Raw genomic sequence first — 140623 nt, forward strand, 5'->3', positions numbered from 1 at the left:
GAAAAACATACTAACTTTAATGTGACAGCTCAACATGATAGTCAAGAAGTGTGAGGTAGAATAGTAGTCACAAGGTGGGGAGTTTTGGAGGTGGGTACAGAGTCAGTGGTGTATTAGCACAGAAGGAGTCACACCTAATGTTTTACAGAGCCCAGTAGGAGCTTGTTGGAAAGTTACTGAATGCTTCCCCTTTTTGTCACACTGGAGTGTGATGACAGGGCATTCTGTTTGCCTGCTAGGCAAACACTCGACCACCTGAGTAATGGCCTAAGTCATTTGGTGCTGTAGATGTCTTTCCAGGAACGTCTTCCTTCTGTCTAGGTCTGGAAGTGGCCTCAGATCATCACCTTGTTATCTGTGCTCCTGGGAGAAGGGAATACAGCTGTGAGCTCCTAGGACAGGCTCACTGCTTGAGATAAGGGTCTCAATAACTTGTTTTCCATGCTGGCTTCTACATAGGATCACCTCCAATTTCCACATACCACACAGTCAGTGTGACAGGCAGACCCTTCCTGATGCATATTTCTTTCATTTTCCTAGCAGCACTGGTGATCCAACACAGAATCTTTCAGTTTCTGAATTGTACTGCATCACACATGTCACCGCTCCTTTCATGCTCTTTGTATTTCTTCAAATACAAGGGCTCAGCTCCAGCCTTATGAATGTGGATACTTATGTGTCCATGTGTCTGTACATACATTCATATAAAATATGTGCATAAACTTCTACATATACATTTGTCTAGCACTCTATTATATGGCTTGGATTATAGCTCACCTTTCAGTCACACTGTCATCATCGTGTGCTGAACAAAATTCAAATGCAGATGTGCTATAGGAACAAAAAATACATATAGTCAGATATCACATGAATAATTAAACTTCATATTCTGGGTCAAATTATTTTGCAAGTCACAAAACAGTGGACTATGCTTCTTCCCTATAACTGAGATATTCTTCTCACACTTGATTTCAAATCAGCACAACATTACAGTTTAAGATTATCAAAGAAATATACTTGGTGATAAAATATTAACAATAAGCGTTCTAAAGTAATTGTGTATCTAGCTCACTGGGTCATCAGAAAAGAAGACAGGTGCAAGGTCATCTCCAAAGATAAAGAGAACACATTACTCATTGAGTCACCAAGACACTAGGCCACAACTTCCTAAGGAGAAGGCAGGGTAGTCATCTATCCATGATCTTCATCACATGTAATCAAAACCTCCAGTTTTCCCAAGTAACTGAAGACAGAGGAGAGAAAGTAACCATGGAGTCATTACTTGCTCTGAACGATACTGCAATATCCTCCATTCACAGGTTGGGATAATCTTCAGAGTATGTGGTGCCAAGAATGAACATTATTACCATATCAATCCAGTCACTTTGAGACTTGGCAACAACCTTTCCATAGAAAGAAGAGAGAGTAGTTTGGGAAGGGACATATTTGGTCTGGGACAATTCCATACAAGAAAGCCATATCCATACAACAAAACTTTTATGCTCATTGTTTGCAACTAAGTAAAAGCAGTGCTGTTAGCTTCTAATGGCCCTGTTTTCTCATTCCAAATTTCTTCTTTTCTCACAGCTAAGTTCCAGATTCTCCACGTCTCATAGCAATTTCTTATATCCACCATTAAAAATATCTACATTGTTATAAAACAATACAAAGTGTGGTATGAGGGTAAATGTCTTTTCAGTTTGTTAGAGATTAGGATCAGAACAAGCTGGCAAAGGGGCACAGCTAGACCCAGGGGCATTGTAAACACTAGCTTCACATGATGACAGGGCTGTATATTATAAGGGATACTTACATGACCTTGATCTTTCATACAAATAGTTCTGCTGCTCACTAGCCTCTACGTCTGTCTCTTTCTGCAATCTACTGCAGACCTGTGGGGACTTGTAGCTAGTGGTTTAGGAGCCATGCTGCTTGCCACCTGTGCTTCAGCATGTACACTCTCAGTGATGCAAGCAGTCCAGAATCAGAGGGCGCCTGGTCCCTCCCGCCTGGAGTAGGAGTTCCCTGTACTCCTAGCAAGTGGGGCCTGTCTCAGGACACCATTGGCTGACGGTCATACACAGGGAGGTCCCCATTTGGTGATGTGGTGGCCACCACTCGATCTGTATTTAGCGAACTGCACTGAGAGTCTGGAGTCTGGTCTCCAGAGTCTGTGTTCCCAGGATTATTTGTGGGCTCCGTCGCCATCTTACCCCCCTCCTAGATGTCCAAGAAGGACTCCAACACAGACCCATAGGTAATATACTTCATATTTTCTGAAGGAATATGTTATTAATGTGAGCAAGGTAGATGAAGTATATTGCTCATGACCTGTTCTTCCCCCACCCAGTTTCATCTGAAGACAGATGTCATCCCCTGACACATCAGTGACAAGCATGACAGTTAAAATGACTCCCGGCAAGTAGGGCCTGTCTCAGGACACCATTGGTTGATGGTCGCATTCAGGGAGGTCCCTATTTGATGACATGACAACCACCGCTTGATCTGTATTTAGCCATTGTGTTTTCTAAAATAAACTTAGATCTGCACTGAGAGTCTGGTGTCCAGACTCTGTGTTCCTGGGATTATTCGTGGGCTCTGTCACCATCTTACCCCCTCCTAGAAGTCTGAGAAAGACCCCAAAAACTGGTGCCCAGACGTGGGGCACAACTAGTATGTAAGTGGACCTCTATAAGCAATTATGTGGAAAGGGATCTTGGAGAGCAGGCACCTTCACTTTTCTGATAGACAGCTTGAGCAAGTTTATGAAATTGTTCTGTCTCTCTCCCTGTGAGGGATTGGAGGTAGGATACGGGATGAGTCCATGTGGAAAAGGGTAGTCCGGCAGATCAGAAAGGGGAGCACATTGGTGATTTGCCTCATTTCTTCCCCATCGTGGTCGCTATTCTGAGTTGCCTCCGGGGTTCAGTCACCTTAGCTCCGGCGCCAGTCGGGAGACCAGCACCCCCCTGGAAGAAGGCTGCCAGCCGCAGCCAGCTGACCTGAGTTCTGCCTCCACCTTTGCGACCTCACCAGTATGACCTAGGACACCGACCTATCCAGAAAAACCACCCTGGATGACTGCTCTGCTGGCTGTGGATGCCACAGACTCTGCCTCCACACTCTCCTCAAAGCTACCTCATCCTATGTCTACCCTGGCATGGGACCGTGATATGATTATGAACAATACAATCAGAGGAACTGCAACGCTATTGTCTTTCCTCAAAGCATGCTGAGAAGTACATGGGGGGCTGTGTCTCCTGTTAACGCCAGTCCCATCTTAAACCCACCTAGCCCTAGTTCTCTCTGGCCCACCACACTCATTTCCACAGCAGCAGGACCCATGTTTGCTTTAGCTAAGTTGGTTGAGTTTATCCAGGCTTGCCTGGATGCCATCTAGCTAATATCTTTGCACAAGGTTTGGGCCCCATCCTACATTCCGTTATGAGTGTCCACAAATAAAGAAAAAGGGGAAACTGTGGGGACTCCTAGCTAGTGATGTAGGAGCCCCGCTGCTTGCCACCTGTGCTTCAGCATGTGCACACTCAGTGACCCAAGCAGTCCAGAGCCAGAGGGCACCTGGACCCTCCCACCAGAAACAGGAGTTCCCGGGTACTCCTAGCAAGTGGGGCGTGTCTCAGGACATCATTGGCTGACGGTCATACACAGGGAGGTCCCCATTTGCTGATGTGGCAGCCACCACTCGAACTGTATTTAGCGAACTGCACCAAGAGTCTGGAGCCTGGTCTCCAGAGTCTGTGTTCCCGGGATTATTTGTGGGCTCCGTCATCATCTTACCCCCCTCCTAGATGTCCAAAAAGGACTCCAACACAGACCCATAGGTAATATACTTCATATTTTCTGAAGGAATATGTTATTAATGTGAGCAATGTAGATGAAGCATATTGCTCATGACCTGTTCTTCCCTCACCAGTTTCATCTGAAGACAGATGTCATCCCCTGACACATCAGTGACAAGCATGACAGTTAAAATGACACTGCAATTCCAAACCCTCAAGAGGGTCGTTTTACAAATTTGAATGTCTTCTTCCTTTCTCCTCTTGTTTCATCCGCCCACTTCCAATCATGTGCTCTACACACTTAGCTATCGTTAACTCATGTGTTTTGTGTGTTCACTCCTTATAAATATCTCTGCATATGTATATATGCACACTTGTGATAACATACATTTGATCACATATCAGATCTGATATATAAATTCTTAAATATTGTATAAAAATGATTCTGAAGCTTATAGCTACAGGAACCATACGCCCAAGTAAATCAATTACTTGGAAGTTTGTATATGACTTTACAATTTACTGAGTTGTATAAATTTATGATGCATTAAACACCTATTGCATATAGGAAAATGTTTACTTCCTCTACCTTTCTTCTCAGATGCAAAAAGGATACAGCATTTGGTGATGGTTTCTGTTACCTCCCGATTCAATTTGTTCTCCTAGTCTACATCTCTTGTATACTGTTTAAGTTCTTGATCCCAGTGTCTGTCACTAACACCGAAAGTTCACCATCATAAGAGACTTCACGCTGTAACCCAAGGGCCATAAACTAGAGACCTGCAGCTGGGCCTCTGAACAATGTACACTGGGATTGAGGTGTCTGCTATCAATATGGACAAAAGTACATAGATACTGTTATTAAATATAACTTTGGAAAAGCCAATCACTGCATTTCTTTGATGAGTCTGGTAATAACTGACCTTGAATGTTCATCTATATCATCCTAATTCATATCTAACATCTTTAACTAGAAATGAGTTTTCCTGTGATAGTGACCTGAACATTACACTTCTGCAAAGGAAAAGCTGATGGATTCATATTGAAGGACCTATCATCTTAATACCAATGCATAGTCCCCTTTTTTAAGTACAATTACACTCTAGAGGGACACATCTTCATTGCAACCAAGAAATTCCTGATTAAGTCCCTAGACTAACTTCTTACATCCATCCATATCCACCAGAATAAACATGAAACACGTATAAATGTGAGGCGGGTTCCATCAACAGTGATGATGAGTGGGTACTTGTAGAACCAGCTTCACCTGCTGTTGAAGGTTCCCCTACGCCCTGCCAACTGCAGCCTGTTTCTGGCTCTTTCCAAATTCTTTGTTTCTTGCTCTTTCAGGATTCTTTTGTCCTTCACCCAATCTGAAAAATCTCATACCAAAGCATTTTGAATGAAATGTTCTTTTAGATTGTGTGGGTGTTTTTACAGTGTCTTAAACACAACAGGGACACGAAACATTGCTTTCCTGACATGTTTCTCTTTTATCCAGATAAGTTTCTGTTTTAGCCAAAGAAACAAAGTTAGAAAGACTCCTATACACCCTGTATTCAGATCAGATAGAAACTAGGTTAATGGTGTTCTCTAGTGCTGGAAACCTCCGTGAACATCACAATTCTCAGTCTGCACATTTGTCTACTTGGATAGCTATGTTCAGTATCCATACATGCTAGGAAACTCAATTGGAGGCGTCTTAGAGAAATTAAACTCTTCTACTTGCAAAAGGTAAGACTTTTCCCTAAAAGTTCAGAATACTATGACCCAATATATCTACCTGATCTGATGGAGAATAACCTCTTCTGGTTTCAGTTCAACTAATTTCAATGGAAATCAAGACTTGGATATCATCTAAATATCAGCATTCTAGGTGTCCTCTATTCCTTGGTGACTTTCCTGCCGCTAAGATAGGGACAAGGAACAGAAGTCTAGAAGCAGGGCTACCATTGATTGTGGTTGCAGGCATCTATAGAAGGAAGGATATAGTCTTCCTTTATGGGCCATATTGACCGCTGGGATTACTTTTTTGTTTCAGAAAGGGATTCCCAGCTGCCTGGGCTCATGTGACTAGCTGACAGGCACTGTGGTGATCTAAGGATTTGAGATGCTAGTACTTGACTTCATAGCACCCCATGAGCCAGTGTATTTTGATCTACTCTATCATTTTCTAATAAGTTTCAAACCAGATCATGATTACCTGCAGATATGGACAGGCAGTCCTGTGTAGTCTGAAGACACATTATCCTCCAGAATGATATATTACTAAAAAAAATCAACTCACCAATTACTGTTGTCTTCATTAGAATGAAAAACAACCGTTGTTAAGTCGTTGTCTTCACTGTGGACATATTAAACATATACAAAAATCAGGTTGCACCATGTTGGAAAAAAATCACACATTTTTTCTGACACTACTAGGTACAGAAATTATAACCTCGAGTATGCCACCCAAGTATCTGCCAATGGAGCTGTATCTCTAGCTTTTCTGTCCCTAACACCCCTTATCTCCAGTACTCAGGTCTCAACTCAGAGCACTATCTGTGATACTCTCTGTTCATGGTATGGTGAATCTTTGTGCCTAGGCTTGCTTGATCAATGATCTTTCCACTTGGGCTTTCACCAGAATGTACGAGGGATGTGCATGCTTTTGGTTAATATGTATAATTATCTCTACACAGGTGGCAAAGATCAGAGGACAAATATGAAAACATCCAGGGTAGAAATTTATTTTTGTAATTGTCCACTGTATGTGTGGTTCCAGAAGCAGAGCCTCAGGTATAAGCAAGAAAGCAGAATATTCCTGAAGCCCTGACTAGAAGCCATAGTATCAGAGTACCCCCATCCCACATGCTCTTGGACCCAATCTGTCTCCAAACTCTTTTATTTGAAATGTGAATTTTTTCATGATCCCTGTATTCACATGTGAGCAGTAAGAAGTAAAATAAAATCATAATGCCATGGATTCATCTCTTTCACCAGTATAAATGCTGTCTATGAAGTGTTCATAGTGTCACCAACCTTAGAACCACAGTGTTTAAAATGTGGCATGAAGTGGACAATGAAAATATTATGCATAAATTAAGTTTTGGATCTAGAGAAAGAGCACACCCATCAGAGAACTGGGCATAAACAGCAAAAATATGGGAAAGAGTTGTACAAGAGGTTATTTACCCCTTTCACAATGAAACAAACTTGTAGTCTCTTTGGTATGGCATTTTATTTCTTCACCTTGAAAAAATTCATTTGGTCAGAACAAATGCATGGAATTGTGTGTCACTGCTGTAACACCAAAGGAACAAATCTAATTCTAGTAGGATCTCATATATCAGCAAGGTGTGGATTGTCTAGGAATTTTGCTTCACTACTTACTAAAATAGCAAAACACTTTTGTGAGACTCGTTTCTCATTTATTCAACAACGATGGAAAAGGAGTAATATTACAGACAAAAGCTGCACTGAGAACATTTTGAAAATAATTCCCAGAAACACTCTGATTAACAACCATGTATATTTACATATCTTTATCTACATATACATATCTGACCTTTTTGTCAATTCTTTGGTCCCAAGTTCTGTTGGATCTTTTCCATTCGTGCTAGAGGATTAAACGATAGAATCAAATGCCATGTGAACTCATAGTCCTAGTTTTTTTATTCAAATTGGCTACAGTTTACCTAACACAAATAAATTCATAGGAATAGAAATAATACATAACTTAGCAAAATGAACAAAGGTATTTCCATTTTTCCCTGGAAAGGAAAATTAATTTCTTCTGTAAAAGAAAACTTTTATGCATGATTAACGTCGTTTTCTTTCCTAGTAAACTTAGCACAATGCTATTGATATTATGCAGTTTAATGCTAATTGGAACTCACTTCAGAGGAACTCAGTGCTTTAGAACTTCTAATTTTCTGCATTCTAAGTCTGCTCTACTCCCTCTGTCCTTTCATTTATTTGGTTGTTTTTTTAACTGCCTCTCACAAATGGACAAGGAACGGTAGCCTAAGAAGAAGGATTCTCATCAGTTCTGATAGCGGGTATCAGAATTCTGGAGAATGAAAAAGATCTGTTGTTCGTTTCATTGAGAAACCACTAAGACCATTCTCACTGTTTCTAACTGGGATTCTTACCACTGTTGGCTCTGTGAAAGTTGCATGCAGGCACTGATATGTAAATAAGGATTTGGTTGCTAGGTTTCACTTCAAAGCAGACCATAATCAAGTGTGTGTTCATTTATGCTATCATTCTCTATTTCAATACACACAAGGATTACATGAGAACTCTCTGAGAAGCTGCCATATTGATTGGGCATTGTACTTACATTGAAATCAGTTTAACTTTCAGAAGATAGACAACTCACCAAATGTCAATGTTTGAGTCACAAACCGCAGTGGCTGGAAACGTCGTGACATCACTAGTAATGAAATAAAATTAGAAACAGATAATTGAGTTGGACCATGGAGAGGAACTCAAACATGGTTTATACAAGCTGGATATCGAAATCATGGCCTTGCTCCTGCTAGGAAAATGTTCTGCCACTTGAGCTACATCTACATCTCCAGCTCTTGTGTTCCCTCGAGTGATTTTCTCTGGTACTACAGTGCAAAACTGAGAGGCATGTTATTAAATGAAAAGCAGTATTCCATTTTGCCATAGAAATGGAATTGTATCTCTTGGGGATATTAAATATGGACCTCAGAAAATTAAAGGTTTCATCCAAGATGGAAGAATTTTTCTCAGTACATCTACCACAATGCCTAATTCCATCTTGTGTAACTTTCAATGCAAGTCAAAGGAACTCAACCCTGAATTCCCTAATTTTCTGCTTCCTCCTTTCCTTCAATAATCTGGGATAACTTTACTGATCTCAACTCTCAGATAGGAACAATGGACAGTAGGCCAGAAGCAGGAATTCCATCAATATAATGGTGGGCTTTTCAGTATCACCATTCTGGAGAATGCAGGGTCAATCCACACTCAATAAGAACTTTAATACTAGGCTCTACACACCATTTCACCACGGGGTTAGTTCTGAGTAGGACTGTCACCTCCGTTGGCTAATAGAAAGCAACATACAAGCACTGACATTATGAAAATTTTGGTTGCTTCCTAGACTACAGAGCAGCCAATCCACCAGTGTTTTTTGACCAACTCAATCATCCTCTATTTGTGTCAATATTCAAAATGACTTCATAAAGATATTCCTAGGCTGTCTGTATAATCTGTATTGTCCTCAGACTCCAAAACGGTTGTACACTGAGATGACAAATCAACTCACCAAACATTTGCGCTCGGTTCAGATATGAGGACCTCTAATGTGTGGTGCTCACTATAACAAAATACAAAACATAGAGACAATTAAGTGGGACACTGGAAGAAGAAACAATGCATTTCCCTAAAAGGTTGGGGGTTTAAACTATGGTTTGTGCTAGATATGCATTTGAGTTGTGTATCTAACTGTTCTATAGCTTCAATCCCTGTCTCTGAAACTGCAGCTTAAAGTTTGGGCCCAGTGCTGAATGAAGCTTCTGAGGACAGAAGATTGCTTTTGTCTATGCTGACTCAATCATCCCTTGCTGGCTGTGCTCTCAGGATGATATGGCATGGGTAGATGAACCACTGTCAGACCTCTGTGATCTACTGGATCATGTACTGAGAGAACTGAAGACAGATGACAAAAACAAAGTCACTAAGGAAAAGAATGTGTCTGAAAGGCTAATTCAGTTCAGCAGCAAAATGCTGATGAGGGAATGTACAGATCAAGAGTGGAAGCAACACCCATGGCACAAGAACAAAAGGAGCACAAGGCCAAATACCACAGCAACTGCACAGGAACACACACACACACACACACACACACACACACACACACACAACTGGTAATTTCCTTGACGAAGAATGTGATCTTTTTTTTTTTTTTTTGCCAGTCCTGGGCTTGAGCTCAGGGCCTGAGCACTGTCCTTGGACTTTCTCAAGGCTAGAGCTCTACCACTTGAGCCTCAGCACCACTTCCGGCTTTTTTCTATGTATGTGGTACCGAGGAATCGAACCCGGGTCTTCATGCATGCTAGGCAAGCACTTTAACCACTAGGCCAAACTCCCGGCCCCGAAGAATGTGATCTTGTGAGAAAACCCAGCAACTGTTCATTTCAACAATTACAATCATGTCTTGATGCCAAGACTTTAAGGCTTTGCCCAAATAAATGACGTCTGTGCACTATTCATGGAGTCAGAAACCTTCGATTCACATTTATGACAAAGGTTGCATTAACTGTACAGAAGAACATGGAATCTGCCAAATAGGATAGAAATCTAAAGGAGGAGTGGATGGGCCAAACAATTGTCCAAACCAAAAGGGAGACTTTGTGGAGACATTCCCTTCTACTGTCTCGAACAAGAGACAAATGTTCACAGCCACTTTCAGACCTATAATCCCCAGTCGTGGGAGGTAAATTGTTAGTGCACAAGTTCTTCCTTTGTGATCCTTTGTTACTGCAGTCCTAGAAAATGTGTACAAACCTTCGATCTGTGTCTCATGCCCAGATGGTCTGATCAGAGTTTTCTAAGAGTTCCCCCTTCACTGCTCAATAGGACCCAGAGAATTCACTTTCTTCTGGAGTCTGAGTCCTTCACCCAATTTTCAGAAGGATGGAATGGCACAGAAAATCGCACTGCCGTGACACTCCAATAGTTCTCCACGTTCTATGTGCTCAGTCTCTGAACATCTTTGTACACATGTATATCCATATTCTGGTATCTGTTATTTTATGCTAACCTCTCTAGATATACGTGTGATCTGCTTTGAATCATTAAATTATACACAGTAAAACACTGTGGAAATTCCTAAAACTATTTTTCACCCAAATTTGGTACAATTCATCAAAAACAATCACAAAATGTACTATTTTTGGAAGGGGGAATTTCCTAGAAATGAGGTTCTTGGTCCAAAGAAATGTTGACCTCTGATAAAGAAATCTTTTATAAAATGATTGACAAAGAATTCTTTCCTTATGGACATATATTGTGGATTTGTGTCTTTCCTTATTTTCCATTTCACTTGCTATGCAGGAAATCAACCTGATATACCATCTACATTGCTGCTTCCATGACTCCCTCAGTTCCCACTTGCTGGTGCTACTGTTGGCTGTCTTTCTACCGTCTTTGATTGATAGAAAGATCTGTAGGCTCCCATCCAATGTGATAGTATGCCTTTCAAGGTAACAGAGGAGTGGAGTATGAAGAAGTGATTCAGGTTCCATTAGTGTTTTTGTATGTGAAATCTGTTTCCAATACATTCAATTGGTGTGAGTTTTCTACATGAACTGTGACCATCTTCATTTCCCTTTATAGATCCTACTACTTGACTTTCAAAGAAAGCAGGAACAATTGTCTTTTGACCTTTTCTATTCTTATTTATGTCAAAACTTAAAACAAGGATGTACTGATACTGATCGACTGTCATATATATTGTCTACGGTTACAACACTTTACATTGTTTATCACTCAGTTGACAAGTACATGGACTCACCATGTGTTGAGGGCCGGCCAGGACTGGGATACATTTCCCCTCTGGGTGTCAGATTCCACACTGTGAAGAAATTAAACACATACACAAAAATTGAGCCAGAACAGTGCAGAAAAATATCTACATTGCTGGGTATGGAAACCATGGTCTTCTCCATGCCAAGCATGGGATCTGATAGTAGAGCTATACCTCCACCTCTGCTATCCCTGCCAGGCCTCCTTGAAGTATTGAGGTTTGACTTCAGAATCTTGGGTTAGATGAAGCTGCATAGGAGTGATTCGAGTTTTGGCAATGTTGCCTCATCATGTGAACCTCTGTTTTCTCTTAGAATGGCAGGGAATGGACTGGTGAACCACTGGCTCAACTCAATAATAACATTTCCTAGAAGATCTGATGATAGCAAGTGGAAGGCACTCAGAGTAGAAATGGCTTTGAATGGCTATTTCCAATCCTGCAGCAAAACACTGGACTACAAATGTGGAGTTTGAGTGATAATGCGTTATATTAGAGCACAAGAGCAGAGGGGCATGTCATAATACCAGTGCATAATCATATGAATACACATAAACACACATATCACACACACACACACACACACACACACACACACACACACACACACACAAACACATCGGTTACACAGTCCATAATTTCTTTGGTTGAGTATGCGATTTCTTTGGAACACCCAGTAACTCTTCACTTCAGCAATTAAAATCATGTCTTGATCCCAAGACTTTAATGATTTGCCCAAGATAAATGATGTCTATACTCTAGGCATCAACTCATAAACCCTGGATTCATATTTGTTAAAAATTGGCATTGGGATGGGAATTTGGCCTAGTGGTGGAGTGCTAGCCTAGAATGCATGAAGATCTGGCTTCAATTCCTCAGTACCACACACATAGAAAAAAAAGCCAGAAATGGTGCTGAGGCTCAAGTGGTAGAGCTCTAGACTTGAGAAAATCCAAGGACAGGATTCAGGCCCTGACCTCAAGCCCAGGACTGGCCAAAAAAATGTTAGTATTTACTGTACAGAAAGAATGGCATGTGCCAAGTAGGTCAGAAAACTAGAGGATGAATCCATGGGCAAGAAAACTGTCCACAACAAAATGTGATTTTGTGCTTCAATTACTTTCTTCATCCTTGAGTCAGAGCCAAGTGTTCATGGGCCCTTGGAGAACTGAATCCCCTCAGTGCTCTCAAATACATTGTTAGTGCAGAAGCTACTTCATTGTGATTTGTCACTGAGCTCTAGAAAACATACACAATCAGTTGGAATAATGTCACATGGAGGTGATCTGATTATAGATTTTTCTAAGAGTTCTCTTTATGGCTCACTAGAACAACAGGAACTCCATTCTCCTCATTCATCTTAGTCATTCACCCAACTCATGAAAGGATGGAATGGCACAGATAAAAGTGCACTACTGTGACATTCAAAATACTGCCCACAAACTTGATGCATACTCTCTGTACAACTTTATACACATACCTATCTATATTCCAGTATCTGACCCTCATGGCTGACTTCTCTAGACATATATTTCCTTCCCCTTATGATCACTACTTTATCTTTAAATTATACACAGTCAAATACTATGTTAATTCTCACACCTACTTTTTTCCCAAAGTATCTATAATTCATCAAAAACTATCTATATATTGTATATGCAAGAGAGTATTTCCTGAATTTTCCTGGAAAATGATGCTTCGTACTGTAATAAATGTTCACCTCTGCCAAACAAAGTTTTCATGCAACATTGGCCAAGAGATCTTGCCTTATGAATCTACACAGTGTTGACTGTGGCTTTGTGGCTTCCCTTATTTTCCATTTCACTTGCTATGTAGGAAATCAAGATGACATATCCTCTACATTTCTGCTTCCATAGTTCCTCTGTTCCCTACTTGGTTGCAGTATTAGTGGCTGTCTGTCCTACCTCTCTGATTGATAAAAGGATCTGCAGGACCTCTATCTGATGTGATGCTGAGTCTTTCAAGGTAACGTAAGTGTGGGGTATAAAGAACTGATTCAGGCTCCATTAGCTACTTTGTATGTGAAATCTGATTCCATTCCATTCAATTAGTGTGAGTTTCATATATTCACTGCGACCATCTTCATTTATCTTCGTAGATCCTGCAACTTGACTTCCAAAGAGAATAGGAACAGTTGTTTATTGGTGTGTTCCATTGTGGCCTGTTTATTTTCAAAACTGAAAACAAGGTTGTACTGACACTGTGTGCCTGCCATGGGTATTGTCTATGGTTACAACACTGCCTATTGGTTAGCACTGTGATGAGAAGTACACGGGGGACTCACCAGATGTTCAGGGCCGGCCAGGACTGGGACAACTTTCCCCTCTGGGTGTAAGTGTCCACACTGTGAAGAAATTAAACACATACGCAAAAATTGAGTCTAAAAAGTAAAGAAAACTATCATTTTCTATCTACAATGCTGGGTATTGAAACCATGGACTTCTCCATGCCAAGCATGGCATCTGCTACAGGAGCTACCTCTCCACCTCTGCTATCCCTACCAGGCCTCTTTGCAGTACTGAGATTTGACTTCCGAAGCCTGTACTAGATGAAGCTGCATGGGATGAGACTAGCATTTGGCAACGCAGTCTCATCACATGAACCCCTGTTGTGCCCTCAGCATGGCCAGGAATGGATTGGTGAACCACTGCTCAACTCAATAATGACATTTACTGAGAGGACTGATGATAATAAATGGAAGGAAATCAGAGTAGAAATGGCTTTGAAAGGACATTTCCAGTTCAAAATATTGGCAACAAAATATTGGACTGGAAAGGAAGAGTTGAAAAGAAAATATCAGACTTAAGCACAAGAGCAGAGCGGCAGATGTCATAATACCAGAGTACCAGCACACAAACACACATATAAACACACACACACACACACACACACACACACACACACACTCACACACACACTCCCTAATTTCTTTGAGAATATTATTTCTTTGGAATACCCAGTAACTGTTCATTTCCACAATTAAAATCATTCCTGATTGCTAGACTTCAATGCTTTACCCAAGATTATTGATATCTACACACTATTCATTTAGTCATAAACCTTGGATTCAGATTTTGAAAAAGTATTCACTGTACCGAAAGAATGTGGTATTTGTACACAATGGAATTCTATGCTGCTGTCAGAAAGAATGACATTGCCCCATTTGTTAGGAAATGGAAAGACTTAGAAAAAATCACATTAAAATAAAGTAAGCCAGACTCAAAGGAACTTAGGCTCAGTTGTTTCCCTCATTTGTCATAATCAGTGGAAACCTTGGGCTGTCCTAGCAGAGATTTGCAATAGGGCAAAACCTTGATACAAAAGGCCATATAGTAGGACGCTAAATGAAAGGATCTCTAGGATATAGAAACATAAGCCATATAATGAATGATTGTTGTTCTTAAGGTACTATGTTATCTCTTATCTCTTTTGCTGTCCCTTGGTTATCTCATATTGTTACAGTATCTCACTTTGTTACCTGATATATCGGATATATTTGTTTTTGGTTATTTGAAATTGGATAGGGAAGGGGGGGAAACAAGATGAGGGGTGGGGGGAGGGGGGAGGGAAATGGGGACCAAGACGTGTGAAAGGTTATCAATGTATGTGAAGTGATGTACCATCTATCTGGCAAATATCATGTAATCCTTCTATTAATTACAATAAAAAAATATATGAAAAAATTAGAATGGCATGTGCCAAGTAGGGCAGCAATCTAGAGGAGGAATCATGGGCCTGACTATTGTCCACAACCAGGAAAACAGGGAAAGGGATCTACAAGGAACTTCCTTTTCCTCAGCCCTGAGTAGGGGCCAAGTAGCTGTGGGCCCTTTGATTTGAGCCCTATATCCCCCAGTGTTGTGATGTAAATTGTTACTGTGGAAGCTACTTTTTCTGTGATCATTTGTCATTGCAAATGACAAATGTACAAAATGTGTACAGCCCCTCAGAATAGGGTCTTATAAACAAGCTATCCTATCAGAGTTTTCTAAGAGTTCTCTTTACTGTTCACTGCAACATCAAGAACCCCATCTTCTCACTGGTGTCTCAATCATTCACCCAACTTTAAAAGGACAGTATGGCATAGATAGAGCTCCACAGCTGTGACATTCAAAATAGTTTCCATAATGCAGGCATCAAGTGACTAAAATCCTAGCTACTCAGGAGGTTGAAATCTGAGGATCATATTTCAAAGCCAGCCTTGCCACTGTAATTTCCAATGAGACTGGAATCTCCAGTTAGCCACCAGAAACCCAGAAGTAGTGCTATGGCTCAAGTGGTATAGCCCCTGCCTTGGGCTGAAGAGCTCAGGGACAATAGCACACAGGCCCAGAGTTCAAGTCCCCATCCTACAAAATAAAATCAAAGAAAATAATCGGCCCTACATACTTATTTAGTCTCTGTATATCTTCATACATATGCCTATCTATGTTCATTATTTGACCTATCATAGCTGACCTCTCTAGATAGAGATGGGATCTGCTTTGAATCATTAAATTAAGCACAGTCAAATACTATGTAAAATCCTATGTATACTTTTTAATTTTTGCTAATTCTGGAGCCTGAACTCAGGGCCTGGGCACTGTCCTTGAGCTTTCTCAAGGCTAGCGCTATATCACTTGAAACACAGCACCATTTCCAACTTTTCCTGCATATGTGTTACCAAGAAATAGAACTGAGGGCTTCCTGCATGCTAAGCAAGCACTCTACCACTAGGCCATACACCTGGCCCTTCCTATATGTACTTTTTCACACAAATTAGCTGCAATTCATTGAAGACTAACTATACATAATATATATAGATATATATAGATATATATTCAAGAGGGTATTTCTTGTGTTTTCCTAAAAAAGAGACTTTGGGATCTAACTAAATGTTCATCTCTAAAAAACAAAGCTTTTAGACAAGACTGATGAAGAATTCTTTCCTAGTCAACCTACACCAATGTTTTCTGTGGTTTTGTTGTTTCCTAGATTTTCTTTCCCTTGCTATGATATATCACCCAAATTCTGCTTCCAGGTCTCCTCTTTTCCCTTTCGCTCGTTATGTAGAAACTCCAGCTGATATGGCTTTTAAATTTTGTATTCGTGTTCACTGTTTTCCACTTCATGCATTATAAAAAAATTCCAGCTGATATATCATCTAAATGTTTGATTCTGTTTCCCCTTTACTCCTTGCTTCCACCAATACTAGCTTTCTTTCCTGCCTGTCTTATGGAGAAAAAGATCTGCACAGCGGAAGCAAGATTCCTATCCATCATGATGGTGGTATTTCAGGTGAAATAGTCCTGGCTTTTGACACATTTATCCTGATTCCTTTAGCTACTTCATATCTGAACTCCTCCTCACTTCAAACTACTCATTGTGACTTGAGTGCCTGACCTGTGATACTCTTTTGGCTCCTCATAGTTAACTTTAGAACAGCCTATGAGAAAGTTTCTTTTGACCTCTTTCCTTTGGTATTTATTTTCAAAACAGATAATAGTTACATGATATGGTTGGGCAGTAATATCAACTTTGTCTTGGTACCATACTTCAAAATGATTTGACTTTCAAATGACAGGTAAATCCACTCACCAATTGCTCATGCTGGATCAACAGCTGCTGCCAGAGCCCAGTTTACATGGACTCAGGCATGCCTATCACAGCATCTCAACTGCAGTATTTTAAACAGAAGGAAGCCTGGTGGTGCTGGCATACGCTGGTAGTTCTCCTCTGTAGGAGATAGAGCTGAGGCTCAGGGTTGAAGCCAGCCGCAGCCAACAGTCCCTGAGACTCTCATCTGCAATTCACAAACAGAAATGGAGATGTGGCACAAAGTATCTGAAAACTAGCTCCAAGCAAAAGAGCTCAGGGACAGTGCTAATGTCCTGAATTTTAAGTACCAAGACCACAAAAAGAAAAAGAGAAAGAAAGAAAGAAAAAGAAATGTGTTTAATTTGTGAATGTGTGACATATCATTTCCATAGAGTTGACATTTATTAACAAAGAAAGTATAGGTATATTCTCAATTTCATCAGACAAGCTTGAGACTTTTACTCATGGTTTAGCATCTTTGAATCCCATGACTTACATATTACATTTGTTGAGGGTCAACACTGCTACAGTGTAATCCGGATATATCTCAGTATAGTATCACTAGGTAACAAACCATTCACCTAAGAGAAGGAAAACATAGAAGAATTTCACACTGATTGTGTTGAAAATATACTTAATATACCAAACATTATGGAAAGTCATGCACACAGAACTGTTTTAGGTGGTGGTGAGCCTTTTAAAATCTATAGCCTATGAAACCTTGAAAGCTATAATTCTTCAGAGTTGACCAATCCTGGGAAAAGTACATTCTGCAATTACTTTTCATAGTTCTGTTACAGAACAAGAGAAGAAAAATTTTTGAATCAACAAACTTTCACTGATATACAAGGCACCTTTACAGATAATGCATTGCTTCACAGGACATAGAGATGTAAATAAATCCATTATTAAGAGAGTTTATATCACAGTTATTATGGATTTTCTACTTGGAAACATTTTGTAATAGAAATAAAAAGGATGAGAAATATTGTACATTCTATAATATTTCACAGAGTGGGTACATGTTAAGATAATACAATGTCAATGGGAAATAAAAAGATATTATAATCCTAGCTACTAAGCTGTTCTGAGGATTTCAATTCAAAGAAACCTAAAAAAACAGCCAGGAGACTCCACTTATCTAAAAGGAAAAAAAGCTGCACTTGAGAAAGGGTATCAATGTATGTGAAGTAATGCACCTTCCATCTGGCGAATGTAATGTAACCCTTCTATTAATTACAATAAAAAATATATGAAAAAAACATATATATGAAAAAAGCTGAAATTGGACCTGTAGCAGATGTCATAATTCACTAATCCTGGGTGCAAAAAAAGTTGTGAAAGCATTTAAGACCCCTAATTAAAACCCCAGTGTTACCACACATTCACAACATATGTACATACACACAAACACACCCACATACTCAAAATTGTCCAATAATAATAATAATAATAATATGATATTTACACTAAGGCATCCAGACACATGTAATACATTCCTACACTCTTCAAAAGAAAAAGTAACATGAAAATAAAATTCTTCTTGTAAAAATATATAAATAAATACATTTAGGTAAAATACTGGTTCTGACTATTAGATCTGGAGCAGACACTTGTAAAGCACATTGCATCCAGCCATACCATTTCATACAGAAAGGAAACAGAACTCCCAATGCTTGCAGTCCCTAGTCCTTAGGCCCTAGCCATGGGAGCCAGAAGAGGTCAAGGCAGAGCAAGAAGACTTGTAGCCAGCCCTGCTTCTGCTGTGGAGCTGTGACAGAAATGTGAAGAGCTTCATGTAACCTAAAAGAATTAGGCAAAAGGACTCAAACTGTCTCCAGCCTTTCAGTTTGTAAACAGCTAGACACAGAGGAGGATCAAACTCTGTCACAAATTTAAATCGTAGCTGATTTTCCTGCTACCTTTCAGGCTAAGAACTTTCTTTTCTTTTTCTTTTCATTCCTTTTGGTTCATCACTTCCCCTAAACCCAGTTTGTTAAGATAAATCTTCAGAGGAAATGAGCTTTAGGTGATTGACTAATCAGAAATCCCAGCTATTCAGGAGCTGAGATCTGAAGACAAGAAGTTCAAAGCCTCAAAAAGCTTCTTGGAACTCTAATCTCCACTAACCAGCAAAAGTTGTACATGGAGTTGTAGCTCAAGTGGCAGAGTGGTAGGAGTTGGAGAAAAAAAAAAGCTAAGGAACAGTGCCCGGGCCCCAGTTTCAAGTCCCCATACACACACACACACACACACACACACACACACACACACACACACACACACACACACACACTTTATTCAGGTAGCTACAAGGCAAAGCCTTCATATGTAAGAACCAGAGAGATCCCCAGTCAGCTCTCACTCCTCCAAGTCCCCTCCAATCAGCCCCTTCTCCTCCTCACATTATCCAACAAGCCCTCCCTCAAAAAACTCATTCTTTTTACTTTAATCCCTATGGAAAGGATGGGAAGTAAGTCCAATGGCATAGAAAGCAAACCCTATGATAGACAGACTGCCCTTGCTCAGACCCTTACCTTGTAGAGCAAACTCTACTCATATAGTTGCTCCTATGGCAACCCCAAACAGAATGTACTGGTCATCTTTACATCACTGCAGAATGAGGAATGGAATGTTCGAGAATTAAAGGCATACCAGTTCTCCTTAAAGACAGTGGACTGAAATTGGAAAGGACATAAGACCAAAGTCGAACACTACACTAAAATAGTTTCAACACATAGAATACCTCACCTTTTCTTTTCCCTCTGTATTTAATGTGGAGAATTTTTCTGTTAACCCAAACTTGAAAAATGATTTCTGAAATAAGAGTCTGGGAGATTGGCCTAGTGGTAGAGCATTTGCCTAGCATGTATGAAGACCTGGATTTGATTACTTGGTTCATACCTAGAAAAAAGCCAGAACTGGGGTGTTACAAAACCATTTATTAGCTCAAAATTCAGCCAAAAATTAGGTATGTTTTTAATTTGGCAAAACTAGTAGAGCTTGTTCCCATGGAATACGCTGGCATACCAGAATGCATAAAACAAGTTGATCAAGAACTAAATGGAAAACAAGATGAACTGAAGAGTGAACAGTAAGTTTGGCCTCTCGTCCAGACAGGAGTGAAGAATGTGCTGATGAAGCAGTGCCCTTTTTACTTTTATTTTTATGTAAAATGTTACAAAATTGACGTTTTCTTAATGCACTTCTGTATTAGGAACTATTCACTGCTGTATTGGTTTGTAGATATTTACCAAAATGCTTCCATATCACTTAGTTGAACTAAGTACTTTGAGCTAGTCACATAAGGTGTGCTATAAAGTTTTTGTGGAATTCTGTTTGGTAATACTGTAAATTACATTATGTTTCCAAGTCATAGAACACCATTACATTGTTGTTTGGGATGACACATTTAATAGAAACATGAAAAATTTGTTCTGCATTGAAATAAATTTTATTTTTGCCTCCAAACCCAGTTTAATTACATAGAATAATCCTATTACGAGTAGCATACTATATGTCATATACTAGACATAGATTTACTTAGTAAACTTAATATCCAATATATTTGAAGGCCATACTTCAGAGCCCTTCATGTGAGGTCTTTTTTCAAGAGTGGCCTAGATTAGTAAAATTAAACCAGAAGTGAGCTAAGCTTTGAAGATTTATTCTCTCTACTGTGCTGAACACATTATATCTATGGTTCTTTGTTTTTTAAAAATTTTTTGTCTAAACTTTCTTTTACAAAGGGATTCTTTTTTAAAAAATTTATTCCTGCTAAGTCAAATCCAGTTATAAGAGATATTGAGGCCCCTCGAAAAGCTCCCGATCACGCACGATTGAGTTTAATGCAGTCCCAATTGTCCAGTGTTTCTTGGTCCTTATTAAGAAAGTTTCAACCTGTGCCAAGGAGACCTAGAGTATCTCCAATTCCTTCTTGTAAAGTTTTCAGTGTATCATCTTTTACTTCGAGGTCTTTGGTCCATTTGGAATTAATCCTAGTGCAAGGTGAAAAAGAAGGATCCAACTTTAGTTTTCTGCAGGTGCTGAACCAGTTCTGCCAGCAACATTTGTTGAAGAGGCTTTCTTTCTTCCATTTTATTTTTTTTGGCTCCCTTATCAAAGATTAGGTGACCGTAGGTCTGTGGGTTAATGTCTGTGTCCTCAGTTCCATGCTGTCTTCTGTAAATCCTCAGTTATTTTTTAAAAAAAAAAGCCCTAACATCCTGTGATTTACAGTAAAGTGGACAGTCCTGGAGATGATCATGTGATTGAGATGAACCAAGCTCAAAAAGAAAATATCACATTTTCAATTATTGCTGGAATCCAAACTTTAAAGGCATACCAGTACATGTATATTATGTATATATATATATATATGTCTGTACACACACATATACACAGAAACACCAACATGGAGGCTAAATATAATCAAACTATAGTAAATAAAAAGGCTCTTAATGAACAGAGGAATGGGAGATGGAAAGAGAAATAGGATGAGATTCTTCCTATTAAAATGCAGTGTATACACATGGCAAATATTATGGATATACTGCTTTATACACTAAAAATTAAGCTCTTCAATTAATACCAGCCTTTATTAAAACAATACCTAGCAGGAACCCTAAATAATAACTAGAGGGGCATACTCTATCAATCCTTCAAAAAATGGATAAAGGCATTAAAACATGGAAAACTGAATTGTTGGAATTCACATTAAGAGGACTTCATTATAATTAAGGGATAGTTACAGTAAAGCCTTGGCATGTATCATTATTTCATGGTAATTATTTACTAATATCAGTTGTAAACCTTTCTGAAAGTAATCTTCACATCTCTGGAAAATTTCACCCAAACTTCACAGTGATTTTTTTCCTGAAATCATCATAGCAATAAATCATTAAATTCATAGGGAAACATAAAATATCCCAGGTAGTAAAAATAATCCTGGGTAAAAAGATCAAAACACTAAAGGTTTTATACTACCAGACTTTAAAAGATTGTAAAGCTACATGGATAAAAACAACATGGTCCTTAGAAAACTAAGAAAACAAAATAGAAGACTCAAAATTAAATGCACACAGCCATCCTCATACAATTATTGGAAAAAGAAATCAAAAGTATGGTTTAACAATTTTGAACAACTGCTTATCTACATGTAGAAGAGTGAACCTACAATCATAGTCTCTCTATACAGTTCAAAAATCAACTCAAAATGGATCAAAGCTATTTATATTAAGATTTGAAACTTTGACATCACTACAGAACAACACAGGGTGGCAGTGAACAAGAGAGACAGGAAATGATCTCCTGGATAGGACTCAAGAAAATAAGAACAAGAATTAGTTGACAAATAGGATTCCAATCAATTAAAAAGTCTCTGCACATCAAATGACACCATAAATTCATGCAACAATTTACACAATAGGAGAAAATCTTGGTCCTCTATAAAACACATAAGGGTTAATATGAAGAATACACAATTCTACAAACAAAAACCAATTAATAAATTAGCAAATGACTTTTTCAGGTTGCAGAAGTACAAACGGTTTCCACCTCATTTGAAAGTGACCCTGAGACTGCAATCTCACCACAGTGAGAATAGCAATTATTATAAAAGGAAACAAGAAATGCTGATGATGAGGTTGTGAGAGTAGACATGGGGAAAATATCCTTTATACAATACACTACAGTGGGTGGGCATGTAATTTCGTGTGTCCACTGTGGAAATCACATACATATAGGATGCTATAAATATATACATACCTGTATGTAAATATATATACAAATATATATATACACAAACTCACATATAAGTGTGTATGTATATATGTGTATGTATCAGTATATATGTGTGTATATACATAAATGTATTTATACATATATATTTATTTATTTATGTTGGCTAGTTCCATTAACCCTAGCTCATCAGTAGAGTGAAACCTGATAGATGACAGTTCCCCCCCAGCCCTGGAGGAAAGACCATGGTACTTCATCTTCCAAAGTGACCAGCAACAAGCCACGCTGGAGTTTGGTTTAAGTGGCTGAGTACCAGCAAGCAAGCCAAGAGAACAAACTCTAGGGCTTGACCTAAAATTCTCCTATTTAGGGGCACTTGGGATAGGCTAAAATAGAGCAACCTTATAATCCTGCTGTGTGACCTTTGCATAAAGAGTCAAAGGATTGATTAGACATAAAACTCAGATGCTGCTATATGACCTTTGGACATACATCTGGAGAAGTGTAAGTTGTTAAAACAGTTAAACATTTATAATACCCATTTTTATTGTAGTGCTCTTCCCAACAGTTAGGCTGTGCCTCAGCCAAGGTAAACGACAACCAATGAATGCGTAAAGAAAATGTAACACTCGGGCCCAGAGGATAGCCTAGGGATAGTGTGCCTGCCTAGTATGCATGAAGCCCAGTGTTACATTCCTTGGTACTACCTATACAAAAGCCCGAAAAAGCCAGAAGTGGTAGTACCCTAGCCCTGAGAAATCCCAAGGACAGCGCTCAGGCCTTGAGTTCAAGTGCTAGGATTGGCAAAAGGAAAAAATGTAATACTTACAAGCAATGGAGTTTGATTCACATGAAGAAGAGTCAAATATCATTGTCTCTAGGCAAATGAATGCAACTGGGATCATCATCATGTTGACTGACATAAACCAAGCTCAAGATGTCAAATAGCGCAGGTTTCCATTCATGTGGAAACTAGATCTAAAGTAATGATAATAAATAATAGTAAAAATGAGATATGTGTAATAAAAAAACAAAACAAAGTGAAACAAAAACACAACAAAGGGAAACCTGCTGATAAAATAAGTGAGAGAGGGAGATGGAAACCAGGTATGAGGAAGATGATGTTTCATACAGACACTCACCTATATATGGAGAGAATCTGCCGAAACCTATTAAATGCTTTATGAACAAATGGGATAAAAAGGAATAGGACAGGAGAAACTCATTCAAAGTTCAATGTACATGTGTATAGGAATATCATAATTAAACCCCATGGTACTATTCATAAATGCTAATCAATTAATCATTACAAAATGATAAGTATGCAAACAAAATTAGTAATTCTCATTATACCAAAATGCTGAAACCAATGTCAATACCAAGGAAAATTGAAACAGTTAAGTCAATACGACCTATCCACTTCAGAATTTGTCCTAGTTATAGAAAGTAATGTGTAGGAAGAGTAGACATAAACATGACTTCTTATTTTTATAAAGACTGTTCATGAGCTTAATATAATGTCTGTATAGCTGCAATATTACACAGCCATACAAATTAAAAATGCAACAAAATGGGAGGCAATTTGAGAACATCTCATAGAACCCAACAAACTAATTTCACAAAAATTAGGTCTTCATTCATATGCGGAATCAAAAACTAAAAGGAGTATATATTCATGTTTAGGCCTATATGGATAAATATACAGCAGGAATTTGACTAAAAGACTACCTAAGTATAAATGGAGAAGGGTGGGTAAAATAAAAGTAGTGGGTAAATATTGAAATAGCTAGTTGGATTGCAAAAATTCTGACAGAGCAAGGAAACCTGTTGAAAAAATTTGGGGAAAGTAATAAAGGAAGATTGATTACAATATATTGTATACATGTACGAAAAAAAGGCAAACCAATTCTCCACCTTAAAATTAATATAAGCTAATACAAGATTATTTGTAACTTATGTGTCAATATGCACAGGAATGGTGAGAAAGGAATCTCTCAACATACTGAAAAGAGTTTTTCAGAATACTTCAGATTCTCTATGCAATGCTATTGAGGGGAAATAGAACTGAATGAATTTTTCCTCACAATGAAAACATTTGAAATACAGCTGGCTGTACCCAAAAACACAGACAATACCGAAGGCTGACAAGAGACATGGGGAAGAATTGGGAACAAGAATACAAGGTGATGCAACTGCTTTGGAAAATGCATGTAATGAGGCAGATCTTCACAGTGACCATAGGACTCAATACTTCTAAGGTAAGCTGTGTACATACCCAAGAGAAATGAAAGCACTTATCCACAAATGTTCACTGCTGTATCACTCAAACCACCCAAAAAGTAGTAACAACCCAAATGAATATTTGAAATATGCCATGTCTATGCGATGGGGTATTGACCATCCAAAAGAGTGCAGAATAGACATATAGATACATACTACAACCAGGAGGAACTTCCAAAGCATACTAAGAAAAACAATCCATGAAAAGTCTGAAAAAGCAAATACACAGATACATTAGTAGTTGTTTATAGCTCTGATGGAGAGTCAGGAAAAGAACAGGAAATATGACTGCTATTAGGTATGGGGTTTCACTCTGGGTGATATGGAGTGATAGTTTCCTCACTCTGACAATGTAAAGAAAGAACATTAACCTGTATATATAAACATAACTACATAGACATAAAAATCTATGATGGGCAAAATACTCTATAGACATAATGTTTTATTATGTAGATTAATATTATCTATGCCATACAAAGACTCAGCTTAATTTTATTTATGTTCTAAAATCTATGTGCCAGCGACTGTATATTGAGATTCCCTTTGGTAAACATGACATTTGAAATAGGATGTAAAAATCAATGTTAAAAAAAAAAGTGAAATGCAAGGTAGATGAATTAGCTTGCAGTGAACATGTAGAAAAATTTACATTCCGTGACCCTTCTAAGGGTGGTAACTAGTTCCCATCTGATGGTGTAAGTGATGCATGCTAGGCTCTCCATGAATGCACAGTTTACTAATACCTGAGGTTGTGAAGACTGAATGCTCTGCTTCAACACACAGACCACTCCTGGACAACTACGATGGCCTCCAGAAATCCTGTTCCTGTCCCTCATGCGTTCCCTCGTCCTTGAACCTGGCCTCCATCACCTCTTCTGCTTGCTTAATTCAGGACTCAGTATTAGCAGCTGCATGGCCAGGGTCAAATCCTCTGGAAGCCAGTCCAGGCAGACCACAGTCTGAATACAGGTGCTACAGGGAGACAATCTGGCACACTTGCTCTTCCTCTGGGGAAGAAGAGGAGCTGGCATCCACCCCTTCACTCACAGTCCTTCCTGCCCCTCCCCATGTTTCCAGAACCCTGGGGCTTTGGGGCTGCAGCAATTTAGGCCAGGCCATGGAATAACTTCGGCAGGTCCGCCAGGCAAATCCCCCAGTGTGGCACTGCCTAGATGCCTCTTCTCTCACTGCAGGCGGCCCACTGGGTCAGGCAGGCACCAACTCCTAGGCCTGGAGAACAGCAAGTCCGGGCCTTTGGCCCCACCACTCGGCCAGCCCGGCAACCCCTGTAGGATGGAGGTTCCACGAGCAGCGGTCACCTCTTCTGCAGCCTGGGCTCTGACAGCCCAAGTGGACCTGCAGGCCGGGCCTCCCTCGCAGGCCGCTGCCGGGTGCTCCTGGGCTCCAGGCCGCTTCAAAACTGCCGGCAGGACAGGGGACCCGGGCTGCCGGAAACCCGAGGGTGAAAAGGAGTCCTGCCACTCCTTCCCCAGGAAGGCCATGGGGACAGAACTTAGTCCCCTAGGTGCAGCTGGAGAAATGGCCGTCAAGACCGGAAGTGAAGGTTCCCAGTGTCCCAGCATCCAGCTGAGGCTGCATCGGTGACATCCTGGTTGAGGCTCCGCCCCTGCCCAAGTCGACGTCCAGTCCAGGTCCTGTCCTCAGGTAGACCCGCCCCAGAGCAAGTCCACGTCCAGTCCAGGTCCTGTCTTCAGGTAGACCCGCCCCAGAGCAAGTCCACATCCAATACAGGTCCTGTTTTCCTGTAGACCCGCCCCAGAGCAAGTCCACGTCCAATAGAGGCCCTGTCTTCAGGTAGACCCGCCCCCAGAGCAAGTCCACGTCCAGTACAGGCCCTGTCTTCGGGTGGACCCTCCCCAAGGCCGCAGCAGAAGCCCACGCCCACTTATCGGTCCTGCATTTCAGTGACCCCAGGAGTGGCTGGCAGCTCCCTGAGGTGAATTTTGGGCACAGGTGATTTCCCTCACTGCATCGGGAATTTGCAGCCCTAGATGATCCGGTTCCTCCCTGGGTGCTGAACAGCCCACCTGGGACACACAGCCAATGGTGGGAGTGGCCGGTTTCAAGGTGGAGCAGCAGCTGCTGCCTCCAGACATGTCTCCCTCAGGTGGTCTTGTGACCCATCTTCCTCTGCCCTCTCCTCTGCCTGTCATTGTTTGTTTTCTTCTCCGTTTTGATTTCAGTCTCCCAAAACATTCATCCTTTCCTGCACACATCTGGGTTGTACTAGCACCACAAGTAACCAATGCTCTTGTATTCAACAGGGTGTAGCCCTGGAGTCATCCCTACCAAAGGCTCTGATTCCCATGGGAAGAGTATTGGTAAATTCACTCTAGGGGGTGCTCCTGAGTGGACTCAGAAGCTCAGAGTAATTCAATTCTAGGTAAACTTGTTCTGTTATCTACTATTTCTCTCCATTTTTCTGTTTTCTATTTCTTCATCTCTTCTCTCCACCCGCTGCTGCTACTCCTCCTCCCCCCTCTGTCCTGCCCCTACCCTTAACTCTTATCCCCTCCTAATCACCAGAACTTGTACTTTCTCTTTCTTTTTCTCTTATTTGGGGATCTACCACTTGAGTGACACATCATCTTCTAGATTTTGGTGCTTATTCCTGAGAAGAGTTTCTAATATCATTGCTCCAGCTCGCTCCAAGGCATGATCCTCATATCTCAGCCTCCTATCTTGGATTAGAGGTGTGAACCTCTTTACCAAGCTCTGCTCTCTTCTTGCAAAAACATTTACTCATCATGTGTGGCAAGTTCAAAGACACGAACAAAACTGCCTTGGACACTTCATTCCCCTTCCCTCTTCTACTTTGTTTCTTTTTTATTTACTATTTGAAAGGCGAAACAGTTAACAAGTAATTAAACTAGTAAATGAAGAAAGACAGAAGTAAAGGAAGGAAGAGTGGGAGTGAGGGAGGGACACAGGCCAGAAAGAAATAACTAGTGGTTCTTTTCTTTGTCATAGGCTTCTTTTTTTATATTTTTATTGTAATGTATGGAGGAGTTACAGTTACATTTGCCAGATAGTAGGCACATGACTTCTCATATTGATACGCCTTCTCATGTTTTGTCTCCATTTCCCTCCCCACCCTTCCAAATCATCTTCTTTTCCCCCTTCTCTTTCCTATTTCAAATAATCAAATAGATGTATATTCAATATTCCAGGTAACAAAATCAGATACAGTAACAATATGAGATTAACCAAAGAGCAATAAAAGAGAAATAACATGGTACAGTAAGAAAAAAACAATCACACAAGATAAAGCTCTTGTTTCCATACCCTGGAGATCCTTTCATTTCACCTCATTCTAGATGACATTATGTATCTAGGTTTTGCAATATTGTTAGTCTCTGCTAGGAGAGTACTAGATGTGTACTAATTATTACAAAGGAGGGGAACCATTGAGGCTATTTTCCTTTGGGTTTGGCTTACTTCACTTAGTATGAATTTTCCCTAGTTGTTCCATGTCCTTACAAATGGGACCATATCATTCTTCTGATAGCAGCAGAGAATTCCATTGTGTATAAATACCATCTCTTGTTGATCCAATCATATTCTGAGGGACATCTGGATTGGTTCCAAATCTTTGCTATGGTAAATAGTGCTTCAATGAACATTATGGAGTTAGTGGTTTTTGTATGAAACATAGAGCTCTCCTGTGAGGAAGCAATTCCACTCCTTGGCATTTACCCAAATGTCACAGGCTTCTTTACACACATTGGAAGTGAACATTTAGGAACTACCAAAACTTTCTTTACCTCTGTTATGGTGCTTAATACATGTTGTAAATTTAAAGATGGTTTAATGCTAACAATAAATTATTTACATCTATTATTAATAACATTTATTGACAATATGATGTAATAATTTAATAATAATAACCAACAGTTTAGTAAGGCTCCATTTCCCTTCATTTGTTTTGTATTCATTGCTACTCATATTCGTGAACTTGGCCAATCTTACTGGAGTGAAATGCAATGTCAGTGTTGGATTGATTTACATTTCCTTTATGACTAGAGATGTTTAGCATTTACTCGTGTGTTTATTGACCAGTGTTATATGTGCATCACATTTGTCCATTTCTTGAGTTGGTTTGAAGGGGGTTTAGATTCTTGAGCTCATTGTGTATTCTTGATATTAGGTCCTCATTTGGTGTATAATGGGTAAACATTTTCTCCCATTCTGTGGGCTGTCTTTTGAGTAGCCATGTTTGTAGCCTTGCTCAGTGTGTCGAGGCCCTGCTGAGGAAAGGAAGTGTGAGCACGAGGTGTGAAGAGGGGTCAGACTAGTCATGCTGGCCCATGCTGGGCAGCTCACTCTCACTTACCTGACTCCTCTGTCTGCAGGGTGAGGACATGGGGAGATGGAGTCCCAGGCAGATGCTTCCTGGAAACAACTGCACTGCAGAGGGTTTATGGTAGCTCTGGAAAGTGCCCGACAGTGTATGAGTCAAGTTGTCCACTTTACTAAGATGAGATCCATCATGCTTTCCCTTCCCCAAATCAGGCTTAGAAGATACTGGTTCAAGGCTAGGTTCATTTTCCCAAAGCAGAGTTTTCTTCTCTCACTGTCTTGCTTGGGAACTCCCAAAATCTTCCTGATGTTGCCCCAAGGCATCCCCTCCTCTGTGACCTCGATGGCCCTGTCCATTGATGAAGAATCAGTCCATCCATCAGGTAACTAGCTATGATCACAGTCTGTTCATCTTCCACACTACGTAGCTTTGATGCCCACCCAGGCTCCCCAGCAGTATATGGCCTCCCCAACCCTGTTGTTCTTGTTCTTCTGTTCTTGTTGGCTAGGGCTCACATACAGTACTAAAGGTTCCTTCCTTTGGTTACTTGTTGGCTACAGGCTGCTCCTGTGAGTCCCAGCTTATACCTCTAAACAATTTGTATTCCTAATTTTTAACCCCCCACCCTTTGGCATGGTAGACAAGAATTCTTATAGGATGTCACACAACAGCCCTCCCACCCGCCCCACCCCTGCCTCACCTTTACATCTATAAACCCATAGTTCAGTGGTTGCTAGTGACTCACACCTGTAACTCTAGTTACTCAGGAAGCTGAAATTTAGGATTATTGTATGAAGCCCATCCTGGCAAGAGGATTACAAGACTGTTATTTCCAATTAATTATCTCCCTTGCCCACACCCCAAAGAAATAATCTGTTAGCTGTAGCTAAAGTTGGGGCATGCCTACGCTGTGAGTTCAACCCCTCCACCACGAATACATGAGCACACACACACACACACACACACACACACACACACACACACACACAGAGTTTTTTGAGTCCTTGAGCAGGCTGGAAGGAGCATGCACAATAGTTCATGAGCATATCACCATCTAGCGACAATGTCAGGTAACTGCAGGGCAGCCTGAAATGTTTAAACAATTATGGACCAGAGTGGCAACTCAGGAATTTATTGGGACCCATGACCGAGTACTTTATAGTGTTTGTTCTTTTTGAAAGTCCTGGAGCTTGAACTCTGGATCTGGGCACTATCCTTGGACACTTCTTGCTCATGTCTACTGCTCTGCCATTGAGCTACAGTACCACTTCTGGCTTTTTTATGTGTATGTGCTACAGAGGGACTGAATGCGGCCTATCTGTATTCTAGGCAAATACTCTACCACCAGGCCACTCTACCGACCCCAGAGTATTTTCTTCAGCAATAATAACATTTTAGCCAGGAGAAGATGCATTTCTTTCCTTGTACCCTTCCCCACCCCAACCCCTCAGTGTCTACAGCTTGCTACATTCTTGCTGGCTATTTGGTTTTCCACTTCATCTCAGCTACCCAATTGTTATGATTTTTAGGCAAAATTTCCTTCTATGAGATTCCAACAGACTGGGCAGTGCTACCCAAACCATTATGTCTACTAAAGAGAGAGAGGAAAGACATACAGCCATTTGGCATGACCTCATTGAGAAAATGAGATAAATTGACCCCAAGTCAATTTTCCAGAAACTGACATGAACTATTTATGATTTCTACAAAAGGAAGACAAAGTACTAGGACATATGTGGTTGAGAGAGCATAAACCCTGATCAGGCCAATGGGCTGTCTGATCATTAACTCAGTTGTGGCTTTCTGGAGGTTTGGAGACACTCTCAATATCATCACCAAATTAAGAAGGCAATCTAGTCCCCAAAACTTAACTTGAGTAACAGGATATCTAGGGAGGGCCAAGTGCAGTTTTGCTGGGAGAGAGAACTAAGGGGAAGAAGTCTTGGTGCAGTTTGTCAAGGAGAGACGACTCAGGCAAGGGGCCATTTTCCAGGACAACCTAACATCTCAGCCTTTTGATCATTATAATGGAGCACAGACTCTCTCTGTCTACTTCCCACTGACAAGGGGCATCCACCTCAGGGGTAGAAGGCAGAAATGTAATCCCATCCAGAGAAGGCTGCAGTAACAGTTCCTCTGTGGTGAACGCCCCTATTTGTCTCTGGATGAAATCGAAAGGACAAGGCAGGAGCCATACAGTTAGGAAAAAAAAAAGACCAAGCATAATTAGCGCACTAATAAATGGCAGATGAAAGGAGAGTCATCGGTTCAGGCTAGAAAAGAAAGAATTGAATGTCTTGGCTGGTTCCTGTCTCCTGTGTTGTAGGTGGTTCTGCATTCGTAGGTATGTCCCTAACTACTCCTGACTGACATGTGGCCACTGGCTAGAGGACAGCATGGTGGACTTGTTAAGAATAACCAGTCAGAATCTGTGGCTGGATTAGAATGGTATGGGCCCGGTGGGAGGCCTTGGTCATTTTCTGGAGTAAAGAATATGGATGGTAGACTCAGTATAAATAGAACTAATAGGTAGTAGATATGTGTTCCTTCCCAGTTAAAGGACAGATAGGAATGATTACTAGATAGGCATGCTCATGAAGTCTGTACTTTTGATATCTGGACTCTGGTTAATTTTGAAATGGGAAGCACTAACTGACTCTGTATGGGATGTAACATCCCCTCTTACCTGACCAGTTCTCCCCAGCTTCCTCTGGGGGGAAACTTGTGGCAGCAGTAGTTCTGTGGAGGGGTGTGTGGAAACTCCCTTTTTCCTCCTCTTGCATACCATCTTCACTAACTTTACTAATAAGCTCTACCTTCTCAAACCAAGACATACTCATACCAGCTGCTCCTTACTCAATCCAGTAGTCTTCATTTCCTCCTTTCTCTCCTTGGAAACAACCTTTTAAGCTAATTCTTACTTCCCAAATCCTTTCTTCCTTGCTTCCTTTCCCAAGGCTTCCTTTATTAACTTCCCTCTGTTTCTTTACATTCCTAATCTCCTTTCTGTTTTCTTTACCATGACTTTTGAACACCTTGGTTGGTGGAGAAGGAGAAAAATGTGAAGAAGAATGTTGGTCACAAGGATACCTACCACATGACCTTTCTCTTTTCCTAGGTGGGTAGCAGTCTCCAGGACCTGCAAGGAGAATTGGGGAAAGTGCCCTGAACAGATTTTCAAGGAAAGGAGGTAGCCCTTCTCTTACATTCTATTAGATTACATTTTATTTCTTTTCCTGCAGCATGAAGGTACTCAGAGCTGAAAGACTGAATGTTTGGTGCTAGAGGAATATCAATACCAAACTTCAGACTCCATTACAGAGCTATACTAATCAAAACAACATGGTATTGGTACCAGAACCAGCCAGAGGACCAATGGAATAGGACTGAAGACCCACAAATTAACGCACATACCCATGGCCACCTAATCTGTGATAAGGGAACAAAAATATGAATGGAAAAAAGATAGCCTGGTCAACAAATGGTGCTGGCAGAATTGATTAAGCACCTGTACAAAGCTAAAATTGGATCCTTATATATCACCCTGCACCAGAATTAATTCCAAATGGATCAAAGACCTTGAGGTAAAAGGCCGACACTCTGGAAACTTTACAGGAATAAATAAGAGACACACTAGGGCTCCTTAGCACAGGTTAATAAACACAACATAATAAAGTTTGGACAAATGGAATTGCAATAATTGGGGAGGTTCTGTATGCAAAGCATATAGCTAGCAAATTAAATAGAAAGCCCAGAGAGTGGGAAAACTTCACTAGCCATACAATAGACAAGGACCTCATATCAAAAATAAACTAATGGCTCAAAATATTGACTCTCTTAAAAACAAATCCTCAAAAAAAAAAACACAACGATCCCATTTAAAGGTGGGTTAAAGACTTAAAGAGAAACTTCTCTGAGGAGGAAATAAGAATGGCCAGTAGAGGAGATTGAGCGCATTCAGGGTGGTATGGCAGTAGACATTGTCATAATCATTTGTCATAATCAGTAAAAACCTTGGGCTCTCCTAGCAGAGATTTACAATAGAATAAAATCCAGAGACATTAGGTCAAATAGTATGACACTAAATGTAAGGATCTCCAGAATAAGGAAGCCAAAACCATATAATGAGTGACTGTTGTCCTTAATGTAGGGCTCAGGAGATTGGCCTAGTGGTAGAGTGCCTGCCTAGCATGCATGAAGATCTTGGTTTGATTCCTTGGTATCACATACATAGAAAAAAAAAAGCCGGAAGTGGTGCTGAGGCTCAAGTAGTAGAGCGCTAGACTTGAGAGAGTCCAAAGGACAGTTCTTTGCCCTGAGCTCAAGCCCAGGAGTAGGAAAAAAAAAAGGAAATGTAAATCCAAACAACTTTGAAATTCCACCTCACTCCTGTTAGAATGGCCAGTATCAAGAAATCGAATAGCAACAGTTGCCAGTATGGATGTGGCCAGAAGTGATGTCTACTGCATTGTGAGTGGGAGTGTAAACTTGTTCAACCACTCTGGAAAACAGTGTGGCAATTCCTCAAAAGACTTAATGTACAGTTCCATTATCACCTAGCAATCCCACTCCTGGGCATTTTCCCAAATGTCCATAAAAAAGGACATATTAAACCTAGTACCACCACCATATTCATTGCAGCATTACTTACCATACCTAAGATATGGAACCAATCTAGATGTCCCTCAGTTGAAGATTGGATCAAGACATTGTGGTATGTATACACAATGGAATTCTATGCTGCCATCAGAAAAAATGACATCACCCCATTTTTTAAGGAAATGGAAAGACTTGGAAAAAATCATATTAAGTGAAGTAAGCCAGACCCAAAGAAACCTATGCTCCATGGTTTCCTTCATTTGTAATCATTAGTATATGTCTAGGATTTTCCTAGCAGAGAATCACATTAGCTCAAAAGTAATGAACCTATGGCCATACAGGGTGAGGCTAAGGGAAATGAGTGTGGTGAGGATGTACATGGAATCCAGTAAGGACACAGAAAGAGTCTAAAAGGACATATGGTACTTGAGGTCAAAGAGGGAACAAGGAAGTGGATGGAAGGCATCCCAGTGTGCTCCAGCTCTCTCCAGCTGACTGTCAAATTCCGATTCCTACATCTTCAGAAGGGGAAGAGACTAGCCAGAAGGTCTACAGTTTCCCTTGGGTGTGGCACCACATCAAAAACAGAGACAGATGAACAGAGGGCTCATAGGAGTTACACACCAGCGAGATAAACAGGAGATGATGTGGTGCATGCATGACCAACATGGGAAAGGCTAGAGCCCTGAGGTATTTCTGTGTGTGCACGTGTGTCTGTATTCTTCCACTATAACTTCTGGCCTAGGGCATTGCAGATATCCTACCTCCTACCTCATGGCTGATGCACTAAATCAGGCACCATGCTTCCAGGCACCATTTTGCTGAAGAATTGGATTTGTATGCTGACACATGTCTACCCTGAGTTTCCTTCAAAATTGTTTCCCCTGGCCTCAGGCATAAGAGTAGAAACTATTTTAGATGTCAGATAGCAGGATGCTCAAGATCAAAAGTATGGAGAAAGCACAAAGGTATCATTGAAGAATCAAGCACATGTGAAATAGTGACTCTATCTTGAGAGCATGTCTATTACAGGCCCCTGAATTGCCATCTCAGTACCCAACAAAAACAGTGGTGGGGAGGAGGAGCTACAGATGGATATCAAGTGGCAGTGCACATACGAAAACACGCTCAAGGCCATGGGTACACTACTGTGGACAATACACTATGGACAGACGTACGATTTCTTCCATAATTACTTCCAGATTCTTTTTTCATGTATGTGTTGAATTTGTTAATGGTGAAAACAGCTTGTTTGCAGCCACTGTCACTTCCTCAACTAGACATGATCATTGTTAACTTGTCATTTGTGTTTAATCATTTTGGAATATGATAAGAATATACAGGATGCATAACAGCCCATAAATATCTGCATGAAATTTTTTCAGATGTCAAAATGAAATAAGGAGACTGGGTCTCCACACCATCACCTTGTTCTCTCATCCATCCTGGCACCAAGCTGGGTGATAAGGGCTTTTCATCCAGCTACAAAACCTTCAAAGTGAAACAAGCCATTTTTAGGAGAGCTTGTCTTCAGAGAATATGGAGATACCATGCTGTTTGGCTTTAGGGAAGATTGGCTCCAGAGAATGACTGTTCCTCACCCAAATCATGTTTTTTTTGTCTTTAAAAGCTTTGTGCAAGCTCTATGCTAGGCTGCAGGTCTTTGAACAGAAGTCTCTCTGCAGTCTCTGGCTCTCCAATAAAAACCCCCAAATCTGCCTCTCAAAATCTGGCTTCTCTGTTTTTTCACTGATTGAGTTCTCATACAACAAAAATAAATGGAAAACAATTGAAAAGGACAAAAGATAATTGCTTATGGTCTGATGTGAAATCAACTACTAACAAACACAATGCTTAGTAAGATTGCCACAATGGATATATGGAAGTCACAAGCCACTGAAGTGAGAAGGCCCTAAGAAACAAAGGAGCAAACAAACCCAGGATCAACACTTAATACCAAAGAATTCTCCTATTCTGATTGCCCCATTTGATGAGGGTCCTGCTTCTATCCTTCAGTTCCTTTTCCCTATCAGATAGGCAGGTCTGACAGGAAGCATTAGCATATCAAGGAGTGAGAAGAGGGAACATGCAAGCAGAATTTTCGATGTGGAGTAAGGGCATAAGTTCCTACAAAGTATGTTAGCTTTAAAATGGCCTAAACAAGCGGACATTTAACATTGGGTTGGTAAACCAGGAAAGAAATTTTCATCAATGTAGCATAAAACTTTGCTTTTGTAGAGTCTCATGTCTATAAAAAAAAAAAGGAAATATCCTTCTTCATACGCACCATTTAAAATGGTGCTTAGGAGCTGGGAGTTTGGCCTAGTGGTTAAAGCGCTTGCCTAGCATGCTTGAAGACCCGGGTTCGATTCCTTGGTACCACATACTTAGAAAAAGCCAGAAGTGGTGCTGAGGCTCAAGTGGTAGAGCTCTAGCCTTGAGAAAAGTCCAAGGACAGTGCTCAGGCCCTGAGCTCAAGCCCCAGAACTGGCAAAAAAATAAATAAATAAATAAATAAATAAATAAATAAAATGGTGCTTAGATAAACTGAAGTAAAAGTGTGTGAAAAAAGTAAGTCAAATGAATTTAAATGGTATTTGACTATAATTTCATTCTTTAGCATGGATAATGAGGACGATTATGTGAACAACAACTATGTCAAGAAAAATCATTGATTATAGTTTTGTGACTGGGTATTCTAGTGAAATCACATTCTCAAAGAAATTATAATGGGTGTGTGTTGTGTGCGTGTGTGTGCACGCATGCACATTGCTTTTATGGCATTATGCCCCATGACTCTGTATTCCTTGCTAATGCTTGAAGTCTTGAACTGTGCTTTTCCCGTCCAGCATTATGCTGGTGAGTTGGAAATGGCTATCAATAACAGTAAAGCCTTATATTCAATCTTGAAAATAAGCAACAGTAGACTATGTGGAAAGACAATTGCTCCTGTTCTCTTTGGAAGTCAAGTAGGAGGAGCTACAAGGTCAAATGCAGATGGCCACAGTACATGTATGCAGCTCAAACTTATTGGAGGGAATGGAAACAAACTTCACATACAGAGTAGCTAATGGAGCCTGAATCAGTTTTCTGTACCCCACAACTCTTTTATATTGAAAGGCCCACCACCATATTGGATGGGAGTTCTGCAGATCCTTTATCAATCAGATAGGCTGGACAGAGAGCCAACAGTGGTGCCAGCAGGGAGGAACAGAAGCGCCATGGAAGCAGAGATGCAGATGATAAATGAGCTTTGTATCCCACATAGCAAGTGAACTAGAAAATAAGCCACAAAACCACAGGAAACATTAGTGTATTGTCATAAGGAAAGAACTGTTCATCAACCTTTCTTCTAGTTTTTTAGCTATATTATGCTTTTTGACTGTTGCAAATTAAGGTAGTGATCTGATTGTATCATTGGCATTTCTATGTGACCTTAGCCACATGTCACTGATTGCTGCTAAGAAAAGATTCAGAATTACTCCTACTTTTTGTTTCAAAATTATCTGATTAGTTCAAATAAGTTGCCTTACTTCTACTTCATTATTTTGTGGAAGCTGCTTTAAAACATTAAGGGCTATTGCATCTGACCAACCTCATCTCGATAGCATTAACCAACCCCCACTCCACTCCTGTCTCTCAGGCATACTGCCCATACTCCCATGTCTTGTACCTCTTGGAAAACAACTTGTAACTTCCATATTGAAGTGAGTGTGCTGCTCAGTATTATTTTCTTCATTAACTTGAAGAAAGTTCAAATTTCCCTGTTGATTTCTAAACATCGTGTTCCCTAGCCGGATCTCATGAATTATATATCAAAACATGCTTTGGGCACCAGTGTGGAAATGAGCTGAGTAGGAAGACATGGTTGAATCTCATTTTTAACACAGGCCTGTGTGACTTCTCTGTATGTTCAAACATCTAGAGAATCCCATCAGAGTTCTGAGCCAAGGCTCACTGATGGAAATGGCTACTTTAACAACTGGGACAGATAACATATTTCTCTATGTGTTCCAATAAATATTTTGCTTCTGTAATTTTTAATCTTGGTGTAGAAATATTCAAGCACTGGATAAACAGCAAAACCGTCATCAGTGTACTCTCACACACCCAGCAGTGGCTGGCATGTGTCACAGTCTGCGCATTTCCAGGTGTGCATACACGGAAACTTACCGGGTTTGTATCATAAGGTGGGATGAAATGGTTACATGACGTCTATAGATGAGAGAAGAACAGTAAGCGCAGAATCCAAATAGGAGAAACACATTGATAACTTACACTCGCCATACCTTGCCAGAGGCAGCCGGCCAAGGGTCCTCGAAGAGTAGGGCTGAGAGGTTGAAAGGAAAATAAGACAGAGACAGAGGGGTTTGGGAGGGCCAGAGCAATTGCTGCATCTGACAACTTTATTAAACAGCTTGTCTATTACATACCGTAGTACAAGAGAACAGAAAGCAATTGCTTATGTTGGCAATCAAGCTACAGTTCCATACTTGAATAATAACAAGAATTCTCAGAAGACTTATTGTTTGTATAAAGAATCATCCAGTCTCAACTATCAAGTTATTCTCAGCAAATCTATCTCCTGGAGGGAGAGGGTAACCAAACAAGTCTGGGAATACTATCAAAGCACACTGTCATGACCCGTGAGAATTTAGGCAAAAAGGTCACTCCACCCTTGCAGGAAGGCAGGCAGATTGTACTCTTCACCCTTTGTCCTCAATATAGGCCTTTCGAGTATAACTCTGTTAGACCCCAGACTCATATTGGTTTCCCACAATACCTAACATAGAAGTTATTAATATTCACTTATCCAGCAGGCATTCTAGTGATGGCAAGACAGTGAGAATTTAAAGACAAAGGTATAGAGCTCACAAATGTGGCACAGGAAGTTTGACCTGTAGCATAGTAAAATCCAATTATTTGCTTAGAACTTAAGTGAAATCTACCATCACACCCAAAAGACTTACAGCAATAAATGTTATTTAAAAAAATTAATGTGAAAGTGTTGTCAAGAAAATTACAATTTAGAGATTTTGTGTTTGCACCTAGGATTCTCCTGGTAGAGGATTACAATCGCACAAAACCTAGATACATAAGGCCATATAGGATGAGGCTAAATGAAAGGATCTCAGAATATGGAAACAAGAGCTTTATCTTGTGTGATTATTGTTCTTAATGTACTATGTTATTTCTCTTCTCTTTTATTGTCCTTTGGTTAATCTCATATCATTACAATATCTGACTTTGTTGCCAGGCATAATGTACATACGTTTATTTGTTTATTTGAAATAAGAAATGGAAGGGGATAAAACAAGATGATCGGGTGGGGAAGGGGAATGAGGACAAAAACCTGAGGAGTGTCAGTGTGTGAGAAGTAATGCGCCTACTATCTGGCAAATATAACTGTAAACCCACTATATATTACAATAACAAAACCACATAGAAAAAGATTTTGTGTTTGAACAAAGGACACAATTTTATTCATGAAACAGAGTTCATTTTTAAAGTTTACAGGTCCATAAAATTATCTGCTGACATTCAATTGTAAGCATATGAGCTCAAGCATGGAGGGTAAGCTTGAGATGGTGCAGGACAATCAGGTTTTGTGAGGTGAAATCACGCAGGTGGTGAGCATGGCCAGTGATGTGTCTAGACAGCAGTGTTCATTTACAAACCAGTTCAGATGCCGCTTCCACAGAAACTTAAAATATGCTAATTTCCATATCCTTATGGAGTCAAGTTACACAAAACATATCTTTTCTCATCGTACCTTTGTGCCTATTTTAGCACTATTCAAAAGAGTTGAAGCTGGACACCAGTGGCTCTCGCCTGCAATCCTCACTAGTCAGGAGACGAGATCTGAGGATCACAGTTCAAAGTAGCATAGGCAGGAAATACATGACACAGTACTCTCCAATTAATCACCAGAAAAATGGAAGTGGCATTGAAGCTCAAAGTGTTAGAGCCCTAGCCTTGAGCTGAAGCGCTCAGGGAAAGAGCCCAGGCCCAGAGTTCAGGTCTCACAACAACAACAACAAAAATGTTGAAACACAGGAATCAAAACTATTGCCTACTCATCAATGAGTATATACAAAACTGCTATATGTGGACAAAATGAAGAATGAGTCTGCTCTAAAAATGGAGTGAAATCATTATGAGGACAATGGATAGGAGAACTCATCATGCTAAGCCAAATACATCACACTGAGAGCCAAATGTCACATTTTCTCTCCATTTTGTACATCTAGACTTTAAAGATGAATAACAGGAATGTACAAGAGGATCTTTTGCGGTAAGGGCAGCAGTGGGGAGTGAGGACATGACAAGAGAAGGTATGGGACATATATAAAATGCTTTTCAGTATACTATCTGATAAACATTAATAAAGTCAGAGCAACTGTTGAAATTATCCCACGAATGGAGAACACAAGTACAGAGGATACTGGGAGCCCCACTGTGAACAAAAAAGACATAACAATAACAAACAAACAAAAACAGCTGGCCAGGCATCATGGCTCGTGCCTGTAATCTTAGCTACTCAGGAAGTTGAGATCTGAGGATCACGGTTCAAATCCAGCTCAGGCTCTAAAGTCAATGAGACTCTTATCTCAAATTAATGACTACAAAATCGGAAGTGGCGCTGGGGCTCCAGGGTAGGGCAAGAGCTTTAGCTTTGAGCTGAAAGGGCTCAGGGACAACACCCAGTCCCATGACCAAAAAAAAAAAAAAAAAAAAACCTGTAGCAATTCAGAATGAGACCTAGAGGTTTTAAAAAATGCCAAGATCTCCAATTCTTTCAAGAACACTGAATGGTAGCAATATTAACTGAATACATACAAGGCAGTCAAACAAGTCAGGATGTCAAAAACTGAAGAATAATCATTCAAATACCGCAAGCCAGTGGAAAACATTGACGCAACTGACCCTGCTCAGGTACTGGTCCAGGCTCTCAACTGAAGTGTATGCATTTGAGGAAGAAGTCACATGGTTTTCTCCAGGAGAGAAACTTCCCTTCAATTCTAGCCCTCGCTGCTAGGCCTTGTGACAGGAGTATGGGCAAGAGACTGAGTGTGTGCAATCACCAAGGAAATTCCTTCAATGGCCTCCTTCATGCTGTCCACAGTCCTGTGAGGTTTGCCAAGGACAAATACCAGCATTTCATTAGTCAATAAAGAACTCCTAAGGAACTTGCATTTCTGAGAACCAGAACAAAAGAATAAATGAAAAATGCCTTTGCATCCATAGTGTTAGTAATATTGGAAATATGTCATAACATGGCTGAGTGCTGAGGAGCTGTGAATGAAGATTCTTTCTATGAGTATTTTTGAGATATTGATCAAACTCATGTTTTAATTTTATAATCCTATACATAAAAATATTTATTGAAAGTAATTAAATAGGAACATATAAAATTATTTATATACAGAATATTCTTTCTGGCAGCATCAACAAATAGCATATTCAAAATGTTTTGCTTTACAATGAGATCTCAGTATATTCTCCTTTTAGGAAGTCATTAAAATTGTGATTTAAGAAATATGCCTTTAATCATTACATGTATCAGTGGTAAACTAACTTGTCCCAAACTCTCAAACACTACATATAGATAGGCATTTACCTCAAAATGACAAAATTCTCCTTCCTGTTCTTCACACTGTAACTGTGATAACATATTCTTTGCTTTTTTTTGCTCCTTGTCTTGGCATCTCCACATATTTCCCAAGCATATTCTCATATGTACTTTACATATGAATGAAGTGCATTCTGGCTGAAATAACCAACCTGAAAGAAAACAAGGGAAAAAGCTATGTCAGGTTGGGTTATTTTTTTATTATAAAGGAACACATATTTTCTCATCCACTCTCTGTCCAAGTGCATAAAGAGGTTCTACTTCATGAAACAACTACATGAAGATCTGTAGGTAGATGAGTTACATCCTTGTTCTGGGTTAGCTTAGAGACTAGGGCAATGGAAAGGCAGAAAAAATGGCCACTATCGATTCACTAGATGCTGGAATAAAATGCATTTTCTCCTAGGAATTGACCTTCTTTAGGCATAGGAGTACTTTCCAGAAGAAAATAGCTACATTGATAGCTAAACACTAAAAAGGAAGCAAGAAGAGAGACTATGAACTGGCATTTATCCAGTCTACAATATTTACTGATGCTTCATGGCAGTCTGTTTCTACCTAAGGTGGAGTAAGCTGCACTGAGCTCTGTTTCTGTATGAAGCCAATCCAAAAATATTCAAGCAAACCACATTAAAGCACTTTGAAGACAACCTATTTGAGAGAATGGAGTCAGTGAATGCACAGACCAAGGCAAAGAAAGAAGGGAGCTAGGTGGTGCATACTCCAAGTTCCCAAGATGCAACGGTGAGGAAAACAGGCTGATGGAAGCAAGGAGGATGAGTGTAACGTGACAGCGCACTGGAGAGTTCAGAGTGGTATGAGGGAAATCCAGGAGAGCTACACAGGACCCCCTTGCAGATGTAACGGAGCAGTGGATCACGTGTGTTCAGAAAGGAGCCTGACATTGAGGAATAAAACACATGAAGAGATGACAGGAAACTACCTATTGTTCACACACTGCGGGAAGTGATGTCTTTACAGAACAGAGGACATCAGAGATGCCTTGCTACAGCAGGGCAAAATTAACACTCCATAAATCCTGCCCTGAACTATCCAAAAATTTATAAAACCAAGAGAGGAAGAACCAACTTTCTTGTAAGTGATCTAATTATTGCCAAAAATAGGGCTCAAGAAATCTAATTGCACATTACAGATATAAAAGATTGAAATCATACAGAAGGTTGATGAGCATAGCGAATGTTAACCCATGTGTTAAACATCAGTGTTTTATCTGAGTAGTCCTAATGATAAGTCATTTGTTTTCCTCTGACATTTCTTACAAGTGAATAAAAGAAAGAAACCCCATGCCAATAGATATGTATGCCAGTAGTTCATCTCTTATAATCCTATTTACTCAAGAGGCTCAGAGGATCTTGGTTCATAGCTACCAGGGGTAGGTAAATATAGAAGAACTTTACCTTCAGTTAGTCATCAAAAAACTAGAAAGTAGAGGATCAAGTGGTACAGAGCCAGCCATAAGTAAACAACCAAGCAAGTTTTTGAGGATTGGATTTCAAGCCTTACTACACACACACACACACACACACACACACACACACACACACACACACACACACAGTGATCAAATTAGTGCCAGAAAGTATCCTCTCTAAGAAGGAATCTAGTAGACTGAAGAGACCCCTCTCTAGATTTCCCCCTAATTTCCTGAGTAAGCTGTGGGCTGTAAATTCCTGACAGAAGAACAAAGGCAAGAAACCAGGTGGAAATGTTACAATTTTATGGTCAAATTACTAAAAAAAAAAAACCCTGCTAACTGAAGGGTCTGGGGCTCTTAATTCTAACCTGCTGTGTGGCTGATGATTAGGAGCCCAGGCTCAAGCTTGCAATAAAAGACTTTCAGGTGTTTACATCAGCTCCTAGCTACTCAGGAGGCTGAAATGTGAGGATCAAGGTTCAAAGCCAGCCCCAGCACAAAAGGACTTGAGACACTTTATCTTCAATTAATCTCTAGAAAGAGGGAAGTGGGGCTTGGCTCAAGAGTAGGGAAGCTGAAGAACTCAAGGACAACACCTAGGGTAGGGTGGTAAACTTGAGCTGAAGAGCTCAGGGACAGTGCCCAGGCTGAGTTCAAGACCCATGACCACCCCCAAAAAATTACAAGATGTGGTTTAACAGATGCCAGAGGAAATATTTTAAAAGTAGTTTTCACAGGTATTAAAACTCCATCTTGCACACTGAAGTCATCATACAGAGAAAATCAGAGCTTTTATATTTGTGTTTATTCTTTATTTAACTTAAACTACTATAGTTGAGTATCAAATACATATTTTAAGTACTAATATCTTCACTGGGCTAGAAATAAAATATGAAAACACTTTCTAGAAGAAAAATTGCTTATGTCTCAAAAGATGATATTGATATGATCAGAAGGATCCTAATACTGAATTAAGCAAAAGAAAAAGTATCATCAGCTGGGCTCTAGTGGCTCACAACTGTAATCTTAACTACTCAGAAGGCTGAGGTCTCAGAATCTCTGCTTGAAATCAGCTTAGGAATCAAAGTCTATGGGACTTATCTCCAACAAAGCTCCAAAAAACTAGAAGTGGAGCTGTGGCTCAAATGGGAGAGTGCTAACCAGGAGCAAAAACATGTAGGTGCCCAGCTCTGAGTTAAAGCCATAGGATCATCACCAACAAGCAACACCAACAAGAAGAAAAGCAAGTATTTTCCTAGATACAAAAGGACCCAAGAGGGTATTAATCTATTTATTAAGGAAAAGCTTTCCCTGGCAAGAAAGCAGTAAATCATGTGAGAGAGTTCAATGGAAATTTTCTTCTGTACATTAGCTTTATTTTTTTTCTTTTTTTAAATTTTTTATTGTAATTAATAAAAGGGTTACATGATATTTGCCAGATAGAAGGTGCATTAATTCACATACATTGATACCCTTTCACATGTCTTGGTACCCATTACCCTCCCCCCACACCCCCCACCCATCTTGGTTTTCCCCCTTCCCTATCAAATTTCAAATAACCAAATACAAATAAATTCAATATATCAGATAACAAAGTAAGATACTGTAACAATATGAGATAACCAAGGGACAGCAAAGGAGATGAGAGACAATATAGTACATTAAGGACAACAATCATTCATTATATGGCTTTTGTTTCAATATCTTGGAGGTCCTTTCAATTAGCTTCATACTATATGTATCAAGATTTTGCTCTATTGCAGATCTCTGCTGGTAGAGCCCAAGGTTTCTACTGATTATGACGAATGAGGGAAACCATTGAGCCTAAGTTCCTTTGAGTCTGGCTTACTTCACTTAATATGATTTTTTCTAAGTCTTTCCATTTCCTATCAAATGGGACGATATCATTCTTTCTGACAGCAGCACAGAATCCCATTGTGTACAAATACCACAATTTGTTGATCCACTCATTAACTGAGGGACATCTAGGTTGGTTCCATATCTTTGCTATGGTGAATAGTGCTGCAATGAACATTGTTGTGCTAGTGGATTTAGTATACCCTTGTTTCTGGATGGTTGGGTAAATGCCAAGTAGTGGAATTGCTGGGTCATAGGGGAGTTCTATGTTTAGTCTTTTGAGGCACTGCCACACTGCTTTCCATAGTGGTTGAACGAGTTTGCACTCCCACCAACAGTGTAGTAGTGATCCCTCCTGGCCACATCCCCTCCAGCATCTGTTATTATTTGTTTTCCTGATCCTGGCCATTCTAACTGGAGTGAGGTGGAATCTTAGAGTTGTTTTGATTTGCATTTCTTTTATGACCAGAGATGTTGAGCATTTCTTCATGTGTCTATAGGCCATTTTTGTTTCTTCTTCAGAGAAGACTCTCTTTAAGTCTTTGGCCCATTTTTTAATGGGATGGTTGTTACTTTGGAGATTAGTTTTGGAGTGATTCAATTTTTTGAGTTGTTGATATATTTTAGATTGTACATTAGCTTTAAATACTATGTTTGAGCCAGGAGTTTGACCTATTGGTAAGAGTGCTTGCCTATCCCATATCACGTATCATGTTTGATTCCTCGGTATCACATACATAGAAAAAGGTGGAAGTGGTGCTGTGGCTCAAGGGCTAGAACACTATCCTTGAGAACATAAGGACAGTATTCAGGCCCTGAGTTCAAGTCGTAAGCCTGGCAAAAAACAAAAAGGAAGAAAAGAGAAGGAAAGAAAGAAAGAAAGAAAGAAAGAAAGAAAGAAAGAAAGAAAGAAAGAGAGAAAGAAAGAAACTACAGCCAAGCACAGTGTCTCATGCCTGTAATCTTAGCTATTCAGGAGTCTGAGATCTGAGAATCTCTATTCAAAGCCAGATCAGGCACTAAAGACCCTGAAAACTGTGAGACTCTTATCTCCAATTAACCACTAGGAAATGGGAAATGGCACTGTGGCCAAGGGGTAGGGCGGTAGCCTTAAACTGAAATGCTAAGGGACAGCACCCAAGCCCAGAATCCAAGCCCAACAGCCAAAAACAGAAGAAAATACCATTTACAGCTTTCCTCTGTGAATAAAAAAAGTATAATAAGCTTTAAAAAAAAAGGCAAAAGGACAGTTTCTTGCTTTCTCCCTTTATCTTTCTTTCTTTGGATTTCAGATTTAGCTGGTTTCAGCCTTTAAACTGAGGGCCTCTCTTACCCTTTCTCGCCTTTCTATACCATAGTTGGCCTTTACCTCATGAGGTACACTGTCTGCCTCTTTTTTTTTTTTTTTTACTACTTATTGTGGATAGGGAGTCTCCCAGACTTTTGTGATGGGTTGGCTTTGAACTTGGACCTACCAATTCCCAGCCTCTTGATTAACAAAAGTATAAGCTGTATATGGTAAGAAGAGTTACTTTTTTTTTTTTTTTTGCTAGTCCTGGGGCATGAACTCAGGGCCTGAGCACTGTCTTTAGGCTTTTTCCTCAAGGTTAGTTCTCTACCACTTGAGGCAAAACAGCACTTCGGTGTATGTGGCACCAAGGAATCAAATCCTGGTCTTCATGCATGCTAGGCAAGCACTCTACCACTAGGCCAAACTCCTAGCCCAAGAAGAGCTACTTCTTAAATGTGAGAAATCTCCTTGTCCTCCTGCTGTCATTCCTTTTCTGTTCATTATAACAATGCAGATGCCAGGATAATGGGTATCTTTCTAGCTGACACCTGCTCAACCCCTGACTGTCAGGATAAAATGATGAACCTAGGCATGCTCTGCTCGTCTCCCTGGACAATGATCCTCCTAGAGATTCACTCGTCTGCAGCTTTCTTTCCATGGAGGATCCATGTCATATTAGGGAACATGTTGTCTGAGTAGGGAATTTTCTTCCTTCTGGCTTCCATCTCAGGAACAAAGGAAATGTAAATCCTTCTCAACATCTTCCCTGGAAGGGGTTCTAGAGCTAAAAATTCTTTGCTGACAGATTCCTTCTCTGTCATGTCAATACAATGCAAACATGCATGGCTTGTTTCCTGATGGTGTCTCCATAGGTAAATATTCAGAAAGGGAAACTGATTCAGTTTTGAATACACAACACAATTTTAACATGGCATGAAGCCATGATTCTAAGTTTCTATTGGATATATGGATTAATGGTTTTCTTCCACTTGGTTATAGTCTATACAGGGTCTTTCATCTGTGTATACTCACAGCAGAAAGTCCAGTGTGAATCTATGCTAAGCTATATTTATATCAGTCTATAAAAATGTGGTTGTATTTTCTGATCCAATTCATTAAAATGAAATATTCTGGGTTTTTTGTAATATTCAGCACCCTTCCCAATCATCTCCTTCAGACACATGTCAGACTCTTCTCTCCCTCAATCCACACATTGAAGGTACGCATACCACATGATATGTTTCTGTTCCAGTCTTTGGCATTAATGATTTTAATTGAAATTATGAATTGGGAGCCATTAAGAATTATTTCCCTTTGATAAGAAGCTAAGGGTTAATGACAAAATAGGATTCTTAATTCTGACTAATTAGTCAGTCTTTGATTTGGATTTAAATTTTTATCACATGAGGCATATTTATTATCAGAAGCACAAATCAATCACACATTTTGAGCATAACTCTAAAGATCATACTTAATATGATGCTGATATTTCTTAAGTGTTTTAGTAAGTACTCATACTTGCAAAAATAATTATAGCAGTTGCTGATTTGACCTATTAATTGTTCAGGGTAGTCTGGGAAGTAAATTCCTTTGGCTATATTATTGAAAATACAAAACCCACTTATACGAGAAGATAGAATATAAATAATGAACATACCAAAGGCTGGATATGTTTCCTCACAACTGTCTTGCTCTTCTGATGCAATATACTGAGTCACATCCTGTAAAGTCAGATAAATCATAGTATTTACAGCAAAAGAAACACTGATCCTTAAATAAGAAATAACAAAAGTATATTTCCTCAAGTGTTCAATGTAATTCTTATTGGAATACTTTTATTTTTCCTTCAGCTATTACTTCAATGACCTAGATCTTCATCATTTAAATATATACTGAGTATCATGTAAGATGAACACACAGAAACATTTTGGTTATTAATTTGACACAAGTAAGCTAGCAGAATAAAAAGAAACAGTAGGGCCGGGATTGGGAGCAGTAGTATTCTAATGGTCTAGTGCTCACAAAGCATGTATGAAGCCCTAGGTTCAATTCCTCAGTATCCCATACACCGAAAAAAAGCTGGAAATGGTGATGTGGCTCAGGTGATATAGTGCTAGCCTTGAGAAAGCCCAAGAACAATGCCCAAGCTGTGAGTTCTAGCCCCAGGACTGGCAAAAGACAGAGACAGAGAGACAAAGAGAGAGAGAGACAGAGAGACAGAGAGAGAGAGGCACAAAATACCAAAATGAGGGCTGGGAGTATAGCCTCATGGTAGAGTGCTTGCCTAGCATGCAAGAAGCCCCGGGTTCAATTCCTAGTTACCACATAACAGTGCTCAGGCCCTGAGTCCACACCCTGGACTGGCAAAAAAAAAAAAAACAAACACCAAAATGAGCAAATTTAAGGTGCACGTTATTGTGTACTTCACATGAATAACCTATAAACACCTTGTTCCAATTTCTTTCACCTCAACAATAGGTATTTTCCCAAAGTATTTCTTCTATTACTTTGGCAAGTCTTTTCCTCATTAAAGACTTAGTCTACCATTTGTAACCTTCATTAAGGATTCCTTTTTCTCCTAGATGCCCACACTAACATTCTTTGAAGTTAGCTTAATTCTTTATCAAATTTTCACTCTAAGAATGGACAATATTTCCTTAGATGGTTTTCCCTTTCCTGCTGGTAAGGAGTTTTATACTGTCTTATTTTCCCTGACAAGATCAGAAAGGAATGGCCTTGTGAGCATGTAGAATTAAGATTGTATTTTGGTCCAGTGATCAGACTCTTTCCAAATAGCTTTCTCAACATTAAGCGTGACACCTAAGGGAATAATTTATTACATTTCTAGGAAAAAAATGTTGTTCTTCATTTGCCCATAGCCATTTCTATACACAAACTTTGTTTTCCTGGATCTAGTACATTGTCTCTGAGTGAGCTTCATTATCATTTCCTTCCTCCTGTAAGCCCTATTGAAACTCATTATGGAACCCCATTCTGTGGCATTCATAGAATTTGATGATAAAAAATGGTCAATTTACAAGGTAACTTTTGACCTGTAAAGAAAAAGGAAATTCAATATGCTATTGTAATTATTCCTTGGATCTACCTTCTAAGCTTACCTTTATTATCTAACATTTGATTGACCATTTAATGTAACAGTCAATCTGTTAAGTAGAAAATTTTATTTTTTATTTTTATTGCATTTTATCTTCAGGATAATGTATAGAAAGGTTACAGTTACATCCATCAGATAGTGGGTATATTACTTCTTCAACATTGATACCCCTTCTCATGTTTTTGTTCCCCTCTCCCTTCCTCCACCCCCCTCCCAATCATCTTGTTTTCTTCCTTCCCTTCTCTTTTTCAAATACACCAGGTATACAAGCATATATACAATATACCAGGTAACAAAGTCAGATACAGTAACCACATAAAATTAACCACAAGGGGAAAAAAAGAGAAAAGAAATAACTTCATAACAACAATCACAAAGATAAACCTCTGTTTCCATAGCCTAGAGTTCATTTTGTTTAGTTTCATCCTATATGGTCAGATGCACTTAGCTTTTGAGCTTTTGATCTCTGCCAGGAGATGCGTAGATGTGTACTAATTATTACAAATGGAGCCTATGTTCCTTTGGGTCTGGCTTCACTTAATATGCTTTTTTTTCCCCAAGCCTTTCCATTTCCTTACAAACAGGGTGATGTCATTCTTTCTGATGGCAGTATAGAATTCCATTGTGTATAAATACCACATCTTCTTGATCCATTCATATACTGAGGGGCATCTGGGTTGGTTCCATATCTTAGCTATGTTAAATAATGCTGCGATGAACATCGTTGCGCTAGTAGCTTTTGTATGACCTTGTTTCTGGACTATTGGGTAAATGACAGGGAGGGGAACTGCTGGGTCATAGGGGAACTCTAGGTTTAGAGGAATCGCCTTTTGAGGAATCACCATACTGCTTTCCAGAGTGGCTGAAGGAGTTACACTCTCACCAACAGTATAGTAGCACTTCCTTCTGGCCATATTCCCACCAGCGTCTGTTGTTATTTGATTTTTTGATAATGGCCATTCTAACTGGAGTGAGGTGAAATCTCAATGTTATTTTGATTTGCATTAAGAAGAAAATTTCTAGCTGGGCACAGTGGCTCACACCTGTAATGAATGCTAGCTACTCAGGAAGCTGAGATCTGAGGATTGTGGTTCAAAAGAAGACGACGACAAATTTCTGTCAACTAACATTTTAGAACTTAATTGGATTCCTCACTTAACACTAGTGCCTTTTCTGCAGTTTGTGTTGTTAGACTTGCAGCCTCAGAGGACTGAGCAGCACACTTCTTTAAAATAACAAAGGAAGAAGTCTGCAGAATAATGGGATGAGCAATGAGCCATGGGGAGATGTAGGGATCACATTCTGACAAGATGCTTGAACTCCCTCTCTTAGCAGCAATGGGACAGGAAAATGTGAGAAGCATGTATGTGAAACAAAAAGCACATGAATACAAGGGCTCATATATATGATCATGTACAACCAATATGTCTTTTTAGGATGTGGACCCACTGACCAGTAATCCAAACACCTATGTCTAGACACAACTTCCTGATATACAGAATCATAGCACCCAGGAATACATTGGGGAAAAAAGGAAAGCAAGAAGACAAGACCTGAGTTCAAGCCTCAATACCAGTACCAGGTGATAGATAGATAGATAGATAGATAGATAGATAGATAGACAGACAGACAGACAGTAGATTTTATAATTATATCTGCACATAGGTACTTTGTTGGGGACCGACTGTGGGGTCAGTAACTGTGACTGTGGGGTCAGTGACCTTGGACCCGCACAATTGAGTACACAAGGAAGTAAGCTCTTATCATGATTTTGGGCTGTGTCAATAGCTTCTCATTTAACCTGTTTGGGACTTGATCGCTTCTCATTCAACCTATTTGAGACTTGATACTGTTTGTACGAATGTAGCCACTGGCAGTTCCCTAGTTTAAACAAGTGTATTTAAGGTCAGAACTGGAAATAAACTGGGCTACAGTCTTGGGCTACCGTCTTCTTAAGCTGTGGCTCCTGATTTGGGCTGTAGCCCTCCCAAACCCCATCTGTTTGTCTCTCTTCTATTTTTTCCTAGTCCCTGCCCCCTATTTCAGGAATCCCAATTTGCGAACCCTGGTTCACTGCCGGCTGGCCCTGGCAGTACTTGTATTTGGGAAGCAATCATCTGAACATATTAACATTCAAATATATCAGCAAACCATCTGGTTATTGAAGGATGTAAGTTAGTGGTTAATATTTTGGGATGGTGACAATTTTTATGATTTTAGTTTTTCTTTTTCTTCATATTCATCTCTATTCATGTCTTCTAAATTGTTCTTCTTGGTTCTTTTCATCTTCTTGTTAACTGAAGATAAGAGTTTCCTACCCTTTTCAAACCAAGCTCAATTTGCACTGCGATCCTCATCTCAACAATAAAAAGCTGGACGTGGTGATTCATGCTGTCATCCCAGTTCAGTTAGAAGCATAAATAGGGGGATAGAGGTTCAGGATGGCCTGGGATAAAGGAAGGCCCTATTCAGACAATCATAAGAGAAAACCTAACTAGGGGTATGGCTCAATCATTTAAAAAATTAATCAATCCCAAGCCAGGCACAGTGGATCATGCCTATAATCCTAGCTACTCAGGATGCTGAGATCTGAAGATCAAGGTTCACAATCAGCCCCAGCACAAAAGGACTTGAGATGCTTCTCCAATTAACATCTAGAAAATGGGAAGTGAGGCTTGGCTTAAGGCAGTAGCCTTGAGCTGAAGAGCTCAGGGATGGTGCCCGGGCCGAGCTCAAGCCCCATGACTACCTTCCCCCCCACAAAAAATTAATCAATCCCAAACCTTGCCCGGCAAGCACAAGCCTCTGAGTTCAAACTCCACTGTGTATAAAAAAAAAAACCCAAAAGAGAAAACAGGAAAAGAAAAAGAATATCCATAACAGGGGCCGGGAGTTTGGCCTAGTGGTTAAAGTGCTTGCCTAGCATGCATGAAGACCCGGGTTCGATTCCTCGGTACCACATACATAGAAAAAAGCCAGAAGTGGTGCTGAGGCTCAAGTGGTAGAGCTCTAGCCTTGAGAAAGTCCAAGGACAGTGCTCAGGCCCTGAGCTCAAGCCCAGGACTGGCAAAAAAAAAAAACAAAAAAGAATATCCATAACAGTTACATTCATCACAAACCAAAAATTACAAATAAACAAATAAATCCAATGTCCATGGATAAATAAATATGGGGATAAATGGATGAATAAAATGTGATAATGGATAAACAAAATGGGGCATGTTTATGTAATAGAGTACTATTTGAGAATATAAAAAGAATGCAGAGGGTTTATTAATAATTTATAAGTATCTTGGAAGTTTTATATGAAACCATGCAAAATGCAGAGTTATATTTATAGAAGGTCCTACAAAAGGCAAAAACTAAACTACAGTAGGTAACAATAAGAACAGGTCAGGTATGGTGAAGCTTATCTGTCTTAACAACTCCCAGAGAGCTGAGACAGAAGGATCTAGAATTCAAGTCTAGCTAGGCTATCTGTGTCTCAGACCTTGTCTCAAAAACAGAAAAAAAGAGAAAGGAAGGAAAGAAGGAAGGAAGGAAAGGAGGGAGGGAGGGAGGGAAGGAAAGAAGGAGGGAGGGAGGGAAGGAAAGAAGGAGGGAGGGAGGGAGGGAAGCAAAGAGGGCAAGAAGGAGAAGTTGGATGTGCTGCACATGCTTTTAATCTCAGCTACTCTGGAGGCAGAAATATCATGAGTTTGTGACCTGTATAGTAATTAGATGTCACACAACTTATGTTTTATGGTGGTCTTTTGGTGGGGAAGGTGCTAGTATAGACACAATCTTAGGCCCTAAGTGCTGCCTTGTAGCTTTTATCTCAAGGCTTGTGCTCTACCATTTGAGCCACTCTCCTCCACTTTTCACTTTTTACTGGTTAACTATGGACGTTCCTGCTTGACCTGGCTTCAAATCACCATCCTCAGCTCTTAGTCTACTGAATAGCTAGAATTACAGGAATGAGGTACCCAAGGACACAGCTTAGTTTCAAATGTTAATATTCTGTACCTAAAACTGTAACAAAAAAAGTCTTGACTATCTTGAAAACATAATTTTCCATTTTACCCAGAAATTTTAATCTTTTATGATAGAAAAGGTGATGTATAAATTTCAATGGTGACCTCTTCATCAATTTAATTTACAATTGTCAAATCAATCCTCTGGGTAAAATCGTAACAACCTTTTTTTAAAGTTTTCACTTGACTGAAACGATGGGATAGGGAAAATGGCAAAATTATTTATTAAGAATATTTTAAGCCGGTTGTTAGTGGCTCACATCTGTAACCCTAGCTCCTTTGCAGACTGAGACTTCAGGATAATGGTTTGAAGCCAACCCAGTCAGGAAAGTCCATAAGACTTCAATAAACCACCAGAAAGCCATAAGTAGTGTGGCTCAAATGGTACAGCACTAACCGTGAGCAAGAAAACCCAGACCTTTCCCCAACCCAGTTCAGGACCCACTCCCCACAAAATGAATGAACAAATTATTAGTTATAAGTAAACTATATATAAATAAACGTTTAAATTATAAATAAAGTACATATTTTAAGTTAAAGTCAATGTACGAGCAAACTCCAGATGCTCCTTTCGTAGGTCTACCAAGAGCCCCTGTCCGTTGGTCTCCAACTGTGCTTTCCACAGGGATTCCAGGCAAGCAGCTCCCATGGTGCTCTGGGCAGGAGGGGTGTGTCTAAGCGCGGGTGGGTGGGGCCGGGGGCGGGGCTTGGATGGACTGCAGTCCACCTGCAGGCTGCCAGCCCAGCTGCTAGGGGCGCCCTCACTGAGCTCTGAGGGAAGGTCAGTGGAGCAAGAGCCAGCCGAACTCTGGTAAACCATCTGGAAGAAGATGGGTGAAAACCAGCTGGTTGCCACGAAATAGCTCTTGTAGCTGCAGCACTGATCTCTCAAACTTGGCCAGAATTTCTGTTCTTTTTGGTTCTTTCCATCTTCTTGTTATCTGAAGATAAGAGTTTCATACCCTTTCCAAACCAAGTTCAATTTGCACTGTGATCCTCAGATCTCAGCTTTCTGGGCAGCTAGAATTACAGGTGTGAGCCATCAATGTCCTGCAAAGCCTCTCCTCTTTAGAAGTTCACTCTCAGGTATTTGTTTCACGAATGGAAACTTGATTTCCAACATCTACCATTGCAAAAGCATGTGTTACCTAATAAAAAATTTATCAGGCACCGAAAACCTCTCACCTATTCTGTCTAACAAATCTAACTAAAAGTAGTGATTTCCTGTCAGATATTTACATTGTCATAATTCTTAGGCATGTATGCCAGGACTGAGACTTAAACTCAGGGCCTTGCATTGTCCCTGAAGTTTTTGCTCAAGACTAGTACACTAGTGGTTAATTGGAAATAAGGGTCTCATGGAATTTCATGCATAGACTGGCTTTGAACCCGATCGTCAGATCTCGGTCTCCTGAGTAGCTAGGATCACAAACATGAGCCACCAGTGTCAGGCAATTTGATTTTTCTATTTCAAATAAATGAGAGTAGCTGCTTTCTTGGGGTTAATAATTTATCAGTAATATTTTACAATCTTTTTGTACAAACTAGGACTACAATTAACTCTCAGTGTGAAAACACAACAGTTGTTGATTCCAGTGACTCACAACTATAATCCTTGCTACTCAGGAGGCTGAGGATAGTGGTTCAAAGCCTACCTCAGCAGAAAAGTCCATGAGACTCACATCTCCAATTAACCAGAAGAAAAGCTAGAGGTGAAAATGTAACTCAATTAGTATTGAACTAATGTTGAGTGAAAAAAGACAAACAAGTGCCTTAGGTCCTCAATTGGTGCCACATTAAGGAAAGAGTAGGAGGAGGGAAAGAATCAGGAGGAGAGAGAAGACGGTGAGAGAGAGGGAAAGGGGGAGAGAGAGAAGGAGAAGGGAGAGATACAATTACTGAAATTCAAAGTCTTCTATTCAGTTTCTCTTAGTCTGCTGCCAACCTGCACTAGCCATCTGGCCGCTTTACCTGAGTCTCCCTTCGGGAAGAACTATATGAGAAAGAGAGTAAGAGGCCTGTGAGGTAGCTGAGTCATGCCCAGAGAAGCAGTCCAGCTCATTCTTGTGGACTTTGGACACGATCTTTACATTCGAATTTGACATCTTCCTACCTTAACCCAAAATATCACTCACACTATCTGCCCATATGCGTAAAGTTTCTCACTTGCCATTTACAAAATAACTGGAGCCTACCAGTAAATTTTGATCTTATCTTTATAAAGACATTACTGTAAGTTGCCAAATGTAAAAGTCTTACATCTATTTAAACCATCAAACTACAGCTGCTAAGGAAATGTACTTAACATGTAAAACACAGGAGGCCTGAGGTGTTATAAGCTGTAAGCATACTATTACACATTCTAAAGCAGCATATGAAGGCAAGGACAGTTTTATTAAAGAATTTCTATATTAGGGGAAGCATTCACTGAAATCTAGCTGTTATTTTTACAGCACATCATTAGCTAAAGATGAGTTAGTGATAACCAAGAATCATTTATGAGAAGTGTGTGTGTGTGTGTGTGTGTGTGTGTGTGTGTGTGTGTGTGTGTGTTTCTTCCTGGGAATCAAAGTCCTGGCCTTGTCCTTGTTTACCATAGGGCTTCACCTACATTTCTATTCATGACATTTTTGGGGGGAGGGGTAGCAGTGCTGGCACTTGAGCTCAAGGCCTTTTTATTCACCTAACATGTCCATTTTTCCATGATTGCCTGAGTCAAGGATTAAAGCAGTTTTAGAATTTCAGATGTGAATTTTGTTTTTCAACTTGAAAGAGAAGCAGTAAAGGCTGGACTGTGGTTTGGAAAGAACTTGATAAGTCTTCCCCAATCCAATGTAAGTTCTGTAGTTAAGCACCCCCTGAAATTTTCATTTGATTTCAATGGAACTAATTGTACTCTGTCATGCTATCTGTGGCTGGTGGCTATTGTGTAAATGAATACAGATTGTACCACTTTCCCTATCTACCAGGGTAGCCTTCGTTCTCTCTTATGTATTTGCAAAATGTCCTCAACAAATGAATGGATAGAAAGATGGATGATGGATGGAGAAATGGATAATGAATGATTGGCTGTATGGGAGGATGGAGAGCTGAATGGATGGATGGGTGGTTATGTGGGTTTCCAATTGACTTGATTTCTGGAAATGAAAACCCATGCTTTTATTATGGGACGCTTCTTCAAAATGCATTTAATATAAAGGTTCGAGTCCTGCTGTAAAGATCATGTTTTGTTTTCCCCAGGGCTTTCACTGGGATTTACTGCATTTCAGGCTGTATGATAAAAATATAAATAATTTAAGGAGAGAAACCTCTTGATTCCTTATGTGAATGGAAGAGCTAAAGCTTGATTGAAGGACTTAAAATATTCACAAGCTGAAACTGAGGTGGGGAGTGTGGGGATTCAGACCCTTGTTTACAGACTTTGAATAACTGCAAAGGACTTATGGTTTGTGAAAAATTTGTACTGTGGAAAAGATAATAAATTGGAGACAATATTAAAAAAAAAAGAAGCAAGGTACACTGGGGGGAGAGGGGGAGCGGGGGCTCACGCCTATAATTCTAGCTACTCAGGAGGCTGAGATCTGAGGATCAAGGTTCAAAGCCAGTGCGGGCACAAAAGGACCTGAGACTCTTGTTTCCAATTAACTTCTAGAAAACGTGAAGTAAGGCTTGGCTCAAGGGTAGGGAGGTAGCCTTGAGCTGAAGAGCTCAGAGACAGTGCCCAGGCCGAGCTCAAAACCCATGACCCACACACACACACACAAAAAGAAGCAATGTACCCACTACCTGATAAATGTCACTGTAAGCCCTCTGTACATCACTCCAACAATAAAAAAAAAAATAAATGTTATAACAGAGGTGTCCTCAGGGTCCTGTGGGAACACAGTGCAAATGAGGGCATGGGTCACCACCACCCTGAAAATAATCATCAGTGAATAACATATTAGATGGTTACACACACACACACACACACACACACACACACACACACACACACAATCAGACTTCCAGATGGAGGCCAGTGGTTCACATATGTACTGCTAGCTACTCAAGATGCTGAGATCTGAGGACCTCGGCTCAAATCCAGCCAGGGCAGGAAAGGCCATGAGACTTGTATCTCCACCAAACTACTAAGAAAATCTGGAAGTCGAGCTGTGGTTCAAGTGGTTGAGAGCCTTGAGCAAAACAACAAGCTCAAGGACAGAGCCTTGGCCCTGAGCTCAAGCCTCAGGACCAACACACAAAAACAAAAGTGTACTTTAGGAGAGGAGTGCTACAGTTCAGGGGCTCATTTACAGGAAGCAGCTCATCTTGTCTCCTCTCTTCCCGATGACACCCAGTGGTTGGCAGGATCTAGTTCACCCATCCTATGCTGTTCCCTCAGTGAAGAAGCCCCTAGACCTTAGCAGACTGGCCAGAGGCCCTGGCACTGGGGCTGTGCTGTCCCCACCCCCTTCCTCTGGGCTCCGCCCCCACGCTCTCGGGCACCTGCACAGGGAACAGTGGGAGACAAGGCCTTGGGTTCCTAGACTGGTAACCACCATGCTGGCAGCTTAAAGGATGCTGTTGGTAGCTTTAGGAGGACACTTCTCCTCTCACTGCAAGGTAGGATCAGGCTGATTCCAGTTCCTCCGGGGCTGTTCATGGCTTCCGTGATTGTTTTCTTGCTTTCCCTCCCTCCTCTTCTTTCTTTTTCTTTTTCTTTTTCTTTTTCTTCTTTTTCTTTTCTTCTTCTTCTTCTTCTTCCTCTCTCTCTCTCTCCCTCTCTCTCTCTCTTCATCCCTCCCACCCTCCCTCCCTCTCTCTTTCTGGCTGGCTTGCTTGCTTCCTCTTGCTTTCTTTCTCCCTCCCTCCCTTCTTTCCTTCCTTCCTTTCCTTCTATCTTTCTCCCCTTTTTCTCTTCCTCCCCCCTCCTTGTTCTCTTCTGTTTCTCTTCTCTCTCCCCCCTCCATGGCTCAAAGCCACGAAAGTTCATGACACTCTTATTTCCAGTTAACCACCAAAATGGCCAGAAATGAAGCTGTCAGTTACCTCATAGAATGCTAGTCTTGAGAAAAAAAAAAACTTATGGACAGCATCCATTCTCTTGAGTTCAAGCCCTGTGGCTGACCAAGAAAAATAAGGAAGAATGAGTTTTTTTATACCAAGAGCACAGTTACGCTGATGACTATCTTATTGGCACAAATGATGTGAAACATGCATTAGGTCCAAGAGACAGAAAATGACCAGACTCTGTGTTCTGATTTTAATGATTACAGCCCAATCTAGAACACCAAGATGAAAAAAAATTAATCCAGTTTTTATTTCTAAATGTTGGTCTTTTGCTTAGATCAGCTGGTAAGACTAGATTTGAGCCAGGCACTGGCGGCTTACTCCTGTATTTGCAGCTCCTCAGAAGGCTGGGATCTGAGGATCACAGTGTGAGGCATGCCTGGGTAGAAATGTAACCAGCAGAAAAACAGAAGTAATGCTGTGGCTAAAATTTTAAGAGTGCCAGCCTTGAGCATGGAGAGGCTCAGGATCAGTGCCCAGTCCCTGAATTCAAGCCCCAGAACTTCCTTTGCTGAAATCATCTGTTTGCCTAGAGGAGCTCCACGGTGGCTTTCATCTTTTACCTTTAGTGAGGTGGAAAAGTTTGCTCATTCACTTGGACACACAAGATTGGAGCAGGAGAAAGCAATAGTCTCCTTACCTGTAGAGAATATAGTCTTTCTATTCCACAGCTTTTTGAAAGAGGAATAATAGCCTATTCCAGTGTATAGGAAGAGAATGGAGAAAGGGGACAATGAGAGACAGGTGAGAAAGATATTTGATACTGATCTAGGAAGAAAGAGAGTAAAGAAGGAGCTGCTTGAAAGCAAACAAGAGAGGAAACGCCATGTCCTTTGATGCGGTTCATTATACTAACCTTAAAGTTTTCCACCACCTCTTACTGAAGAGACTTGAAGCCCTTCAGCCATACCTGTTTGGCCTCAGGTGAATGATTTACACAGCATCTTCAATACCAAACGGAACAAATTTAACTGTTTTTAAAAACAAATTCTTATGTGAACGTTAAAAGTTCCCTTGCGTTTTAGGAATTGGAGAATGATACAGGTTTGCAGCAAGGAGTGAGAAATAGTCATAAAAGAAGACCTCCCAGAATTAAGATTTTTTAAAAAATTAGGATAAAAACCACAGCATACGATGTGCCAGCATATCTGTTTTTGTACAGCTGGGTAGTGTTAGGTGCATTGCCTATGCTGTGAGGCAACTTTGGGTCATTTTGTTTAATCTGAACCTCCAGCTCAGAAGCCACCCTGTCTTCCTCCTTTTCTGTAAGCTTGCAACTCACTATTCAACTTTCTCATCCTGTGAGTTTGGTGAGCTCTGTGCTTCACATAAGTGGACCATGAAGGTTTGAATTATTTTCTTCCCTTTTTTCCCTCATCTTGTTGATTGTACTCTTTAGTACCATTTTTTACAGTCTCATATGATTTGCATTTTTTGATTGCAACTTGAGTGTCAAGTCCTTAAACTCACAGCCAAAACTACTTCCGTGAACTTGTGTGTTTGCACACATGTGTGTGCCCATGCACTAGTAGTATGGCATTGTGCTTCTTCCCTTGGGCTGCTGGCTGATGCTTTAACCCTTGAACTGTACATTTCCTTTCCAGTATTGGGCGGGTGAATTGGAAATGGCCTTTCAAAGCCATTCCTACTGTGAGTGCCTTCCAATTACTATCATCTGGCCTCAACCCTCCCAGTAAATACTATCTAGTTGAGCCAGCGGCTCATCAATAAAATCCTGGCCATGCTGAGGGCATACAAGGGGTTCATGTGATGAGGCAGCATTGCCAAAAGCTAGACTCATTCCTATGCAGCTTCATCTAGCACAGGTTTCTGAAATCAAACCTCAGTATTGAAGAAAGGCCTGGCAGGGATAGAAGAGGTGGAGGTATAGCTGAAATAGCAGATCGTGTGCCTAGCATGCAGACAATCATGGTTTCAATACTCAGCACTGTAGATGGAAAATATGATTTTCTTCTACACTGTACAGACTTTTCTTTGGAGGGGGGGTGGTCGTGGGGCTTGAATTCTGGGCCTGGGCATTGTCCCTAAGCTCTTCAGCTCAACGCTAGGGCTCTACCACTTGAGCCATAGTGCCACTTCTGGTTTTCTGTCTGTTAATTGGAATAAGAGTCTTACAGACTTTTTGTGCCCAGGCTGGCTTTGAACCACAATGTTCAGATCTCAGCCTCCTAGTAGCTAGGATTACATGTGTGAGACACCAGCACTTACCTAGCTGCAGACTGAATTCTTGTGTATGTGTTTAATTTCTTCATAGTGAAGACACCAGCACCCAAAGGGACGATGACTTCTGATCTTGTCTGGAACCAAACACCTGGTGAGTCCATATGCTGCTCATTTTAGTGTGGAACAATTGAGAGTATTGTAACCATACAGTATACAGGACAGGCTATGGGTATCAGTACATCCTTGTCTTCAGTTTTGAAAGTAAATAGGCAACAACAGATCACGTCAAAAGATAATTGCTCCTGTTCTCTTTGGAAGTCAAGTCCTAGGAACTACAAGACTAAATGAAGATGGTCACAGGATTTATATGCAATAAACACTTATTGGAGGGAATGGAAACAGATTTTATGTACAACATAGCTTAATGGAGTCTGAATCCGTTCTTTGCACCACACAACTCAAGTTACTTTGAAAGACCCACCATCACACTGGATGGGAGTACAGCAGATCCTTTTATCAATCAGAGAGGCAGGGGCTGGGAATGTGGCTTAGTGGTAGAATGCTTGCCTGGCATGCATGAAAGCCCTAGGTTGGAGTCCTCAGCACCAAATAAACAGAAGCAGAGGTAACACTGTGCCTCAAGTGGTAGAGGGCTAGCCTTGAGCAAAAGAAGCTCAGGGACAGTGCACGGGCCCTGCGTTCAAGCCCCAGGTCTGGGGGAAAAAAAAATCAGAGGCAGCCAAGAGTAGCACCAGCAAGGAGGGAGCAGAGGAGTCTTGGAAGCAGAAATACACGTGGTATGTCAGCTTGAGTTCCTACATAGCTAATGAAATGGAAAATAAGGAAAGCAGCAAAAGCACAGTAAACATTATATAGGTTCATAAGGAAAGAACTCTTGGTTGATCATGCATAAAAAAACTTTGTTTTGCAGAGGTCATCATTTAATTTAGTAAGAGGCCTCATTTCATGGAAAAAGCAGGAAATATTCCCATGCATGTACAGTATATAAAGTTGTTAGTGAATTATAGCTAATTTGGATGAAAAAGTAAGTGTATGAATTCACATGGTATTTTTCTATGAATCATTTAATCCTTCCGTGTTCTCAAGAGAACCAGAACACAGTGATGATGGGAGAGGTTTGCTTAAAAAGGTCAGATATCCAAATATAGATAGGGATGTATATAAAAGATGTACAGAGACAAGGCAACAAGTTTATGGGAACTATTTTGAATGTCACAGCAGTGCAGCTTTTGTCTGTGCCGTTCTGTCCTTTTGCAAGTTGAGTAAATGACCAAGACACCAGTGTGGAGATGGAGTTCTTGCTGTTCTAGTTACCAGTGAAGAGAACTCTTAGAAAACCCTGATAGGATCCCTTGTGTATGAGACCCTATTCCAATGGGTTCACATTTTCTAGGATTGCAGTTACAAAGGATCAGAGAAAGTAGCTTCTGTACTACCAACTTACATCACAGCACTGGGGAACACAGGTTTCATATTGAAGTGCCTGCTACCATTTGGTTTTTGCTCGGGTGGTAGAAAAGAATCTATCCATGAAGTCCCCTTTTTCCTATTTTCTGGGTTGTTGACAATTGCCAGTGGACTTACTCTCAGGATTTCTGCCTTATTTTGCACATGATATTCTTTCCTTCCTTTTTTTGGAGGGTGAGGTGGGGTAGGGGCGGTCCTAGGCCTTAAACTCAGGGCCGGGGCACGGTCCTGGGACACATTTTGCTCAAGGGTAGCACTCTACCACTTAAGCCACAGCTCCACTTCTGGCCTTTTCTATGTATGTGGTAGTAACGAATAGAACCCAGGGCTTCATCCATGCTAGGTGAGCATTCTACCACTAGGCTATGCTCCTGGCCAAGACTTTTTGTTTTTGGTTGGTCATGGGGCCTGAACTCTGAGCCGTCTGTCTTTTGGTGGTGGTAGTCATAGGGCTTGAACTCTGGGCCTGGGCGCTGTCCTGAGCTCTTCAGCTCAAGGTTAGTGCTCTCCAACATTGAGCCACAGTGCCATTTCTGGTTTTCTAGTGGTTAATTAGAAGAAAAACGTCTCATGGACTTTCATGCCTTGGCTGGCTTTGAACCTCAATCCTTAGATCTCAGCCTTCTGAGTAGCTAGGGTTACAGTCATGAGCCACTAGTGCCCAGCTACTTGACTGCCTTTCTATACACTTAATGATAACTTTTTTTTTTTTGTCAGTCACATGGATTGCAGGGCTTGAACTCTGGGGCCTAGGCGCTCCTGAGTAGCTAGGATTAAAGGTGTGAGCCACCACATCTAGCATGGAAACTTTTTTTTATCAATCTGAATCCAAGGTTTCTGACTGAATTAATTGTGTATAGACATCATTTACTGAGGGTAAAGTGTTAAAATCTTGGCATCAGGCATGATTATAACTGCTAAATGAGCAGTGATGGGAGTTGAGACAGGAGTTTGGTCTAGTGGTAGAGTGCTTGCCTAGCATGCACAAGGGACCTGGGTTTGATTCCTTGGTACCACATACATAGAAAAAGCTGGGAATGGTGCTATGTCTCAAGTGATAGAGCTCTGGCCTTGAGAAAGCCCAAGGACAATGCTCAGGCCCTGATTTCAGGTCCCAGGACTGTGTATGTGTGTGTGCATCCTCCCGGTAATATTATCATCCAGTTGAGCCAGTGGGTCACCAGTCCACTCCTGGCCATGTTGAGGGCACAATAGAGATTCACATGATGAAGCAGCATTGCCAAAAGCTTTTTCAGGCTTCCTCTAGCACAAGCTTCTAAAGTTAAACCTCAGTACTGCGGAGAGGCCTGGCACAGATAGCAGAGGTAGAGGTGTGGCTCAAATAGCAGATCTGTGTGCCTAGCATGCACGTGCCATGGTTTCAATACTCAGCCCTGTAGATAGAATGATGTTTCTACACTACTCATACTAAATTTCTGTGTATTGTTTAATTTCTTCACAGGTACCATCTAAATGAGTGATGTTGTTCACTTATGTGCTGATGTAAAGATCTGCAGTCCATGTACTTGTCATCTGAGTGTTAAATAATTTAGAGTAGTGTAACAATAAATAATACACATGACAGGCTGTCGGTATCAGTATGTCCTTGTTATCAGTTCTGAAACTAAATAGGCAACAAGATACAGGTCAAAAGATTATTGTTCCTTGTTGGGAGCAGAGTGCAGGATCAGGCTGACCCATGAATCTGCATCACTGAGTCAGATAACCACCCAAAGAAATGAGCTGTCGTGTATGAACACCATGCCTAACTTTGAGCTATACCGTCGGTATTGTGAATCACTCTCTGCTGAGACCTAGAGTGAGAGTAAACATGTGGACCTCCTCCACGCTGCCCACCTTTGTGTTGATAGGCCCCTGCAACCTATATTAGCTGAATGTACTTCCTCATTAAACGAGTTCCTGCCTTGACGGGTCTCCCTGACGTGTCTGATTGTCTTCTGGTGAGGGAGGGCTGGGTGCGGGTAGTCAGTCGGCCCACTCCTTTCTTGGCTCGTCCTGGTCAGGACGTGTTCTCCCTATCCCTCCTGCGGGTCAGGAGGGACCGAGGACTAAAAACCTGACAATTCCTCTTCTCTTTGGAAGTTAAGTAGTAGAAATACAAGGTTAAATGATGGTCAAGTCGCTGCAGCCAGGTGCACATGCAGCCTGAAGTGCTTTCTAGGAAAACAATCTATGCAGGATGTGGACTATGTCAAATTCCACACCTTTGCCTCTCAGTTTTTGCTTTCAGAAGAGCCTGCTTATAAGAAGTCCTCTCTTCACACATCTGTTTTCCATGACTGTTGAAGCCAGGAATTAAATCAGTTTTAGAATGACAGATGAGTTTCATTTTCAAACTTGGAAGAGAACCAGTGAAGGCTGGAATGTGTTTTGGAAAGAAATGGATATGTCTTTCCCAATCCAATGTAAGCTTCTTTGTTCAGCACCCCAAATCAAATTGTTCAAATGCAAAGAGATATTTTGCAAAGGTATTTGATGACAAGAAACAGTGCTTTGGGAGGAAGACATAGCTGTGTGGTAAAGATGGCTACTATATAGAGTCTGGTTACATCTCCCACTCAGACCAAAAACTTGATCTATGAAAACCCAAAAACAAACAAAAAGGAAATGCCCTATGGAATTAGGTGCATACTAATTTCAATACTAGCATTTCTCCCTCCCTTTCCCATGTCTCATTATTCTAATCAGCAGTGTGCTTGTATGATCCATCGTGCCACCGCTGGAATTTTGCTGCTTAACTAAGGGTAAGAGTATTAAAGTTTTCTGACTGAGATGACTTCAAACTGAATCCCCACCTCCCAGCCTCCTGAATACTAGGTTTACAGGTGTGAGCTACTGGCACATAGCAAATCTCATTAATCTGAAATACGTCCACATCCAAAACAGGGAGATAGACCAATCAGTAGATCACTGGATAGATAGATGGATGGGCACACAGATTTTCCAACAACCCTCCATTGAAACACTCAGCCAAGTTCTCATCTATGTGTATGGGGTGGGGAGGGGAAATGATCAATGGAGTTTGAACTCAGAGCCTCAAGTTTTCTTTTACCAGTTCAACTGATAAGTCATACAGGAAGCTCTTTTTCCACATGGATATTTTGAGGTATTTTGATTTTTGCCTCTAGTGTGGCTCCACAGTGATCCCATTTTCCACTTCCTCTGTTAGCTGTGCCTGTGCTAACCAAGAATTACAATACTCTCAACCTCAGCTTCCCATATAGCTTCTAGAAGTCTGAGGAAATACATTTCTGCTGTTTGGATTTCCTTGTGGTAGCATCTAATGGCAGAGTTGGAAAACTAATATCCCAGGGATGTGGAAGGATGGCATGAAGAAAGGCTTGGCCAGGGTAAGAGGACTACAGTCCAGGTGAGGGAGAACGAGAGTGGGGCCAGAAGAGAGAAGGCCTCAAGGCATCATGCAGGGAAGGTCAGGAAGTAGACAACAAGCAAGTGTCATGCCCCTTGTCACTGTGAGAGTTCTAACATCTGACCACCTTTCCATCTCAGGGGAATCCCAAGATGAGTGAGAGTGAGATTGAGAGGAGCTGATGCTCCCTCTTCTGTGATTATTTCCAAGTAGTTGTGCAAAGAAGTTTTTATTCAACCAAATCAGTTAATGAGTACACTGCACCTTGATAAATGTCTCCTTTCCCATCTCTCCCAACCCTACTTACCTCATTTTACCAGGTTCCAGTTTCATACAAGTCCTTTGAATAGTATGGCTATATTAATCAAATGCATATGCACTTTACTTACTCATTAAATACTTGAGTTTAATTCACTCAGAATACACTTATGATTTTAATTTTGTGTTCACTTATCTTCATTCTGATCCTATTCTAGATGTTTGGGATGAGATGTCCCTGTCACTGGAGGAGAAACCAGGCACGTGGGCATTAAATGTTACATCAGAGATGTCCACAGGGTCCTGTGGGAACACAGTGCAAACGAGGGCGTGGGTCACGACCACCCAGATAATGATCATCCATGACCAGGAACAATTTTCAGTGATTACATACTTACATGTGTGTGCACATACACAACAGACCCTAAAAATGGGCAATGGTGGCCCATGCCTGTAATCAGAGCTACTCGGGAGACTAATCTAAGGACAGTGGTTCAAATCCAGCCAGGGCAGGAAAGGCCATGAAACTAATGCAGACTGGCTGGAGGCCCTGGCATTGGAGCTGTGCTGTCCCCACTCCCTTCCTCTGGGCTCCGCCTCCACGCTCTCAGGCAAGCCCACTCTGCATAGGGGACAGTGGGAGATGAGGCCTGGCTTCCTAGACTGGAAACCGCCTTGCTCTGCTCTCTGGGTAGTGGATGCACTTGGGAGCTTCAGGAGGATGCAGCAACTTTCTGCCATGCTGCTCCCTTCAGCACCTGGCAGGATCAGGCCGAGTCCAGTTCCTCAGGGCCCCTCAAGGCCCACAGCCTTCCGTGTAGCACAGGAGGCACAGAACCCCGCATGGGTCCCCTTGGGCCTGGCGCCGGGGTGGGTACTGCTCTACCACTCAAGCCTTAGCTCATCTTATGGCACTTGCTTTTTTTCTATGTTTCTTTTGTCTGTTCTTCTTCCTCCTTTTTACCTCTCTCTCCTCCCTCCTCATTTTGGTCAATTAGAGATAAGAGTCTAAATGAAAGTTCTTTCCAGGGCAGGCTTCCAACCGCCATCCTCAGATCTTGAGTCCTCCTGAATAACTAGGATTACAGATATGAGGCACCAGCTCCCAGCCTGTTTTGATGCAAACAGTGCTGTTCCTATTACAGTTTTGGGTATAGTATATCCAAACAAAGTAAACCTGGGTGCTGGAAGCTCACACATGGAATTCCAGCTACTTAGGAGATTGAGATCAGAAGATTAAGTATCAAAGCAGGGAGGGGTTAGGGGCACACAGGAAAGTCTGTGAGTCATCACCATTTAATCAGTAAAAAAGCCAGAACTGGAGATGTGGCTCAAGTGGTAGAGCTATAGTCTTGAGTTCAAAAGCTAAGGGACAATGCCCAGGCCTCAGTACTACTGGTGCCACACATATCTGTGTGTGTGCGTGTGTGTGCGTGTGTGTGTGTGTGCACAGAAAAGTTACATGTTCAGTATTACAAAATGCATGCAATATTTTTATGCTGTTGTTTCATATCAGCCCGGGACAGTGAGATCTACAGTGAGTGAAAAGATTGAGGCATGCCTCCTCACCCACCCATCCTTCACTCAGCTACTGGTATCTTCCAGGCAGGCTGCTGGTATCTGCCCACTTCCTTCTGGAAATCTCAGGGATCCCATCCCCAGCTGGGGACCTTGGGAGATGCCTGTATCTAAATAAACAGCTACTTACACTCTCCCAAAGCTCAGGGTACAGAGGATCACGGGGCTCTGTTCCTAGATTGGTTTATTATTGCAGAAAAAGAGCAGTCTATGCCAAGAACTCTCTTCATCCCAGGATACCAAATAGCAATGATAACTGTAAGGATACATAGGAAACAGCTTCTCCTCTTGAAGGAAAATCACTAGCCCTAAGCTACCAGGGTTACACTCATAGTGAGATCCTGTTTCAAAAGAGCAAAAAGAGCCAGGAGCCAGGGGCTCATCCTATAACTCTAGGTAATCAGAGTTATAATAAGAACAAATATTTTCCCATACTGCTTAAATCTGTAAGGTTTCTCTTTAGTGTATTCTTTCATGTCTGTGAAGATGGTAGGGAAGAACAAATGCTTTCCCACATTGCTTACATTTATAGGGTTTCTCTCCAGTGTGAATTCTTTCATGTCTTCGAAGGGAACAGGGAAACACAAATGTTTTCCCACACTGCTTACATCCATAGGGTTTCTCTCCAGTGTGAATTCTTTCATGTCTTTGAAGGAAATGGAGAAGAATGAATGTTTTCCCACATTGCTTACATGTGTAGGGTTTGTGGCCAGTGTGACTTCTTTCATGTCTGCCAAGGGAACTGCGAAAAACGTATGTTTTCCCACATTGCTTACACCCATAGGGTTTCTCTCCAGTGTGAATCCTTTCATGTTCTTTAAGGTAACTAGAGAAAGGGAAGGTTTTCCCACATTGCATACATTCATCGGGGTTTTCTCCAGTGTGACTTTTTTCATGTCTTCGAAGGGCACCAGAAAAAGCGAATGTTTTTCCACATTGCTTACATTTATAGGGTTTCTTGACAGTGTCAATTCTTTCATGTGCTTTAAGAGAACTAGAAAAAGAGGTTTTCCCACATTGCTCATATGCCAAGGGTTTCTCACCAGGGTGGATTCTTTCATGCCCTTGAAGAATACCAGAATGAGGGCAAGATCTTCTACAATGCATACTTTCACAGCAGTGTTTAACTTCAGTGTCAATTTTTTCTTGTCTGTGAAAAAAACTGCTAAAGGAGTTTTCACATTGTTTAGCTGCAAATGGATTTTCCTCATTGTGCATTCCACAGCTGATTTTCCCCTGATGGAATTTCCTGTAAGCTCTCCCGTATTCTTTATGAGTGTTGTGGCTGTCCACATATATTGATATGTCCTGATACTGAAAAGATATTTGTCCTGTGTGAGCTCTGACAGGCATACCCATGGGTGAAGGAGCAAGGATGGTTTCTCCAAACATATAGTTTTTGAAAGATGCAAGTCTGGGTAGAGTTTTCTTATTCATGGTATGTTCTACATTCTGTTGGAAGGCTTCATTAAACCAACTCTCTTCTTCAGATCCATAGAGCCTCTCTAAAAATATAGTTCTGAAAAACAAAAGGCACACAAACTAAGAACTTTTTTTTAAAGCACTAAACCATTAAAAAGTATCTCCTGTGCCTGCATGGTCTTCTCCAAATGGTCTCCATAGTGTCATATTTTAGACTTCTGAATTTACAAATTTTGGAACTCCACTTGTATACATGTTAAAAGAAAAATGTCCTAAGATTAAGTCAATTTCTATCCTTATGTATTTGCGTTATCTGTTTAGTTTAAAAATTTCCTGCCACCCTACAATATTTGAAAGAACAGTATTGTTTCTGCTTAGTGCAATTACCTTTTTTCTTCCCTGGAGTTTTGGTTAACTTCATTATTTTCTTGTCCCTGCTTCTTTTCTAAAATACAAACACAGAAACCATTGATTCCTTCAACATTACAGAAACAATATTAAGACTACATCACTTTTCATGGCATAATGAGATCATGGTATATTTACAGTCATATATTCATCTACATGTTCCATTTTTCATTCTAAATCATGCAGCATTACCAAGGGTAGGAACAGCTCACAGTTAAGTAAGGGAATATTTACCTCTGGAGGCCAGGTTCTTAAATGTTTCCCCATCACATCTTGGTAGAGCTTCCTTTGAGAAAGACTTAGTAAAGCCCATTCTTCCAAGGTAAAATTGATGGCCACATCCTCAAAGTTCACAGTCTCCTAAAATATTCCACAAATAATTCCAAAAGCAAGAGTTAAAAGCCACAGAACTGGAAATGAGATTCAACTTATTAACAACAACAACAAAAGAAACACATATATTGTGTTGCCTAGTCAACAATTTAATATTCACCAGCCATCTTTTTTTTTTTGGCCAGTTCTGGCTGGAAATGAGCATTTCCCATCTCCTGGGGCCAGTAACTCATGCCTATAATCCTAGCTTCCCCTCTGTATGGGTGAGATCTGAAAGAAGTGAAACCTGCAGGGAAAGCACCTGAGCCCCTTAGTGCTGGTCATAATAGTTCCAACAGTAATAGTCTCACTGTAATGAAAAGCCCGAGAATAAATGTGCTCACTACTGAATTCTCCCAGTCCTTTAAAGAAGAATCAAGAATGTTCCATAAAATGGAAAAGGAAAGAACTTTGCCACACATTCTGTGAAGCCAGTATTAGTCTGATAGCCAAACTGAACAAAGATACCACAAAAACAGAACAGAACTATTTATATATATAAAGAATGTCTACGTAATTCATCTTTTGGCAAGTGTGGATACAGAAAAAGATTATAAAGACACACCAGAGTGAGCATGGACTAGTATTCACCTACACAGTAAATCCACACTTGTTTCTATTATGTAAATTTAGCCTGAAATAAACAACTAATTTATTTGAAGAAATCTATTTCATCCTATACTCTCAAGTCCTGAATAAGAAATTTTCCATCTTCCACTCACATCATAATAGAACCTACTGAAATGTAGATGCAAAAGAGCATTTCAGTTGAGTTCCAGTGGCTCATGCCTATAATCCTACCTGGTCAAGAGGCTGAGGTGTGAGATCTGAAACCAGTCTAGACAAGATACAAAAATCCATTAAGGCTTATATCTCAATCATCAAAAAAAAAGTTGAAGCTATGGCTGAGTGGTAGAACACTAGTCTAGAGCAAAAATGGTAAGAGACAGTGCCCAGGTCTTGAGTTTAAGCCTCGGGACTAGTATACACACATATACACTGACAAAAACAAAATACTAAAAAGACAAAGAAAAGGGGCTGGGAGAAGCTACCTCAGTGGCTCATGGTTTGATGGAAACCAACACGGCAATGCTTCAAGGCCTTAGAGACCACTAGCACTGGGCTGGTACAACACAGCACAGGTCATTCTATGGGACACTGAGGAAAACTTTAGCAGCCAGGAAATGGAACTCTGGTTCCTCTACACCGCCTTCTATTCCACTCTTACCATCATGAAAGATTTTTCCAGAGGCCTAAAATCAACCAGTCATGAAACACTCCCTACAACCTGGGAAGGCTGTGACCTGTGTTCTACTTATCTGTTATCACTTGTGACAACTAATATGTTGTGGTTTGGGAACATGATTTAATTATCCAGCAGCTGACAATTCAGTTGTAACAGCATTCAAGCTTATCCCAATCCATCTCACTATATAGTCACTATCCACTAAAGGGGCCAATCTATAACATGTTTTCCCTACCAGATAGCCAGTACTGTGGGTCTTGAACTCAGCCTAGTGTTATCCCTTTTAAGCTGTTTTTGTTTTTGTTTTGTCATTGTAGGGCTTGGACTCTGGGCCTGAGCCCTGTTCCTGAGCTCTTCAGCTCAAGGCTACCACCCTGCCCCTTGAGCCATAGTACCACTTCCACTTTTCTAGTGGTTAATTGGCGATAAGAGTCTCATGGTCTTTAGTGCCAGGGCTGGCTTTCAACTGTGATCCTCAGATCTCAGCCTCCTGAGTAGCTAGGATTACGGATGTGAGCCGGCTCCTTAAGTTGTTTTGTGCAGGCCTGGCATTCTACTACTTGAGTCATGACTCCACTTCTGCCTTTTTGGTGATTAATTGGAGATATGGGCTTTCATGCCAAAGAGAGCTTCAAACTGAGCTTCTTGAGTATTGAGAGTTTAAGAGGGGTGAGTCAGGGGTGCCAGGCTGCCAGTCCCCAGCCTGCCAATGCTACAGAGAGGCAGCACTCTGGCAGAGTTCATGTTCCCATGCATTCAGACAACATTTGAAAACAGCTTATGAAAAGAATCAAAGACACTCCAATTGGTTATCAGATTTCAAGATATTTTAGGATCTCTGTACCAGGAATAACTTTGTATATTCTCAATTTCTTTGGTTGCTTTGAACTCAGGGCCTAGATGCTGTCCTTTAGGTTTTTTATGGCTTTTGTTACACCACTTGTGTTTGTTCTTTGAAAGCAATAACCTGTACTATAGGAGTTTGTCATGAGTTTTGATAACTACTATCTGTTGTTTACAACACCAATGAGTTGGTTATCCAACCCCAACTAGATGTCCAGTTCAGTTTTCATACCGCTCAGGCTTCGCACAATCTACAAAAATTTTGGAATCAGTCCAAATCTCAAGATCAAGTTTCAAAGCCAGTGTGGGCCACTGTTACATTTTTTTTCTTTTCTTTTCTTCCTTTTTTTTGGCCAGTTCTGGGGCTTGAATTCAGGGCCTGAACACTGTCATTGGGCTTTCTCAAGGCTAGAGCTCTACCACTTGAGCCACAGCACCACTTCCAGCTTTTTCTATGTATGTGGTACCAAGGGATTGAATCCAGGTCTTCATGCATGCTAAGCAAACACTCTACCACTAGGCCAAACTCCCATCCCCAACTGTAAGACTATTATTTCCCAATAAAGTAGTAAAAAAAAGTTGGATATACAGGTGTAGCTCAAGTGGTAGAGTGCTGACCTTTAATGAAAAACTAAGAGACAATGCCTAAATCCAAGTCCTGGCCTCGGTATCCAAAATACACAAAAGATTTCTAGAGTAAGAACCAATTTTGCTGTCTTTTCTCATCCCTTCTCTACAATTCTATTCTATTTTTGCCTTCTTTAGAAAGCAAAGCTCTTTTCTCCCCATCCATGTAAATGTTATGTTTCTGGGTTTCCTTCTATCAATAAACCCAGAAACCGGAAAACATCTGACCCATCATGGTCAGATGTTAATCAGCCTTTCACTTAAGAATCAACATCTGGCCAGGCCCTGGAAGCTCACACTTGTAATCATAGCTACTCACAAGGCTGACATATGAGAATCACGGTTCAAAGCCAGCCCAGGCACTAAAGTCTGTAAAACTCTTATCTCCAGTTAACCACTAGCTGTGGCTCAAGAGGTAGGGTGGTAGCCTTGAGCTGAAGAGCTCAGGGACAATGTCCAGGCCCAGAGTCCAAGCCCCATGGCTGACAAAAGAAGGAGGAGGAGGAGGAGGAAGAGAGGGAGGAGGAAGAGGAGGGAGATAGGGAGGGACAGGGAGAGGGGGAGGGGAGGAGGAAGAATAATTAACATCTGGTCACTGCTCTCACAGTTGTGACCACTTGCAGTAGTGGCTGTCTTACTTCCACTCTGGCACAGACCTGTCCTATCTGGTCCTTGGGGTATAGCTGCTGTCCCAGCCGTGCTCCAATGCTGCTCCTCTTCTGGCAGCTTCCCAGCCCCTCTGGAGCTCCTCAACAGGGCTGGAACTAGAGATATTTCCTCCTCTGCCACCTGCTTGTCCTAATAATGCCCAAGATGGCATCAAACTCCTGGGCACAAGAGATTCTTCCACATCGGAGTCCCAAGTGGCTGGGATGACAGACTCTTGTAAACAATTTTATATGCAGTGTCTTCAGCCTATTTAAATAAATATCAAGCAGTATGATAGCTGACTTTTATGATCTTTTCAAAATTCTGAATCATGTCTTATAATAGAAAATTGGGAGACCAGCCTCCAGCACCACCACACCTCCTGAGGAGCAGTTATATTTGGCACTAGAGGCAAAAATCCTTCATCAGTGAATCCAAAATCCTTTATCAGTGAATCAATTTGAAACATCTGCCCCACCTCCCGTTCTTTGTAAAAACCAGGAATAACTATGTTCACATTTCTCCAGCACTGAAAAAGAAAGTAAAAACCTGGGCTCAATGGCTCACACTTGAAATCCTAGCTACTCAGGAAGCTGAGATTTGAGGATCTTGGTTCAAAGCCAGCCTGGGCACTAAAGTCCATGAAACTTTTATCTCCACTTACCCACCAAAACCCCGGAAATGGTGCTGTAACTAAATGGGTAGGGGGGTAGCCTTGAGCTGAAGAGCTCAGGGGCAGCAGTCATGCCCAGAGTTCAAGTCCCATGACCAAAACAAACAAAAAAAGGTAAAAAGATTTCTCCTTCATCTGATTTTGAGCACAACATTCATGTTGGCTTTGATGATGGTAATGAAGAATTTACTGGCAGGCCACAACAGTGGGCTTGGCCGATTCAGACCTCAAAATATCACAAACCTAGAGTAGTAGAAGTATCTGTAGGCTGTGCTGAATGTCTTCTAGTTCTAAAACTCTTAACACTGTGAAGCAGAAACATATATGTTTGATTCCTCCTGAGAAAAATGACTTCCTTTCCAGTACACTAAGCACTGAATTCCAAAGGATCAGAAACATCAGCAACAGAGAAGATGGGGATGAAGAAGCTATACCTCCTGTCATTGCCCTGTGAACAGATCGTGCAACATTAACTTACACGCAGTCAGTATTTGACCCTATTCCTGCACTAGGTGGTGACGTTAATGCTGACAGTAGTGTCAAGTTTTCAGACAAAAATAGACCAGGCTAGGAACCTGGCTGTAGTAGAGTGCTTGCCTAGCATGCACAAAGACCCGAGTTCAATTCCTCAGTACCACATACATAGAAAAAGCCAGAAATTATACCATGGCTCAAGTGACAGAGTGCTAGGCCTTGCGGAAAAAACCCAAGGACAGTGCTCAGGCCCTGAGGGCAAGCCCCAGGACTGGCAAAAAAGGGGGAAAAAAGTCCATTGTTTTTATATCTTGGAGTTCATTTCAGTACATATATTATTTTATATAAATATGAAAAGGTATTCAGGCATTGCACCTTTGTGATTCTTTCAAGAGAATTCTCTTCTGGTCTCCCTGTATGTGAGTAGCTAGAATTCCTTTATCATTTGTCATATCCCAGTGCATTTTAGATCTAACTTCAGCATAGTAAAGAGAATATGAGCCCTCTGAGTTGTTTTCATTTTTTATACCTATTCACAACTCAATCAACTTTTAGGACCAATATGTTAGCCAGCAATTTGAAATCCTCAAGGATTTTTTTTTTTAAGAGAATACCTCCATTAGCCACAAGCAAACTTACTGCAGAAGAAGCCAGGTTGACAGGCAATTCCTGGCTCATCTCTCTGATCCTGATCCTCCATGGTGAGAGATACTCGGTCACCACAAAGTCAGCCAGGCTGTCCTATCACAAACAAGATCCCTGTGATTTCAAGATCAAAGTAATATGAGTTATTGAGGGCTTTCTATCTGCCAGGCATTGTTCTAAGCACTTTTTATACTAATTAACACATTCAGTCCTCATAGCACCACGGGGTTATCCAGGGGTATTATTAATCCCTGATGTACAGTTTGGGAGCTATCTTCCAGAAAGAAGCTATTAAGTTTGAAGAGTCTGAGACTCTTATCTCCAATTAATCTCTAGAAAACTGGAAGTGGGGCTGTGGCTCAAGGGGCAAGGCAGTAGACTTGAGCTGAAGAGCTCAGGGACAGGCCTGGAGTTCAAGCCCCATGACCTACAAAAAAAGAAAAGGAAAAAAGAAGCTCTTCAAGCTGGGCACATAGCCTCGGCTACGATTATCCTAGCTATTAGGCATAAACACTCACGAATGCAGGAACCCAAGCGCATGTGTGCCTGAGAACACATCCATGTGCATGTGCATGCACACGCTCGTGCGCACACGCACGCACACACACACACACACACTTTTAACTTAAAGAGTGAGTTTTCAACTCAACACATCAACTCAGCATGTTATTTTGAAAGTATTTTGCCCGCTCCCCCCACCTTTTTTGTTTTTGTTTTTGTTTTTTGGTGCAGGTCCTGGGATTTGAACTCAGTCCTGAGCAACATCCCTGGGTTTTTCTGCTCAGGTCTGGCATTCTACCACTTAAGCCAAGGCTCTACTTCTTACTTTTCGGTAGTTAATTGGAAATAAGAATCTCATGGACTTTTCTTCCAAACAGGCTTGGAATTGTGATCCTTAAATCTCACCCTCCAGTAGCATGGATTACAGATGTGAGTCACCAGTGTTGGAATAGTACTGAAAATTTTAATACTTTGACTTTGTCAACTCCATCTCTTCTACTCTAAAATTCATTATATTTACAATAGTTAAAGAGTTTTCCTGTAGACACACACTTTGATATTGGTTTTAATGCATTGTATCTCTTAATTGAAATATTTAAATAGTATTAAAAGTAATACAGAACTGTGATTTTTTAATTTTAAACAGTTCACCTCTTGTTGAAAGAACAATTAAATATGACTCAAGGTTGAAAGAAGGAAAATCAACATCTACCCTGCTTCCCTTGGCCCTGAAAAGTCTCTTAGGAAAACCAGGAGAAAGGACAGATGACTGGGGACACCACATTCCCCCTGCTCCTTCTTACAAATAATAAATTCCTCCACCCCACACAGCCTGTGGTGACTTCCCCTCCTCTGGAGCAGACAGGAGGGCCAGGACCGGGTGGCAGGACTCCTAGGACTCAGGTGCCCGCTGCCAGCCCCGCCCCGCCCAGCCCTTCTCGCAGGCCTTGGAGGGCTGAGGAGCCCTTCCCTACCTGGAGGAGCTCTTCACTACCCGGCCCCCTAGGGCCTACCAGACCCAGCTGAGGCCCTGCCTTCCGGATCCCCCCCCCCCCCCAGGATCCTGACCGCGGACCGGCGTCCCCACTCACCACTTCCCGCTCCCCACGCACCCCGCTGTCCTCGCGGAGATCCACAGGCACTGCACCCCACACCCCCGCGGCGGCTCTGAAACCAGCCCGGGCCGTGACGTCTGTGGGAGTCTAACCCGGAGAAACGTCAGCAGCGGGGCCGAGGCCCGGGGTGGAGGGCGCTGGCGTCCAGGGAAGAGCCCGAGAGGCCGCGCTCAGGACCGCAGCTCAGCTTCCCCAACTGGGATGGCGGGAGTTGTTACTGAGCAGCGACTCCGGGGGACTGAATTAAAGTTCAGGAGGAGACAGCCCCACTCACGCCGGCAGCATGCGCCTCTTGCCATGGACGCTTCTCATTGGACGATTCATGAAGACGCTCCTACAATTAGCCAATCAGAAGCAACCTGTGGTGATTGGCTCACCGTGGCCCATCCCACCCCCAGGCCTGAGTCACCCTACTGGGTTCATTTACCTGACTGAGTGGAGTTGAAGGAAGGAATCCAGTAAAAACCATCTCCTGTTAGCTCAAGCTTTAGTCCCTGAGCCAGTTATTTGTACAGCAGACTTTGCTCTATGTATCCATTTGTAGTGTGTGTGTGTGTGTGTGTGTCTGTCTGTACCCTAAAGGCTTGGGTGCTGTTTCTAAGCTTTTTTTTTTAACTCAAGGTTAGCTCTCTACCACTTCAGCTTTTTTTTTTTTATGTTTATTTGAGTTTGTAAAAGGCACAGGGCGTTGGAGAACCCTCAACAGAGGAGAGTAAGTGTTCACCGAGTTATTGGTGGGGACTCCCACCAGAGAGCCCTAAGGATGCCATAGTTGACACCAAGTTTACTCCCTCAAGAACTGGGAGAAAAATGGCCCATTTCTGTTGGCCCAGATGAGGGTTTAGGGCTTGGGTGTTTACAGTTTTGAACTAAGTGTGGGAGTACAGCGTGTACTGTGGAATTGGAAAGACCAGTTTACAGGGGGAGGAAAAGCCTGGGTCCATACATCTGGTCAAGGAGGAGCTGCACCCAAAGCAGCATCATTGGGACTGGCCAGGGACTTGACAATGCAGAGGTTGGTTTGGCACACGTTGGGATTGGACAGGACATCTGAGGAATTAAAAGTTGTATAGCATGGCACAGAGGGATATAAGGGGAGATTTAAGGGCACGGTGTGATGGGTGGAAGTAGGTTTTATTTTTAGTAGAAATGTTAACTAGGAACCAAACCACAGGGGATTGTTGTAGGGGAGCCCAAAGAAAATAATCTGTTTTAATTAAAAGATTGGAGAATAGGCCAGGAGCATAGCCTAGTGGTAGAGTTCTTGGCTAGCATGCATGAAGCCCTGGATTCAATTCCTCAGTACCACCTACATAGAAAAAGCCATATGTAGTGCTGTGGCTCAAGTGGCAGAGTGCTAGTGTTGAGCAAAAAATGTCCAAGGACAGTGCCCAGGCCCTGAGTTCAAGTCCAAAGACTGGCAAAAAGTTTTTCATAAAACAATTTAGGAGATGAGTATAAAGAAAAAGAAACACTAAAATCATAGAAACCGCCATCATCCAGAAAAATTAACCACTAACTTAGTCCTATAACCAGATAGTTTGCTGATGCTTTTGAATTTTAATATGTTCAGATGATTCCTTTCTGGATATAAATACACATATGTGCAGATACTATGATAAATTCTACCTCCTAGTACTGGCATTGGGGCTTAAACTCAAGGACTTGCTCTCCTGTTTTGGCTTTTTCCTAACTGAAATACGAGGCGAAATAGGCACCCTAGCTATGATTCTGTGTCTGAGGAAGTTGTATCTGCACATACATGTTTGGATTACTGGTCAGTGGCCTCTGCATCCTAAAAAAGACATACTGGCCATACAGGGCTTATCGGAGCCCCATGTATATATGACCTTTCATTTCACACACAGGCTTCTCACATTTAATATTCCATTGCTCTTGAAAGAGGAAATTCATCTTGTCAGAATGTGATCTTCACAACTCCCCACAGCTCATTTTGTTTATATCATTATTCTACAGATTCCTTCTATGGTTCTTTTAATTTAGTTATTTTTTATGATTGTCATTATAAAGGTGACGTACAGAGGGGTTAGTTATATTCATCAAATAAAAAGTGAATTCCTTTGTGGACAATGTCATCTCTTCCCTTGCTGTCTCTCAAGCACAATTCTTTTTTTCCATATGTTTTTATTGTAATTAATAGTAGGGTTACATTATATTCATAAGATAGAAGGTGCATTACTTCACAAATATTGATACCCTTTCTCATGTCCTGTTTCCCATTTCCCTCCCCCCTCCCCTCTCACAACTTAATTTCCCCCTTTCCCTCTCCTATTTCAAATAACCAATTAAGCATACATAAAATATATCAGATAATAAGGTGAAGTATTGTAACAATATGAGATAACCAAGGGACAGTAAAAGAGATGAGAGATAACATAGTACATCAAGGACAACAATCACTCATTATATGGCTTTTGTTTCTACATCCTGGAGGTCCTTTCATTTAGCGTCATACTATATGGCCTTATGTATCTAGATTTTGTTCTATTGTGAATCTCTGCTAGGAAAGCCCAAGGTTCCTACTGATTATGACAAATGAGGGAGACTATTGGGTCTATGTTCCTTTGAGTCTGGCTTACTTCACTTAATATGATTTTTTTCTAAGTGTTTCCATTTCCTTCCAAATGGGGGGATGTCATTCTTTCTGACAGCAGCATAGAATTCCATTGTGTATAAATACCACATCTTGTTGATCCACTCATCAACTGAGGGGCATCTGGGTTGGTTCCATATCTTTGCTATGGTAAATAGTGCCTATCAATATCCCAATGTCATTCTTTAAAGAAGTAGAAGAAGCAATCCAAAGTTTCATATGGAACAATAAAAGACCCCGTATAACAAAAACACTTCTTAGCAGAAAGAACAGTGCAGGAGGAATTTCAATACCAAACTTTAGACTCTATTACAAAGCTATAGTGACCAAAACACCTGGTACTGGCACAAGAACAGGCCTGAAGACCCAGATATTAACCCACAGACCTATGGTCACCTAATCTTTGACAAGGGAGCCAAAAAAATAGAATGGAAGAAAGATAGCTTCTTCAACAAGTGGACCTGGCAGAACTAGTTAAGCACCTGCAGAAAACTAAAATTGGATCCTTCTTTTTCACCCTGCACTAGGATTAACTCCATATGGATCAAAGACCTCGAAGTAAAAGCTGATACACTGAAAACTTTACAAGAAGGAATTGGAGATACACTAGGCCTCCTTGGCACAGGTCAAAACTTTCTTAATAAGGACCAAGAAACACAACAAATCAGAGAAAGGCTGGATACGTGGGACTGCATTAAACTGCAGAGTTTCTGTATGGCAAAGGACATAGCTAGCAAATTAACTAGAAAGCCTACAGAGTGGGAAAAGATCTTCACTAACCATAGAACAAACAAAGGCCTCATATCTAAAATATATCAACAGCTCAAAAATTGAATCACTCCCAAACTAATCTCCAAAGAAACAACCATCCCATTAAAAGATGGGCCAAAGACTTAAAGAGATTCTTCTCTGAAGAAGAAATTATAATGGCCTATACACACATGAAGAAATGCTCAACATCTCTTGTCATAAAAGAAATGCAAACCAAAAAACTAAGATTCCACCTCACTCCAATTAGAATGGCCAGGATCAAGAAATCTAATAACAGATGCTGGAGGGGATGTGGCCAGGAGGGATCACTACTACACTGTTGCTGGGAGTGCAAACTGGTCCAACCATTATGGAAAGCAATATAGCAGTTCCTCAAAAGACTAAATATAGAACTCCCCTATGACCCAGCAATTCCACTACTTGGCATTTACCCAATCGTCCAGAAACAAGGACATACTAAATCCTCTAGCACAACAATGTTCATAGCAGCATTGAAACAGGTTCAAAGCCAGCCAGTATGAAAGTCCATGAGACTCATCTATAATTGATCACCAGGAAACAGGAAGTGGTACTGTGGCTCAAGGGGTAGGGCAGTAGCCTTGAGCTGAAGAATTCAGGTACAATGCTCAAGCCCAGAGTTCAAGTTCAAGCCCCATGAACAACCAAAAAAAAGGAAAAAAAGAATCAGTAACCTAAGCTGGGAGTTTGCCTATTGGTAGAGTGCTTGCCTAGCATGCACAAAGCCCTGGATTCAATTCCTCAGTACCACATACACAGAAAAGTCCAGAAGTGGTGCTGTGGCTCAAGTAGTAGAGCACTAACCTGAGAAAGCTCAAGGACAGTGCCCAGCCACTGAGTTCAAGCCCCAGGATTTGCAAAAAAAAAATCAAGAACCTAAAATTAATAAATTGGCAAACAAGCTGCATAGAAACTTCTCAGAAGAAGTAAATTTTCCCAACAAAAGTAAAATTGCCCAAAAGAAATATGAAGAAATACTCAAAGGATATGCAAATCAAAATAACAACGAGATCTCAGAATGTCCATCATCACGAACACAAACAATAACAGATGCTAGCATGGATGTGGGGAAAACAAAGAGCCCTAGTTCACTGTTGGTAGGAAGATAAACATTTTCAACCAGTTTTGAAATCAGTAGGGAGGTTCTTCAAAAACCTAATGAGGATCCAGAAATCCCATGCTTGAGCATTTATTCAAAATATTGGACAAACTAGATGACAGTAAGACCACCTTCACAGCTGTGTTCAATGCAGTCCTATTCACCAGAGGCAAAGCACGGAATCAGCTGCAACTGAATGGAATCAATGGCTCAGTGAGTGAATGAGTACATCTGTGAGTGAATGGATCAAGAAAATGCAGTATATATGCACAATGGAATTTTACTCATGCATTAAAATGATATTACATCATGTGCAAAGAAATAGAAGAACCTGGAAAAACCATGTGAAGTAAGTCAGGCCCAGAGTGACAAAGGATGCATGTTTTTCACTCACATGTAGAACTCAGAATATATATATATATATATATATATATATATACACACACACACACACACACATATGTATATATGAGCTTAGGGACAGTGCCCAGAATAAATATATATATATATACACACATATATATACACAGAAAACATACATATATGTGTTTTTGTGTGTGTGTATTTATACCATACATTGAAAGTTTCTTATATTTTTCAATCCTTGCTTTAATGTCACAGAAAGTGATCTATTTTGAAGAACATTCTATGGGCTGAGGAGAATGTGTAATTTCCAGCATCAGAATAAAATACTTTGTGGATACTGCTGGTCCATTTATCCTATGGTATTTAAATCTGAGGCTTGTTTGTTGATTTATTTTTTGGCTCTGGATGACTTATCCAGGGCTGAATGGGATTTTGATGTCCTATAGTATCATTGTGTTATAGAGTGCATGTTTTTAAGTCTAGTGAGGTTATTTCAGGAAAGCTGGCTGCAAAGTCAAGGGAATCAGGTCTCTCTATGTGGCCTTAAGCACCTCATCCCAAGACTCTGTTCCTTTGTTCATCCATCTTAAAATGACAAGTTTGACCAGACTGGTGGCTGGCTGTTAAGCTGTGGTCTTTTGAGAACTGGTTGATAAATAGGGGATCTCCAGGGGATGCCTTTGTCTTGGTTGGACAGCAGATCCTGTGGGTCCTTACTTTTTTCAGTCCACTCAGAGATTCTCCACTTTGGTTTGCTTTATTTGCTGAGTAATTTATGATTCTGAGAAGTTTATGTGTGCAGCTTACAGAGAAGTTGGTCTGCAGATTCTCTCATATTTTACCCTCCCCCTGACAGTTTCTTGGCACCCACTACATTCTGGGAACTGTGTCAAACACTGGGGCCACCTAGTGAAACAGGCCAATCAGCTCCAAGTCACGTGGACTTGATGTCCCCTGGAGATGGATAATCTGTGAACTAAGGAAACAAGATAAATATCAGTGACCCTGGATGAATGTTTGAGAATAAAGCAAATTGGTGTGAGAGAGCACCTAGATATACAGGGAACAATTGAGGACAGTTGTGAGTGTGCACAAGAGGCATCTTCAGAGATACAGGAGGTCGAGAGGTCAAATACAGAGTGCAGGAACTGAGGCCCTCATCCCCACCTTTCCTGATGTCCATGGATTTACTACAGTATTTGTCATCAACAACGTATCTGCCAGAATTACTTTTGAAGAAGGAACCTCATTCTACCCTCAAAATACTTTTTACCTGTGAGGTGCACCTCACCTGTGAGGCAAACACACATAGCTTGTTGTCCCACTGCTGGTCCCTGGCATCCATGAAGCCAGCTCTGGATAAATGAAGAAGATGAACCTCAGTAATTAAACCACAGATTTACCACAGGAATTGTGCTGACCTCAGGATACTTCACAAGATAATACTTCTCACTGTCCCTTATAGAGAAGAGAATCCTAGGATGAATTACTAGAAAAGAGCTTCAAGCTGGGCACCAGTGGCTTGTGCCTGCAACCCTCACCACTCAGGAAGCTGAGATCTGAGGACTGTAGTTCAAAACTAGCCTAGGCATGAAAGTCTGTGAGACTCTTATCTCCAATTAACCATCAGAAAACCAGAAGTGTCACTGGCTCAACTTGGTAGAGTGCTAGCCTTAAGTTGAAGAGCTCAGGAATAGTGCCCAGGCCCTGAATTCAAACCCCACAATTGATTTTTTAAAAGAGGTCCTTATAGATATTAATTGGCTTGTGATATGAACTGATGCAACTACTTTGTGGACGCTGATCTCATACATTTAGCCATATCAATGGGACTTTAGCTTGTCTGCCCCCATACAGACCAAAGATACTTTATCATGCCAATTAAACTTGATTCCAAAAAAAAAGCTCAAGGACAGCTCCCAAGTCCTGAGTCCAAGCCTTAGGACCAGCACAGAAAAGGAAGAGGTATATTTATAGGAGAAAGATGTAAATACTTAATTATGAGTGAGACTCTAGAGAAAAATCAAATGTATTCTTTTCTAAGAAAAAAAAAGTCCATGGTGCATAGAAAGAAGAGAGAGGAAAGATGCTGAGAGAACACATGCTTTTCGTACTGGGAAAACATCTCACTGAGCCCTCCTTACAGCTATGGGTGGCCTCTCTCCTCACCTCCCTTGGTTGGCATGAAACTGAGACATAGAAGAGTAAGGTCTAGAATCTCACAACCAGCTCATCATCCAGGGAATGGAGCCTGACAGGCGATCCCCAGAAGGCTAGAAGGAGAGAGCTAGACACAAAGCAGGCCCCACTCCTGATCTGGTGCTCTCAGGGAGGCCACATGTCCCCGGGGCTGTGGAGCATAGCCTAGATCAGGTTGCACATGATGTGTCACGGGCTTCTACCCATGCATAACAAGGACCCTGCACATTCTCCTGCCCAGCATTTCCTGCCACTGTCCCCAAATGGAACAACCTGGGATCTGCAGGGCCATGATCCCTCTCCTCACCATTATCTCTGCAGGTGGGTCTAATATAATGTCTTGGGATTCAAGCTTCTATGGCTCATTGGGTGTTGGGTATGTGACACAGAGCAGCTCCATTTACTTCTGTCTGTTTCTGAGCAACTCTGTGCATACCTCCAAGTGAAGCTTTCAGATGAGTAGATAGGATTCAGAGAGGTAAATCTCATGGCCAAGAATAGGTTAGCAACAAGTGTCGGGGTCAGGTACAAACCAGCAGTGACTTTCCATGCTACTCAACAGTGTTCTGAATAAGCAGTAGGAGAGCGCACTACTGGCCTCCTCTTCTGGATTTCTCTAACAAAAACTGTGTCTCTGCCCTACAAGCATCCCTCTTTCCCAGACTCAGGCACCTTGCTTCCTTCCCAAGTCTTCTTCCTTCTACTCCACACCTTCTCTGAGAGCTGGAAACATAGTTGACTTTGAGATGTTCTGTCTGGCCTGGTTGCAGTTAATGTGTCCTTGGGAAAGATCTGCCTCCCCTGAATGGCAGAGAACTACATCGTGCATCACATGAAATGGGCACCTGTAGTTCTTCCAAACCAGTAAACACTAGTATATATGCAAAAATTTTGTTGGTATATTACACTTTTCAGAGATATCAGAGTCTATTTTGCACATGATAAAAATGAAGCTGAGGCTGGGCACAGTGGCTCATGCCTGCAATCCTAGATTTTCAGGGGCTAAGATCTGAAAATCCTAGTTCAAAGTCAGCCGGGGCACTAAAAAGTCTGTGAGAGCTGGGTGTGGGAGCTCATGCCTGTAATTCTAACTACTCAGGAGGCTGAGACCCGAGGATCGCTGTTCAACCCCAGCTCTGGCACTAAAGACCAACAGGCTCTTATCTCCAATTAATCACTAGAAAATGGGATGTGGGGCTGTGGCTGAGGGGTAGGGTGGTAGCCTTGAGCTGAGGAGCTCAGGGACAATGCCCAGGCTGAGGGGTAGGATGGTAGCCTTGAGCTGAACAGCTCAGGGACAGTGCCTAGACCCAGAGTTCAAGCTTGATGACACCCCCCCACACACACACAAAGTCTGAGAGACTCTTATCTCCAATGAATCACCCCCAAACCAGAAGTAGCACTGTGGTTCAAGGGGTAGGGTGGTAGCCTTGAGCTGAAGAGCTCAGGGACAATGACCAGGCCCAGAGTTCAAGGCTCACAACCAACAACAACAAAAAATGAAGCTAAGAAAAACAGCTAAACTGCCTCTCAGGTTGCCTGTGAATACTAGAAGACATAGGATTTGAGCCAGGTCTCTCTTATTCTAAAGCCTCCAGTCTACCCCACTGAGACATACAACCTCCCCCAAAAAGCTTTGTAATGATTTACTGAGCAGTTAGAAAACAAAGCTCAAAAGCTGGGCATGGTGGCTCACGCCTATAATCCTAGCTATTCAGGAGGCTGAGATCTGAGGATCTCAGTTCAGAGCCAGCCCAGCCACTAAAGTCCATTAGACTATTATCTCCAATTAACCACCAGAAAACTGGAAGTGGAACTGTGGCTCAAAGGAGAAGACAGTAGCCTTGAGCTGAAGAGCTCAGGGACACTCAGGCCCAGAGTTCATATCCCACAATGAAAAAAAAAAAGATAAGGGATAGAAAGAAAACAAAGCTCAGTTGCCACCTTATTGCCAGCACAGGTATTCTGGGAAACGCAGAGGCATGGCCAGAGCAGGAAGGAGAGTTTCTCCTCAGGCCGCCTGAAATGTGGAGGGCACAGGAAAAAGCCTAATGGACCCCGGGTTGCTATGCAACTTGTCATTCAACATTGCTGATGTTAGCTTCACCACATATAAAATGAGAGGAATAAAAGTACATAGAATGAGATGCTGGTTCTGCTCTTCCATGGTGCAGACATTCTATCAGTAGAGGGTAATAATGCCATTGTATCTTACAGTGTCACATTACCAGGGTGCAGGGCTCTCAGGTAATTTTGGACTTTGTTACCCGATCTCTGTGTCTTTCTTTCTCTTTCTTTATCTCATGGTGCTGTAACTAGAACAGTCCTCCTTCCCGACGCCACTGCTATTCCATGTATGTAGCAAAGAAGTCTCTTGTAATTCTGGTTCAGGTTTGTCAGCAATTTCTAGTAGGTGCTGAAGTCATAGCTCCAATACAGAGAGCAGACCAGGGAAACTCTACAGAGTAACAGAAAGCAGGTCACTGAAGCCAATCCTTTGCTCTCTGCAGGGTCCACCATCCTCTCTTCCTACAGTGGAGCTGATTGTCTCTGCCAGTGTCTACTCATGTGCCCACCAGACCAGCATTCTCTGGCCAGCAATTGCCTAGAGTATCCTGTGGGATGCCAGTAAGAAGTACACATCTGGACTCAGGAAAGAAGGGGGGACTTGGGAAGCTTGGGTTGTTTGAGTATGGGGAGAGAAATGTGCCAGGTCTTCTCTAAGATATTCCTGAATGTGAGGGCTGTAAGTGCCACCAGCTCAGCCTAGAATACCTGGGATTCTAGCAGACTGATTTTCTACAACTCTCAAAGGACATAACACATTGAACTTCAGACTGGGACAAAAGCTAGACCCAGGAAGAGTTAGTGTTGGTCTGTCTCTGCCCTCCTGCAACCTAAGTAAGGCTACACTTGAAAACTTGGGCTCATGTTCAGATACTCTTCTTCTGAGACAAGTTTTCTCATGCTCACCAAGATTGACTCCTGCTGTTAGGGTCCATCCTCAGATGAAACAAAGATCACACCTCATCCTGGGACCTCATAGCTCTAGCTGGGGGGACCCCAGAGACCCTAGGATGGTCCCTGAATGGACAGCAAGTCCACTGTACAAACTGAGTAATACTCACCTTGTCATGGGCCCATTTAAGATGACCATTATCTCTGTCTTGGTTACCCAATCAGGGACACCCTCCTTTCTCCATTCTAGTGGGAGCTAGTGGGAAGAGGGATAATGGGCCAGACTGTGGGCCTGGTGATAGGATATCTAAGCAATGAGAAGGATCTCAGGGCTTATTTTCTTTTTTATTTTGCCAGTCCTGGAGCTTGAACTCAGAGACTGAGCACTGTCCTTGGGCTTTTCTCAAGGCTAGAGTTTTACCACTTGAGCCATAGCCCACTTTCAGCTTTTTCTATGTTTGTTGTATGGAGGAATCAAACCCAGGTCTTTGTGCATGCTAGGTAAGCACTCTACCACTAGGCCAAACTCTCAGCTTCTTAGGGTAATCTTGCTCATACCAAGGCAAAGAGGTCCTCAGCTAGTACCCTTTCGAGGATGTGAGACCTCTCCTCAGTCTCTTGGCTTCCTTTGGCCTTTACAGTTGCCCGGATGGGAAGACAGCTCTGTGTCCATGTCCTACTAGACCCTGCAAGGAGCATTTGGAATTTTCAGAGAGCAGAGACAGCCAGGTAAGTGACTGGAATTGAGATGATATACCTATTTATCTCATTGCTCCTTAAGGACGAGCAGAAGCATCTGAAACTCCAGGGACCAGGACCTTACTCTATCTGACTTATGTAAGCCTAAAATAGCAATGTTCTTAATTCAGTATAACCTGAAAACCATAATACACCTGAACAGCTGCTGTGAAGTCAATGAGATGCTATACATGCAAATAATGAGTTCAGAGGCATCATTCCCATGTGACATTTAATGAAAGGAGAAACCATGGAGAAAGGAGAACCCGTAGTCACCACTCCACAATGAAGCCACATTCTAGCCCACCACAAGTTGCTCATATTGTGTAGCACTGAGTATTGAGGAGGGTTAGGTAGGCCTCTGGGCCTTGAAATGGGCTGTTCCCCAGAGTAGGGGCCTGGCAACAGCTACAGGATCTGGAGCCACAAATATCTAAGCAGTCTTAGATCGAAGCAAGCCCAACAAATCACAGTAATGACCTTCCCATTACACATGCAGGCCGTGTTTTGTAACAGAGAAAGCAGACACAGAAGAGCTAGGGATAGTCAAAAATATTCTGCAAAATTAGCACCTGAGGTGGGGCTGCAACTTGCAAGAGTAGCCAGTTTCCTTCTTGTTCTGAACTTCTTTGTCATCCCTCAGAAGTATTCACCTGAACAGAGGCCAAGAACAAATGGCGCCAACTGTGTCACCTGCCATATAGGCTACTTCTTTATGGACAGATGTCCTAACTACCATCCCTGCCCTAAAAGTAAGACTGGAATGGAGGCCCTGAGAACATCTGGAAACATCCTTAGGTTCTATATTTTTTAATTTAAAAGTATACTGGAGACTGGGGAACTTGTGAAGAAAGTTTATTTAGCTTATGGTTTAGGAGGCTGAAATTCCAGCATTGGGAAGCTCTCTCCATTTGTTTGATGGGTTTGTAGTGGGATCCCATGGCTGAAAAAAAATCCAGGGTCATTTGTTGCTCAGGATAATATCAAGCTCGTAGGCTCAAAAGATCTTTCCCCTTCCGGCTTCAAAGTGCTGAATAGCCGGGGCCGAGAGTTTGACCTAGTGGTAGAGTGCTTGCCTAGCATGCAGAAAGACCTGGGTTTGATTCTTTGGTACCACATACACAGAAAAAAAGCCAGAAGTGGTGCTGTAGCACAAGTGGTAGAGCTCTAGCCTTGAGAAAACTCAAGGACAGTGCCAGGCCCAAGCCCAGGACTGGCCTCACATTGTCAAAGCAACTATACCTTCCATAAACAAACCGAGGGCCTAGGCCCTAAGAACCTAATTGCTTTGAGCTCAAACCCACTTCTTATCTATTACTTGCTAATATGGCTACTGCGAGGACTAAGTATGTGTATTGGGTTATAAACCTTATTCTGTATATAAACATATGAGGCCACACCCAGGGCATGGTCTGGCCTTATAACATCTCTACCCTACCCTGGATCCCAAGTGATCTCTGAGGGCCAGAGTACAGCTAACCTGAGTCCTGAGTTAGGACTCACACATGTACTACAACCTGTTGAAAGAGAGTCCTGTTCCACGTTTAGGGTTATGTTGAGGACTGAATGAAATGATAGGGAGGAAGGACCAAGTACAAGTATTAAGCAGAAGAATATTGAACATTGTTCAATACTGCTTCTGATCTTTCCTGCTTGTGTCACTTCAGCAGTTCTTAATGTGTAGATCCTTCTTTTGTAGCCAGTCCTGGAGCTTGAACTCAGGGCCTGAGCACTGTCCTCAAGACTAGAGCTCTATCACTTGAGCCACAGCACCATTTCTGGCTTTTTCTACATATGTGGTACCAAGAAATCAAAATCCAGGTTTTTGTGCATGCTAAGCGTCATTCTACCTCTAGGCCAAAACTCCCTGCTGACCCTTCATTTATTTTTTTGCCAGTCCTTGGGCTTAAACTCAGAGCTTGAGCACTGTCCTTGTACTTTCTCAAGGCTAGATCTCTGTTATTTGAGCCATAACACCACTTCTGGATTTTCTGTGTATGTGGTACCAAGGAATAGAACCCCAGTCTTTTTGCATGCTAGGCAAGCACTCTACCACTAGGCCAAACTCCTGTCCTGACCTTCCATTTTTAAGCTAAATTTATAAATAACTATTCCATGTTTTTATACTATGATAATGATATTGATATTGTATATTCTATTTCATCTCTAATCATTCATTGTGAATATTAAACTTATATCCTCCAACCATACCCTTTTCTCTTATTTTAGCTATGTTTAGCTCATGTTTATTCACCTTGCTATATCTCCAACCCTGCTTTTGATTGGGGATTTTGGAGAGTGAGTCTCACACTTTCCTGCCTAGGTCTTTTTTTTTGACAGTCCTGGTGTTTGAACTCAGGGCCTGAGTTCAAGGCTTCATACATTCTAGGTGTGTACTCTACCACTATGCCACACTCCTAACTCCTATTATATTAGTTCTTATGTAGACGTCTTAGAATTCTTTCCTTACCTACAATTATAATCATTTTAACTATGAATAAAGATGATTTAACTTTTCCTTTTTCAATCTACATGTCTCTCATTTGTTTTTGCCTTATTACACCGTTTAGGAACTCTAAAACTATTTTGTTCTTTTTTTTTTGCCAGTCTTGGGTTTGAGCTCAGGGTCTGAGCACTGTCCTTGGACTTTCTCACTTAAGCCTCAGCACCACTTCTGGCTTTTTTTTCTATATATGTGGTACCAAGGAATTGAATCCGGGTCTTTGTGCATGCTAGGCAAGCACTCTACCACTGGGCCAAACTCCCGGCCCTCTAAAACTATTTTGAATAAAAGCAGATGTCCATGTTTTATTCTAGATCTTATACAAGAACAGTCACTTTGACACCATAATGCATGTTTGTTTTAGAAGCCTTCAATCAGATTAAGGATGTTTCTTTCCATTTATAGCTTGATGAGAGTTCATATCATAAATACTGAATTATCTAAGATGTTTTTTCTATATATCTATCTATTGAGCTGACTATATAAATTTTATCTTTTTATTCCAATATGATGTGGAGTATCATGTGTTTTGAATGCTAAAACATCTTCACAACTTCACGTGGTCGTGATATTTTATTACATGTTTGATTTGCTAATATGTCTTATTGGTTATATTTCATAAGATCCTATTTATAAGGAATTCTCATCTGTAGCATTTTTGTCTAATTTGTTTCTGTTTTCTAGTTTATTTTCTACTTTTCTTCTTGGACTCGTAAATTTACCCACCCTTTAATTGCTGACAAAAGTCATGGCAATCTGGTTTGACTTTTCTCCTGAGTTTAACTGTAAAGCTATAGGGCTTATAGATTTCTTAATGGAAAGGTCTTCGGTGACAGATTTAGTTTCTGTAATGCATTTAACGTTGTTCAAACTTCTTATTTCTCCCAGGACATTTGGCTATGCTTATCCCTTTGTAGAACCTGTCCATTTATGTCATATAAACTGATAATCATAGATCATCTTATCCTATATTCCTGCTGATCTTTAAGTAGGGCATCTGCATTTCACTGTCTCATTCTCTTTTTCTCCTAAAATGGGTATTTTGCCTATACCTTTCCTATTCACTAGTCTAATTGGAATGTTATCAATGTGACTTGTTTTTCAAACAACTAACCTGTTATTTTATGGAGTTTCTTTATTCTATTTCATTGTTTCCTGCTGCTCTTACATCCTTCCTCTTACTGCATTTGGTTTTAGAATAAAGGAACAAGATTTAAACCACACCCATCTCTATTACTGCCCAAACAGTGGGATTCCCAGTTTCTTTTTTATCTCCTCCACAACTCCTTGGTGTGTAGTGGAGGTATCAGGTGCCAGGGCTAAGGGGAAACCAGTTATAGCAGTGGATGGTGCTAAACTAAAGAGGAACTTAAGACAGACAAGTCAAGTGGTTCTGCCCATCAGTGAGAATACAGCCACAGATAAGACATTGCAGTTCAATTCGTGAGTCCACAATGACTTGGATATTAACACCAAACAAGAAATCTTACCTGGAGTCAGTGAGGGTTTCAGCCAAATGCAGCTGCCTCTGAAGGGCCTGAAGTTTCCTCTGCAGTGGTAGGAAAGCCAACAGGGGTTGGCCTCATGCAGTAACACTAGTATGGAGGGCTGAGCCTCACCGCCAGCCCCTATCTACCTATGCTTCTTTGTAACACACTCTTTTCCAGCACCAGCATGTGTTGGGCACTAGGTAAATACTGCTTGAAGCATCTCATCCAAGGGAGACAGACTTAGGACTTGTTCTTAAGCTGACAGGTAGAGACCGGCCTTGAAACTCAAACAAAGGTATCACTAGGTGCCTACTCAGTCAGGGATCCAGGAGATTTCTTGGAGAAAAGGCTAAGCTGCAAGAGTTTCTAGCCAAGGGAGTGACTTTTGCAGAGAGCAGAAGTCTACAATCTTCCCTTTTCCTTGGAGTAACACCACCCCCTCTTTCTACCACACTCTCAGTGTGCACGTTATGCTCAGCTTTTAGACTCTCTCCAAGATGAGGACCCAAGTCCTGATGTAATCCATAATGCTCCCTCCTCTTCAAAAGCCACTGGCTGTCCCTACTTGGGAGCTCCTAGGACCACAGAGAAATGTCCCAAAAGTAGCAGAGGCCATATCCATGGCCAATAGATTTTGGTCATAAGGAAAGAACCTGCACTTCACTTCAGGTTCCTTCCTGTAAATAGGGAAGGTGGCAAAATACCTGCACTCCTAGGTCCAAAGGAGAATCATGTGTGGCCAAAAGCTGGGGAGCTTCTATGGCTTTCTCTTTTCTGCTTTCCTTTAGAAAGGTAATTGCTCTCTTCCTAGTGCTCAGCTTGTGTCTGTGGAGCCTTGTTGGACAATTTTGCCTTCAAAAAGACACTTGCCTCATCCCATCCCAGCTATGTATATTTGGATTCCACTCAGGTGAGGATGAAGTTGTGGATCACACCCTGAGGCCAGCAGTCAGAACTTGCATGCAGGCTGGGCTAACACAGCCAGACACAGAGTGCCTTCCTGGGTGAGTGCTTTTCCATTTCTCAAGACGGATGGACTCACAAGAAGAAGTCAGGGGTCTCCCTGATCACTTGCAGAGGGTTAGTTCAGGTCAAGGCTTCTCCAAATCCTACCTCTTCTTCAAGCAGCAAAGGCTTTGCCTCCAGATCACAGCTTAGTTTCAGTTAATCTGAGGATCTAAAACCTGTGTCAGGATCCCTGAGCCAATCACATGATCAGAATCCCCATACTCTGGAGGTACTGGGGAATCCATATCTTGTCTTTTCCCCTTGGCAAAGGGAGCTCAGGGAGACATGGATTCTGTGAAAGCTATAGAGCAGGATTTGACAGAATCTAACCATGATGCTCAGAAGACTGGACTCTGCTGATGGATACCAAACTCCCACTCACTAGCTAGTTTAGGTTCTCATGTCCTCTGAGGTCCTCCAGCCCCAAGGCTGCATTCTAGGCTTTCCCATTATGGGTCTCCCTCTATCATACTTGACAGAGAATGGCTCTTGGTGAGTGAGGATATAGAGCTTTGAGCCTACAGGACTCTGCCTTGATATGGAGAAGGCAGGAGGCCAGAAAAATAGATCCAGGTCTAAAACTCTTTCATTCCCTACAAAAACACCATCTACTTAATTGTGAGGATACCTCCAGGATAGGTCCATAAATGACACTCGGCCCTTCCACCTGCTGCCATGGATAGCGTAGCTAAATTTAGGGGCTATTGACCAAGATGTCCCATCCCCAATGTCCTTGACCATATCATCTACCAGGGAAAATGGATGGAAAGAGGCAGTAGTCTTCTAGTCCAAGACTGTGTTAGCAAAAACCTGGGAGGGGAAGAAGCTAGACAGACTCCACACCCCTTACTTAGCTGGCCTTTATGACCCTGAGTACCAAAGATCCCACCTAGTTCCAGCATCCCATGGGCATCGGGAGTAACTGGGCCATGCTGACAACAAGGATATATATGGTATCCCCAAGACTAGTTCTGACACAGTGGAGCCCAAGAACCCTCAGAGACATTACTGCTACAAGCTGAAGAAATCAGCTCCTCTTTTGACAAAATTTGGGGGGATTGTTAGGAAGTATGTGGGAAGGCTGGTATGGATGCGGTGAGTTAACCTCTCACCTCCTCTGTAGAAGATAAGACCTCCGGGGAATTGCAGATATTGAGCCCAGATTTCAGAAGGAGAGACAGAGCTCTTGGGGAGGCCATTGGCAAGCTGAGGCTAGAGGAGATGGGTCAGCTTCTGTGTATCCTCACAGTTTATTTTAGAACATCTCAGTCTGGTGGCTTCCTAAAGGCTGAATCCTGGGGAGTTGGCACCCCTGATCCCTGCTCCATCTCTAAGAACCACCCCTGGAAAACTATCCCCAGGAAGTAGCTACGGAGTGGCTGTGTAGAATGACACAGATTTGACTTCCTATCATGTCTCCCAATTTCTTTCTCTCCGAATCAGATATGAAGTGGGATGCCCAGTTCGTCTGCCCAGTGGACATGAACAGCTCCCCAAGCAGAGGCCAGATGAAGGACAGTGCACCTTGCTCTCCAGAGTCCCTATGCCCCAGTGGGACCTACGAGCCTGTGCCCTGTCCATGGTAAGGGAAGACAAGAAGCCAAGTCATTACCATGCATTTCATTCCTGCTAGAGTTCATCATTGTCTTTGCCATCAGGGGTTCCACAAGGAGCAAAGCCTTATCATATCCTCAGAACCCAGCTGCCTAAATAGAGGCAGGACACAGGAAACACAATGGCCAGAGCCAAGGCTCCAGGTAGCAAGAATGACAAGCATCCCCCTACTCCAGATTTTGAACTGGAGAGAATTTGCTCTGAGCTGGGATAGGGAAGAAGGTAATAATATATAGTAACTTGATCCAGCCTTAAAAGAGAACCAGAATCAAGAAAAATACTGTATCACATTTTTCTGGGTTTTTTTTTTTTGAGACAGCAACAAAAAATACAAGGCCAGGGACTCAATGAAAATCATGCACTCATACACACACAAATACGTACTCATACATACCCCCCTGCGGGGGGGGGGAGGAAAGGAAGGGTAGGAAAGAAAGAAGGAAGGGGGAAGGGAGAAAGGAAGGAACAAAAAGAAATAAGCAAACTAGAAGAATTATCTTTGAGAAGCATCCTGATTTGACTGGTTTTAAATTCTCTAGAGCCTGCTGCAGACCTGAGGCAGGCTGCCAATTGTATAAAGGTCAAAATCCCTTGTAGGAAATCTCCCTGGACTATTGCTATTCTTCAGCACTCCCTCCTTCTCCAGGGACACTTCCAGTTCCAGGTACTAAGCAGGTAATGGTCTATCTGTCCCCTGTGTCCTGCAAGCCAGATTCTCTATAAGTGTCCCCAGTATAAGTGTCCTTGTGTACTTCGAAGCAGGGCTAGCCCAAAGATGGCCTGGACACCTCCTCCTATCCCATCCCTGCCAAGTGAAGTCCAAGGGCTGAAGGAGAGTGAGAGTGAATCTTTCAGAATCTTTCAGGCAAGCCTTACGCAGAGTTCCTATGCTGACATCTTCCTCCACAGACATTGCCATGAGCCTGGCTAGATACCTCATTTAGTGCTCTCTGCAGAAACTATAGGTGATAAGATCATCTGGCCTTCATTTCCCCCCAGATTATTACAGGCAAGAGCCTATGTCTTCTTTCTACACCCAGAGAAGTCATCATATCCTCCATTCACAGTCAGCATTTTACTCCCATACCATGCCATTCTGCCAGAAACAACTACCTGTGGTTGCATAGAGAGGAGATGATACTACATGGACCCTCTCCAGGCACTGCTATTGCCATTTTTGCAGGCTTCTCTTATCAGTGGAGCTCATGACGGGAACTCAGGAAAGCAACCTGAGCTGAGGGAGGCAATAGGGGCTTGCAGAACAGGTCCCCAACTGTGTACTTTGACCAGTATGTCCTAGGTTTCCAGGAAGGGGAGCTGAGAAGAATCCTTGCAGTTCATATTGTCCACCGTATATTTACTGAGACAGGGCTTGTCCTTCGTGCTCACCACACTCCATTCTTAGCACTTCCATTTATCTAGTGCTTGCCCACTTTTATGATCCCCACATGTGCCAGCCCACAGGCCCCAGAACACTATCTCCCATCTAGAATAGGAAGGGATGTTGCCCCAGGCAAGGTAGTGGTGCAAACTCACCACAGCAGCAAAGCCAACACTGCCAGGTCCCTTAGGATACTCCCAGAGGGCCCAGGACTCTGTCATAGACACTAGGAGTTCTGGCAAGAAGGAGAAAGTGGGGCCACATAGGGAGAGAAAAGTTCCCACTGTGAGACCCACCCATGACTCTGGCCCCACAAGGTCTCTCCTGACTCACACAGCATCTCTTAGGTCATGCTCTTTCCTGCTCCAGACACTGACAAATTTTGGCCACGTCAGATACTCATTACCCAATGCAAACCATAGTGATTCTCCAAAGGATAACATTAACTTGAAAACATCAAGAACACTTATAGGAATCCACACTGGGCTGGAAGCAGTAGCTCACACCTGTGATCCTGGCTACTCAGGAGGCTGAGATCTGAGGATCTCAGTTCAAAGCCAGCCCAGGCACTAAAGTCTGTGAAACCCTTATTTGCAGTTAATCACCAGAAAACCAGAAGTAGCACTGTGGCTCAAGGGGTACAGTGGCAGCCTTGAGCTGAAGAGCTCAGGGACAATGCCCAGGCCCAGAGTTCAAGTCCCACGACCAACAATAAAAGGAATCCACACAGGGCAGACTCAAGGGTAATAAAAATGGGGAACGGGTTATAAGAGCTGTTTGGATACAAAGGTCTTAGAACTCCAAGGCAGATTAGCCCTCACCTCACTGCTGGAGAAGCCCTGGAGAGCATCTTGTTAAGGAATTCATTGCAAGCTGGGAGCGGTGGCTCATGCCTGTGATCCTAGCTACTCAGGAGACTGAGATCTGAGGATCGCAGTTCAAAGCCAGCCTTGGCACTAAAGTCCATGAAATGCTTATCTTCAATTGATCATCAGAAAACCGGAATGACACTGTGGCTCAAGGATTAGGGTGTTAGCCTTGAGCTGAAGAACTCAAAGACAGAACCCAGGCCCAGAGTTTAGGTCCTACGACTGACAAAAAAAAAAAAAAAAGATAACAGTGCAGAAATTCTTCATTGCAGAAATATACTTCCCTGTGGACGAAGTCCAAACAAAGAGAACATGACAGTATTTCTTTGGTACCTTTAGAAAGATCTCAGTCTGGCAGCTGTAAATTTGCATCCTTTATAACTTCCCAGATCTAATGTTCTGGTCTGACAAGAACAATTTCATCTCAGTACTATCAAGTTTCTCAGAGGATAGCAGGAGCCCAGGCAGGAATCGGGGGTTGGGGCTTAATGGTATTTACCTTGCATTCATAAGGCTTTGAGTTGTAGCATCACAGACAAAGAGAGACAGAAAGACAGACTGAGAGAGAGAAAATAACAGAGTGATTTGGATCAGGCAGTTTTTGCTCTGAATCCAATGTAGAAAGAACCTGTAAAAGAGAAAAAGTTATTGACAATAAAACACAATAAAGAAGAAATGTCATATATGTGAAAGTGTTCAAATCATAGAAAGTTATAAGTTAAAAAAAACAGTAACAAAGATGAGATCTAGTAACAGAAAAATATCTATGCAAGGATATGAAAAATTACCTGAGTGGGATAGTATTATTTGTGATATGCAAGTAGGTCCACTGTTCGATGAGTAGATGATTAATTCATGATAGATTTATCAATTATTAGATGATTAATGATACAGATTTAAAAATACATAGATATACATATAACCAGATAGATGATTAGTAAATGCATGGTTTACTTAATTATAAGGTAGATACATGACAGTAGATCCGCCATGATAAAACCAGTTTAGTCCAGGGCAATTATATTACTTACCATAGTACTTATTAGGATATCATTCAGGAGATACAAATTCCAGGCAATCTTGACTTATGCCCTGAGATTTTACAATGTGTTGGGATTTTTTTTCATAGCTTAAACTGTAAAGGGATTGTTAATTACCTGACTTGTCTAGAATTATGATTGCTAAAGCAGTAGCTGTATGAAAGAAATTGGGCACATTCTCAGTGCCTGGGAAATTTAAGAGAGACAGAGGAGATCTCATTTTACAGTTGCTGCAAAAGGCTAGTGAATTTCACAAGGCCAGCACTTGCACAGTGGTCTGTGCAGGCAATTCAGTTCAAAAGCTCGGGTGCACACATGCCTGAAGCCTGAAGTAACATGAATTCTCCCCATCAGAATGGACATCCCCTTTGATCTTATACAGATAGATGATAAATTGATTTGTTAAGCAATAAAATGATAGATATATATTAACTGATAAAAATGTAGGTGATGAATAGACAGTTTTAATAATAGAAGATATTGAAGGCGTAACTTACCCCAGTTAAAGTTATATATCAGTACTATTAGCAAATACAGTTGGGATTACTAGGTTACTTAACAATAAAACAACTAAAGTTGTTACCATTGAAAGTATGATTCCCGTGAGAGCAGGAGACAAGGGGTGACTGTGCTGCACTGAGCTGGGCAGGGAGAATTATGAATTAGCAGTCATAATTCTAGACAAGTCAGGTAATTAACAATTCCTTTACAGTTTAAGCTATGAAAAAAAATCTCAACACATTGTAAAATCTCAAGGCATAAGTCAAGGTTGCCTGGAATTTGTATCTCCTGAATGATATCCTAATAAGTACTATGGTAAGTACTTATGGACTTACTGAGGAAGCCCAGTAAGGAAACTAGTAAGAAGAAACCCTCAGTCTTCCCCAGGAGAGGTTTTCCTTTCAGAGCCTCCATCTACTTAGCCTTTTCTGCTCTGCTGTTACAAAGCACCTCAGACAGTGTTCCTGCCCACCTGACTCTTGGAATGCTGAGAGAGGAGCTCAAGACCACAGCCACTGCCTTTCCTGCCAACCTGCAACCAGCGAGCCCACCTCTGCAAGTCCAGGTGAGGGGCTTACAGAAACAGTATCCAGTAGTCCCAGAAAACCCCAATGCCTGAGTGGCAGGAAAGCTGGAGAGAGCTAGCATCAGTGTTCTCAGGTATCTGCCCAGGCCAGTGTGGCCAAGCTTAGGCTAAAGAGAAGGGATAAGGAGGGAGATATAATGGAGGACAGATGGGGAGATGATGAGATCTCACACAGAAGCCTGTGATTTCCCAGGCCCAAGATCTTCATGAAAGGGAAGGGAAAAGAGAGTGAGGCAGTGCTATACCTAAGACTGGGGCAGACACCCAGGAAGGCCTATTTCCTCTTGATATAGCACTGAGATCCACTTCTGAGGAAGAGCCTCAGAGTCCCCGTGAACCTCCGGGGTGAGGGTCCTGTGTGCCACTCCTCATAAGTTCCTGCCACTCACACCTCAGCCTCCGTGGACTGCAGGGGACATGGATTTGAGAATCTAGATTTAAAGGGGCTCTAAAATGCCAGCTCCATGGGGAGGCTGATCCTATGCAGCCAGACTGAGCCAGGAGGAATCTGAGCTGGGAGGAAAGCTAAGCTGCAACACACAAGCCACAGTCTATAGCTTACTCTGCCTCCAGATTTCACTGCCTAAGAAGTGCATCACTGGAGCAACCATCAGAGACTTTCCTGGTGACTATGGCTAGCCTGGATTGGGAGCCCAGCAATGATACAAGTACTCGGAACTCAAGTTGCTTTGGAAACCTGCTACAGACAAGGAGGAGCCTGGCCTTAATGACCAGAGCCTCTTCTTTCCTAGGCCAAGAGATACCCCAGGAAAAGACCTGCCCCCCTCATCACTACTGCCCCCAAAGGGCATCCAGGCCCTTGCAAGGCAGAGGCCAGGTCAAGAATTGCCCCCCATGTCCTGCAGATAAGGAGAGGGGGCAGGTGGCATTTGTCCTGGGAAGAGAATCCTAAACTGTGTCTGGGACTTGAGGATAGCAGTTTGCTAGAAGTTATTTCTGCTGCCCTTGGCCTGGGGTCAAAGGGATTTTATGCAGAGAATGGAAGTGATGTGGGACATCACTCGTGAGCGTTGAGTATCCTCCTCACAGAGCTGAGATGAATAGGCAATAGACAGAATCCAGAAGGGCGCTAGAGGACACTGGCACTGATGGGGCTGCAAAGGAGAGGGGGTGCAGAGCAGGCAGGGAGAGGCACGGCTAGGCTAGCTGTCTGGGAGGTTAAGATCCTGCAGAAAACCTTAGTAAGTGCTGCCTGAGACCGGAAGATTACAAGGAGGTGATAGATCACGTGTGTGTGGACTGGAGGGGCCTTAGAGAGGAGGAATTTGTACATGCCCACTTGAAAAGACAAGCCTGGCTCTGTGTTTTCCAAAGCCATTGGGAGAAGTCCAGGCCCAGTAGATCTGTGTAAATCCAGAGGCATCTCAAGCTGAGCTGTGCAGCGGGGCCCTCCCCAAGCCCATATGAGAGCTCTGGGGATTGTGCTGTAGGACAGAGGATTCCCAGAAGTCCTTCTGTGTGCTACTTCTGACATACCAGCAGTAGCCCGGAGCATCCTCAGAAAGAGACTATGGGGCCCGTGAGGTGACTCACTCCTGTAATCCTAGCTGCTGGGGAAGTTGAGATCTGAGGATCGCAGTTCAAAGCCAGCCCAGGCACTAAAGATTGAGAAACTCTTATCTCCAATTTAACCACTAGAAAAGCAGAAGTGGGGCTGTGACTCAAGGAGTAGGGCAGTACCTTTAAGCTGAAGAGTTCAGGGACAGTGCCCGGGCCCAAAGTTCAAGTCCCACGATGGACAGGAAAAAAAAGACTATGGGGGCCTGGCACTGGTGGCTCACACCTGTAATCCTAGCTACTCAGGTGACTGAGATCTGAGGATGGCAGTTCAAAGCCAGCCCAGGCCAGAACATGAGACTCTTATCTCTAATTAATTACTAGAAAATGGGAAGTGGAGCTATGGCTCAAAGAGTAGGGCAGTAGCCTTGAGCAGAAGAGCTCAGGGACAATGTCCAGGACCAGGGGTGGGGTAGTAGCCTTGAGCTGAAGAGCTCAGGGACATGCCCAGACCCAGAGTTCAAGCCCCATGACCGACAAAAAAGAAGGGGTGGGGAGAGAGAGACTATGGGGCTCAGAGCCTATTAGAGTCATGCTCCACTGTGGTTTTAGCCTCACTATTCAAGCTCCCCCCCCCCAATAAAGCTAGTGAAGTAAAAGCTTCTCCCTCTCACTTTGATATCACTAGTATTGTTCTGTGACTTCAGGTCAGTAACAGGACTCCAGAAAATGCCCTACTATTCCGTCTATACCTTAAACTGTTATATGCAACCATTACTTGCACTCATATCTCCTTACACTCATGCACCAACATGTGTCCTTAAACCCACAATCCTGTCTGCACTGCGGACAATCAGATAAATAGGATCATGCCACATCTTGGAGGTTTTATCAGAATGATTTTCCCTCTTAGCTCCAAAGAATCAGACTATCAGGCTGTGGGAACATTTAAAAAAAAAACAACAACAACAAAAAAGAAGCAGTCAAAAAGCCACCACATAGCTGTCAGGTAGGCCTTACCATATTTTGGCACCTTCCAGTGACACTCCGTAATCCATTCTACCCTGAGAGTATCAAAGGTATCTGTAACACCTTTCCCCAAATGGGAAGGTCCTGGACTCCTTTGCTTTCTTCTCCACCTAGGTTATCAGTAATGAATGAAAAGGAGACAAATCTCAAGCACTAGCCATTGTCCCTGTAGGAGAAGGTTAAGCCAGAATCCCTTTGCTTTTAAGGGCGCCCTAGTTGTGGAGGATGCAGTCACTCAAGTTTCACATTCTGCTCCTGTCTTCTGAAATTCTTGCTGCAGAGCTGGGTGAGCGGCAAGTGGCTGTGGCCAAGCGGAGGCCATTCTGAGCTCTCACCCCACTTCTCACTGTTGGCAGGAGCTGTGACGGGCGACCTCCACCATGATGAAGACATTGGTAGGACAGCAGGGGCACCCTGCCCTGTCGGCCACTTCTGTCCAGTAGGACTGGAAGTGCCCCTCCCGTGCCCTGTGGGCACCTTCTCAGATCGGTCAGTGCCATTTCCTACGCCAAACACAGAACTGGCTGCCTCCTGGCCCTCCTGCCCACTGACCATCTGCCCAATCAGGCCTAACTTCAATAGATAAGCTGATCTCCGAGATCAAGGCTCCCTTTAGCCTGTGCTTGAGTGGAGAGTTGGGGAGTGGAGGAAAAGTGGTCAGATGGATAGGCCACGTGGTTCCTACAAGCTTGAGACGCATTATACCAAGAGAGAAGAATGAAGAATCCATTTGCCTCCCTGAGCCTATTTGAGATCCCATCCACATTCTAAGACTATCGCGTCCCCAAAAGAAGACAACCTAGAGAAAGGGGACACTTTTAAAGCTCATGACTGAGGGCCAACTGACGTTCTGATGGTTGGTGTCAGGGAGGTTTGTGGTTGGCATGAACAAAAATTAGGGATTAGACAGGGAAGGACAACTATAATGAGGTCCCTGTCATAAGGAGAGACTGACAGATAGGAGAGATAAGAGAGAGAGAGATGGATACAATAAGGAGAGAGTTATGTGCAGAAGGAGACACAGATGAAGACAGAGACAGAGAGAAATAAGCCTTATCCCAGGGCCTCTGACTCTCTGGATCCATTGTGAACAGGAAGCTAAAGGAGGCGGAATAACATGGCATTCCCATAATGGCACCCCAGCAGAGTGCATCTTCCCACCCTACACATTTCACTACCCATCTCCCTATCACCTGGCCTCTTCTGGTCCCTCTCCCAGGTTTCTTCCTATCTCCCCAGGGTGTTTCTCACCATGGCCTCTGAGTGTTTGGCCTGCCCCCCTGGCTGTTTCTGTGCTGCGTCTGGCCTCACCGCCCCTTCAGGACCCTGTGCCCCGGGCTACTTCTGTTTGGCAGGAGCATCCTCTCCAACCCCTACAGGTATGAAGCTTCCTTGGGAATGGCCCTGCCTCACATACAAGCCCCGTTGTGGAGACTGCGTGTTGGGCAGTTTGAGAAGACATGTGTGAATGGCCTGAACACTACCATTAGCCAAAGTACCTCTTACCTCACTACTGTTCATGTCCTCTGGCATCAGCCTAACTCCTGTCTTCCTCCATCCCATCATACCTATATCCTCCTAGTCCACTCCAGGCCCACCCAAACTCACTGACTCAGTCTTAGATGTGCTAGAAGATGGGCAGAATGGAGCAGGGCCCTCTGGTCAGTGAGTACTTCATTGAGCCCACCATGTGGGCCACCTAGGGGCAGAACTGAGTGCAGCATCATCCCTCCTGGAGACATCGATGGCACCTGTTGAGCAAGTGGGTTCCAAGGCTGTCCTAGGACAGGATGCAAGATGCAGGGCAGACTGAGCAATCAGGTCCTGGAATCCCAGTCCTAGTGTCTGACCCCTGCTCAGGGCAGCTGACCTTCCCCCAAAGTGGACTCTGGGAAATATTTCCCCTGGATCAATAGTGGCTTGCTGGTGCCACACAGTCACCGCAGACTCTGGGTCATGCTGTTGTGACTGAAGTCATTCAATTTCTTTCCCCTCAGGCTCCTCAGACCATGGGGGCCCCTGCCCAATAGGTCACTTCTGTCCCAAGGGAGCCAGCCTCCCACATCCCTGCCCTGCCGGTTCTTACAACTCCCTGCCTGGCCAGGCCTCCTGCTTTCCCTGCCCGGCCGGATACTACTGCCCTGAAAATGTCACCCACTACAGTGAGCATCCTTGTCCTGCTGGCTTCTACTGCCCACAAGGTGAGGACATGGGCAGGGCTGGTGGAAGGAGGCCCTGCAGCGTTTGTAGGCTCAGCTTGCAACACTGTGCTCCAGTTCTCAAAACCCAGAAGGCATTGCTCCTTCTATGAATTCTGCTTCTCAGGGACCAAGCATGCCTCCCAGTTCCCCTGCCCTCGGGGCTACTACAACCCAGACCCACAGACTCACAGCCTGGACAGCTGCCTACCCTGCCCCCCAGGCCACTACTGTGGACAGGAGAACCTGACCCAGGCCTCAGGACTGTGCGATGCAGGTGAGACTCCAGCATGCTTCCTAAGAAGCCTCTACTCATCCTCGTTGTGCTTCTCATTTCTGCCTCAGGCCTGAAGTCATGAGAACCAGCTGTCCCCTAGAGCAGCTGTGAGAAGGCCGGGCCTCAGGCCTGGTGAGCCCGTCCCTGACCTCCTCAGAACAGTTCCCACCCCACCCCACCTTTCTCCACCCAGGCTGGTTCTGTGTGTCAGCGGCATGGACAGCCCGTCCCTTCGACCTGGACAACTACACAAGTACCAACTGCCTGTGCCCTGCCACAGCCACCGGAGAAAGTGCCCAGCCGGATCCTACTGCCCCGAGGGCAGCCCAGAGCCTCTGCCTTGCCCACCAGGCTCATTCTGTGCCACCTCTGGTAAGGACTGAATGTGCCCGGGCTCGACTTATGCAATAAGAGAACCAGAATGAAGGAAGCCTAAGATGCCCTTCTTCCCCTGTGAAAGGAGAATCATTGCATTGATGGCATAGTGTGCCTCAGAGAAGTGCACCACTGTGTGACACAAGTCCTCACCATGGACCTTACTGTGGAGTGAGCCTGGATGAGCAAATCAACACAGAACAGTAGATTAGAGGGAGTAACCAAGCAGCCAGGAGACCAGGTTCCTCTAAAGTGGTGGGGGGAGTCTAAGTGTCTGCTATGGACAGATACTGCAGAACACTGGGGCCCAGCGAGCAGTACACAGCCTTGTCCTTGGAGGTATACACTGCCTCAGAGGCCCTCAGATGTGCTGGAGGGACAGTTCAAGTCAGATGAAGTCAAGATCCCATCCTGAGTCTACAGCATTCAATATGCAACTAGCCCTACAACTCGCTGAACATAGCCTCAGACTCTGTGACTGTATTAATGTTATACTATAACCTAGTGTTCCTCTTAGGCTCTTCAAAGGCTCAGCATGAGGTCCCCTTTGGCTCCACAAGGTTTTACTGCAAACTCCTAACAGAATTAGCAGTCTCTCAACACAGGGTTCAAGACTTAGCGTAGATTCAATACTGACTCAGCACAGGATTCTTCCTAGATTCAGCAAAGGTTCACAGGTTTCAGCATGGGTGTAAGAGTTGAAATCCTATGAGGATTAAGCAAAGAAACCAGCCAAAATTTACCACAATCATAGCACAGCATCTTTGCAAACTTAATACAGAATCTTGACAGGATCAACATAAGCTCAGCACAAGTTCAGTGCAGAATCAGGAAAGAGAAGCTCAGCACAAACCCCATAGAAGCTCAGCTCAGCACAGATTAAGCATTGGCTCCTTGCAGGCTAAGTATAGACTCAACACAGGCTCAGCACAGATTGGGCCTAGCTCAGCTCAAATTCAGCACAGATTCTCTGCAGTTTTATCTCAGTGTGACCCTGAGTCCTCACCATGACTCCAGCCACATCCTGAGTCTTCCAAAGACTGATTTACAAGAACCCCCTTTGGAGCTGGGAGTTTGGCCTACTGGTAGAATGCTTGCCTAGCATGCACGAAGACCCAGGTTTGATTCCTCAATACAACATACACAGAAAAAGCAGGAAGTGATGCTGTGTCTCCGGTACTAGAGCTCTAGCTTTGAGAAAGCCCAAGGACCATGGTCAGGCCTTGAGTTCAAGCTCCAAGACTGGCACCAAAAAAACAGAGAGCCCTCTTTGTGGATCAACATTGTTTTCACTTCTTAAATCAGAGTCACACAATGTATACAGCCCAGGTTGACCTTACGTTTAACATTCTCTGCTTCATTCTCTAAGTGTTTAAATTATGGCTGTGTACCGCCATGGCTAGTTCCCAAACTCTTCCTTTTCTTTTTTTTTTTCTTTTTTTGTTAGTCATGGGGCTTGAACTCTGGGCCTGGGCATTGTCTCTGAGCTCTTCAGCTCAAGCTAGTGCTTCACCACTTGAGCCACAGCACCACTTAAGGTTTTCTGGTGGTTAACTGGAGATAGGAGTCTTATGGACTTTTGTTCCTGGGCTGGCTCTGAACTTTGATCCTCAGATCTCAGCCTCCTGAGTAGCTAGGATTACAGGCTCGAGCCACAGATGCCCGGCTTATCCAAACACTTTCTTAGTAAGTCTAAGCAGCATCCATGTAGTCTTTCTCTCACTCCCAGGCCTCTCCACCCCCAGTGGGCCCTGCCAGGCTGGCTACTTCTGCACAGGAGGCTCTGTGTCCCCAGCTCCAGAGGATGGGATGACAGGTGGCCCTTGTCCCCCAGGATCCTTCTGCTGTGAGTATCCGGTACTCACCTCACCCTTCCTGACCTTGGAATGCTGATCAATCTGATTTTTTGGTTTGCCTAGACCTTTTGATTTAAAGCCAAAGAGGCCTAATAAAAGTCAAGCCAACAGAAAGCCATCTGTGGTCAAATAACATGCAGAGCTTTTGCTATTTTCATGCTTTGGTGTGGGCAGCTTGGTCTGGTCAGCTCTTAGTGTTTCAAGCACTGATAAATCTTCTGAGAATTTTGAGGAAGAGCCTGGGGTTTCTCTACTTGCTGTAGAGGGGCCAGGAAGCCAGCTTATCAGACATTGGGCAGCCACAGGCTCTGCAAGTCTATGGATCACAGGTCATTCAATGCTCTGAGCTTGGGTCCACATCTGCTGCCTGTGTAAAATTTCCCCTGGCCCTGTGTCCTCCCTGTTTCCTCAGCTGAAGGCTCAAACAGGCCCACACCCTGCCCTTCTGGTACCTTCTCCAGTCTCCCTGAGCAGACCAGGCCCACCACATGCCAGACCTGCCCACCAGGCTTCTACTGCAAGGAGGCAGGTCTCCAGGCCCCCAGTGGGTGGTGCCCAGCAGGTGAGGAGGAGAGGCCTATGCAGCTGGATAGGGGAAGGCTAGCAAATACTAAGGGGCACTTTTCAGGGCACTGGGCACGAGGGCCCAGATCAAGAGAGCCCTGGTGGCAAGACATGCTTCCAGGACCTAGAGACCATCCTTCCTCCTCAGCATCCTTCACTCTTGACAGGCTATTACTGTGACCCCAGTGGCGGGCCCATCAAGGACTTCAGCCTGTACCCATGTCCTCGAGGGTATTACTGCCCCCTGGGCACATCCAAGGCCACTCACCACAGCTGCCCAGTGGGGACTTATGGCCCTTGGAAGGGGCTGACGAGCATCACAGAGTGTCAGCTGTGCCCTGCTGGAAAATTCTGTTCACTGGCTGGGCTCACGGCTCCCACAGGTATAGACATGATGGGTCCTTGGGATAGAGGCCGGGGGCAGTAGATGACCTGAAGGTTGATAGGTGGTAAGGACATGCCCCAAGGAAAAGCTCCTGCTGACCTGAACAAATCAGAGCAGCTGGGGCATGCAGGAAAGGGAAGTCTGCAGCCTCACTGTTCCCAGACCCTTCTCTCTCCCACATCTAGTGATTGATAACAACACAATCCTCTAGCCCCCACTCGAGGGGTCTGACCTCAGTGCCTGGTTCTACAAAGGCCTCCAGGGTCTCCCAGTCCTGGAAACCCTTGCTGTTTCTCACCTAAGTCAAGGCACAAGCCCAACACAGCAGCTCACTCTAAATTCCCATGGTCTCTTAGCAGTTCTTCATCAGAGTCTTAGGGTCTGGCCTCTGAGTCTGCTAACTTGGGGAGAATTTATTGGGCCATCTAGACAGATGAAAAAGGGCTAGAAATATGTATATATATGTATATACATATATATGTGTGTGTGTATATATATATATATATATTGTGTGTGTGTGTGTATCATGGGGCTTGAACTCTGAGCCTGAACGCTGTCCCTGAGCTCTTCAGCTCAAGGCTATCACCCTACCACTTGAGCCACAGCCCCATTTATGGCTTTCTGGTGATTAATTGGAAATAAGAATCTCTTGGTCTAAAGTGCCCGGGCTGCCTTTGAACCGCAATCCTCAGATCTCAGTCTCCTGAGTAGCTAGGATTACATGCATGAGCCACCGAGCCTGGCAAGGCTGGAAATAGTTTAATCCATAAGAATGATTCTGGCATAGTCGGAGAGGGTCTCTAAGGAGATCACACCTCAAATGGAGCCGAGCCTCAGAGTGTTTTGGTGGGCATCCATGCTGACTGATGGCAGGAAGAGGCCCCTTGAGGACTTGTTGCCCAGGGCCCCCTGCCAAATTTCATGGAAAGCGCCAGCTTCCCCATGCCCTAGCCAGAATTTCAGCAGAGCACAAGGGACATGCTAACCAGATGTCCCTTCTCTCAGGAGACTGTGCTGCAGGTCACTGGTGCAAGACAGGAGCTACCAGCAAGGATCCCACTGATGGGGCCCGAGGCCTCCTTTGTCCACCTGGACACTACTGTCTCAAAGGTATCGCCCTATCCTGTGGGCCAGTGTAACTGTGGCAGAGTAGACATGTCCCTTTCTTCCTGACCCCCTGCTTCCTCCAGGCTCTGTGTGAGCACTGTTCCTTGCACAGGCTGCATTCAGAGCCAGCATCATAAGCAAAGCATCTTCCTGTAAGACACCCTCCATCCCACCAATCCATTCTGCTATCCACAAATCCCTCCCAAATGTGGACCCAGGAAGTGTTCCTGCTGCCACTGTTCCTTTTCTGCCCCTCAGCCTTGGCTGCTTCCTATTTTGGAGGCCTGTTCAGGCCTAGTCATTCCTCCTCTCTCAGGTCCTCCCTGACTTAACAAGTGACGTATTTGCTTACCCCAGTCCCACAGAATGGGCCTCTCTAAACTTCCCTTTGCTGTCCATATATCATTCTTCGGTGAAGACTCCAGAGATGGAAGGTGCCTTCTCTGAATGCTGAGGGATGCTCCTACCAAAGTCTGTGGTGAAGGAGGAGCCCAAGACACAGGAGTCTGGAAGCAGTCTGGTCTCTTCCCTGAACACCCTCCCCACCCTATCTCCTGGCCCTTTAGGAGCACCAGTCCCAATGCCCTGCCCACCTGGCACCTGGTCTACAGAAGGGACTAAAGACCCAGAAGGATGCCATCAGTGCTCTGGAGGACAATTCTGCCACCCACCTACCTGGTCACTGCCCTGCCACTCAGGGTAGGTATACAGTTTGTCTCCAAGGTATGGACAGAGGCTATAAGTCTACCCTATTCTTCCTTAGAGAACCAGGGAGGATAAAACCTCTTCAGAGAGGCTAGGGAAGGGCTGTTCCCATGCCCTGTGGTACCTGTGCGCCATGAGCAGACTCGTAGAGCCCAGACCACCCTAGAGATCAGATACCTTTCAGACAAGGTCACTGAGAGGCCTCTAGTGTAAGGTGACGTCTCTGGCCCATCCAGTCCCCAATAAAGCCAGGCTGTTGGACAGAGGAGACTTTGAGCATGAGGACTAAGGAAAGGGGCAGATAAGGAAGGTATCAACCATAGGCCTGATGGAGGTGCCCACGCCCTATTCAAAGTTGTTCTCCTGTCTCATCCTCTGGCTGCATGTTCCTTCCATTCAGTTCTCACAAAAGGCTCATTTATTGTTCCACATGGGTCTAGTGTCTCCTGCATTGGGGGAACCGCTCCTGACATCTCCATGAATGGTTTCTTTGAGAAGGCCTGTCCTCCCGGGCATTTCTGTCCTTGGGGAATGGTAGACTCCGTGTCCTGTCCTCCTGGCTCCTATGCCTCTGGCACTCACACAGCAGAATGTCTCATCTGTCCCAGTGGCCATTACTGTGTTCCAGGAAGGAGACCACAGCTATGTCCTAGAGGTGAGTGAGCTACCAGTTCCCATGGTTAACTTTCCAAGGGTCTCCTGGCCAGAGAGTGGTCCATGAACTATGGGCAATTACCTCCCATGACAACCATCTCCCTTACTCGTCTCAAGACTGCTTGAGTTTCCTGACATCACATGATTTATAATCCCTGCATCCTTAGAGTACTTCCATGTTCTGGTCAGGAATATCCAGTAGAAATGTGGCTTCTATTTCTCCACACATATAGCATCTTCTACCAGGGAACCCTTCATCTCCACTCCCTAACTTCCTAGCCACCCACCCCTTGGGCACCTGTTCCCTCCACAGGCTTTTACTGCTTGGAAGGCACAAGCCTGGACTGGCAGCCCTGCCCCCCAGGTACCTTCGGCCCTCAGCCTGGGCTTAGCAGCCTTCACGCATGTCAAGCTTGTGATGGGGGCAGGTTCTGTCCTAAGGCCAATGCAACAGAGGCTGGTGGACAGTGCTGGGAAGGCTTCTTCTGTACCAAGGGTTCAACTCGACCCAACCCAGAGGCTGGTACTGAAGGTATGTAACCCTCCTCCATTTGTGAGGTCCCCAACTACGAAGCCGGAGTTCTGAATACCCCACCTACTTGTTCTACACTGAATGATGAATCTTCCTGTTCTCTCACACATCTGAAATATTGGCCCTTAGGTTGTGCTCCCAAGATCTCACTGCATGATGCTGTGGCCCAAGAAAGAATAGCAGTCTTCCTACTATCCATCTTTGGTGTGGTCCCCTAAGATTCCCTGCATTGCACAGGGAGGAGGGCTGGTCAAGAAAGCTCACATGAGGGGGCTACACCTTAGTATGAATCATTCAAACTCACAAAATCTACAGGGTTGAACCTCTCAGAAAGTCCTATACACATTCCACCACCACCATCACTCTTGTACCCACAGAAAAGCTTATCTGAAATCTACATAGCAAAACCTTAGTGCAGAAGGCATGTAGTGACCTTTATCCTTAAAGTAACTCTGTGGGGGTGACCTTTATCCTTAAAGCCAGAGCCCTAATCCACCAGAGCAGAGCCTATTCAAGGAGCTCAGGGATAAGGAGCTGCTGGGAGAGCCTGCTCCTCCTGCTCTTTCCCATAACCATGTTGATCTGTGCTTTGATTCCAGATGGTGCTGGACCTTGTCCTCAGGGGCACTATTGCCCCAGGGGTTCTGCTGTGCCCCGGCCTTGCCCACCTGGCACTTTCAATCCCTGGATCAAGCTTGGCTCAGAGGTATGATGACTTCATCATAGACTGGAGGTTGTATATGGAAAGTCTCTGTGTAGATCTGATAAACTCACATTGGCACCAAGACCATGAGTTACCATGGGCACGACTCTGGAGCCATGTGACAAGCCACCTCTCTTCTTCAGGTTTATTTAAATTCACTTCATAAGGAGGCTTCCCTAGCCTGATGAGCTCACAGCATATTCTCACACTCCGCTTTCCTCGCTGAATCTAGTTGTTCTCTGTTTTCTTCACTAAAACAGAAATACTGCAAAGTTAGGGATCCTACAGTTATGGAGTTGGTCTCAGCATGTATGTTCCAGACCAGGCACAGCTAGTGGAATATAGGGCAGAAATTTCCAAGACAAAAAGACATAAGGAAAGCACAGTACCCCAGAGGCTAGCAGAGTGAGAACATTTGAGCATCCCTTGTTGATTGGTCAAACCACAGAAGGTCATGAAAGTAAAGAGAAGGGAGTGGTGAAGATAGGATAAGAAGCTGATAGAATACTTTTGTAAGCTCCTGACTACAGAGAAGCACTCTGGTTTGGTAGTTGAAGTTGTCACACAGATAAGGCAGTCTGCAGAAAACAGCATCTGTCCTGAAGAATGTGACAGCAGAGGGGAATATAAGCCTGTGGTGACTGTATGGGAAAAAATGAATTAAAAGAGCAGAGTTAGAGAGCATCTCAGATCCCAGTCCTCTTTCAGGCCTCTATTCTGCTCCCAAAGACCTCCCCTCCCCAGGGGGGAGGGGCCTTCACGTCTGAGAATTGCACATCCTCAGTGGAAGCATTTCTTGCAGGCTGCCTGCATTCCGTGTCTGCCTGGTCACTACTGCAACTCTGCTGGTCTTGCCCACCCTACTGGGCCCTGCAGTGAAGGCTTTTTCTGCCTCCGGGGAGCCCTTGTCCCCAACAGCACTCTGGAGGATGGGACAAGTGGCCTGTGTCCTGCAGGTATTCTCTAAGATAAAGGTAGCTGACAGAAAGCCTGGGAAGGAGAGAGATGAATGACCACCAAGCCAGAGCTGAACCCCCTCTGCCTCCAGGGATTAAGGGCCCTGGAGGACTAGCAACTGTGCTTTACAGGGGACTACAGGACCTAGGTTAAGACTCACAGGGCTTTGATTACCAGGGAGGAGTGCTAGGGTCTGACCTTAGGGGTCTGCTTCCCTTTCAGGACACTATTGCCCGCCAGGCACCATCTCCCCAAAGCCCTGCCCTGCTGGCACTTACAACAACCTGATTGCTCAGGGCCACTGTGAACCATGTCCCAAGGGGTGAGTGTTGACAAGCATCCTTAGGGACCTTCTGTGTGGATATGCATGCTACATTCCTGCTGGAGTAAGCAGCACAACCAGAGCCCAATCTGGACTCAATCAGGGATGCTTTATTCAGATCCCTGAAACTGAAACATCACAGAAGAATATTTAAGATGCCCAGAAACCATCTGTCTTTGGGTCCTTTGATATGATTCTTGGGAGAGAGATATCACTGGAGAATTCTTAGTCTTAATCTTGTTTACCTTCCATTGGATCCATTTTGTTTTCCCTAACCCCAAACCCTCAGCTAGGACAGTGCTACTCAAAACTACATCCCCCCACTAGGGAAGAAAGAGGTAGAAGGCCACCCAGATGGCAACCTCCAGTGTCTGTGAGACTACAACTGCTACCTAGCCCTCAAAACCCCTCTTCCCTCCTTTAGTTTTTTCTGCCCAGCCAACACCTCCTCTGTGGTGGGGAACGAATGTCCTGCTGGTCACTACTGCCCAGCCTCCACTACCTTCGCTTCGCAGTTTCCCTGCCCCAGGGGCACGTACAAGCCACAAAAAGGAGGTTTCCAGCAGTCAGACTGTACTCCCTGTCTGCCAGGTAAGGAGAAAGGACATTTCTCACCCTCCCTACCCACACTTGCACATTGGGCCGCGATTCCCCCTTCCCAGTAAGTGCAAGCATTGGACTTTACTCAAATGTGGCCCAGGCCACATTCCAAGCCACCCCTGGGTTGGCTGTCCCAGTCATCCTGTCATTCCCCACAGGCTCCTATTGTCTCCTGTCTGGGCTGGTGGCCCCCTCAGGGCCCTGCCATGCTGGGTTTTACTGCAGCCATGGAACATCTGTCCCGAATCCCACCGACGGAGTTACAGGAGACCTCTGCCCTCCAGGTCACTTCTGTCCACAGGGAAGTCCCCAGCCTACTGCATGTGCCCCTGGTGGGTCTCCAGTGGGTGAGGTCTGCTCCGGGACCTTGAGAGGAAGTTATAGATGAGCCCAGTCTTGTGAATTAACTGGGGAGACACAACAATCCCTGACTTGCCCACATCGTGACTGTGGGGGTGGCAGGGATGTTAGGGATGGTCCTCGACCAGGTACAACTTCTGGGAGGAGGCAGAAGGGTGGGATGGGCTACAGAGATTTTAGAGAAGTATCTAGAGTTCCAGCATGCTAAGTGAGAAGTTAGAGGTCATCAAAGTCACTTACCTTTGATGCTGAATTAGCAGATGGCTCTGCAGGGTGAGAGGGGACCATAGGTCTCTGCCTGGGAGAACTCCTGTTTCAGCACCAATGTGTGTACCTGCAGGCTCCTTCCAGCCCATCCCAGGTGCCACATCCATGGAAGACTGCCAGGAATGCCCAGCTGGCTGGTTTTGCTCCCAGTTTGGCCTGAGCTCCCCAGAGGCCCTATGTGAAGGCGGCTGGTATTGTCCTGGGGCCTCTGTCTCAGGGCACAGTCCAGGTAATGATGGATAAGAGCAGATCTTCCTTACCATTCCCAGAGGTAGGGCTGGTGAGTGATTGTGACATGGGCCATGGGCATCTTGTTGGTCAGTTTCTCAGGCACACATACTGTGGGAGAAGGGACATGGAATACTATGAATCAGCCAGCCTTCTGCATCCAAGGCTGTGTCCCCGCACCAAAAGGGAGATGGAATTTCCTGACATAGGAAAAAAGAAGGACCAGAAGCACTTAAAAGGAAATAGTTGCCAGACACAGTGGCTCATGCCTGTAATCCTAGCCACTCAGGAGGCTTAGATCTGAGGATCAAGACTCAAAGCCAGCCTGGGCACTAAAGACCGTAAGACTCTTATCTCCAATTAATTATTAGAAAACAGGAAGTGGGGCTGTGGCTCCAGGATTAGAGCGCTAGCCTTGAGCTGAAGAGCTCAGAGACAGTGCCCAAGCCCAGAGTTCAAGCCCCAAGTCAAAGATAGAGTATTCTACCTTTTGAGGGAAATAATAGAAGTCCTTTAGAGTTGTGAAAAACACCGTTGATGAGCCTCCAATCAAGAAGAGAGTTTGAGAAAGTATGTCAGATGACAAGAGGCAAATCTAGCTCCCCATAGCAGTGACTGACAAAATTCTGCCTTCTGGGACTTCAGTGGTTTTGAATGGCTTATTTTGTTGGTTTCTGATTCATGAATTAAGAAGCTGTCAGAAACAAAAAGTCTAAGAGCTCCAACTGGCAGTATAATAAGCAAGCATTTATCCAAGCATGGAGGGACCACAAACAAGCCACTTGAATAGCTACAGCCTTGCATCCATGTTATTTGGAAATACGTAAGACATTGGCTGCTTCCAACTGGCGAGTTGTTAGAAACACAATAGACTCATAAGTTTTAATTTGTCTATGTACTATGGTAGGCTATAGTTTGCTAAGTAGAAACTGTAAGTACAGGATGGTCTCCTACAAAGGGGATGCTATTTATTTAATTTGGAAGATTTCAGTTCTTTATAAAAATTGACTATAAGTTATCTATAAAAATAGAATCAGATTTTAGATGCATAAGTCATTATATAATCTTCAGTATTTAAGTATTAGTTTCCTTTTTTTAATCAGGATGAAAGTTGGCCCTAAAACATCATTAGTCAGTCTCAACCTGAGATGCTTTCTTGTATCAAAGGCAAAAGAAAACACACATTCTTGGGACGTGTGTATAGTCTAGGAAGGTCAGCACTGGATGAGAAAAACAGGCTGAGAAGGTAAAACTCACAGACTTTATGAAGTAGCCAAGGATACACACTTTACAAATCTAAGGATTGCTCATCAGTGCACCAGTTAAACGGATGTAGCATGTTTGTAAAGGAACTCTCTCCTGGGAGAGGAGATTCCTAAACTGGGTCTAAGCGGACCCAGTATGTTCAGTTGGGTCAATTGCAAACACCAATGCCTAGCAAATCTCAAGCAAAACTTACAATTCAGGGAACAGTGTGCAAAGAGTAAAAATCTTTGTGTAAGCCAAGTCACAATGGGACAGTTTGGTTATTCTCTCTACCCTAAAGCAGTGTCATTATGATATTTACTGCGATCAGTGCCACCAGATGCTGGCAGAGTGCTAAGAGCAGTGAGTTTCAGATCTCACCAAGTCCCCACTGCACAGCACCAATGGTGAAAAGGAAGAAAGGCCCTTGTGGCCTCATTGGTACCTAAGATCCATGCTCCACTGTTGCAGTCACCACGGGAAGTCCTCAGGAGAGTGCTCTACATGTCATAGTCCCAGAATAGGCACAGCCTACCACAGAACATGATCATACCTGCCAGCTTCTGCAGAGAAGGTGCTCTTAACTGGATGAGCAAAAGGAAATGCTGTATATTAAAAAAAATGAAAAATGGCCAGGACCTGCAGGATGCTATCTTCTGATCCTACTTCTCCTATGACACATTCTTATCCTAAAGCAGCTCCCCATAGGGACATACCTTACCTTTCACAAAAGGCCCTGAGAAGCCCAGCTCCTTAGCCCAAAACCCCTCACTGCATCCCAAACACATGCACCCAAGCAACCCATGTTGTGGAGCCCATTTCAGAGGCTAGGACCTTGAGGAACATGTTTGGTTAAAAATACCATTGACTTTAATGACAGAGGCTGCCCTCCACAAAGTCTGTCTCACCTCATCCCTAGAGCCTGACTCACTTCAGCCAACTGAGAGATTCGAAGAGGTCCTAACAGTAGGGGTAACTTTGGGACTAGACCTAAAACTGTGTTCCTTGCGAAGCCACTACAGGGATATCATCTACTTCACTACATGGGTGGAGAGAGAGCTAGAAAAAATTAACCTGGGTGCTGGCTAGAAAGAGGTAAAAGCAACCCCCTCCCCATCTCTTGCTTTCCTAGATACAGTGTGTCCCCCTGGGAATTCATGTCCCCCTGGCAGCATGGAGCCCCAACCCTGTCCCCCAGGACAGTACCAGGATAAAACTGGACAAAGCTTCTGCAAGATGTGCCCTGCTGGGAAGTAAGAGCTTTCCCTAAGACTTCTGCTCTGTCTATGGATATCAAGCTTTCCCACAATTCCCTCACGGCCAATGGCCAATGACCAATGTGTATCTCAGCCTCTATTGTGTGCAGAGCCCAGTGTCACAATATCCCCAAAGCCAACTCAAGACTTTGGGAACCATTGGCTCATTTATTTCCTGTCTTTAAACGAGGCTGGAAGGATTTTTACTTCTGCCAAATTCCTCTACATTTCTTTGTTCTCTGGGGGAGTCTTGGAAATGTGGGTGGCACCTTCTCCTTCATCATGGCCACTTTCTTTTTATGTCCACAGGTTCTGTTCCTTAAAGGTCCAGGGGCAAGGAGCCACGCTTGTGAGACCAGTAGACTGTCCTGCTGGCTACTTCTGCCCTCTGGGTACCCAGAGCCCCACCCAGTACCCGTGTCCTGGGGGAACATTTCGGGAGAGGCCTGGTGCACGCAGTGCTGAAGACTGTAGACCCTGTCCAGCAGGACAATTTTGTGCTAATTCAGGTGAACAACGGCATCTCTATGACGTTGCCATATTCCTAGATTGTCCATGTGTTTCAGAGGTACCCTGCTTGCACAGGGCATTAAAGGCTCTCTGGCATGCAGATCCACCTGTAGCCAGCGCTTCTTGAGAGATAGTAGAGCCAGGAAGGGAAGGGAAGGGGGAGATCACAGCTGGGAAGGGCCCAGAAGGAATCAGATATCACAACAGGAACTGACATAGACATGCACTGAATTCAGGCCACTGTACAAAAGATGCTCTCAGAGTTCTGCAGAGGATAGTACTGACCTCATGATGAAGGTCATGAATGAGGGCTTGCTCTATACTTGAAGGTGACCTCTGTCACTGGCAAGTGGGAATGAGAACAAAGAGAAAATCCCCAAGATAGTACACAGAGAAGCCATACAGAAAGCAGAGATTTCACCTATATGGTAAGTAAAGAGCAGGACTCCAAGGCTCCCCTCCAGGACAAGGCCTAAGGATGGGAGAGTGGGCAGAGTGATGACCATGATGGAGAGAGGAGAAAAGTAAAATTTATTTATCACTTAGTTGTCCCATCTGTATATAAACCAGCTGGAACCATGGGCAGGCAGATGAAACATGGGAAGACAGTTGCTGCTGGAAGACAGGGAGTTATCTTGCCCCACATAGTCGCTGGACTCTCAGGGGGACACAGGACATTTGTGTGTCCCACCAGAATCATGTTGGGAACTCAAGGGGTTGACCCACCACCCATACCAGGACACACCCAGGTGCGACCCAGGTCACTCCAAACCCATAGCTTAGTATGGACATCCAGTTTCTTATATCAGTGCCTGTCCCCTTTACTAGGCTAGTCCCATGAATTTGATGAAAGATATTCCTTTAGTATAGAGGAACTGAGCTGAAAGAGTCAAAACAGAAGGAGACAAAAAGCCCAATGAGGACACAGAACCAGGTAGGGACATGGAGCCAGGTAAGACATGAAGCCCAGAAGGTTGACACAACCAGAATAAAAATCAGAGCCATAAAGAGACTGAGTTAGGCTCCAAAGATTCATGTCTTCAACTCCATGGCATTATATTTCTCTAGGCACTTTATCCTTTTTCTTTGAATTCTGACCTGCTACCAACTCTCTACAGGAACTGGTAAACGCTTTCCAGATGGGCTGTGTTCAGCAGGATATTACTGTCCCCCTGGCCAGACCTCAGCCACCCCCACATCTTTCCGGTGTCCTCATGGTTTCTACTGTCCTGAGGGATCTCCCCAGCCAAGGTCCTGTGAAAATGGAACCTTCCAGCCCCAGGAGGCACAGAGCTCCTGTGAGCCCTGTCCCATGGGTTTCTACTGCACAACATCCATCACAGGTAGGTCCCAGAATCCAGCGTGTGCCTTCTCAGGGGAGAGGCTGCTAGGGGTTTTGTTGTTCTAATTGCACAAGTGAATGCGGTAACCAACCTGCCATGTGTGAACAACTGGCATTGAAAGGGCATACAGAGGCTTGTAACAAGTCAAATGTGAGAGGAGGCATTTTGGAGGATATGGTCTGAGTCCTTCATTTCTTTGGACCTCTCAGTGGCCCACCCGGGTCCGTGCATATGGAGACATGGATACAGCAAGACAATCCTTGCCCCAGGACACAAGGTCCAACGCAGTTCCTCTAAGTGGCCATGGCACAGGCTAAGTTTTGATGTGGAAAGACAGTTTATGATCAATGGCCAGGATCTCTTGTGGCCAACATGTTTCTTGAGCCTTGAATCTCTACTCTAGGTGATCAACCATGAGAGAAGCTCTCAGCCAGAACCTGTTGAAATCAGACAAATAATTAAACACCTGTACCCAGGGGTTGGACCTAAGTATATTCAGAACTAGGGATCTCTGTTCTCTGAGCTAAAACACTCCGGTTGGCATCCAACCTTGAGTCAGACTGACCCTCCGACTGCCTCCTAGACACAGCAGGCCATGGCCTCAGTATCCTGTATCTTAAGAGCTACTTCTGGTTCTCAGGCTCCCACCTTGCCATGGCTCACCCATGCCCTAGGGGAACGTTCGGGCCCAGGAGAGGGGCAGCTGCAGAGCTAGACTGTGAGCTGTGTCCTGCAGGTTTGTAAACTCTGCACCAACCATGGACAGTCAGAAATCTGGTTTGGTAGGTAAGGAGAGAATAAGGAAAAGTGAGGGGAAGGCACAGGCAGGCAAATGAATCTTCAAGTGATACGCATGCTCTTTCAGCAGCATGCTAAGCCTAGCTGGGTTAAGAGGCCACGTCAGGGCTCACATGTGGATGAAGACACACAAGAGCCCCAAAGCCCTCATTGTATTTTGGATGTACATAGCCTGCTCATTCCCTTTATGATCTACATTCACCTCTAGAACTTTAGACAAGACAGGGATCATGTTTTCAGGACCCAGGGGTTGCTGGAAAGAAACTGGCAACCCCAAGTCTCCATCTCCTCCTGCTACTCACTCCTACATCTGCCCAGCCATGTCACCCTGTGTTTGTCTGGAGCCTGATGGGAAAGCATGGGGGAAGAAGCAGAAGTAGTGGAAGAGGGGCAAATGAGGCACACTAAAGAGGAGGGGGAATCTTTGCTAGAAGAGAGGGGCTTCCTCTGTCCCTTACCCTACCTGTCTTCTATTCTAGGAATGTTCTGCTCATTGGAAGGGCTGCCTCAGCCATCTGGGCTCTGCCATGCTGGTCATTACTGCACAGGCGGGGCTATGTCTCCCACCCCCATTAAACATAAGGCAGGTAACACAGGGCCTTAGAAGCCCAGAGGAATATAGGTCTACCTTGGCATACCCAGTTGTGTATGAGATCTGAAGCACCAGGCTGGCTGGAGGTATTCCCCACTTCCTACCAGAATTGCAGCTGCCTGGGAGAAGAATCCTCCTCACTTCAGGATCTGGCATGGGGCCTAGAGTAGGTGATCCTACTGATCCCAAGATATGCCTCCATTTCATGTTTAATATTGCTTAAATAAAATCGGCACCTTTATGTTACCTGCAGAGACATGCCTGGCAGTGATCTTCCCATTTTAAATGATTGGTGGGGTCATGGCGTATCTTCCATTGGGTGGCATTTTAGAGTGATGTGACAAGAGGAGACGATGCATATACACTAGGCATGTTTGCACGATCACCATCAGACCCCAAGCTTGGCCACATCTTAGAGAAGAAACCAAGTACTGACTTCTAGGGTAAAGGGCTTGCTCCCGGTCACCTGGTCAAATCTTTCCCTGATAGATCCTCTTACCCTGGTGTATGGAGTGTTAGCTTCCAGACCAGTACTAGGCAGACTGATGGACAAATGTAGGCAATGGTTAATGGTTTGGAACTAACCTACTATGAAACCTGAACATGCATAGCCTTTGCCTTTTTCTTGGCCAGTTCTCCTTTGAGAACAGGGAAAACCTTACTTCTAGAAATTCAATGTTAGTTCCACAGAAAAGGAAACAAGCCTTGGAGCAATGAGGGAGTGAGACAGTGGAGTAGATCCCAGAAGTCAAGAATCAGATCCCTCACAAGTGCTCCATTGGCTTCTTGTTCACAGGCCTTACAGGTTCAGTAAAGCGTGCATTGGGAAGGAAGAGTAGAACCTCAGAGGCCAGACAGCTTTCTACATATGGACCTGGGCCAACCATGTGCAGCAGAGACTTTTGCTGCAATGGAATGTCTTTTGGGGTAGCCATTCCTGGGATTTCAACTCAGGACCTAAACCCCATTTCTGAGCTTCTTTTGTTTAATGCTAACCATCTACCCTTTGAACCACAGAACTACTTCCAGATTTTTCTGAGTAGTCTCATGGACTTTTCTGCCTGAGTGGCTTTGAACTGTAATCCTCAGATCTCAGCCACCTGGGTAGCTAGGATTATAGGTGTGAGACACCAGCATCTGGCAATAGGATGTACTTTTATCTTGCTCTCTCAATGTACAGGTAGAGGCACCAGGACTTTCTGGAAATGACATCTGCCCCCCGGGCTTCTTCTGTCCCATGGGAACAAGCTCCCCACTGCCCTGTCCCTCTGGATTCTACTCTTCTGTCACTGGCCTGGACAGCAAGAGTCAGTGCCAGCCATGCCCCTCGGGGCACTACTGCAGCAGGCCTGGGATGTCGCATGTCCTGGAAGCTGGACTCTGCAATGCTGGGTGAGGAGACCCCCGGGGAGGAAATGTATGGTTTCAAGCTCCAATCTGAGCCTACCAGAAATCTCAAATGCAAACTAATTCTAAAATCCCCCTCAATCTCAGTAGCCTTGATGAGGGGAAGAGGTCAGAAGTGTCTCCCTAAGCATGTAAGCTGGACATCACACCTTTTAGACACAGAGCTGAGTTGTATGCACTCTCAAAACCCTCAGAAATAGGGCCAGGATTTTTGCCTAGTGGTAGAGTGCTTGTCTAGCATGCACAAAAACCCAGGTTTGATTCCTTGGTACTGCATACATAGAAAAGGCTTGAAATGGTGCTGTGACTCAAGTGGTAGAACTCTAGCCTTGAGAAAACTCAAGAGCAGTGCTCAGGAGCAGTGCTCCAGGACTGGCAAAACAAAAAACCCTCAGAAATGACCCTGAACAATTGGACCCTACTGCGGCCCCTGTCACCTCTGTGACTTCTATAAGTCTAAATCATCCCTCTACTTTGCTAGCGCCTTCGGTTACAGGAAACTGAGATGTTTAAGATGAATTTTCACCTCATTGCCAAGATCTTGGGTGATAGAAGACCTGAGTACTAGTAACAGAAAGTAGTTTATATGGATTCCAGGCCTCTCTAGAACTGGGAATCTCCCAGAGCCCTACTTCTGAGTTATAACAAGGGCTAGGGTATCTTTTAACATAAGGGCTCAGTGGAATTTCTACTGCATGTATGTCCCTCTCACAGGCATACTAAGCCATCAGCCTTTGGTATGGCCCTACTTGCCTGGCTGCAGCACTAACCCGAGGCTTCCTAGCTTTCTAACATGTTGGACAAAGTCCACCCGTGGCTCTCTGTGTTCTCAGGTACATCTGCCTAGGGGGAAGCACTGTCCCCTCCCCCTCTGATGGGACTCAGGGCTATAAATGTTCTTCCGGCTTCTACTGTCCCTCTGGAGCCCAACATGAGCTACCCTGTAAGCCTGGAACCTTCAGCCCATTGTCTGGAGCTGATGCCTGCCTGCCTTGCCCACAGGGCACCTACTGCCCTCAGGCTGCTACGGTGGAACCCACCATTTGTCCCAAAGGTAAACTCTGAGGCTACCCTTGACCTTCTTCCTCCAGGCAAGGGCAGCTCCAGTTTAGCTGCCCTAAAACCCTATAATTGGTGCTTAATGACATCTGGCTTCATCTATTCTCCGGTCTACTCACACAAGTGGGGCTGCAGAGGGGTACAGAAGGTTGGAGGCATAGAGGGAGGGCACACACTGGGAAGAGTACAGCTTCCCACTTGAGGTCTGATGGGGTATGCCTTACTGGTTTCAGCATGTAGAAGAGAGAAGATGCTGTGGCGGTAGTGTCTCCTGGTTCACTGTCTTCGGGACGTAGTGATGAGTAGGGACTGAAGGGAAGAACTCGTGCCTAAAAGGCGCTGTAACAGCCTGTCTGTCCATTGATCCCAAGGGCTCCCGGGATAAGCCAGGGGTTACTGGGATGACTCCTCCCACTAAACGACCAAGAGAAGACACTGCTGCAGACCTGACTACAGGCTCTGCATCTCCTAGTCATCAAACTGCTTGTGGCAATACACATGGCTCCAGAGAACATTCTGAAGTCATAGAGATAGGACCCTACTGTCTGTTATGTCAGAAAATCTTCCTTCTCAGCCATGTAGAGCAAGAGGAACCTGCACTGGACATTGCCGCCCCCAAAGACAACCCTTGCCTGAAGCTGATAGTTATATATGTGCATGCATATACTCATCCCTGCTCTCTCACACACATGCATCCACACATTCATGTTCAAGTACTCCTGCACATCCTATCCTAACACAGAGATCTCTGATAAACCCACATCTCACCAGCCTGGATTCTAGGCCAGTGTCCTCTCATGATCCCTAGCCATGACCTCTGGTCTCAGGACTGCCCTAGTATTTCTGTCATGCGATGAGAAACCATGAGGTGGGGGAGGCAGAGGCAGCTGTGAGTCCTCAATGGTGTCTGATTACTCTGGCCTTATATACAGGTCACTACTGCCCAGTTGGTACAGCTTCTGCTTATCCCTGTCCAGAGGGAACCATGGGACCTTGGGAAGGTGCCGTGTCCCCCAGAGCCTGCCAGCCCTGCCCTGCAGGGAGCTACTGCCCTGGAGAAGGCAATGGGAAGCCTGCTGGTAGGTCTGAACATTGAGCTAGGTATTGGTACTAACACTGGGCATCCTGAAGACATCGTGCTGCACAGCTTTCTTGAGCAGAAGAGGTAACAGGGACCCTACCCAGCACAGTCCTTCAAGAGCAAGCACCCCTGAGTGCAAAGCAGCCTTCCCAAACTAGTCACACCAGGCCTAGTACCCACCACAAGCTCCCAGCATCCCTATGGCCCACTCCTCAGTAGGAATGAGGGGCAATGCCACAAGAGTGCCACCTCCTCCCGCCATTTCAGGTTCTCTCTCTCCCTTCACTTACAAGGCCTCCGGAGCCTGCCTCCAGAGCAGGCTCTCATGCCATTGCCAAGGCTCATCCAGCTCTGTGCCACTGGCCTTAATCTCTCAATGTGCCAGGGGAATGACAGCATGGCCACCTCCCAGGACTGCTGAAAGTGAGGCTTAACCTCAGTGTGCCTTGATGCCCATGCTGCCTCCTACTCTCGTGCTCAGTGATGCTGCTAGCGCCCCTGCGAGGCCTCTAGCCCGCCAGAGGACAGTATTATTCAGTAGTGTGTCATGTTCCTGACTTTTCCTTCTACTTGCTTTCATTCCCATGAAGCTCTGGAGTTAGGAGCAGCAGCAGGTGGCAGGAACCTGAAGGAGTATGCCTGAAAGCTGTCCCTTAGAACGGGAAGGGTTCAAATGCAGGCTGTGAGGTTTCCATCATTGTACACAATTCTAAGTCTTCCTTTACTTAAGGACCCTGCTCAGCTGGTTACTACTGCAAAGGGGGTGCTTCCAGCCCCAACCCTTGGGGAAACGTGACCTTCCCCATCAACGGACCCTGCCCCCGAGGTCACTATTGCCCACAGGGGACTCTGTACCCAGTGCCTTGCCCCATGGGGATGACAAGGGACAACTTAGGTGAGTATCTGTCCTCTCCCTTCCCTTGTCCTCCCCTCCCCTCACAGAAACCTCTTCCATCTGTTGTTCAGAACCATGCGCTGGGCTGGGCTGTCCTGCCCTGAACACCAGCTCCATGAGTAAGAGCTCCTTCTGGCATGGGACGATAGTCCTTCTCATGGCTGCTGTGCTTGGTGACAGGTTGTAAGTAGGTGTAGTTAAGCACTGCCATCTGGGATGGGCTCTTGGATGCCCTGCCACATTGCAACTGGCCAAAGGAGGCAGAGATTCCTAGTCCGCAGCCATTTCACTTAAACAGACTGTGCCCGGCTCCATGATAGCTCTAGGGTGTGGCTGATTTCCAAAGTGCAGAGCCCTGCACTTCTCTGGGGTGAGAATCCAGAGCAAGGCACATAGACACCTGCACGGTGATTCTTCTTACGCAGGTGGCACCTCTCAGGAGAGCTGCAGGCCTTGTCCAGCTGGTTTCTACTGCCCCGGCCTGGGCCTCAACTCCGCCAATGGTTTCTGTACAACAGATTTCAATTGCTCCAGAGGCTCCAGCTCTCCTGCTCTGCCCTGTCCTCAGGTACCACTGCAGGACCTGCAGAAAGTAGCTAGGGGACTTCAAGCTGAAATGTGTCCCTCAATATGAGCATCGGGATGCTAGAGAGCATCTCACGGGTGATTCCTCAACCTGCTCATCTCCCAGGCCCCACTTTCTTCTCCAGCTGCCCCTGCTCTGCACCTTCCCTCACTTCAGCCATCAGGTCCTGTGCCAGATGAAAGAAGGATGCCCTGCAATGCTCCTGGTTGCTGAGAGCACCCTGAATGCACCTGGCATGGACTTCACTGATACCCTTTTGTGTCTACTGCCCAGGGTCACTTCTGCCTGCCAGGGGCTTCACGGCCTGCTCTGTGCCACCATGGACATTATCAGCCCTCTTTGGGCTCAGATACCTGCTTCCAGTGTCCACCAGGCTTCTACTGCCCACATCCTGGCACCAAGGAACCCAGGCACTGCCCAGCCCACACCTACTGTCCAGCTGGTATATACAGGAGTTCCCTATCCTTCCTAGGCCACTTTTTTGGTCTCATATCCTGCCTGCCTTCATTTATTCATTCAGTCACATGGCAAACTGGGCACTGTGTTGTCATTAGAGCCCCCAGGCGAGCACAGTTCTGCTTTCCACTTTCTCTGACTCTGCTCTGACACCTAGCCACTGTATTGCTAATCTTCTCTTCATCTGCTGCCTCTCTCCTGAGGACTCATGGATTTCCTGGTCCAGGGGCATCAGATAGCTGCATCTGGAGAAGGACTCTGAGGATAGGCCTGGATGCTGGGCTAATGACCCAGCAGTCTTAATGGCTGGGCTCACAGGGACTTACATTTGCTCTGCCCAAGTTTGAATCCAGTTCTCTCAGGCACACTGTGCCTGAGCCACATGTAGTTCACTCAGACATAAATGTGTGCACGTGTACACATGTGTGCACACACAAATGCATGTATACACATGCGTTTGCTTTGACTTGTGGCCTCCACTCTTGTCTCTAGGTGAGAAAGCATAGGCGTGCCCATTATCCATCACAGCACAGTGCCTATGCACCAAGACGACAAAGCAAAGGAGAGCACTCTAAGAACTAGAGCATGGTATGACTAAGGCAGGGTATTCTGTGTTGCAAGGAGCCAACCAGGTCCCAGCAGAGGAGAAGGAAGGGAAGGAAGCAGCTCCCCAGTGAGATTCATTTAGATGTGGACCAACGAGGTTAAAACTCAGCCTCAGGGAGCTGTGCAGGACTTATAAGAAGGGAAAACATCACTGGCTAGATACACCCCCCCCCAAGTCCCTAAAGTCTCTAGTGGCTTCATTGCTATTTAATGGCCCTTCCCTAGGTTTGCTTCTGTGACAAGCACTAGATTTATCATCTTAAAAGAAAATCATCCTAGCAATTACACTGAATTGACCTCCATGTCAACAGTCATGGGTTGTAAGGAAATAACACTAGAAATTGGTGCCATCCAAGCAACCAGATGCTGAAGATGATAGAGACACAAGGCAGATGCCCTGTCATTATTAATTCATCCAGAAGTGGGGATATTGTTCTCTACATTCTGATATGGCTCTAGCCTCCCTGGGGTATCTCTTCACCCCCATCACTCTATTCTCCAGGGACCTGGTCCCCTACACCGTGTCCCCCTGGAACCTTCACTCCTCAGGATGTGTCAGGCCTCCAAGAAGAGGGTGATTGTTCCATCTGTCCAGCTGGTCACTATTGCAGGTCAGTTATCCTGTTCTGTATCACCAAATTTCAGTGATTCAGATGTTTTGTTCCATCTTCCAGGCGCCTTATCCCATGACTGGGGAATAGACCTGCAGCTAAACTCAGCTGTCTTTTACAGTAGCTCTAAGCCTAGCACTCACAATGAACCAGACACAACACATGCCCATCTGGGTCTGTGTAGAGATGGTTCTCAGCCTGTGCTAAAGACAAACACCTCAGTTTTCCCCAAATCCATTGAGTGGTCATAGGATAGACATGCCATTTCATGTAAATATGATCCTGCTTGAAGGTAGATCATTTCCTACTTAGAAGTGGCAGCAAGTTGGGCGCTAGTGGCTCATGCCTGTAATCCTAGCTCTCAGGAGGCTGAGTTCTGAGGATCACAGTTCAAAGCCAGCCCAGACACAAAAATGTGTGAGATTCTTATCTCCAATTAACCACCAGAGAACTGGGAGTGGTGCTTTGACTCAAAGTGGTAGAGCACTAGCCTTGAGCCGAAGAGCTCAGGGATAGTGCCTAGGCCTAGAGTACAAGCCCCACAACTGAGGAAAGAAAAAGTGATAACTAAGGTTCCTCATGCAGGCTGGTAAGTTTTGTCTAGTGGTAGAGTGCTTGCCTGGCATACACAAAGCCCTGGATTCAATTCCTTGGTGCTGCATACACAGGGGGGAAAAAAAAGCCTTGGAAAAGCTCAAGGACAGTGCCCTGCTCTGAGTTCAAGTCCCAGGACTTTCAAAAAAAGAGTTGATTTTTTGCCAAGAGTCATCTACCTCTGCTCAGGAAGTTCATCTGTGGGTCTACCCTGTCTTCTCCTGCTGCAGCACTAGAATGAGACTGCTGGATGTCTTGAAGCCTAGGTCTAAACCTTCAGGAACCAAACATACCCTCATCATCCCAGATGATGCATGAGGCAGGTGGAATGCCTGACTCCCGTTTTTATGATGCCTGCTACATGGTTATCTAGCTCTCTGGAAGGGCTCATCCGCAGGCCTGACTCCTGCTCCTTAGCCACCAAGCTCCAATGCAATGGGGATCTACCAGAGTCCATCATTTGTTGACTCTTTGTAGACCGAGCTGCCTGTCTGCTGGGTTCAGGCGTCAGCCTCCCTATTCTACCTACATTACACCAGGACACACTCACCTGCTCCCCTGAAGTAGAGTGGAAGGACTGCAATGCAAACATGGAGAACACTTTAAGTCAGGGGCTGGCTTCCTCCAGCTCAAAGCTTCCAGCCTCAGCTCAGACCCTTCATCACAGATTTCTCACCCTTCTCTTTGCCTATTAGAAGTGGACAGGTGTGGGGAAAATGTCCTGCTGGCTACTTCTGTCCACCTGGGACCTCCAAAGTGATGTCCATCAGGTAAGAGCTGCTGCTTTTCATTGGAGGTGTGAAAAGCTTACAGTTGCTTCACATCTAATGTGTTCATAACATGTACATGTATTCCATCAAATGCACATGGTTACCAACGTGACAAACACAAAGTCAAGTAGGTAGACTACAAGCTAGACTTCTCACTACTGGCCCCAGCTCTGTCTCCACCTGTTCCACTGTGTGAGTTCCCTGTTTGCTAGGCTTTTACTGCCCTGAGGGCAGTGGAGAACCCATCCTGTGCCCCCTTCACACTTGGTTGGCTGGCCCTGGAGCCCAGCGGAAAGAAGATTGTGGGCCTTGTCCTTCAGGGCATTGGTGCCAAGCAGGTAAGGCCTTGAGAAAGGAGGGCCTGGGCCACAACCTAGGAGATTCTGGCATCTAGGAAGGAGCTGGGAGGCTATACTCGAGGAGGAAAGTGTGTCTAGCCCTCACTCTGCAGGGGCCCAAGCCTTGAAGCCCTGTCCTGCTGGCCACTACTGCCCTGGAGGCAGTGACACCCACCCAGGATTCCCTCAGGCCTGCCCTGAGCACACCTACCTGGCAGCAGAAGGAGGCCAGAGCCTGGCAGAATGCCTCCCATGCCCTCCTGGATACCATTGCCCATGGACAGGTGAGAGCCTATCTAGATGCTAAATTCTGAGGAACAAAGGCGAGAGGCACAGGGAGGCTCCCAGGAAACCACTGCTTTGCATGCTGTTTCTTTTCCCAGGTCTCTCCTCCTTCAAAAACCACCCATGTCCCCCTGGTCATTGGTGTCCAGGGGCACAGGGTGCTTTTCTCTGCCCCCCTGGCACATTTCGGTCAGAGCCAGGGGCATCTATACCAGAGGACTGTGAGCTCTGTCCCCCGGGCTACTACTGCCCGGATGCCCAGATGAGAGGCCATGCCAATGTGTTTGCCATTCCCTGCCAGGCTGGGACAGAGTGTCCAACGGGTAAGGTGGAGGCCTGCCCTGTCTTCCACATGTCTCCCTCTAGCCCTTTCCTCTCATGTATCCACCTCTACATCTCAGGCCAGGGCCTCAGCAAGGACTCTACTGAGCTCAGCCCACAGTATATAAACAGCTGCTTGTTACTCCAGACCTGCCTTCAGACCCACCCAGTCTTAGTTAGAATCTCTCACCTGTCTTTCCCAAAGATAAGGTGTCTTCTAGCTGTCTCCATGTGGGTCAGGGAGAGGCCAGCCACAGGATTAATAGAATCAGCAAGCCCAATGAATACAAAGGGTTGCTCGTACCCCCTGGCTCAAAGCACAAAGCAGCACTGCTAATCAGGTGGAAAGGAAGAAGCCAACCCCAGCATGGGCTCAGGGGAGGTGGTGAAGGGCAGGCATCCTTCAGCAGTTCTGGTAGGGCTCGTCTGGGAAGGCTGCAGTGACAACAGTGCTGTGTGACAACACTGCTGTGTAGGCCCCAGAGCTGTGGGACAGCCCTGCTCTTTCCAGACACCCCAAATGGAGGGTGAAGTACTAGAGCTTGAATATGCAGCTGAGCCTGAGACTTCCAAACACCATTTATGGGCTTCCCTAGGCTGACTCAGTGTTTTTTTTTTTTATCTATACCCTATTCCCACCCCACCCAAGGCATGTGCACACACACACACACACACACACACACACACACACGCACGCACGCACACACGCACACACACACTTGGCTGCATGAACATTTGGGGACTGCTAGCCCTTTGATCTCTGCCCTAGGCTCTAACCCAATAAAAGTTGCCCTCCCTGACCACACTTACCCCAGAACCCCCTCACGACCCTGGGCCCATGGAAGGCTCTTCTCACCCAAACCCTGAAACACTGGTCTTTCTCAGGCGCTGTGGAAGAGGTCCCCTGCAGGGCTGGGTCCTACTGTGGGCCCCGGACAGGGGTTCCCCCACTCTGTCCTGGAGGTTTTGCCTGTCCTGCTGGCTCCTCCACCTATACTGGCCCAGGGCAACGGTAAGTCCTCCCTAGACTCAGTATCTGATGCTTTCATTGGCTGTTACTCTTATCACCTAAGCCATGCCTCCAGCCACCATTTCTTTTTGTCGGTCATGGAGCTTGAACTCTGGGCCTGGGTGTTGTCCTCAAGCTCTTTCAGCTCAAGGCTACCGCCCTACCCCTGAGTCACAGTGCCACTTCTGGTTTTCTAGTGATTAATTTCTGTGATTAATCTCACAGATTTTAGTGCCCTGGCTGGCTTCGAACCTCTATCCTCAGATCTCAGCTTACTGAATAGCTAAGATCGCAGGCATGAGCCACCGCGCCCAGCTTATTAGTACCTTTTTTATCCACTGGATTTAAGCTTTCTCCCCTTTCTAATGCCTCGTGTATTTGAGCCACATAAAGTTACTTTCCATCCTCTTTTCCTGAGCCACTCCACAGCACCACGTCGTGTTTCTTAAGTCAGATCCCTTCGTTTTCCAGTAGATTCTGACCAACTAACAGGACCCATAGACCACTTGGTAATCTTTCTTCGGGGGCCCTGCTAGGGCTTGACTTTGGCTCTGCCCCTGAAAGGGGAAGCAAATGAGTGGCACTGGAATGCCCTTAGCAGCCTCAGGCACCATCCTATGTGGGGTGTTTCATTTAATACCCTTTTATTATCATTGTGTCCAGCCATATCTGATACACATACTAAAGACTGCTCGTTGCTCATGTAAAATTGAAATGACTAGTGTTGAGTTTCAGATCTGGTTGGTCAGGACTGGCACACTATCAGTTCTTCCCCCTGCAGCCTCTTTCCCAGGCCTGGACACTGCCTCACAGGCTAGTGACCTAGGCAGTCCTTCAGAAAGGCAGCTCAGCCTGTGGAGAACCAGAAGACACAGGCTGCCCCACGCTTTCTGCAGTAATGTTGATGTCTCCCTACCCCACAAAACTAAGGCCCAAACTGGACATGTGAGGCCCTGCCAGCCAGATGAGAAGCTGCAGCCCTCATGCTTCAGCATGGCTTCAGTCTCGGGGCCTGTTCTCTTTGCAGATGTCTGTTTCCCTATTTCTGCCCTCCTGGCAGTGCCCACCCTCATGTATGCACTGGGGGCTCTGAGGCCCTGAATAAGAGTGGTCTCAGAATCTCCATGGAAACTTGCTGCCGCCAGTGTGCAGCTGGCACTTACCACAACCAGGCTCTGGACACCCTATCCTGCCAGCCCTGCCCAGCTGGGTTCAGCTGTGCCCCAGGTGAGTATCAAAAGATCTTGGGCAGGGCAAGCAAAGACTGGAGCCCTGCAGTGAGAGAGACAACAGAGAACAGACCTGGAGCTCTCTTGGCCCAGCCAAGAGAGAAATGTCAAGATCGTGGGTTTACACAGGAAAGAGAGCCATCACCCACTCCATGGTATGTTTACAAACAGCGGAGTTTAATGTGAAAGCACTGAGCAAATACGTGTGTGGAAACCATGATCCAAGTACGCTCAGAACACAACCATCCTGTCCCAGTGGACAAACTTTTCTGGTTGCTGTTACCTGACCTAAGAGGGAGGTGAAGAGACAGAAGGAAGATGGAGTAACCAGATCCAAGTGCCTCCAATCTCTCCCATCATGTAGACGCTTCTTATCAGCTTCCCTTTTGCTCCCATTCTGAAATATCCACAGCAAGTTCACCCTTCTCCTTGACTGTCCCTGCCCTTCTCAGTTCCAGTCCAGCTGGGTGTGGTCTATGGCTCCAAATTACCTCTCATTTTTTCTACAGGTTCAGAAAGCTACCAAAGCCAGCCCTGCCCAGTGGGCCACTACTGTCCTGCTGGGACACCCAGGCCCAGGCCCTGTCCAGCAGGGACTTTTGGAAGTAAAAGCCAGGCCAAGGAAGCTAGAGAGTGCCAACCGTGCCCTGAAGGCACCTTCAATGCACTTCCTGGGCAGACAGGCTGCCTCACCTGTGGAAGTACTGCCTTCTCTGCTCCCGGTGAGTTTCAGGCCCACATGTATTCATTGCGGCTGTCCCCCTCCCCTGTCCTTTCAGCCTGAGAGTTCACAGCAAACAGCCTCATGGCTGAGTAGAAGTGTGTCGAGAGAGTTGCACTGTGTGGGTTAATGTCTAACTATGCATCTGTGTCAAGCGCTCTACCCAGTGTGGGAGCAAAATGGAGGATCAGGCACTGAATGATGCATTTGCTCGCTTACAATGGCCCTGTCCATGGAGTCTGGCTCTGCTCAGCTTTCCACGGGGCTCTGCTGACACATCTTAAGGTGCTATCAGCCATGCTCCATTTTTCCCCAGTCTCAAGGTGAGCCAAAGATCTGTGCAGGAGGGTGAGGTGGGATCTGTAGACTCCGTACTCAGCCTTCCCTCACCTCTCCAGCTGACCCTTTGCGGCTCTTCCATTGGAAGAAATGGTGGTCTCGGTGTCTGTGTTAGTGATCCCATTTGCACAATGCCCCTACACAGTGGATAACTAAATCATTCTTATTAGAGGGGAAGGAGACAGATGAGGGAGTCTCCCCAAAGGAAAGAGAGTGAGTCTCTACAGAATTCTCCAAATGTGTACCTGACCTAAGCTTGGGAATCCAAACAAGATTCATAAGATAAGAGGCCAGCAAAGATTTATTTAGCAAAGCAGAGGAAGCAGGAAGAAAAAAAAGAGGAAGGCGGGCATACAGCAGCATGTAGAGTGGGGGCCAAGGATTCGATGGACATCTAAACTAAGCTGAGGGACTTCAGTGTATTTGCCTAGATAAGTGATCATTATGACAGCTCTCAATGTATTGTTTTGATGGCATCATCTAAGTTTAGAGAAACTGTGACTGAGAAAGCTTTTACAATGGGGCCAAATGATTCATCTAAGGAAATAAGATCTTCATATCTGAAGGACAGAGAGTATGGTGCAATAAACCTATGTGTGTAGTTCCTTAAATAATTAATTGAACATTTGCTGCTTTAGGGATTTCTTTTAGTCTTACTTCCTAATTTTAGCTATTGTCAGATCTTTTTTTTCCCCTAGTTTCCATATTTCTCCTGTCTATCCTGCCTTACTTTCATGATGGATAGTCTAAAAATCATATACATCACACATTTTTATCTTCAAGGGACTCCCTCCTGGGCTGGGAGTATAGCCTAGTGGTAGAGTGCTTAATTCTTAGCATGCACTAAGCCCTGGGTTTGATTCCTTAGAACCACATACAAAGAAAACGACAGAAGTGGCTCTGTGGCTCGAGTGGCAGAGTGCTAGTCTTGAGCAAAAAGTGAACAAGGACAGTGCCCAGGCACTCAGTTCAAGCCCTGGGACCAGCAAAAAAGGAGGGGCCCTCCATCCCTGCTTCATGTAGGGACAACACCAGCTCCATGGAGAAAGTGGTCACCGGGGAATTGATTGAACACTTGATGCTGTTGCGAATGCATCAAATATGAGCTGTGTGATCTGAATTACAATATTGTGAAAAAGAACAATTGTTAATATCACTGTTTCGCAAATGTGTAAACTGAGGCACAAAGAGCTTACTATACCATACTCCATTCACACTATTTGTGGTGGAACCAGGATTTGAACCCAGCTGAGTTAACTTCTAAGATGCTCCAAACCACTGTACCAGGCCACCTTCGGCCTGTGCTAAGTGACCAGGGATTATGCCATCATTTCTTGTCTTCTGATTAAGGCATTCTAACCCCCAAATGACCACATCAAATTCAGTGACACCTGCAGATCAGCAGTTGAAAAGAGCAAGTCTCTCTATGGTCTTTTACATCTGTATAACAACCTAGCACAACTGATGGTAGTTTTGTTTGTTTGTTTTTTAGTGTTTTTTGTTTGCCTGCTAGTTTTATTGGTCTGAGGAGGTGACTATGATTTTTGTGATGAGATAACAGTAGAGAACACTTAAAATGTTTTCAGGCCAAAGTTATTACAGCCATTTTCTGCTATAGCTCTATGAATATTAGTCTGCTGAAGCTCCAGCAGCCTTAACAAATACAACACAAGCTTCACAGAAAATGTCATATTCAAACAGGATCTTGAGAAAGAATATTGAATGTTTCATTGGGGTGAGATGATGGGAAATTTTTTTTTTTTAAACCAGTCCTGGGGCTTAAACTCAGGGCCTGGGCACTGTCCTTGAGCGTTCTCAAGGCTAGTGCTCTCCACATGAGCAACAGCACCACGTTCAGCTTTTTCTGTATATGTGGTACCAAGGAATCAAACCCAGGGCTTCAGGCATGCTAGACAAGCACCCTACCACTAGGCCATACTCCCAGCCCAACACATTTCTTTTTCTTTTTTATTGTCAGGATAATGTATAGAGGGGTTAGTTACATTTGTCAGGTAGTAGGTGCATTACTTCTCACACATTGATACCCCTTCTCATATTTTTGTCCACTCCCTCCAATCCCTCCCTGTCATCTTGTTTTCCCCCCTTCCCTTTCCTATTTCAAATAAACATATATACAATATGCCAGATAACAAACTCAGATACAGTAACAATAGGAGATTAATCATAAGGGCAAAAAAAGAGAAGAGAAATAAAATAGAACATTAAGAACAACAAGATAAAACTCTTGTATCCATATCCTAAGTTCCTTTCATTTAGTCTCCTCCTATATGACCTATGTACCTAGGTTTTGAGCTATTGTAATCCTCTGCTAGGAAAGTCCTAAATGCCATAAAGTTTCTTTCTTTTTTTTTTTTGCCAGTCTTGGGCTTGAGCTCAGGGCCTGAGCACTGTCCTTGGGCTTTCTCAAGGCTAGAGCTCTACCACTTGAGCCTCAGCACCACTTCCAGCTTTTTTCTATGTATATGGTACCAAGGAATCAAACCCAGGTCTTCATGCATGGTAGGCAAGCACTTTAACCACTAGGCCAAACTCCTGGCCCAACCATCAAATTTCTTAAATGATACTTTTCATGTAAGTTTTTGGTTGAATCTATAAATAGAAGAGTTCCAGATAAAGATAAGACAAAACTGGGTGCTGGTGGCTCATGCCTGTAATCCTAGCTACTCAGCAGGCTGAGATTTGAGGATCATGGTTCAAAGCCAGTTGGGGCATGAGACTCTTATCTCCAATTAACCACCAGAAAACCAGAAGTGGCATTGTGGCTCAAATGATAGAGTGCTATCTTTGAGCTGAAGAGCTCAGGGAAAGCACCTAGGCCTAGAGTTCAAGCTCCATGACTGACGAAATAAAAAAAATAAATAAATAAAAATAAAATTAAAAAGAGCTGGTGTGATGGCTCATGCCTGTAATCCTAGCTATTCAGGAGGCTGAGATCTGAGAATCACAGTTCAAAGCCAGCCTGGGCACTAAAGACCAAGAGACTCTTATCTCCAATTAATCACTAGAAAATAGGAAGTGAGGTTGTAGCTCAAGGGATAGGGTGGTAACCTTGAGCTGAAGAGCCCAGAGACAGTGCCCAGGCCCAGAGTTCAAGCCCCACGATTGACCAAAAAAAGAAAAAAAAAAAGACTTAAGTCATTTGGTTAGTATCTTCAGCAGGTCACTTTTTTCAAAGGACATTCTGAAATTTACAGTGTCAGTGCTGGCATGATCATGTAGCTCTTTATTAGGAAAGACTATTCCCTGTGTTCTGCAGCTTTCTTCCTTCTGCATGGAAAAATGATCTCTCATTCGTGCCTGCACATTTCTTTGGGGAAAGCATCTAATCACCTCAGCACAGTGTTGATACTGCACGATATTGTACTTGAGTCATCTTCCTTCCCTTCCTTCCTTCCTTCCTTTCTTCCTTCCTTCCTTCCTTCTTTCCTTCCTTGCTTCTTTCCTTCCTTTTTTGCCAGTCCTTGGGCTTGAACTCAGGGCCTGGGCACTGTCTCAGAGCTTCATTTTTGCTCAAGGTTATCACTCTACCACTTGAGCCACAGTATCAGTTCTGGCTTTTTTCTGTTTGTGTGGTACTGAGGAATTGAATCCAGGGCTTCATGCATGCTAAGCAAGCTACTCTACCACTAAGCCACATTCTCAACCTCCTCTCTCTCTCTCTCTCTCTCTCTCTCTCTCTCTCTCTCTCTCTCTCTCTCTCTCTCTCTCTCTGTTTCTCTCTTTTTTCTTTCTTTCTTTCCTCTTCTTCCTTTATCTTTTGTGCCCATACTGGAGCATGAATTCAGGGCCTGGCATTGTCCCTTAGGCCTTTGGCTCAAGGCTAGTCCTCTATCAGTCCATCACCTCATTAACAGCTATACTTCCAAATTTTCAGTGATTAATCGGAGATATGGCTGCCATGGATATTCGTGGATATGTAGTAGGCTGGCTTTGAACTACAATTGCCAGACCCCTGCCTCCTGAATAGCTAGAATCGGGGGCATGAGCCACATGTACCCAGCCCAACTCTTCTCCTTCATTACTGAGCTACACTGTAAGGGGAGATGGTTATTCTCCCTGAAAACAACAACTCCAAGAGAGCCAAATCACTCCCAAGTGCTTCTCCCTGGGTCTCATTTGCCACTTCTCTCCCAGAATAGCAAGGGCACCTGACTCCATGGTCTTCAAATACACTTTGCACTTCCTAGCACTGATCTGCCCTTTCCTATCTCTGCCCAGGCACCCATCCTTCAGGTACAGATCTCTCTTGCTTGACTCCCTGGAGCCAGTGACCTGAGCAGTCCTGGGGGACTGTCTCAAGGGAGCAAGCTCTTACTTAGCATGGTATCCAGTGTTCACCACTGCATCAGCGGATCTCAGACCATCCTGCACAGTAAAGAGTACACAATACTTTTCCTTTTTTCCCAGTCCTAGGGCTTGAATTTAGGGCACTGAGTACTGTCTCTGAGATTTCTCAAGGCTAGCACTCTACCACCTGAGCCACAGCACCATTTTTTGTTTTTTCTATATATGTGTTACCAAGGCTTCATGCATGGTAGCAAGCACTCTACCACTAGACCAAACTCCCAGCCCCAAGATCACACTATTTCTTTTTTTTGGCCAGTCCTGGGCTTGAGCTCAGGACCTGAGCACTGTCCTTGGATTTTCTCAAGACTAGAGCTCTAGCACTTGAGCTTCAGCACCACTTCTGGCTTTTTTCTATGTATGTGGTACTGAGGAATCAAACCCGGGTCTTTGTGCATGCTAGGTAAGCACTCTATCACTAGGCCAAACTCCCAGCCCAGATCACACTATTTCTAAACAGCAGTTGCCATGGCCTTGCCTCTGTTTAATTTAATTGGCTTAAATGGTACCTGGATATCAGTGTCATTGCAAATCTCAGATAAATCAACAGAAAGTCAGAATTGAACCTAACCTACTGAGAAGACCTCAGAGGTTGTAGCTAGTATGGGACCTTACCCTACTCTAAACTTCCAGAGGATAAAAACAGAGCCACCACTGGGCACATGGGATGCACAGGGGCTTCTCTATCTCCAGGTGCTTCCTCCTGTACCTGTCGGGGCCTGAACAGGGTATTCCAGAAGTCAGATGGCTCCTGCATCTGCCAGGCAGGACATGTCTCCTACAGCCCCAAAGGCCTGGAACTTGACCAGGACAGCAACACGTATGGCGTTGAGGACTGTCATCCCCAGGTGAGCCCCTGAAGCTCTGCATAGGCAAATGCCAGGGCAGGGCTGGTGAATGTCTTGGCAGCCCTGTGCCAGGATTTGGTACTAAGCAGGTGGTACTGAAGGGGCCCAGCTTGCTGGGGATGATAGATAGAGGTGGGTGGTACGGCAGGTAGAGGCAGGTGGCTCTTCATGGCTCACCCTGCCTCGTGTCTGTCTCCTGCCACTGTAAATCACAGTCATGAGGCTGGCAGGAAGGTCCACAGCCCACTTGCTGGAGGGCAGCAGCATCCCAGTGTCTCCTTCTCAGGCAGCAGTGGTTGATGGTGGTGGCAGCACCAGAAGCTGACAAGATCCAACACCCCTTTATGTTAAAAAGCTCTGGAGAAACTAGGAATCCATGGAACATTCCTCAATATAATAAAGGCTGTGTATGACAAACCCACAGCTAGTATTATACTTAATGGTGAAAAGCTAAAGCCATTCCCTCTAAAATCAGGAACGAGACAAGGATGCCCACTCTCTCCACTCCTCTTTAACATAGTACTAGAATTCCTAGCCAGTGCAATAAGGCAAGAAGCAAGCATAAAGGGGATCCAAATAGGGAAAGAGGAAGTAAAACTATCCCTCTTTGCAGATGACATGATTCTATATTTAAAGAATCCTATAGACTCTACTCCCAAGCTCCTTGAGCTGATTCAAAACTTTGGAAGGGTAGCAGGCTATAAAATTAACCCTCAAAAATCAACTGCCTTCCTCTACACCAACAGTGAGAGGAACGAGGCAACAATCAGGAAAGCAACTCCTTTCACAATAGCCTCAAAGAAAATAAAGTACCTAGGAATTAGCTTAACTAAGAATGTAAAGGACCTTTTTGATGAAAACTTTAAAACCCTGAAAAAGGAAATTCAAGCAGAACTAAGGAAATGGGAAAACCTCCCATGCTCCTGGATTGGAAGAATCAACATCGTGAAAATGACAATTTTGCCAAGGGCTATCTACAAATTCAACACAATACCCATCAATATCCCTATGTCACTCTTTAAAGACATAGAAGAGGCAATCCAAAATTTCATATGGAATAATAAAAGACCCCATGTAGCAAAAACACTTCTTAGCAGAAAGAACAGCTCAGGAGGAATCTCAATACCAAACTTTAGACTCTATTACAGAGCTATAATAATCAAAAAAGCTTGGTACTGGCACAAGAACTGAAGACCAATGGAATAGAACTGAGGACCCAGATATTAAACCACAGACCTATGGTCACCTAATCTTTAATAAGGGAACCAAAAAAATAGAATGGAAGAAAGACAGCGTCTTCAACAAATGGTGCTGGCAGAACTGGTTAAGCACCTGCAGAAAACTAAAGTTGGATCCTTCTTTGTCACCTTGCACTAGAATTAACTCCAAATGGATCAAAGACCTGGAGGTAAAAGCTGACACACTGAAAACTTTACAGGAAGGAATAGGAGATACACTAGGCCTCCTTGGCAGAGGTGGAACCTTTCTTAATAAGGACCAAGAATCACAACAAATCAGAGAAAGGCTGGATAAGTGGGACTGCATTAAACTGCAGAGCTTTTGTATGGCAAAGGACATAGCTAGTAAATTAATTAGGAAACCTACAGAGTGGGAGAAGATCTTCACCAACCATACAGCAGACAAAGGCCTTATATCTAAAATATATCAACAGCTCAAAAAATTGAATCACTCCAAAACTAATCTCCAAAGTAACAACCATCCCATTAAAAAAATAGGCCAAAGACTTAAAGAGAGTCTTCTCTGAAGAAGAAACAAAAATGGCCTATAGACACATGAAGAAATGCTCAACATCTCTAGTCATAAAAGAAATGCAAATCAAAACAACTCTAAGATTCCACCTCACTCCAGTTAGAATGGCCAGGATCAGGAAAACTAATAACAAATGCTGGAGGGGATGTGGCCAGGAGGGATCACTACTACACTGTTGGTGGAAGTGCAAACTCATTCAACCACTATGGAAAGCAATGTGGCAGTGCCTCAAAAGGCTAAACATAGAGCTCCCCTATGACCCAGCAATTCCACTACTTGGCATTTACCCAACCATCCAGAAACTAGGGCATACTAAATCCACGAGCACAACAATGTTCATTGCAGCATTGAAACATGGTCTCATATAGCCCAGACTGGCCTTGAATTAACAATCCTACTGCCCCAGTGTCCTCTGTGCTAGGACTGTACACATGCCACCATCAACCACCAGCCATTTGGTAGATCCCTGTATACTGACCCAGGCTCACTGGGCGCTAATTGTGCACCCCATCCATGGCAAGCTCTACTGCAGATGGTTCCTACCTGTGTGGAGCTTTCATCTTCGAACAAAGTCTTACAAGAACACTTTTTTACAGTTCTTTCACACCTGGGCTACACAATTTTGTTTAGCTAGCGCAGGCCCCATCACCTGGGCCATGCAGATCTTGTGTGTTCTGATATGATTCCCAGGAAGAAGCCACAGCTCCTTCTGTCTATTTCTCCTAGGCCCACACTGTCAAAAGGCCACCTGGCATATTGCAGGGAGGCCCTTAGGTGATGCTGCTTCCTTCTTCAGACCCGCCTACCCGCCAGCCAGCCAATGGGGGCTGACATCTTAGTTCTCTCTAAGGTGTGCCCCTCACAATTGAACTGCACAACCAGTAGTCCCACCACAACCCCTTTCAGGAAGCCCCTGCTGACTACGCCCTGTGACACTCCAAGTCCCCTCCCAAGGCAGTCACCTTTCCTGTTGGTTCTGAAGGTTTCTTCAGCCCTCAAGCCTCACGCTGCTTTTAGTAGAGTATCTCACCAGAAGCTCATGTCTGCAGAAACTCTTCTGAAGCTGAGTGTTCCTTCCATTGCTGAACATAAAAGGATGACAGGCCTAAGGCACTGCTACTATTCCCATAGGTTGCCCAACGCTGCCTACCTGGAGAGGTTCGCCTGGCTGCTACCCACGAATGTGTGTCTCCCCAGCAGTACAACTGTGACTCCTTCTGTCACCCCCAAGGTGGGGAGCTCAGCGCTGCACTAGGCATGTGAGTGAGCACAGCCACTAGAAGCCAAATGAATGGCATCACTACTTGGGTTCTGCCTCACAGGACCTGTTCTGAAGGGTTTGGGTGGACCCGCCCCTAATGGAATACTGAGTCCAGTGCAAACTCCTTCCAGGGGCCACCCTAAAGAGAAAGTAGCCAATACTATCCTGGGCCAGGGTCCTAGGACTAATTCCATGGGTAAGTGGGGTACATGCCTTAGATACTGAACCAAATGCCAGTTCACACTCGGATCACATGCCAAGCTAAATAAATCTCTGTCAAGCTCATGTGAGCCCTTTGATGGGAGGGGTTGTTCTCTGCTTTAACAGGAGCCTTCCAGACCATAGAGCCTCTCTTGAGTCTTGCCTCTGCAGGATATGCAAAACAATAAACCCTGTTTATTGCCCAGCATTATGTTCATCCTGAGAAATGTGCCACTTCTATGGTCCAGTAAAACAAAAGCAGGGTCTGGAGTCTGCTCATCTCCAATAGTGCAGTTAGCCCAGGAGGAAGTAAACAGGTCAATTTCTTTGGGAAGGGATCTCCCATCTCCTTTATCCTGCCCAAGGGACCTTTATGGCAGAAATACATCAGTCACTGGAGCAGCTTCCCATCCTGTTCTCTCCTATAGCTGCCAGTGCCTGGGGTATGTCTCAGCAGAAGAGCTCTGTGATGCTGCGTGTCTGGCCAGACTTCCACAGCTCTCCCTGGCCTGGGGCCCTGACAAAAGACTCACCCTCAGTGTGAAGAGTACAGTGGAGGACATCACCCAAACAGTGAGTCTGCCCAGGGAAGGCTGATATAAGAGAAGATGGTGACAATGGGGCTGCACTTGTGGCTGCATCGAGAGCAGACACTGAACAGAAAGAAACCCAGCAGAGGTGATGTAAGCCCAGTGATGAGGGTATCCCACCCTGAACTTGCTGCCTGTGGACCTTTCCATTCTGTGAGTTGAGTTCAGGCCGAAAGAAGGGACTGTGTTGTATTACACAGGTATCTACCATTCAGTCTGAACCCTAGACAATCCTGTGCAGCCTTTGCAGTGAGGCTCTGGGACTAAACACCATTCATCATGGCGACACACAAAGATGTCAGGTCAGGCCTAGAGTTCCATGACAGGGCAGGGCTGTGCTGGGTCCACTGTGATGTTGGCCTGACTGTCTGTGGGCCTTGATGCTCCACGTGGGGTGTTGGTGCGAGAGGCTGGTTCTGGGGGACTACTCTAGGGAGATTGCCTAGTAGACAGTTCTGCCTGCATCTGCTGATGTCTCAGCCACAGCAATCCCCTTACTTGGGATAAAACAACAGATCTGGGCTGAGATGGAGAAGTTTTCCATCAGTCTATGTATAGGAGGTTTGCAAGGAGAGAGGTTTGAGCAAGTAACCAGCACAGGGACCGGGTGGAATCCAGGAACTTACTGATGAGAATGAGGGGCCAGCACTCAGAAGGCCACCTGGGAAGTTGTCAGTGAGGAAGGAGACAGCATGGAGGGAGAGGGAGGGGCCTCACCAGAGTCCCAAGCATCCCCAGGGCTAGGTGTGAGATCATGTAGTCCTTCTTCACCACCCATGTCCTGCCTCAGCATTGGGTGCTGCATCTCCTTAGGAAGTCTTGGACACTCTGGGCCCTGATCAGTTCTTCACAGAGAGTGCCAGGGTCCACCTCATCCAGTTTGGCCCCTATGGCACCTTTGGCTTCATCATCTCCACAGTGGAAATGCTTGGCAAAGTCCTCCATGGTAAGTTGAGGAGGCGTTCTCGGGGGGAGGGGGGGAACGGTAGGGAAGAG

The 140623-nt window shown here is 43.9% G+C and overlaps 1 protein-coding gene and 4 long non-coding RNA genes across 10 annotated transcripts; all 5 read right to left on the bottom strand.

Annotated features, from left to right (window-relative positions):
- Positions 1-776: 776 nt before the first annotated feature.
- LOC150057225 (uncharacterized) lies at positions 777-7402 on the bottom strand. Its single transcript, XR_016537072.1, has 3 exons — positions 7351-7402; positions 6088-6144; positions 777-831 (listed from the first exon to the last, which is right to left on the bottom strand). It is a non-coding gene; the product is annotated as an uncharacterized LOC150057225 (long non-coding RNA).
- Positions 7403-11334: 3932 nt separating this feature from the next.
- Positions 11335-19521, bottom strand: LOC150057226 (uncharacterized). Its single transcript, XR_016537073.1, has 5 exons — positions 19479-19521; positions 17438-17522; positions 16942-17146; positions 13649-13708; positions 11335-11394 (listed from the first exon to the last, which is right to left on the bottom strand). It is a non-coding gene; the product is annotated as an uncharacterized LOC150057226 (long non-coding RNA).
- Positions 19522-38784: 19263 nt separating this feature from the next.
- LOC150057227 (uncharacterized) lies at positions 38785-53827 on the bottom strand. 3 transcript variants are annotated; one of them, XR_016537158.1, is made up of 4 exons: positions 53749-53827; positions 47754-47817; positions 41502-41665; positions 38785-41008 (listed from the first exon to the last, which is right to left on the bottom strand). It is a non-coding gene; the product is annotated as an uncharacterized LOC150057227 (long non-coding RNA). The 3 variants fall into 3 exon arrangements; XR_016537160.1 differs by having other exon boundaries at positions 53808-53826; XR_016537159.1 differs by lacking the exon at positions 53749-53827 and adding an exon at positions 53622-53732.
- A 13694-nt stretch (positions 53828-67521) lies between these two features.
- LOC150057228 (uncharacterized) lies at positions 67522-68690 on the bottom strand. Its single transcript, XM_090342373.1, has one exon. It carries the CDS (start codon positions 68610-68612, stop codon positions 67635-67637), a length of 978 nt encoding a protein of 325 aa, XP_090198499.1. The 5' UTR covers positions 68613-68690; the 3' UTR covers positions 67522-67634.
- A 245-nt stretch (positions 68691-68935) lies between these two features.
- LOC150057229 (uncharacterized) lies at positions 68936-121186 on the bottom strand. Of its 4 annotated transcripts, XR_016537162.1 has the most exons (4): positions 120976-121186; positions 85484-85674; positions 69240-69365; positions 68936-69042 (listed from the first exon to the last, which is right to left on the bottom strand). It is a non-coding gene; the product is annotated as an uncharacterized LOC150057229 (long non-coding RNA). The 4 variants fall into 4 exon arrangements; XR_016537164.1 differs by lacking the exon at positions 85484-85674 and having other exon boundaries at positions 68966-69042; positions 120976-121183; XR_016537161.1 differs by lacking the exons at positions 85484-85674; positions 120976-121186 and adding an exon at positions 76126-76357 and having other exon boundaries at positions 68966-69042.
- Positions 121187-140623: the final 19437 nt, after the last annotated feature.

The sequence above is a fragment of the Megascapheus bottae genome, chromosome 11 (assembly GCF_031878675.1).
Source record: "Megascapheus bottae isolate mThoBot1 chromosome 11, mThoBot2.hap1, whole genome shotgun sequence".
Taxonomy (NCBI): domain Eukaryota; kingdom Metazoa; phylum Chordata; class Mammalia; order Rodentia; family Geomyidae; genus Megascapheus; species Megascapheus bottae.

Excerpts from the sequence above, each read along its gene's own strand:
- LOC150057228 (XM_090342373.1), bottom strand. The coding sequence starts at position 68,612 with ATGAATAAGAAAACTCTACCCAGACTTGCATCTTTCAAAAACTATATG.